The 144,179-nt window shown below is 35.9% G+C and overlaps 4 protein-coding genes and 2 long non-coding RNA genes across 15 annotated transcripts in view; 5 read left to right on the top strand and 1 right to left on the bottom strand.

The window, feature by feature from the left end:
- LOC148780437 (uncharacterized) overlaps nucleotides 1-5,218 on the top strand; it is a 6,873-nt gene extending 1,655 nt beyond the window's left edge. Inside the window, exon 2 of the long non-coding RNA XR_016040730.1 lies at nucleotides 4,974-5,218. This is a non-coding gene — a long non-coding RNA (uncharacterized LOC148780437). The remainder of the gene's footprint in view (nucleotides 1-4,973) is intronic.
- Nucleotides 5,219-24,112: 18,894 nt separating this feature from the next.
- On the top strand, nucleotides 24,113-73,303 carry LOC18436362 (NAC domain-containing protein 45). Of its 4 annotated transcripts, none has more exons than XM_011625893.3 (7): nucleotides 24,113-24,241; nucleotides 24,505-24,626; nucleotides 25,448-25,731; nucleotides 26,761-27,069; nucleotides 28,067-28,510; nucleotides 29,648-29,708; nucleotides 30,067-30,752. In XM_011625893.3, the coding sequence occupies exons 2-7, from the start codon at nucleotides 24,596-24,598 to the stop codon at nucleotides 30,507-30,509; spliced, it is 1,572 nt and encodes a 523-aa protein (XP_011624195.1). In that variant the 5' UTR covers nucleotides 24,113-24,241; nucleotides 24,505-24,595; the 3' UTR covers nucleotides 30,510-30,752. The 4 variants fall into 4 exon arrangements, 3 of the variants coding, with proteins under 3 accessions (XP_011624195.1, XP_011624193.1, XP_088702843.1); XM_011625891.3 differs by having other exon boundaries at nucleotides 24,463-24,626; XR_016040729.1 differs by lacking the exon at nucleotides 24,113-24,241 and having other exon boundaries at nucleotides 24,328-24,626; nucleotides 28,067-29,170; nucleotides 29,274-29,708.
- Nucleotides 51,307-58,770, top strand: LOC18436358 (protein NTM1-like 9). Of its 4 annotated transcripts, XM_088846713.1 has the most exons (7): nucleotides 51,307-51,479; nucleotides 53,074-53,366; nucleotides 54,745-55,056; nucleotides 56,054-56,500; nucleotides 57,135-57,179; nucleotides 57,747-57,807; nucleotides 58,164-58,770. In XM_088846713.1, exons 1-7 carry the CDS (start codon nucleotides 51,317-51,319, stop codon nucleotides 58,691-58,693), a joined length of 1,851 nt encoding a protein of 616 aa, XP_088702839.1. In that variant the 5' UTR covers nucleotides 51,307-51,316; the 3' UTR covers nucleotides 58,694-58,770. The 4 variants fall into 4 exon arrangements, with proteins under 4 accessions (XP_088702839.1, XP_088702840.1, XP_011624192.2 ...); XM_088846714.1 differs by lacking the exon at nucleotides 53,074-53,366; XM_011625890.3 differs by lacking the exon at nucleotides 57,135-57,179.
- On the top strand, nucleotides 64,136-84,444 carry ILL3 (IAA-leucine-resistant (ILR1)-like 3). Of its 3 annotated transcripts, XM_088846719.1 has the most exons (7): nucleotides 64,136-64,562; nucleotides 65,471-65,596; nucleotides 66,974-67,120; nucleotides 67,218-67,301; nucleotides 80,486-80,800; nucleotides 83,249-83,377; nucleotides 83,733-84,444. In XM_088846719.1, the coding sequence occupies exons 5-7, from the start codon at nucleotides 80,543-80,545 to the stop codon at nucleotides 84,105-84,107; spliced, it is 762 nt and encodes a 253-aa protein (XP_088702845.1). In that variant the 5' UTR covers nucleotides 64,136-64,562; nucleotides 65,471-65,596; nucleotides 66,974-67,120; nucleotides 67,218-67,301; nucleotides 80,486-80,542; the 3' UTR covers nucleotides 84,108-84,444. The 3 variants fall into 3 exon arrangements, with proteins under 3 accessions (XP_088702845.1, XP_006846441.1, XP_088702844.1); XM_006846378.4 differs by lacking the exons at nucleotides 66,974-67,120; nucleotides 67,218-67,301; XM_088846718.1 differs by lacking the exons at nucleotides 66,974-67,120; nucleotides 67,218-67,301; nucleotides 80,486-80,800.
- Nucleotides 84,445-101,912: 17,468 nt separating this feature from the next.
- LOC148780436 (uncharacterized) lies at nucleotides 101,913-103,187 on the top strand. Its single transcript, XR_016040728.1, has 2 exons — nucleotides 101,913-102,042; nucleotides 102,937-103,187. It is a non-coding gene; the product is annotated as an uncharacterized LOC148780436 (long non-coding RNA).
- Nucleotides 103,188-109,940: 6,753 nt separating this feature from the next.
- LOC18436356 (Heavy metal transport/detoxification superfamily protein) lies at nucleotides 109,941-112,578 on the bottom strand. Of its 2 annotated transcripts, none has more exons than XM_011625889.3 (5): nucleotides 112,284-112,578; nucleotides 111,923-112,109; nucleotides 111,547-111,722; nucleotides 111,004-111,094; nucleotides 109,941-110,515 (listed from the first exon to the last, which is right to left on the bottom strand). In XM_011625889.3, exons 1-5 carry the CDS (start codon nucleotides 112,299-112,301, stop codon nucleotides 110,028-110,030), a joined length of 960 nt encoding a protein of 319 aa, XP_011624191.1. In that variant the 5' UTR covers nucleotides 112,302-112,578; the 3' UTR covers nucleotides 109,941-110,027. The 2 variants fall into 2 exon arrangements, with proteins under 2 accessions (XP_011624191.1, XP_088702838.1); XM_088846712.1 differs by having other exon boundaries at nucleotides 112,512-112,578.
- Nucleotides 112,579-144,179: the final 31,601 nt, after the last annotated feature.

Raw genomic sequence — 144,179 nt, 5'->3', positions numbered from 1 at the left:
AAACAACCTCTTCTAGTGAAAGTTTTGATGTAGGCTTGAATTTGATTGTTTAGAGCCTTGGCTCTATGTAAATTTTTCCCTTTTGAAATATCAAGTACTTCCACTATTTCTCAGGCTACAATGGATTTTGCTGGATTGGATAGCTAACAATGATCTCATGGGTATCATTCTCTTGGAGGGAGATTCACTTGGTCGAATCACTCTTCTCCATCCCCTTCCCTTTCCCAGATTAATCGTTTCCCATATAGTTTGGAGTGTGAGGCCTTCTTCCCAAGCACCTTCTCACGGGTTTTATCCAAAACTATCTCCGACCAAAAACCTCTCTCCTAGATTACCACCACTCACTTAGGGGGGCCCTAGACCTTTCCGCTTTGAAATGGTGTGGCTCGAGGAATCCTCCCTTGTTCCTTCCTGGTGGTCCGCTTTTTCCTCCTTAGTTCGAGGTTGGGCTGTTTTTGGATTCCAACAAAAACTCAATCTCCTCAAAAAGGCCCTCCCTCAAAACTAGGAGCAAGAAGAACTTACCTGGGAATTTTAGGGCTATGAAACTTACTTTCTCTACCCTCTGCAATTCATGACCTCGACACTCTTGGGGAGTCCCGTTCTCTTTCTTTGAATGAGCAGCTCCTGAGATCGCAATACAAAGCTGACTTTCAATGCACCATTTGGAAGGTGGAGATCTTTTGGGCTGTGCATTCCAGAGTCAGATTCAGGTGGCTCAAGAAAGGAGATCTCAACAATGGTTATTTTTATAAAAAGTGAAAATCTCATTACACAAATTCAGTCCCAGGGGTCATTATGGATGACCCTCCTAGAGTAGAAGAAACTTCAAGGATCTCTTTTCTGCCCTGCCCCCAGCCTAGGACCCAAATGGAGGAGCTTTATTTCCTCTCACTTTCACCTGCCCGAGCTCAAAGTCTTGAAGTGCTATTCCTAGAATTGGAAATAGTCTCAGCTAGTACAGACTAGGGCCTAGATAGAGCCCCCGGCCCAGATGGATTTCCAATAGCTATTTATAATCGCTTTTGGGAGCTTTTACTCCTGGACTTATTGGCTTTTTGTGACAAATTTTATGATAGGGGATTCATTAACAAGGTCATGTACACTACCTTTGTAGACGTTATCCCCAAAGTAGAGGGTGAGGTGGAGCTAAAAGATTTCAAACCCATTAGTTTGGTGAATAGTATCCTCTCTTCTAGAATTAAATTTGTCCTGGAGTCGGTCATCTCGCACAACTAAAGTGCGTTCATTAAAGACCAGCAAATTCTCGTTGGAGCTTTGGTTGGAGCATGAGTGCATACACTCCATGTTTACCTCCAAAACCTCGGGACTCATAAAGCTGGATTGGGAGATGGCTTATGGCCACGTGGACTAGGATTTCCTTGACAAGGCTAAAAGGAGAATGGGCTTTGGCCACAGGTGGAGGAAATGGACACGTGGTTGCGTTCGTAACCTCTTTTTTCTATCATTATCAATTGTACCCTGCAAGGCTTCTTCCCGTCCTCTAAGGGCTTCTTCTAAAGGGATCCCTTATTCCCTTTCTTGTTCGCCATAGCCGGCGAAATTTTCAATAGATCCATCTTCCACTTATACAACGTTGGGTTTGTGCAAGGCTTAGTTTCGGGCACCAAGAACTTGATGATACGTTGCTTTTTTGCAAGCCCTCTCTCAACCAAATAGACAACTTGTTTTTCTTTCTCAACTGTTTCCATTTAGCTACGTGAATTTCCTTACTTCCAATATGATAGGGGTTAGGGTGGACCAACAATTAATTCAATCTTTTGCCCTCAGATGGGGCTGTGGACTGGATTTTCTTCCAACCTCGTACCTCAGTCTTCCTCTTAGTCTCGGGAAACCTAGAAAAGCTCTTTGAGGCCCTATTTTTTTTAGTCTCCCTCTTAGTCTCGGGAAACCTAGAAAAGCTCTTTGGGGTCCTATTTTTGATAAGTTCGAGAAAAGGCTGGCTTTTTGGAAATATAGTTTCCTGTTTCCAATCCCTCCTCTGTAATTAAGGCCACCCTATCGAATGCAGGTGCTCAAAAATTTGGACTTGGACTCAAACCGAATGGTTTTCGAATCCAAAATTTGGACCTGGTCCCGATCCGCCAGGTTCTATTTTTTGGACCCATACTCGGACACAAGTCAGTTCTAGCCGTTGGATCCCGGGTCGGGTCTGGGTCCTTTGCCACCCTTGCATACTTTCCTATGCCCCCTACTTTTCCTTACATAATTACTGCAAAATCTGATAAATGTCCCGCTTGAGGTTGAACGAAGTCCCCTTCTCCGTGATGTCCACCTTTATCTTGATCAGAAAAACATCTGGTATAGTCTAGCAATGCAAGTAGAATTTTTAGGTTATGGAAGGCTAGGATTCCTATGGTTATTTAAATGACCTGGTTTACTGCAAAGCATGTACCTGTGCGTTTTTAGATTTTTACAATAATTTACCATTAAAGAACTTAAAGAACACATCTCTCTGTGTTTACGCCTATCAACCCGCTTTCTCTCTTGTCCTATACCTTTTGATCATTATCTCATCTGATATGAAATGGTCGATGATGCTCAATGCACTTGTGTCCAAGTTTGAATTCACTCTCTTTCTCTCTCCTCTTGAATGTGCCTTTGCTTATTTATCTTTTTGTTAGCGCCGAAAATTTACCTAATTTGAATTCGAAACTTGAATTTCGGATTTTATTTTGATTTGGGTTTGGATCTAAGATTTGAATATGAAATTCAGATTTGGATCGAAATTTTAGATATAGATATTAATTTAGTTCGGATCAGGGTACAAGTGGATCCAATCTGATTTTAAATTAATATATATATATATATATATATATATATATATATATATATATATATATATATATATATATATATAGGGGTAATTTAAAGTTCACAACTCTTCAAATTACATAGGTTTATGGCAGAATGAGTTGTGAATGGTAGATTTATTAATTTTACGGTTTATTTTTTTATCAATCATTAAGTAAAGATAATTTTGTCAATATCACTACAAGACAAAATGTATTTTTGTCATCTCCATAAGGGTAAAGTTGGATTTTTTACTAAAAGACAATGTCACTCTACAAATAAAGTTCGAGGACACTAACTTCCAAAATGACATTTTACTTTTATAAAAATTTTAAATTTGCTATTGCATAATAGTTAAGTTATCTATTAAATTAAAAAGAAATTATCGCTATTGTACCTTTATTTTAGTAAAATTGAAAAAAAAACCCTAACTTTTAAAAACCTCGCCTGCACCATTTCTCACAAATTTCGGCTTTTTTGGGCCAAAAACCTTCACAGTAGTCTTTTTACCGTAATACATTTTATGCTTTACGGTAATTAAAACACCGTAAAAAATTCAAAGGGTATTACGGTAATTTAAATACGATAATAGTTTGAATTATTATTACGGTAATTTAATTACAGTAATGTGTGGGGAATTCTTTATGGTATTCTTATTACCGTAATACTTTCCCGATCAATTCCAAACCCCTATTGGTTGAAAAGCTTCCAACTGAAGCTAATTTCAGGGCTACCTCTGTAATAATTCTAAAATTCCAAAAAAAAAAAAAAAAAAGGCAAACTTTTAATAAGTGATGATTCATATGAGCATAATGGTCTTTAGGGACCATCACTAGTTTTAAAAGCTTTTGGTTTGAATTTGTTTTGTTTGTTGCTGCCTTGCCACGTCCAGTGGATGTGGGCTTTAAGCGTACCAGAGGTAATATAATGGTTACACCTCGTGTATGAGGTGTAACTTAATAAAATATTATAATAAGGCGTCATAAGAGTTTAAATATGAGAGGCGAGGACTCCTACCCTAGAAAATTTTGAGATCTCTCTTTAGCCGAATTTTTATCGGAAGCTCCCTTTCAAATATTTTAGGTAAGTGACTTCATTATATTGAAAAATAATCCGTTCTTTTTAAAAAATGAAATGAAATAATTATTTCTGCTTATTATCATGAATTTTAGGTGCGATAAATTTTATGCGCAAGCTACCTCATTATTTTGAAAAATAATCTTTTTAATAAAATTGTGATATTTATCTATGTTAGAAATTCCAAAGGCTGTAAATTCTTAAAAATAAATTTATTTATTTTTCTTGTCTATTGTTAGAAAATTTTAGATACTGTTAAATTATTAGAAATAAATGGGATATTTCTGCTTTTAGTAAATTTGTGAGATTTCTTTCTAGTATTTTTGAATATTTAGACATTGTAAATTTCATGTGTAAATGACTGCCTTATTATCTGAAAACTGATATTCTTGTAATTGATTATAGCATTGTCTGTGAAATATTTATTTGTGAATTGACATCTCATAAATTGTGATAATTCCATATTCTTGAAATTCTATAAGAGTTTTTCTATACATATTAAATTGGCAATTATGCTCAAATGTTTTTACGAACTGCTACCTTTCTAAATTTGAGCCCAAGATATTTGATTGGTTAGTTTTTTAGAGTGACTGTTATTAATGGTTTCAGTGAAATTCATATTAATGATTTCAGTGATATGTTGAGTACATGATATTGCTGCTTTCGAATGTTTAAAGAGATTTAGAAATAATTTAAGTATGCAAGTGGACTCATCCGGTTCGCCGGTGAGGTATAAGTGGACCTATCCGGAACGCCGGTAGGGATTAAGTGGACTCATTCGATACGCCGGTGAGGTATAAGTGGACCTGCAGGGATTAAGTGGACCTATCTGGGATGCCAATAGGGATTAAGTGGACCCATCAGGACGCTGATGGGGTATATAAAAGTGACCTACTTGGGACGCCAGTAGGGTATTTTGTGAAATCCTTTGAATTATGCACTGTCGTTAAAATGTTATATGCATTTCAATTATTCGAATTATACTTAATTATGCATTTTTGAAAGTGAAACTGTTAATGCATTTATGTTAATAGATCTCCTTTTTGGAAATATTGATATCTTTCAACCATAATTATTTTTAGGATTATGATGATCACTTACTGAGTAGCCAAACTCATCAAACTATGGTAAATATTTTTCTGGATAACTGCGGTTTCAGTTTGAGTGCTCGTCAGGATCAACTTTGGAAGATATTGTAGTTGTGCTTAAGCTTTCTTTTGTTACTGTGTAAGAATTCGCCACTGTAAATTTGTCTTATCAAGAGATGTATATATGTTTTGACTGTCACTTCTCAGAAATAACAGTATTGTAAATTCTTGGGGTGTGACAACCCCTCTCCTCCCTTTGCAATAGTCTTCTTCGGAGCTCTATTTTTCAAAAAATCCATGTTCATATGGGAGCATGATGTGGATCTACTCCCTCGCTCAAGAACATCTTTTTAAGAATGCTTTTGTTTTAAAATTTTGATAACTATATAAAAATTACTAAATTATTTTTGAAAGAATTGAATTGTGAGTTCTGGGACACTTAAATCTAACTCTTTGATTTGGATAGTTTCTATTCGATATTGAAGTGTTAGGTTTTTCTAATATACAAAAGAATTTACTTGAAAAATTTCTTTTCCTGAACTTATTCTATAAGTAGTAGAGATTATATCCTAAAAATTTGAGATATGAAAAATACAGCTAGTATAGATTTTTACCGAGGGAGTAAATAGATAGTAGACTTCCAAGGGAGTAAAAAATCTTTTGTGCTGTTTTTAATGAGGTGTAGGCAATATTAGGGCAATTAAATTACACGTAATACTACTTTAAGGTATTACGGTATTTTAATTACTGTAATACTTCTTCAACTTTTTACGGTATTTAAATTACCGTAATGTTCTTTACGATAAAAAGATTATCATGAAAGTTATTTTGGTTCACAAGAAGCTGAAAATTGTGAAAAAGGCTGTCGGTAAGGTTTGAAAAATTGGGGCTTTTTTTCGATTATAATAAAATATAGGTATATTAACGATAATTTTCCTAAAATAAATTTTTGAATAAAAGTAAATGATCTTTTTGATAAATACACCCATCACAACCCCTTCTAAAAGTAACATTTGTATTTTGAGGGGTTCTTAATTCTAGACAAACCCATATATATATATATATATATATATATATATATATATATATATATATATATATATATATATATATATATATATATATATATATATATTGATGCAGTTTGTATAGAGCCGAGGCTCTAAACAATCAAATTAGAGCCTACCTTCAAATAGTGTCAAGAAATATAGTTTCAATACTGGAAAGTTTTATGATAGTCTTAAATTATATTTTCATCTTTAGTTATAAAATTTATTAAAAAATAAAGTAGGTTGAGCAGATCTATGGAAACTTTAAAATCTTGAAAATTGACAGTCCAAAAATACATTACAAGATGCACTATTTTCAAAACTTGAAATCCATTTTTTTCATATCCATGCTCTAATTTGATTGTTTAGAGCCTAGGCTCTATATCAACTTTCCCATATATATATATATATATATATATATATATATATGGTAGATACTACAAAATGCCTATAAGCGAAAATGAACAGTGATTTCGCATATCCTCATTACCATCCAAAGTTTATCACATGGTCAAAATTGTCAAGTAGTGTTTTATTTTTCATTTTTTTTCTACTAATCGGAATGACCTGAAATTTGGAGCGTGTGTTAATAAAACATAGGCGAATCTACTAAAAATATCTTTCGGGGGGTATTTTGATCAATTTAATTTTTGTGAATTATTTTTTTATTTTTTTATTAGATACACCTCACTAAAATGTACACACGTCCCAAATTTCAAGTCATTCCAATTTATAGAATAAAATGAAAAAATAAAATGCTACCGGACAATCGTGCACGTGCGATGAACTTTGGACGGTGATGAGGATAAGCAAAGTCACTGTTCATTTTCACCTATAGGTGTTGGGAAGACTTTTCCTATATATATATATATATATATATATATATATATATATATATATATATATATATATATATATATATATATATATATATATATATATATATATATATATATATATATATATATATATATATGGAAGACACTACAAAATGCCTAATGGCAAAAATGAACCGTGATTTCGCCTACCCTCGTCACTATCAAAATTCATCGCACGGTCACGATTGTCCGGTAGTCTTCAATTTTTTCAATTTTTTTTCTACATATCGGAACGGCCTGAAATTTGAAACAATTGTTTATAAAATAATAAATGAATCTATGAAAAGCATCAAAAAAATATTTTACATGAAAAAACTTGATCAAAATACCCCCGAAAAGTTTCAAGGATATTTTAATCAATTTTATTTTCTAGAATTTTTTTTTTTTTATTAGGTGCGCCTCATTAAGATGTAAACATGCTCCAAATTTCATATTATTTCGATTTGTATAAAAAAAAATGAAAAATGAAACACTACCGGACAATCGTGATCGTGCGATGAACTTTGAAGGTGATGAGAGTAGGCAAATCACTGTTCATTTTCGCCTATAAAATTCTTCCTAACGCCTATAGGCGAAAATGAACAGTGATTTGTCTACCCTCTTCACCATCCAAAGTTCTTCGCATGGTCACGATTTTCTAGTAGTGTCATATTTTTCATTTTTTTTATACAAACAGGAATGATCTGAAATTTAGAGTGTGTTTACATCTTAGTTAGGCGCACGTAATAAAAATATAAAAAAAGTAATTCGTAAAAATAAAATTGACCAAAATACCCCCAAAACTTTGTGGGGGTATTTTGGTCAAGTTTTTTCATGTAAAATATTGTTTTGATCTGTTTCATAGATTTTTCTATTTTTGATGAACACACGCTCGAAATTTCAGGTCACTTCGATTTGTAGAAAAAAAATTAAAAATAAGACACTACTAGACAATCGTGACTTTGCCATGAATTTTGAACGGTGATGACAGTAGGGGAAATCACTATTCATTTTCACGTATAGGTCTTTTGTAGTATCTTCCATATACGCCTATAAGTGAAAATGAACAGTGATTTTGCCTACCCTCATCACTGTCCAAAGTTCATCTCACGACCACAATCGTTTGGCAGTTTTTCATTTTATTTTTTTTCTGCAAATTGGAATAACCTGAAATTTGGAAATGTGTTCATAAAAAATAGGCGAATCTACAAAAAATATCAAAAAAATGTTTTACATGAAACAAATTGATCAAAATATCCCCGAAACGTTTCGGGGGAATTTTGATCAATTTATTTTTTACGAATTATTTTTTTTATATTTTTATTAGGTACGCCTCACTAGGATGTACACATACTCCAAGTTTCAAATCATTCCAATTTTTTTTTTCAAAAAACATGAAAAATGAAACACTATCGGACAATCGTGACCGTGCGATGAACTTTGGATGGTGATGAGAGTAGGCGAAATCATCGTTCATTTTTGCTTATAGGCATTGGGAATAATTTACCTATATATATATATATATATATAGGTAAATTATATATATATATATATATATATATATATATATATATATATATATATATATATATATATATATATATATATATATATATATATATATATAATGTGTAGCTTAAAAATAGTACAAATGTGTATACACACCTCATTTTAAAATTGACAAATTCCATGGTTTTCCTTAACCCATAGGACTACACTATTTTAGTAGACCCCTAAACAATAGACCACCACAATCCGTAGTCCCATTCTATGATCCACACCTAGCAAATCTTGTAGTTTTAGTAGTTATACATTCCATACCTAGCAAATCTCTAGCTTTTAGTAGTTTCCATTCCACACCTAGAAAATCCTCATGTTTTAGTAGTTATTTATTCTACCGTCCTATTAGGTCTCTGCAAAAAATAAAATTGACGTCCCTTTTTTGGGAAGGAGGTGGTACGTGGCAGACTAGGGGCACCTCTTAAAAAGGTGGGACGTATAAGTTAGAAAAAAGGAGCTGGGACGTAGGAGGCTAGAAGTTAAAGAGAGAGCCCAAAGAAAGAAAACCTAGACCTAAGAAACCCTATTCTAAGCTATCTTTAGATCAGAAAACCACTCAACCAGGCTAAAGCCTAGTCAACACTTGGAAAAAAAAAAACAAAGAGGACACCGGTTCTAATATAGGCGAGCCCTCGAAGGCTCGGGGGTCCTGGGCCATCTGGCCTGGTTTGGTCTTGTTTCTTACTCTTTTATTATTTCTTTTATGTTTTTATTATATTTTAATTAGAAATAATTAGTTTATTACTTTTTATTCATTGTTTCGTATTTCGGATCTATGGTGGCCCTAACACTGATCTGAGAGCAGATCTGCTCATTTTAAGTAGATCTGACCTCATATCAGAATTCGATTTTCCCCACATTCTCTATCACTTTGTGGCAGTGGTTTAAAAAACGAATCGGTGGCTCGGATCGGGCACTCCAAAAACCCATTCGGATCGGTGGATCAACGATCTGGATCGAGAATCGACCAAATCGGTCGGATTAAGCTTTAAAAACAATCTAAAATTTTTATTAAAATTCATTATAAATGTTGTTTTTTAGGAATCCAATAAGAAATTGGGGTACTACATCATTAATTTTCATTTTTTTCATCAGTATGTGAATATTGAGATATTTTTTCTCGTACATGGACTACAATAAAGAATGGTTTGTTGATAATAAACTTTTAATTTTTTTTGACAAAAACCTTTTATTTTTTTACAAGAAATGTTTGTCGTATTACATTTTTTTTTTGTTTTTAGCAAGAACATTTTTTTTGACAAAAAGTACTTGTTGTATTATTATTTTTTTATAAGAACTATTTTTTTGACAATAAATTTTTATTTTTTTGACAAAAACCTTTTATTTTTTTGACAAAAAAAAGAATTTTGACAAGAAAAATAATTGATAAGAACCTTTCATTTTTTTTTATAAGAAACTTTTTATTTTATTGATAACGAAAAAATTTGACAAAAAGCGAAATTGATAAAAAAACCTTTGATTTTTTTTATAAGAAAAAAATTTAACAAAAAGTGAAATTGATAAAAAAAACCATTCTTTTTTATAAGAAAAAATTTTGAAAAATAAAAATAAAAAACAATATTTCCACTCAAGAGGGGATTCGAACCAACATTCTCCATACACAAAAGGCATTTGATAACCAATATGAAACATACAACTTAATAATATTAAAAGTGCAAACAAAATATATAATATATTAATGTTTCAAATTAATTCCTTTTCACAGTATCCCGCATCGAAGAGGTAAAAAGAAATGTTAGTGAATAAATACCTCTTTGTACCCAACGAGAATAACGCGTGCGAATTAAAAAGAGCCACGTGGCGAGGTTGTGCGGACCTTAGGTTTCTATAATTTTTTAAAAAATGCCCATTGTTGAAGAATCGGGCGGGCCTATGACATCATAAATTATAAACAGTTTGGCGCCCTTCATGAGGCATTTCGAGCTAGATCTGTTCACGAAAAATAAAAATATAAAATAAACAAAAAAAAAGAACGAGAAAGAAAAAACTTTTTCCATAGGAAAATCTCGTTTTATTTCTTTCTCATAGCATTTTGTTTATTTTATTTTATTTTATTTTATATGCTTGTCAGGAAAATAAAATAAAATAAAATAAAAATTGTGGGATTTTTAAACGGCGTTTCTTTTCTGTTTTGGGAACGGGTTCATAGTATGCACCACTATCACCATTCCCACTTTCATTGAATCTCTTCTTTAGATTTATTTATTTGTTTATTTATTTATTTTATTTATTCGTGTGGATTTCCTTGTTGTGACATCCTCATCTTCCCTTTCTAAAAGAAATCCATGCTCTTTGTTGCTTATGATTTGGATGGATAAAGCCTGTGCATTTTTTTTACATATATTAGTTTTTGGTGCTTATGATATTGCTTGATTAGTTTTGTAGTTGCTTTCTGTTGCTTACAATTTGGTTAGATTAGCTTTATTCGCATTCAAGTTTCCTCTCTTGCTAAGAATTATTTGGTTAAAAACAGAAGGAAAAACCCTATTTTCATTCTTTGGAGTTAATTTTTTTAAATGGTTACCAATTTTAATCTTGTTTGATATTCACGAGATAATTTTTTTTATCCATAGTACGTGACTTCATATTAAGTAGGAGGAGGTGTGTGAGTTGTTAAGATAGCAACTAATCCCTTGAGAGGAAATTTATGGAAGATTTAGATAGAGATCGATAAAGAAGTGAGATTGAGAAAAAATAAGGAGAAAAAATAAGGAAAGAAGATTGAGAGAAAATAGGGAGAAAAAGATACTGGGAGGGAGATCCATAGAAAACAAGAAAAAAAAAAATAGTATAAGAAGATTAAGAGAAAACCTGGAGAAGAAATAGGGAAACAAAATTGAGAGAAAGTAAGGAAGAAAGATCTTTAGAAGGGAGATTGAGAGAAAATAACCAAAAAAAAAAAAATCGTGAGAGAGAAATTTTAAGGGCAAGGGAGAGAGAAAATTCTTTTTTTTTTTTTTTAAAGCAACTTGTTTTCAAAAAATAAAAATGAAAAAATTTAAGGCCTTTCTCATTTCTAAAAAAAAGAAAATTTGCTTTGTAAGAAAAACAAAAGCTTATTTGGTTAAAAAAAAAACAAATAAACACTCTTTTGCTAAAAATTACTTTTTTTTAAGCCACTTTCTTTTTCAAAAAAACAAAAAAATCTTTTAAAGGCATCTTGCTAAAAAAAAACCCTTTAAAGACCTTTCTCATTTTCAAAAAGGAAATTTTATTAAGAACAAACTTTTTTTTTGGAAGTCTCTTTGTTTCAAAAAAAGAATGGAAGGAAACCTCAAAAAAAAAAAAAAAAAGAACTTTCAAGGCTTTTCTTCTTAACAAACAAAAAAATTATTGCAAGAAAAATAAAGAAAAAAAAATTTTGAATGCCTATTTTGTTAAAAAAAATGAAGAAGTCAGTTTGGCTACTAAAGTTGTTTTTTTTTTTTAAAGCGACTTCAGTTTCTAAAAAAAAGAAAAATATTTACTTAAAAAACAAAAACAAATTTAGGCCTCTCCCTCTTTCCAAAAAAAAAATCTCTTGCATTTCTTTGCTTGCGATTCAACATTTGCCGCTTCTCTCTATTCATCAAAAAAAAATTTCCAGAGCCACCTGCACTCTCTCTCTAATTGTCCCCTGATTGAGTCACCCTCAATACGGGGCACACTCGACTAGGAACGGACTGTGTCTGGTTTCACTGTTTTGATTGAATACCTTCTTAGGGGTTGGTTACCCCCACATCTGAATTGAGCTTTTGGTCGGTCAAAAACCCAACCAGAAGCACACCTCACTTGGCACGATTTGTGCCAAGTGCTCACATTTTTCTTGCATTGTGTTTGCCTGTCTACTATTTTTTTTCTTTTCATTTGTGTGCTTCTTTACACACTCTTGTACACACCAGACCGGGAATGCTTGGTAAACCAATAAATATTTTCTAAAACCCCCAAAATCCATAATAACTATGTCAGGGGAACCTAGCATTGAGAGCCGAGGCGGTTGGGATTCACATAACTTTAACTGTGAGCGCCCCTCCGTAATCCTTTGCCTCAAAGCAACTCCACATATAGTAGGACCTGGTGGAAATGTTATAACTGGAAGCGAGGACCTACGTGGGGACCTACTCAGCCTAGCCGCATTTCAATAGTTAGGAACCCACTCAGACCGAGCCTACCCATAATTTAGGTCAAAATTTTTTGAGTGTTGTGTTTGCTTATTATGGTTGATTAATCTTAGGCCTCAGTCTTGATTCATTTCTAGTTCGAGCTGAACCCTCTTGGTGTAAGTCCAGGCTTATACCCAGCCTAGCCTAGATCCGAACAAGGTTCACATATTGGCCTGAACCTGGGCCCCCCCTTTTGGTCCGAGCTAGGGCTCGTGCCTAACTTAATCTTTGATCTAGTCTGAGTCCACACCTGGTTTGATTATCAAAACTCTCTGGGTTTAAGTCTAGGCTTGTACCCAGCCTAGCCTTGGTCCGAACCAGGTTCAAATCTTGGTCTGAACTTAGGCCCCCTTTTTGTCCGAGCTAGGGCTTGCGCCTAACTCAACCTTGATCCAGTTCGAGTCCACGCCCAGTCTGATATTCAAAACCCTCTTGGTCCAAGCCCAGGCTTGTACCTAGCTCAGTTCAGTTCCGAACCAGGCTCACACCCAGGTCCGAACCTAGACCCACTCTTCGTCCAAACCGAGACTCATACCCATCTAGTCTAAATCTTAGTCTAGGTCTTAGCATAGCTTAGAATTGCTTTTAGAGCTATACTACGCTTACCCTAGTTCAAGGTCCAAACAGAAACCCACCGAGTCTAGCAGATTTCATCCAGTCTAGGTTCTAGCCTAGGTCTTAGTTAAGGTTTTGTCCTTGGAGTCAGACTAGGTCTACCCTGAGGCGTTGAGTCTAGATCTCACCGAGTCTAGGAATCATGACCCAGGATCATAGCAGAACAAGGTCCAACCCCATGGCCCCAGCTTAGTCTAGATCTAGAGAACTTAGTCAATCCGAGAGACACTGTCACAGTGCTCCCTCACAAATCATCCATAGCACTCGTGTCGGTGAGCCAACTCTCGACCCACATGGAACCAAACCTAGCCGTCCAAACCGTCTTCAAGGCCACCATTTAGAAGTCATGAGCCAACATGTTGATAAGGTTCGTAACACGTTGAATAGTCAAGGGGTCAGACCGGGGGCAATCCTCCAAGACATAGGGGTTAACCTCAAATCCAGTTGGCACAACAAGAATAAAGCCCCAGCCCAAATCTATGAGTCAGCCGATCTCATCCATGTGAACCCCGATGGTCAAATAGTAGCCCAACATTTCAGTCTTGGTAATCAGCTAGTTATTGGGCGAGTGGGTTCACATACAACTAGAGAAAGTCTATCCAAGCAACCCATCACAAGTAAAGATTACGGTTTCGACCTAACTCGATATAAAGACAATCCTAAGGTGTATGCTTACTTTTATGGCCTGCTCAATAGAGGATACACCATCCATCGCACTCAATCCAAGAAAGTTAGATCAAAAGTTCAAGCCATAGATCAAGCTCAACATTTTGGCTCAAGCCACGATAATCGTAAGGCTGTTAGTCTGTCAATCCAACCCACTACGGGCCAGAGGTCTAATTCTAATGATCACCTGAGCCCAAGTCTACCTCGAGGGTAGACTCCATCTGACAGTAGCTATGACATTCCTTCACTCTTTCAGTGCAATGTCAAGGCAAGAGAATACCATAGCCCTAAGGATAGATCACCCAATCAAGGTCAGGGGCAGGTAGACCTAGCCACCCGAGGTCAGAGGTCTAGTCGTCATAGCAGCTTAAGTCATCCACCCTAGTTAAGTGGTGATCCTATCCTGCAGGCCTCCTTGCATGGCCTAGTTGTGCAAACTCCGAGTGATGGGTATTCTCTGACCCAATTCAGCGCGGGTGAGTCTACAAGCCGACAAGAGGCACATCAAGTTCAACACATTCCTCAGGCTCAATCCTTGGGGCAACCCTCTACATGAGCCCAACAGCCAGTTTATACGAGCCACATACAACAAAGTCAGGTTCAACATACCATACAACCGAGCCAACTCACAGCTACAACAATGACTCAATTCGCTCGTATAAAACGCCTTCAAGACTCTTTAGAGAAATGAGAATATGATATTTCTCAACTCCTAAAGCTTATGTACAAGAAATTCTAGGACATCTAGAAGATTTATCAGTGGGGTTTGTGATGCCGCAGTTCAGAAATAGATTTTCAGGAAAAGAGGATTCTGAAGCACACATCAATGCCTACTTATTGATGGTCCACACACTGCGAGACCAACCCATAGAGCTTAAGGTCATGTTCTCGCATAGCTTATCAAAAGAATCCTTGACGTGGCACTGGAGATTCATGAAGGATGACCCTCAAGCAACTCCTGACGAAATGTTCAGGCAATTTTCTCTTGCTATCGCGGAGGAAGGTCAAGACTCATTGCCCTTGGTGAGTTAATTCCACCAAACCGAAGTCGGGCGAGTCTTCTTCTAACTTTATAATCAGATTCAGAGAGGCCGCTATGTGGGTTATTGAAACTCCACTCCCTGAAGCCACGAAGGTAAGCATGGCATTAGAGTATATGACTTTAGAATATGTCATGTTTTTTAGTATGGGGGAAGTCCCTTACTCATTTGATGTTATGCTTGAAAGAGTATCATGAGCGAGCTAAGGGGGATAAGACCATAGTCTTTGTGTATGGACCACGATTTCCCGACCGCGGAAGCACATACTACGGCAGGAGTCTGATAGGATTGAAGCACGTGCGGCAAAAAAAGGGGGAAAGCCTACCGCCGCGTGTGTCAAGGGGGTAACACCGGCTGCAAGGAGAGAGAGAAGGGCAGCACCGGTTGCGAAGAGAAAGAGAAAGGCAGCGTTGGCGGTGAAGAGAGAGAGAAGGGTAGCGTCGATTGCGAAGAGAGAGGAGGGCAGCACCGACTGCGAAGATAGAGAAGGGCAACGTCGGCTGTGAAGAGAGAGAGAAAGGCAGCACCGACTGCAAAGAGAGAGAGAAGGGTAACGCCGGTGCACAGAGAGAGAAGGGCAATGCTGATGCGAAGAGAGAGAAGGGCAACGTCGTGGGTGTAACGCCACGTGTGAAGAGTAGCGTCGTGTATGAAGTTAAAGAGAGGCACGCCATTTGCAGAAGAGAGAAGAGTGGGGGGTGGGCAACACCGTTTGGAAGAGAAGAAAGAGCAACGCTGTGTGTGGCACTGTCATGCATGAAGTAAAACTGCCAGTTGCCCTCCACACACGTGCCACTTGTCCAGCTTTTGGTTGCCACTCAGCTAGCAGTACTTAAGCCTACCCCTCTCACACTCACGTCACTTCTTTTCTTCCTCATCTCTCTCTCTCTCTCTCTTTAAGACAAAACTTGGTGAAGTTCTCTACCTCACTGTTGGAGCAGCCATTGTTGAAGTTGAAGATGATTGTAAAAGAAGATTTGGAGGGCACCATTGCTGTTTGAGTAAGTGGATCCACCACCATTACACTACTGCCATGAGAATACATGAAATTGATTGTCTACAAGATGAGTAATAAAAAGTGAATGTATTGTAGTGATTCGTATGCCTTGTTTCACTGAAATTGGTGCCTTTGCTCTATGATGAATTTTGGTGTTGAAAAATGAATGTATGGCTTACAAATTCTATAGAAAATGTATGTTTATGTGTGTATATTGCGTAGGAATAGTTATTATGATGTTATTCACTAAGAATTGAAGGTTATGGAACATGTTCTTGAGGCATGTAAAGTGTTACTGTGAAATTCCAGGAACATGCATATTTTTATAAGAGGCTTTTGGATAGATAAATAATATCCAATTGACTTCAAATCATTGCCATTAGAAAGATATGTGAGTCTAGTAAAATGTTCATGTTTGCCCATTGCTGAAATTCCTTACAAAAGTGAAGTTATGTTCCAAAATATATAAGTATGCCACTGTTGCTTGTTCTCCCTGGATATTTGTACTGTCACTGCTGTTGCCACTGGTTTTGACTAACCAAACGAAGTCCATTTTCTTTCAAACCACCACCATTTGAAAGATCTACGAGTAGGCTTAAAGTTGCATGTTTTAAAAATATTTTTAAATTCTTTCTAGATTGAAAGCTATGCAATTATTTATAAAGGTATGTCACTATGGACAATTTTTAATAAAACTTGGAACCATCACTTTAGTGGGCACAGACCTTTGAATAAACAAATGGAGTCCAAATGCTTTTAAACTAACCTTGTTGGAAAGATACGTGTCTTGGCTTAAACTCTGGTTTTAAAATTATTTTAAAATACCTCACGGATTAAAATTTATAGTGGTATGAAATAGGATATATCGCTGCCTCACAAGCACAACAGGGTACAACTAGTGAACCTCTATTTTCTTGAACCTTTAAAGGGACAAACATGGTCCAATTGCCTTCAAACTACCCCCATTTGAAAGATAGATATGTCTAGTATAAAATTTGTTTTGGAACCGCCTCCAAATTCAAGACGGAATGAAAGTTACGACCCTAATTATGATCGAACATCACTGTCTAAAATTACAGGAAATGCGAGCTGCGAATATGACACTGTGATGCAGTGAATATGACACTATGATACTGTGAATATGATATTGCGATACTGATAAGCCAAACTGATACTGACTACTACGCAATGGGCCACCCATTGGTAGTGGATGTTGTTTTACTATGATCATGAAATTGACACTGACTCTAACCACTACGCAATAGGTCAGATATTATTTATACTGTGAGATATTGTGCCCTTGACCGCCACGCAATGGATCACCCATTGGTGGTTGAATACTGTTCTGTCGGCTACTAATTTGACTATCCTTGACCCTAATGATAGGAATGGGGTCGGGAAGTGAAATTAGATAATAGGGTGGGTTGCTCCCCCCCAATTGTTATGGGCACTACGCATTGGGACACCTAATGGTAGTGTAACGCTCTCTCACCAGAGGGCATAAGGAGATGGTTGTGTCTTGCAAGGCCACTGCCTATCGAATACCACAAAGCGTGTTGGGGACATGGGTGTGTGAGGGCATTACGAAGTGGGACACTCACTTGTCGTTGTCCTCCCTCTTGAACGAGGGTACAGGTTCCATGCTACAGGATTGATTTGACCTGATCATTGTAGCCTCTATTTCAAGAGTAGGCTTCTCTAGCTTTCACTGCATAAACTGTGAACTGTTAATCATACTGTCTGCTAAAAATGAAATGATTTTTTATTTATGCACTTTTGATATTTGAACTGTGTTTATCCTTTCATGGTGAATGTGTCAAAGGGCACAATAGAGGAAATTTTCTTGATACCTCTTTAAATTAGTGAGCACTGTTTATTGTTATTATTGTGTATAAAGATGGAATGCAATGGTGTAGATCTGCTTATTGGGTTGTTAGCTCATTCCATTTTACTGCCATGCTTGTAGAGTAAATAGTGTTAGTCATTGATCTGAAGGCAGGTAGTTGTTCTATGTTCGGGTGGTTGAAGCTTGAAGTTTTGTAAAGATGCCTTCAAAAGCTTTTCATAGTATGTATTTAGTGGTTATGCCACTGTGATGTTTATATTTAACCTTGTATTTTGGGCCATTAGTGCCTTGGAGAAATTGTAAGAAACTTCTGGATATTAGATGTTAATAAAATGGCTGTGCTTTTGGACTTTTATCTGTCTCAATGATTGGATTTTAGTTTTATTTCATGGTTTGCTATTGATTCCGTGTTTTTATGCGTTGAGCCACTCCCACTTGAGTAGTGTTCGCCACCTCATGTTGCGGTCCTGCACTCTATTAACCTCCGACATGTGCGGTATGGGGTCAGGGGGCAGGGTCGTGACACTTTGATAACTCGACTAGTGGAGAGTCCTCTCAAGAAGGAGAGGTGAACATGATTAAGAAGAGCAACCTTCTGCAAACCATTCACAAGAAAAAACTAAAATTTATGCTCTCACATGGAGATTGCAGACTTCCACACAAAGGGAATTCACAGCTATTGATATGCCTACGACCGATGTCATTAAGAAGTTGCTGAAGCAAGGCTCATAGAATTACCGACAGAAGCTAAGATTCCTCCTTTTCATGGAGGCGATACATCTTGAATGTGTGATTGGCATGAAAATTATGCCCATAACACTGAAGAATACCGAGCTGTCAGGCATATAATTCAGGACCTCATTAATAATGGCGCGATAAGTGTCAGAAAGAAAGAGGCTGATGACATAGAAAAACCAGAAACTCTAGATGCTTCGACAAACAATTTTGATGTCAACCTGGTTAACTCAAAAGGATTACAAACTGTGCCCGAACCTGAACAACATCCACAATGGCCTTGAAGCATAAGAAGAAATCAACTGGAAAGTCCAGTCGACGAAGAACAAAACGAGCATAAGCTCATCCAAGAGTTAACAACTAAAGACACACAAGATCAAAGCAATGAGGATAACCTTAGCTCCAAGCCTATAACCCAAGAAAGGGTCATCACATGCGAAATTCCACTACAAGAAACACTCCGAAAAGGGTCATCACATGCGAAATTCCACTATAAGATACACTCCGAAAAGTGACACAAGAAATCCCCATCATCAAGAGTCATACTAGGGCATATGAACCCTTCAACCCGTACCTCCAAGTTAACACAATAAATGGTTCATACGTGTATGACAACGAATCAAACTCGCAAGAGAAATATGAACTCGAGCATAAGCTAAACCAATGTTTTGAAGCTATGGACTCCCAAGCCCATGACGGCAAGAAAGACCACAATTCTGGGACAATAACTCGTGAGGGGGCAAATGAGCAAGTGCTAAATGGAAGCCCTTCACCTCAAAACCTTGACGAGCCAGCTAAGAGGGATCAATATGATGTGGACGACGTGTTAGAAATTGATGTAATTCAGATCAACGAGAAGGGAACATCTTCCAAACAAGGGATCAACACCCCAAAGTCTCCCACTACGGTTCCAAACAAGAGGCCAACGCCTCCAATATCAAAAGAAGTCGAACATTTGAAAATTCTAAGGGGCCCATCTGGGCCACCAACAACCCACTTATATGGGATGAGGAGCCAAGCTTAAAAGATTTAACTGAGTCACCTCTCAAGATGAACCCAGTTATAGATGATGGAGAAGCAAAGAGCCCAAATTTGATTATTCCCAAAGATTTGACATTTTCACTGAAGTTGATAGAGCTCGAACCTTTGAAAATTCTAAGGGGCCCACCTGGGCCACTTTAACAAGAGTTCTTGAATGGTCCACTAATCTGGGATCAAGAATTGGATATTGAAAATCCGACCATATTACCTCTTCAAGAGGTAAGCTCTTTAAAAGTCATTAACAACATGACTCCGATAATCGGAGCAACACCATATCAAGAGAATTCATCATGTGAATAACAAGTTCTCAACTGAACAGAAAGCCCTGTAGGGGTAACCCCATTAAAATATTCAATAGGGGCAAACTTCTCTCATGAAGAGGATATAATAGAGCCAACTAATGAGATTGAATCCTTATTTGTTGATTCTCAACATGTCATAAAGTCATTTAATACAACAGGGGAACTTTATGAGATTGAACCCTTCGTCGTTGACTCCCAACATGTCGTAAGGCCATCTAATACCAATTCAACCACTCCTCTTGTACGAGAGTCTCACCTAAGCCCGACTCGAGCACTGAGAAGGAGCCTACCACGGAGTTAACCTCTGAAAAAAAATTCAAAATTTGTAATGAAAAAGATTACCGAAAAGGAGTTGGGTGATCACTCGTCCTTTGCAAATAACCAAATGAGGCATTCATGCCTCACACTTCAAGTACTCCATTAACGGGAAAACCCTGATGAGCCTATCCATCCATACAAAAGACTGAGGGATTATGAAAGTGAGAGTGATTTTTAGTCCAAAAATCAAAGTTCAAGTGGAGCAGTTTAAAGGAAAAGTTCAACGGAGATTCAACAACCATTGTCAAAGAGATTTTAGATGCCAACCTAGGTCAAGGGAAATCAAAGGAAGACCGATATTAGACGAGGGAAAGATGATCGAATTTGTAAATGATCTTAAGGCGAATTGCTAAAAAAAAAAGGGCACCATTGACTCTTCTTCTTCCCCCTCATATTCCTTTGTCATTCTTATCTTCTTTTTCTTACAAAAAAAAAAAAATAAAACAAAAAAAAGGGAGAAGAAAATCTCATCTTCTGGGATAAAATATGAAAGGATTCCCAAGCGTTGGAAAAAATGTCACTGGGATGAAAATCCGAAAGGAACCCCGGGGCGATGAGAAAATAAATAGAAAATCTCATATGTTTTGGGCTAAAATCCAAAAGGATTCCCAAGCATTGGAAAAAATGTCACCGAGATGAAAATTCGAAAGGAATCCCGGGGTGATGAGATAAAAGAAAGAAGTTCTCTCGTTCCTTATATGTTCCCAAGTCCTTTCTCTCTAAACATCTTCTCTTCCTTCTTCTTGGGTCAAAATGGTATCAAGAGAAAAATCAATGAGCATTAGCCTGATAGAACATTGTTAAGGTCCTCGATCATCTGGAGCTTCGAAAGGTGAATGGTGGAGGAACGAAATCGAAAATCCAAAGAGATTCTAAACACACAGGGGCAGTATCCTATATTTTCAAAACTATGTTTTGCTCGAAAGCTCCAAAGAACACTCATTTGAATTGAAATACAAGAGTTGCGGTTCGATTATAAATAAATACTTTATGATTCCTCATCCTGAAAATTCAAGCAAGGAGCCGACACGCTCATATAGGGTCCACCAAAGGGGTCACAAGTGGTTAAACTGTAAGACCCACATTTAAAAAAAAAAAAATCTTACAAATTTGATTTCAAAAATTTTCTTAAAAAAAAAAAAAAAACAAAACAAAAAAAAACAACAATCCGTGGTTGTATGAGTATAACTTCCAACGACCCTGTCTATCGTTGCATGGCGTTAAACTGCTTAGAGGGCTCTATGGGTGCAAGAGCTAAAACTGCTAACTAAAATTTGTTTTTCGAAATATCTTTCTCATTTCAAAATTTTCATTATATGCCTTGTGTTTTCAAAAACTTTATTTTCTTTATTAAAATTGTGACCTGTCCAAGTTTTGGGTTCTATTTTAAAAAGACTTTTAAAAATAAAGGAGTTTGGACAACCGCATATGATGATTACCGCGTTGCCGCTTCATCTCTCTTCATAATTGACCAGGTAAACATTTTCTTAAAACAAGTAAAACCTATAGACGACATTAGGAAACCCTAAGGAAATCAAAGAAAATGTCATGTTTAAAAATTTGAAATTGTGAAAACGCCTGAAGTTAAGTGGCATGACAAGAAAATCCAACTCGAGTTTCAAGCTTGTGTAACTCACCGACATCTCACACCGAAAATCCTAAGATAAAAATGCCCTAGGTAGGTGAGCGAGGAGCGCAATGTCTTGGAGGGATAGTTGTTGTGCCTTTGACCACCAAATGTCAGAATGAAAGTTAAAATGTCTACATTATCTTTGCCGCTCACTTGCCCCTTGAAGGACAGGGAGTGCCAAAGAGTATCTAATTCTGTACTACTCACCTGTCCCTCGAAGGACATGGAGTGCCAAAGAGGAGGGGTAACTATAAACACCCCATTTTAAAATTGGCAAATTCCATGGTTTTTCTGAACCCATAGGACCACACTATTTCAGTAGACCCCTAACATAGACCACCACAATCCATGGTTCCCTCTTATGATCCACACCTAGCAAATCTTCTAGTTTTAGTAGTTATCTATTCCACACCTAGCAAATCCCCAGCTTTTAGTAGTTATCCAGTCTACACCTAGCAAATCCCCAACTTTAGTAGTTATCTAATCAACACCTAGAAAATCCATCTAGTTATCTATTCTACATCCCTATTAGGTCTCTAAGAAAAATAAAACTGACGTACCTTTTTTGGGAAGGAGGTGGGACGTGGGAGACTAGGGACACCTCTTAAAATGGTGGGACATGTAGGTTAAAAAAAAAGAGCTGGGACGTGGGAGGCTAGAAGTTAGAGAGAGAGCCCAGAGAAAGAAAATCCTAGACCTAAGAAACCCTAGTTCTAAGCTATCTTTAGATCAGAAAAACCACTCAGCCAGGCTAACGCCTGGTCAACACTTGGAGAAAGAGAGACAAAGAGGACAACGGTTCTGATACGGACAAGCCTTCGAAAGCTTAGGAGTCCCAGGCCATCTGGTCCGGTTTGGTATCGATTCTTACTCTTTTATTTATTTCTTTTATGTTTTTATTACATTTTAATTAGAAATAGTTAGTTATTGCTTTTTATTCAGTGTTTCATATTTCGGATCTATGCTGGCTTTACCACTGATATGATAGCAGATCGGCTCATTTCTGAGTAGATCTGGCTACATATCAGAATTCGATTTTGCCCACATTCTCTATCACTTTTTTAAAATCAGTTTGTGGTGTTCATATCCGAGGGATCTTCCTCTGAAGATCTATTTGATTTTGCATTATAAACAACAAGTGCTAAAAAATTAACTGTCTAGATCTGTTACAATGTACATTATTTTTAGGTCTTAAAATCATTACTTTTTTACTAGTCAAAGATGAACAATTTGATGGTTTTTTTTTATGAGTAATGATTCTATGAGACCCTCCGACACCCATATGTGTAGGATCCTAAAGGATCACCATTAAATTTAGCACAAATCTATAAAAAAGTTATCACATAAGTGTGAGACTTGACTTAGTTATCATATGCGTATGAGATTTGACTTTTCTAGAGATCTATGCTAAATTTAATAGTGATCCTATAAAGTCCTACACACATAGATGTGGGAAAGTCTCAAGATCATTACTCTTTTTTTATACTAAAACTCCAATTTTGATATGATTTGAGATGCGACTATTTTTTGTACATAAAACGTAGCCCTTGTTTTCACCTTTTTCAAGGAATTTACAAAGGAATCATCTCTTACTCAACTGCCAAGAAGGCCGTGGCCTCACCAAAAACCTAGTCACTTAATGGCTCGTGGCAAATCTTATAAGGAAAATGGTTGGATAGGACTGCAATCTTATCAAAATAAGTACGTCCTAACCTTATAATTCATTGAAAATTACAAATCAAGCAATAAAAAACCTCTACATTGATAATCATCTCGACTTGAACATCATAGTAGTAGAAAAAATTTAAGATTTTAAACTGTAAAAATAGCGTATATTGTAACAAACTATCTAAACAGTCTATTTTACCTTTAAAATAAGTATTTACATATCCACAAGATCTGATACTAGTTTTTGAATTTCAAATGTTATTGTTCATTGTGGAAATTGATTTTAGAACTCATAGATATTTCTGTCGCCGGAAGTATTTTCTGAATGAAGATTTGAGGTGATGATTCATTTTGTTTTCATAGGGCCTAGGTATCATGGGAAACCTCATCCCTCTTATAATAATCCTAAACTGTGCAGTACCACCCTTCATGTTCCATCCACTTTGACACGTTTATTTCGTCGTCGTCGTCAGCAGGCGAGTAGTTTTCAGGTAATTTCCATTAGAGGGGCACAATACGTAAATAAGGAAAAAAGGGATGGCATCTCGCATTCGTGGTAATTGCTTCCACGCGGTATGTACGGCCTCACACCCGCTTCACTGTTCCTCCGGTATTTAGCGAGAGAGACTTTCTCTCTCTATTTTCCACTGCGCTCTTTCTCTCTCTATTTTCCACTGCGCTCAATCATAAACTTTACCAAAGCCACCCACCTTTCTTCTCTCTGAAGGAACTGAAGGGACTGATACTGTGAAGGGCTGAAGGGGCTGATACTCAGGTGCTCATCTTCCACTGACGAATTCCTTGTGTAATTCTCTCTCAGTTTTTTACCAGCTTCCCTGAAACTTCTATTCCCTGGATTCGGCATCAAATAAAGTTTGAACTGTGACAAACCGATGCCTGGATTCTATTGAAGTATTACTTAGGAAAAATATGAGCTTTTTGGATTCCATTTAAGAAAATCCTTTAGGTTTTTTTTCTTTTTTTCTTCTATTAAAGGATGGCTGCAGTTTCTTTGGAGAGTTTACCCCCTGGCTTCAGGTTTCGACCCAGTGATGAAGAACTCGTTTCGTACTACCTTATAAGGAAGATTAATGGAGGAGGGGGTGTGGATGTTATACCAGAGATTGACATGTGCAAGTGTGAGCCATGGGATTTACCTGGTAATTTCATATATCTGTTTTTGTGGTGATCTTTATGCTGAGAGTTGCAGATAGATTGTAGTTTTTGGTCCTAACTTTGTTTAGATATTGTGAGCAGATAGATTGTAAGTTTTGGTCCTAACTTTGTTTAGATATCATGAAACACTGAAACTTAAATTATTTTAGATTGAACTGAATTTGGGGTTTTGGGATTCATCTATCACGAAATTTGTTTATTATCTTGCTTCAATTATCTGAGCTGGGGAGTTTGGGTTTTGTTTATGAATACTGGGATAGATTTCATTATTTTTAGTCGGTAAATTTATCAAAATGCACATAAAATTTGAACTACGTAAAATTTTGCCCCAGGTGTAATTTGATAAATCTCAAAACCCACTTTGATGTGTCATTTATGTGCTGTTTGAAATTACCCACTTTAGTGTAATTTGATAAATTTTCCTTTTTAGTTTTGTTCTGATATGTAGCTGAATTCTGGATATCTTAGGCACCAACATGTTGTTCTATTTCTTATATTTTTTGTAAAGATCTTTGTGCCAAAACGGTACACACACAAAAAAAAAACGAAAATTTCCCTTTAGGTTTGGAAGGGAGGGGAAGGGGGACATCTGTCGCATGATGAATGAGAATTTATCCTTTGTCCTGGATTTTTACATGGTTCTTCGATTGCTTCCCAGTTTTGGATGGCTGACACTGGAAATATGTGCCATTTTACCAATTCATATATTTTTATTTGTGATTTTTGATGTTCTGAGTATGTGCCATAGGCTTCTTGCATTTTTTTATTCTACCCAATGTTGATACACTTATGTTTCTCCCTCTAGGCAAGTCCATAATTAAAACTGAAGATCCAGAGTGGTTCTTCTTCTGCCCCCGTGATAGGAAGTACCCAAATGGGCGGCGATCTAATAGAGCTACTGAAGCTGGTTACTGGAAAGCAACAGGAAAGGACCGAACAATCAAATCAAAGTCTCGTAGGTCTTTGATTGGTACGAAGAAAACACTGGTTTTCTATGAGGGACGAGCTCCCCATGGAAAAAGAACTCATTGGATAATGCATGAGTACCGTGCTAATGGAAATGCTCTTCAGGATTTGAATGGCTCTCAGGTGAAAGCTTCTCTATTTTTGCCTTATAGTTTCTTCTCCCTGCGCTGTGCCAAAAAAAAAAAAAAATTGTTTCAGATTGGTTTTTTTTCTTTCTTTTCAACCACCTACTTTTCAATATATAGCTACATTTTTTATGTTATTTTATGGTTCAAAAGCTTGCTTCACTTATTCGTGCTGCTCTTCCTAACTGTTGAAATTGGAGTTGTTAATTTTGGCAACCTTCTAGATGAAATTAGCCATCATGCTAGTAGATAATAAGACTGGAAAATAAATTTGTTTCTAGGGACTACAGTTTTTTGTGTTCTACAAGTAGTTATGCACATCTATGATTTTTTTTGCATACTGGATTCCAAATCCTTTCACAATTATTATCTGGATACATGTTAAGTTTGAAAATGTGGAAAAAGGAAAACCTTGGCTGTAATTTCCAGTCATTCCTAAAGAACCAGGCAAATTCCTGCGAACCAATCGTTTTAGTTTTTCTTAGCTTATATCAAAGAGACTGAAGACTTCTGCTTTGTAACCACCCTGATCTTCAAAACTCAACCCCCCCCCAACACCCACACCACCACACCCCCCCCCCTCCCTGGTTCTCTCTCCAAACAAAGAAAATAATTCCTTTCTTCCTCCAACCCTAAAGTATAGTGAAGTTTCTTCCAACTGAGACTGATTCGACCAAAAATCCATGTTACATGAAATGTTGTGAATTTTACTTTTAGTACCTGAAGGCTTTCTCCAACAGCATTTCTCTTCCCGTGCCAAAATGGAGAGATCACTAGAGCGAATTAGACTACTCTTAAGGTTGATAAAATTGGGTAATTGGGTATTGTTGTTATGCATTTTTGGTATGTTGTCTTTGGGGTGATTATTATAATGACTATACCCCAGTTGGGGATCGTCTGAAATGTATAACAGCTCTCTTCTCCTTCTTTTTTACCCTATTGAGTTTACAAGTATGGCTACAACAAGCATATTACCGTTCATATGCCATGTTTTTCGCCAATGTGCTGAGGTGTTCTTGGTTTGCAGGATGCCTATGTCCTCTGCCGCCTATTCAAGAAGGATGGTTTGAATGAGAAGGGCAATGATCCAAGCTATGATGTGGTGGAGCGGAGTGACTTATCGCCTGACCCTAGCAAGTCTTCTCCTGGTGGGGCGGTGATCAATGGAGACCATGGAGAGCAATTAGATCAGACCTCAAAGTTGAAAGTTGAGACAAATGTGCAAGACACTTCATCACCTGAAATGACAGATTCAGATTATTTAAATAATCTTTTGGAGGAGTTTTTGGCTGCTGATGATTCTCTCCAACCAATTGAGAGCGAGCAGCACTATAAGGTTCGTGATTGTCTCTTCTTGTAATGTACTTTCAGAAGGCAAGTCCATTTGTTTGAGAATGTGGAGATATAATTGTGGTAGTGAATGGAAGGAAGTGTAGTCCATTGGACAATGGAAAGTATATACTAAATCCATTGGGTTTCCAATGGTCCACACCCTGTCACTGGCTATTTAAATGGTTATTGGTGATGGAGAGAATTTGGAAAGCACCATTAGGATCATGGTATACTCTCTCTTCATCACCACCCATTTTGCCACTGTTTTCCATGTTCCGTAGTACACTTACCCACTGAAAAGATGAGAATCCTTTTATTTTGTTATTATTTTGTTTTTCAAGAAAAGATTCGTGGTTGATAAGGATGTTTCGATCATTCAAATGGCCCTGTTTGGTTCCAAATTTCCAATGGATAATGGCCTATCTTTTATTTTTGAAAAGTCATAAATGTACTTGGCACTCTTATCTTGTAATGAGGATTTGAGGAGGAGAAAATTGAGCCATGTTGACTACTAGTTCCATGAAAATGTCGAAGAAAATGAGAAAAACCACTATCCTGGGTAAATGCTTAATTTTTTAATGGAATGTAATGGCTGTCTCAACCTCTGTATCTATACTTAATAAAGGACAGGTATTCTTCACCTATATGAGTTCTCTAATTGTGATTTCTGTATGAAATGCTTCTCCTATCTCGCAGTTTTCCTATTCCAAATGACTTGGCATTTTAGTTATCCCTATATTCTATGATAGTCATGCAGTTAGTTCAGGATAGAGTTCTTTCTTCAAAGTACAGTATATGAGGTAGTTTCTTGATATTTATTTTAACTTTTCTTTCTTGGATCAGTTCCTGTTTTCAATTTTTATTCTTAATGTGGTTGGACTAGTTTCATATATAGGAATCTCTTCATTTATCTTGTCACCAAATCCTCTTTACTGCTTTCTGAACTAAATTGACATGATACAGTTCTACTGGTAATAGAAAAACTTGTTCTCTTTCTCCAGGGTGATGAAGCGCAGGAAGCCTCAGATTTGTTTCGCGTGCTCGACTACGAGCCACTTGCTCTCGAAAAAGCAATTCACATGCCTCCGTCATCAAGCTTTTGTAGTAACCCTGGCACATTTGATGGTGAGGGTTTCGAAGCGAGCACAGGGGACTTGGATGGGTTAGGTGTTGTTAACCTGCATAACCCCTCTTCTGTCCCAAGTACTGAATTTTTTGATGATCTTTTTAATTTTGATGAAGAAGGTCATGTGCGAGAATGGGATGGTGGTCATAATCCTTCATTAAAAATAGGTCATTCTCAGTCTGGAATTGTGAGAAGGGAGCGTCAACCTGGTCCTAGGTACAACCCACCCGTTTTGCCATTCCAGGGCACCGCATCGAGGAGGATTTGCCTACAAATGCAAAGTATTGGAGGAGCGCTCCACGAGGCAGAAGAAGAGGAGGTGAAGAACCTTTACAAACTTTTCAATTGAAATTTGTCTTTTCTCTGGGAAAGTATACTATGATCGTGGACTCTGTTATTGTCCATTATGTACTATGTCTAGTGAAATGATGGATGGCGATGGACGGTGAATAGACCCTACCTGAACAGGAAACAATCCCAGAGGTGGATCCACCTCTCTTTTCATAACTCGCCGCATCATTTCATTGGATGATAGTGCAAGGAACTATCGCCAAGGTTATTTGTAGTCCATTGGATCATAGTATACTCTCTCATCCGCAGATCACTAGAACTGCACCAAGGTGGATTGGCCCGCAAACAGTGGGCATTTAGGGGAAAGCCTTTGAAACACGAGAGGAGATCAGGGGCTTCAGTTGGAAAATCCAATGGACAATGATGTGGTTGTCACTGTCCAGTGAAATGGGCAGTGATGGAGAGAGTGTGTAGCACACCTAACAGGAAGTGGCCCTGAGGTGGGTCCTGCTCTTTCTTCATCACCGTCCATCATTTCATGAGACATTGATGATAAAGAACTATGGCTATCATCTTCCATAATCCATTGGATTATATTTCGTTTTCCATGCATAAAATCATTGGAGCCGCCCTGGGAGGGTTTGCAAACACATGTATACAAGGGGGAGTTCTAAAGACGACAGAGAAGGTGAAGGGTCTGTACATGCCTAAGTTCAACTTGGTGTCTGTTTCTTGGTGAATGTATTCTTTAATCCAAGTATTTATTGAACTATTATATACTCAATGGACAGTTGGGTCATCACCAACCAATGAAATAATGTGGGGTGATGAACGTTAAAAGTTCCAATAAAGAAATAATGTGGGGATGATGGAGCGAGAAAGGGGCACAACCAATCAGGATTTTGGCTTCCCCCAATGCTGGATCCTACTCGCTGTCCATTTCATTGGACGATTGTGATGAGCTATGGCTGCAGATTTCCACTGTCCAATGCATCCTACTTACCCTATGATGAAATCAACGAATTAGAAAGGATCTGAAGATCCCCGCTGTACTTCAATTGAAACTGTTTCTATCTTTTCAGGATGGTTATTCACTGGAAATGATTTTAGGGTTAAGATTCATATCCTTATGTTGCTTAATTTTGTGTTCTAATTCACTGTGCAGGAGAGAGAGAAGGATAGAGGCACGGTGAGAGCTGTGCTCCAGGGCTTGGAGTATAAGACTGGTACTCTCCAAATCAGAACATTCATTTTAACAAAGGAGGGACTAATGCCATGTCTAGTTTGTTGTATTTTTATTGTTAAACCCTAGTTTTTATGCACACTTCAAAGAGATTGTGCATATATAGGTGCCACAAATTGTAAACTAAACAAATCTTGTTTAACCTGAGATGAATCCTTGATCCAGAATGGTGTTTCTTATGTTAGCCTTTTCAATTTCCCCAAATGAGTTCCCTGAGATAAAGTTTTGCTTGACAGAGTAGTTGGCTATTTTGGTAAATCAAAAGACGTGACTCTTCTTTTTAGCATTGTCAGCTTTTCCTGGTAGAGTAGTGTCTAACTGGGCCGTTACTTGAAATGCAGAGATAGATACTCCTCCAGTTATACAGTTTCAAGGTGCAGAAGTTGAGGAAGGTCTGCAACATGAAAGCTACCCACGTGTTGCCCAACTGGCGCGTCGTCGGCCCAAGAAGAAAGTTCTTCGTAGAAGCCCAACGAGGGCCATGGGTTCTGGTCCTTCGGAGGAGGGAAAAGTTCGTGAGACATACATGCGGCCCATGTCTAGAATGATACATGAACCTCATTCTGACGCAGAAAGCAGCAACAAGAGAGGCATGGTGGAGCAAAGACTAGGCGCCCTGAATGTCAATGTAGAAGAAATCGACACTAACTCAAGTAGAGGCGTCACTAAACCCAATCGATTGCGAATACCAAAATCCTTGAAGATTGGTCGTGCTGTGGCTCTATCTGTCTTTGCAATACTGCTCGTCACGGTTCTCATCTTTGTCAAGGTTTTCTTCGCCTAATCAAATTCATTGACCTCTGTTGTTTTATGACATGATAACCATAATGCTTCACTGTGCTGTGCATTGTGCAGTGAACAACCTTAAAGATTACATTTTAGATTCTGTAAATTTTTCTGTTCCTTACATGGTTTAGTCGGGAGTCGGGAGTCGGGAGTTCTTCGAGCCTTGGATGCGTGCCCTCCAAGAAGCCGAACCCATGTACAGTTTTGTTTACATAATGCTTGTAGTGGAATGCTTTTTCAACGAGCTTGTGGCCAATATTATGTATTTAATGGCGATTAATTGTCATGTATTACTGTGTTGTTTGGAGGTCGTGTGCTTAGATTAGAATAAAACCTACTTTGTTTAGACAATAAATGAAACCAAATTTGGGACTTCCAAACACTTGCATGGTAACCTAAGATTCCCATACTTCCAACTTCCAAACACTTGCATGGTGACCTAAGATCCCCATGGAAGCTATTCTCTCATTGAAATTTAACAAATGGCTACACTTCTTACTCCTATTTCTGATGATGAGGATGTTTTATCCGATCTTTAATGAGCCTTTTCTTGAGCCTTATCTATTGGGTGCGGTTTGTATAGAGCCAAAGGTTCTAAACATTCAAATTGGGGCCCACCTGTGTTGAGAAATATAGTTTTAATATCGGAAAGTGTTGTGGTTGCTTTAAATTATATTTTTATTTTTAGTTATAAAATTTAAAGCTCAAAAAAGAATATAGATCGAGCGGATTTATGAAAACTTGAAAATTTTGAAAATTAACGATCGAAAATGTGTTATAAATGTACTATTTCTTAAATTAGAAATCTATTTTTTTCTCATGTCAATGCATCTTGACGTCAAGATGATCAATTTGATGATATCTGGGTATCAAAACAACCTCTTCTGGTGAAAGTTTTGAGATTGGTTTTAATTTGATTGTTTAGAGCCTAGGCTCTATATAAACTTTTCCCTTATCTATTTTCACCTTTTCTTGAGTTATATCTATTAGTCGAACCGGAACGGTTAATCGGACACGGTTCAATTGGTTCAACCGTTTTAATAAGGCAAGTCTCGGGTAGTAAAAGAAGTGCTAAAAAAAATAAAAAAAATACAAAAAATCTAATAAACTATAAAAAGTATATTTAAAGAATGATTAAACAAAATACATCCAAATGAAATTGAAAATTAATGAAAAAAATGAATTTTAAATAATCGACTTGCACCCCGAGGTATTTTTGAAATTATTTTCCAAAAGAGATGGGAAAACGTAATTTTCCAAAGAGATGGGAAAATATAAAAAATTCATATTAATGGTCAAAACAATTTCCAATTTTTTGATGAAAAAAATTAAAAACTACATTACAAATAAAATCTCTTATTTTTTTAGATTTTATATATTTTTTTATCAAAAATGCTTGGCCGGTCATCAAAACCAGCTAAAAAATGGCCGGTTCCGATCCAATCAGGCGATTACCTGTTAGAACAGCCGATTTTTCCAACTTGCTCTCTCCCTGAAGGTCAAGCGACTTGGGTCTTCTACTATTGTCCTTTCCCAATGACCGGAAGCGACATGGCTAGCCACTGGTATGTCAGTGCAAGCCTTCTGGTACTGCTTGGACAAAACCTACGAGTGATATTCCTATGTGGATTTGAGTAATTTTGCTTCACTCAGTAGGGTTGGCAATGTGCCCGGACTGGGCCGAGCTGCCCCTAGCCCCAGTCTGGCCCTATCAGGGCAGGGCTGGGTTTGGACAAAATAAAAAAAAAAATAAAGAAAAAGAGGGTCGGGTCTAGGCCGAGGGGTGCCAAATAAGATTGGCTTTGGCCCAGCCCTCAGACCGTGGTTGCCGGGCCGTGGGCCACATTTTATGGCTCAGGCGTTAGTGTTTTATGGTTGGGTTGGCTAGGCCAGCCGGGCCACCCGACCCATTGTTACTCGAGGGATGAAGGAAGAATTAAGAGTACCTTACAAATGGGTTGGCTTCCATGAGCCTCAACAGTCCAGGGGGGTAAAATTGATGAGGGATAAAATCTGCTGGTCTTCTTCTCTTATGGGGTGTTTCTCAAGGAAAAGAAATGAGTCTTTTGGGACCCCTGAGCTCTGACAATGATATATTTTTCTGGCTCTTTTGGAGACTTCAGGTAAAATGTATTTGATAAGGTACAGGAGGAAGAAGATGTGCCGTACCCTCTTCTATTTTGTCCCTTGACTTCAGTTATCTTGTGGGCTTTGTCTGCAAACTTTGGCACAATCAGATCATTAGGTCAATGGTTAGAAGCTGAGGTCGAAGAGTTTTCAAGCTGGGTCAAAGTGGATGTGATTGCATGGTTACAGTATGGGGAGTCTTCTTTACAATGTAGATTTAATAGGATGACAAAAAGCTATGAAGTAAGAAACTAATATTGCATATGTACCACCATTGGTCTTGGACCCAACTCCCATCCTGCTAGCATTATACATATGGGGTATAAAGTGTACAATTTTTGAAATTTTATAACTAGAGGTGAAAAAAGACACAATATTATGCATGTTCAATATTTTGAGCTATATTATATTGAGATAATTTTTTTTTTTAATTTTTTTTAACTCCCATGTTCAAAATTCTGACTTTCAAACCACAAAAAACACTAAAAAATGATGCACTTGGATCATTCGAAAGACCAATTTTGATCCAGCTCAACACTTACTTATTTTTTCTTGCTTTTTTTGTTTTTTGTTTTTTTTTTTTTTGTGTTTTAGGTGTGCTCAAATATATCAATCTTTCTATATTTTGGTTGTTCAAAAGTTCGACTTGTAAAATAAAAAATAAAAAAAAAGGAACTAAAAGCTTATATAACCTAAAATATGAATGATACAGTAATAATGCATCTTTTTTCAAGTCCCTATGTAACGTTTCTTACTTTTTAAAGTTTCACAACGTAAATATAACTAGAAAATCAAGAAAAATAAATAAACTAATTTAGAGATAACATACGATAGGGCACCTAGAGAGTTAATTGGAGGATGTTGAAAAAGAAAGGAATATCTAGAGGATGTATTGGCCTGGTGAGACGTATATGAAGGAGCGCTAACTAGTGCGAGGATGACTAATGGGGTGGTAAGTAAATTATAGTGACCCAGTAGGCCCACATCAGGGGTCAGTGTTGAGCCTATATCTCTTTGTTTTGGTTGGACGAGTTAATTATGCATCTATAGGAAGAAGTATGGTGTTTGTGAATGACATAATTTTGATTGATTGGATTAGTGATGGCATTAACACAAAGTTACGACTTTAGAGGGATGCTCCAGTATCAAAAGGTTTTAAGATTAGCAGGATTAAGATAAAATATTTGGATGGCAAGTGTAGTAACAATATGAGTAAAAATGAGCAACTATTTTAGATTGATAACCAATAAGTAACTAAAAGGGAGTATTTTCGATATCTTGCATCGATAATCCATGAAAATGAAGAGACTGATGAAGATGTCGCGCCATGTTTTATGTGATGGAATGTTGATGGTCAAGAAGCAACATATTTCATAAAATGAGCATAGCTGAGATGATGAAGTTCATAATGAGTACATCCGAGAGAACTTAAGGGTGGCTCCAATAGGTGATAAGATGGGAGAAAATAGAATTAGATGGTCTAGCCATGTGAAACATCGATATAGAACAACATTAGTTAGAAGAGGTGATTTGATTTAAGTGGAAAGCTCTAAAAGGGCAACGTGAAGCCGTAAAAAGATAGGGATGTAACTAATAAGAAGAGATATAGTGACCTATAGTCTTACCGAGGACATGGCTTTTGATAAAAATGGAATGGTGGAATAAGATTCAAGTAGTCAACTCAAAATAGTTAGAATAAGACTTGGTTTATGATAATGATTTAAATCATCATCATCATCTAACATTGAATTATGATTTCATTATATGATGGACGTGGTTAATATGAGACTGCAACCTTAAACAATTCAAATAAGTTGCATCTCCAAATTTATCATAAGATATAATTTTGGTGTAAAATATTCTTAAGATAGCCTTATAATCCATTTTTATCTCTAATTATAAAATTGTAAACTTCAAAATTGTTCAAATCAAGTAGATCTATACACACATGAAAATCTTAAAAATAGACGGTCTAGTAATACGTTGCAAGATGCACTATTTTTGCGACTCGAAATCTTTATCTTTTGACACTTGATGTCTAGATGACCATAGTTAGAGGGCTTTCCAACATAAAAAGAACATTTATGATGATTTGAGTTGCACTTTGATTAGACATTTTAAAGTTGCGACCATATATAAAGTTTTCCTTATATAATTCATTAATGAAAGGATTAGGGGCACGTTGGAAGTACCACAATTTTACTTTGAGCATATCATGTTCGTCACAACTGACGTACTCGTATTGGGCCACTCTTTATTAAAACGTTTGAGAAATTGACCTTTCATGATGCATGTAATCCTCACCAGTAGACAATTATCATCCAAAACTTTAATTTAACTAGGATTAGATTTTAAAGACTTTAACTAAATAAATGAAAAAGTTTATATAGAGCCGAGGCTCTAAACAGTCAAATTAAAGCCTACCTAAAAAATTTCACTAAAAAAAGTTGTTTTGATGCTCAAATATCTTCAAATTGATCATCTAGACGTTAAGATGCATGGACATGAGAAAAAAATGGATTTCAAGTATTAGAAATAGTGCATCTTGTAACGTATTTTTGGACCGTCAATTTTTAAGATTTTCAATTTTTCATAAATCTACTCGATCTATACTATTTTTTAAGCTTTAGATTTTATAATTAAAGATGAGAATATATTTTAAGGCTATCACAAAGATTTCTAGAATTGAAACCACATTTCTCATCACCTTTTGAAGGTAGGCTCTAATTTGATTGTTTTGAGCCTCGGCTCTATACAAACCGCACCCCTAAATAAAATACTCTAATAAGAAAGGGAAAGTATAGAATGAGACCATTTACTTCCTGTACAAGGTGATTACATTAATCTTGACCATTGGATGGGTGGTTGCATTTATTCTATTGACCAACTTAAACTTCAAAATAAATTTTTTCGAACTTTGTGACACATCCAAGCTATCAAATTTCATATCGAATGATTGTAAGTAATTACGACCACCTTGTGTAAAAAGTAAGGACCGGTTTCTATGCGGCCAAGCCCGCATAAGTAGAAATGCTGGCCTATTAATAAATCCATTTTTGAGATGGATTTTAGGACTTAATTTTAAGGACATGTGATCTTTAACATGAAGATCATGAATATAAAAAAATAAGTAATTTTTACAAACTAGAAATGATAGTTGTAGTAAAAAAACATATGGACCGTTAGTTCCCATTGTTTTTAGATGGAGCAACTAAAGATGGATGCTTTACACTTTTTGGACAGCATATGTAGTCATGCGGTCCGGCTTGCATGAAGCAATTTTCCAAAAGGAAAATATTTTCATATCCCTTATTCTTAAGTTTTATTTCTCAATACACCCAAGATTTGAAAATATATCTTGAGGCATAAATATCTCAGGTATTGTATCTTCCAACCCCTGAACTAATTTTATCTATTTTTTTAGACCAAACAAATTTTAGAATGACATACCCTTTCTAAACCCACACTCCCTCTGCACATGCCCCACACTTCTCTCTCCCCCCATGATTCTTTCTCAATCCCCCAACTCTCTCTCTCGCCCTGTTTCCATTACCCACTCTCTCCCCCGTGCTTTTCTCAAACTTCTCTTTCTCTCGCTCCCCAAATTCCCCAACTCTCTCTCTCTCTTCCTGTTTCCCTGTACCCACTCTCGCTCCTCATATTTTTCCAAACTAAAGAAGACGTATTTCTCTCTCTACAACCCAGTCATCACAGTAATTCAAATAAAAAACACTACCCTCTTTCTGATCTTCAATAGTTTCGCTTCCGCATTGCAGGAAACCAAAAGTCTTTGTGTTCTTTAGTAGCGTCCCCATTGCAGGAAATTAAAAGTCTGAGTTTTCAGTATTGCAGAAAACCAAAAGTCTATCTTTCTCAGCAACCCTCATTGCTGCAAACCAAAAGTTACTTGATCCCAGCTCTTAATCACTGCAAACCAAAAGTTACTTAATCCCAGCTCTTAATCACTGCAAACCAAAAAATCATCTTCTTTCTTTCTCAAGAACTGACCTGTAGCAATGGCTTCCAATGGTGGAGATGTGGCTTCAACCAGTCAACACCAAAGCCTCCTCTTTCATCTCCTCTATGCAGTTCTAGATTTAGTCAGCGTGAATTTTAGTGACGGGTGGAACTGGGATCATTGGCTCCCACTTAGACAAAGGCTCGTCGTTCCAAAAAAGTAACACCCACCCATTTTTGCATATGCATCATTGGGGATCTTTTATGGGCATCATAAGACATTGTAAGGGGAATTTTCATTCAAGTTGGTTTTTTATTAGAGTCTTGATTAATAAATGGCAAAAGTTAGAATCTGGTTTGAAGAAAAAAAAGAAAAGAAAAGAGATACATAGGTTTAAGGCTGATGATATCAAATTCTCTGGTGTTTTTAGCGCCTGTGCGACTATAGATGCCCTTTCTCAGGGTTCATAGATCCATACTCTCTCTAAAAACCAGTTATGGATCTTATATATGCGTTTCCAATGGACATGTACGCAAAATGCAATAGTTTAGAAGAGGCCTGCAAGGTCTTTGGCGAAATGGTTTACATGGAATCTATCTCATCAAATGCTATAATTACAACTTACAAACAGAATGGTGATGATATGGAGACACTCTCATATCATTACCCGATGCTTTCTTATGCAATGAAGCCCTTCTTAAGGCCTGCTCTGGGCTTCACAGCGAGAGAGGGGGAGGTTTGGGGAACCACGAGCGGGGGGGGGGGGAGGGGGGGGGGGGGAACAGAGAGAGTTGGGAAAAATATGAAGAGAGAGAGAGAGAGGGTTTTGGGGAGAATCATGGGGGAGAAAGAAAAAGAGAGAAAAAGAAGTGCGGAGAATATCACAGTTAAGAGAGAGAAGGGATATATGTTTTTCTAATATTTGTTTATGTTAAAATAATAGGATAAAAGTATGTAAAGTTGGTGTAGGGGGTTAGAAGATATAAAACTTGAAATGTCTATGATTTAAGATATGTTTTGAAGTCATGGGTTTATTGAGAAATGAAACTTAAAAATAAGGGATGTGGAGATATTTTTCCTTTTTCAAAAGGTAAATGGTCTCATCATAAACAATCCCAATAAGAAACTTATATTTATTGTATAATAAATAATATAAAATAACTTTTATAAACTAAGTTTTTAATAAAGTAACGATAAATACCAGACTAAAAAGGTCAAACAATAATATCCCAATAATATTCAATGACAATAATGTCATGTTATTTTTCAAGAAGCTCCAAATCAATCCCATTGATGGTCGCCTTTCTCCAAGCTGGGAAAGTCATATTTGGTGCCTCTATCCTTATATTAATTAAAATTTTGGATTTTATAAAGCGTAGGTTTATAAAAACAAAGTAAAGCCTCATCACAAATTCTCATCTAGTAAGTACTTTGTGTATCATCCATGATTATTTTAAAATTAATGTCCAACACCGACAATGATATTTGAAGCTCAAAAAGTTGTATAGATCTTGTGGATTTAAGAACACTTATTTTTAGGGAAAAAAATGATTTCAAAATTATATTATAATGTATATTATTTTTAGGGCTCGAAATCCTTTTTTTTTTCATAACCATAATGATCAAGGTGACTTGGAGGTTTCTTGAACTACAACTTTGGGTGAATTTTAAGGTGAAACTTTATTTATTTCGATAGGATTGGAGCCTACTTTACTTATTTTGATAGGACTACAACCATATTAATTAGGAAAATGGTTGGATTGGGTTGCAGCCCTATCAAAGTAAATAAAACCTCACCTCGTAACTTATCCAAAATTACACTTCAAGCATTGGAAAACTTTACATCGATCATCTCCACTTGAACATTATGGCTATGAAAAAAGTTAGAATTTCAACCTCTAAAATTCGTGTACATTATGATCAATTATCTAGATTGTCCATTTTGCCTAACAATAAGTGTTCACATCTCCACAAAATTTGTACCATTTTTTTAGTTTCAAAATTTATTGTCGGTATTGGAAATTGATGGTAGAGCCATTATGGAGATTTTCTTTGCAAAAGTGCTTCCCCAAAGAGAATTTGAGGTGAGGCTTTATTTTGTTTGCATAAAGCTTTGGCCTTATAAAAACCTCATCCTAATTAATTATGCGTTACACATACATGCCACGTGTTCCAAAGTAAAAAATGTCTTGGGAAGCTTTTTCGTCAAAAAAAAAAAAACAGGAGGAAACCACTCGTGAATCTTCATGCTGACTGGACCGCATTTTTACAATATACAGTCCAGAGGTATAAAACATCCATCTTAAAGATGGATGCAAATAGGTTTCCCATCTAAATACAATTGTAACCAACTGTCCAAATATTTTCTTAATATAATTATTTTTCTAGTTTTTCAATTATTATTATTTTTTCATATTCACGATCTCCATGTTAAAAATTATATATTAGCTATAAATTAAGATCAAATTATATTTAAAAAATCAGAACATGATGGTATGTCCCACTAGCCTACAGCTACATATGAGCCCAAAGGTCGAGATTCAATTTGGGCCGATCCAATGATCACGATTGCATTTCGTATTTGAATTTTAATATTTTTTTATAAATTCAAATCATTTGAAATTTTCGACGTGTGTTCTATAAAAATATGAGAATCCAATAAAAATATCAAAAAATTTTTTTATAAAAAATAAATTAACCAAAATATCTCCAAAATATTTTAGGAGTATTTTGGTCAATTTATATTGTGTGAATTAATTTTTTTTATATTTTTATTAGGTGCGTCTTAATGATAAAAATAGACCCCTAAAATTTTATGTGATTTGAATTTATAAAAAAAAACATTAAAATTCAAATACAAATGATGTCATATCTATGGCTAGTTTTTTTCTAAAAAAATATATTTATTTTCAAACCCCCAAACCGCATCCTCTTCTTTTTCCTATTGTAAGTTGTATGTCCTATATGACCTGTCCCTTTGAGCATCAAATCTATCCATGGGTTGATATTGAACTGAGAGTTCCGCTACCTGGACCTGGGGAGTTTCGTGCTCTCGGCAAAATTTCCTGCAAACTGTCTTTCATTTCCACTTATTTGATGGGGTTTCCTGCTACAAAATCATCATCGCTCGCCATTTTTGCTCTTCTTCTCTTGCCCTCTCTCTGTCTTGGTGAGGATGATGAGCACCGCTATGATGTCATCGTTGAGGCGGCGAAGACAGAGAAAGAGTGGTTTGTGGGTGTGAGTAGAGAGATTCATGAGCTGCGAGCTGAGCTTTGAGGAGCACAACACCAGTGCTCGAGTAAGAAGGAAGCTCCATGGGATTGGGGTCTCTTAAACCGCCCCTTATGCCAAAACATGGGTCGTCACCACTATCGCGTCGGGGTTGCGCCTTGTGATGGCACTTCGGGCCGACATGGTTGCTCTTCCCTTGCAAGTACTCCCTCTCTCTCTCTAGAATCTCATACTCTCTCTCTCAACAAAAATGAAATCCCGGCTTGTTGCACGCCACTTTGAATTGTCTCCTATCCAAGCTTGGCACAATTTTGTTTTTCAAGCATGCTTGCTTACCGGAGTGAGAATGAGAAAAGTGTTTGAGAAGAAAGATTAGTGGTTGATTAATTGATTGAGTAATTATTGGGTGAGTGTTGCCATTAAAGTGCTTGTATAATGAAATGATATAGAAGAACATGAACTCAATAGGAGTGTGGTTCCTCGTGGACCATACTAAGCAAGATGTTTGTTGATACCAGACTGAGCCTGATGAGGTCCAAGTATACCCGGATGAGTGAGCTGATACCAGACTAAGCCTCATCAAGGGATGACCTATTAAAACTCTTATAGCTTTTTATGTGTTAGTTCAAGCGTTGACTTGAAGAGAAAGCTTTGAAGTGTTTTGGAAAGATTTTGCCTTGAGGAAGATTTGAGAGGATTTTTAAAAAGCATCGAAAGGCTTGTGCATGACTTTGGTAAGCAGTATATTATGAATGGAATTATTTATTTAATGGAATTATTTATTTAATTTCTTTTGATGGGAAAATGGTTTAGGAATGGGGGATAAAGGTTTTATTACCTTCATAATGTTGATAGCCCATCTATGGAATGGATGACTCAAATCTTTCAACCCACAAGTCACTCAAGATCAATAGTTCATATTTAATCTCACATGAAGAGACAAGCCAAAGAAAACCCTAAGAAACCCTAATCTTGTTTAAAGCCTATAAAAAATGATTGTCTCTACACCTTATCTCTTACACCTAATTCCCATCTCTCTATCATATCCCACAAAGGGGGCATGCCCCACTTAAATTTTTTTTCTCTCTCTTAAGAAAGTTTCTCTCTCTCTCAAGAGATCCAAAGGGGTACGCCCCACTCTCTCATCTTTGATATCTCTCTCATGGTGGTTCTCTCAATTCTCTCATGATCGCTCATCTCTCATTAGGGTTTTAGACTATAGAGTCGTGGTAAAAAAAAAAAGTATTTCTCTCAAACTAGGATGCTAAGGGGATTCATCTATGGGTTTAAGATTTGTGATAAATGAGTTCATAGTTCCATTAGAGGGCTTGACTTAAACTTGCTTTTTCAGTTGAGATTGAAGATTGATCTTTGATCCTGCAGCATCGAATGGTGGTGATTTGGTGTGAGGTGCAATAAGCCCGATTGAAGTAATCTCGGGCACTCTCTTTTGTTTCTTGTCATATTTAATTATATTGTTTTTATATTCTAAAGAATAAGAATTGTGGATATTTTTTTTGTTCAAAAAAAAATAGTTTAATAGCCTCAAGGTTTTTAAGATATTGGATTTGTTAGTTTTATTTTCTTTGAAGCAAGAGTTATTGTAATAAGACTACTTGTAAGTGATTTTTGTCAAAAAAAAAAAGGGAAATGAAAAGAAAAGAGTGAAAAGAAGAACAATAAAAAAAAAATATCCTTCGACAATATCGCATTAGTCTTTCTTTTACATATATGATTTCTAAAACTTATAATAAGATGGATTATAAAATCCTATTTTCCTCTGAAAATTTAGGTTATGTTTGAGGAAATTGAGTGGAATTGTGTGGGAAAGATGGGTGTGGAGTATAATAATTTGATTATTAGGCTATTAACTACTGAGCCAAGAGCATAAAATCATCTCATATCTTTTCTCTAAACCCTGAAGATCCTCTTTGAGTTCCTAAATTTTTTTATTGGAGTCACCAATGCATGGTCTGGAATTCTCATTCTGATCCTTTCCCATTGGGAAAAGAATTTTTATTTGAAACCCAACATAATTCACAAAAGAATGCTAGAATTTGGTTCAAATAAAATTGTGCTTGAAAATTGCGTGAAGCACTGTTCCGTGATTCCTTGAGTTGGACGAGGCCGAGTAGCCTTGAGGTGTATGTCGAACTTAAGGTACATATAAAAAAAAAATTCAAGATCTAAAGAAAAGTTGTATTATATATGGGAGTTGTTTATAAATTTTTTTATATGATTTGGATGTTTTTTTAAAATGATTGATGAGTGATTTTTTGCCATAATCTCTATATTTATATATTTTTTTTATTTTCTTATTTTGAATTTCGTAAAATTTGTCTTAGTTATGGACGACTTAACTAGGCACTTACAAGATGAGGTACTGTGGTGCATGTTGTTTGCAGATGACATAGTTTTGATCGATGAGACTCGAAACGCGTCAACACAAAGTAAGTACTTTGGAGGGATGCTTTATAATTTGAAGGTTTTAAAATTAGTCAGACTAAGATAGAGTATATGGAATGCAAGTTTAATAATAGCAGGAGTAGAGACAAGTAGTTAAGCTGATAGCCATGATGTACAAAAAATACTGCACCTTCAATAAAATGGAGAGATCGAAGATGATGTCGTACACAGAATTAGAGTTGAATGGGCGAAGTGGAGATGTGTAATTGGAATTTTAAGTGATAGCCGCATACCAATGAAGTTGAATGATAAATTCTATAGGACAGTTGTAAGACCAGTTTTGCTATATGGGGCGAAATATTGGGTGGGCAAAAAACAGTATACTAATAGAATGAGTGTAGCGGAGATGATGATGTTGAGATGGATGAGTGACAAGATAAGAAGGAATAAAATTCAAAATGAATTCATTAAGGATAATTAGGTGTAGCACTATAGGCGATAAGATAAGAGAGAGGAGACTTAGGAGGGTTGACCATATGTGGCACTGACCAAGTACAACAACTTTAGAAAGTATGAGTTAGTTCAAGTGGAAGGATTGATAAAGCCAAGGGATAGGTCCAAAAGGACGTAGTTGGAAGTAATCAGAAAAGATATGGGACTTATAGCCTCACTGAGGATGCGGCCTTTAGAAGAGCAGAATGATTGATCAGGATTCATGTAGCCGATCCCAATTAATTGGGAAACGGCTATGATGATGATGATGATTTGTAAAATCTCCTCATCTATGAATCATATTCTTTTAGATCCATTTTTTCTATACTTTTTTAATCTAATTTGGACTTTTTAATGTTGCTTTTTTTTTTTTTTACTTGTCCTACCTGCATTTTATTTTTTCATTTTTTTTACTTTTTTATTTTTTTTTAGGACTTTTTTTCCCTGTACAAGGACTTGGGCAAGTGCAAGTTATTCGGCTCAACAAAAGGCTGAGTACTTTGGTCGAGTCAAGTTCCATAGTGCTAGCCTGAAGAGTATTGTCCAAATGCAATTAAATTAGGCATGTTAATAGTTATAGAATTTCATATGCATATATTTGAAGCTCAAGATGGATTTTCTAGCCCTCATTTGGGGTACTTGAAGCATATATGTCCTACTGGCATTAAACTTCATCCAATGTTCTTCAAAATATAATAATTTTGTAGATGCCTCATTTTGAAATTGGTTATTTTTTTTCTTTTTAAAAATTTTTCTATTTTTTTCTAATATTTAAATCCCTACAAATTCTTAGAAATGTCTAGTAGACCCTCAGGGACCATCCTATCTAAATACACTATAGTCTACCTTTTATATGGCACCACCAACTTTGGGCGTCCCGAGCCAACCGGGGCGGGCAAGTAAACTTTTATTTCCTTCTATTCTTTAATTTTTGTTATTTTGATTATTTTAGGTAGATTTAATGTTGCAGTAGATTTCCTTTATTTTGACGAAAAGATCATGCTGGCATGGCTAACGATTTAAAGGGAAGTTAACCTTTCAAGGTTAATTAGTTTTAAATCCTAATTTGATTGTTCCCACACATCTCTATCAAAAATTTAATTATCTAGTTTTATAGTGATAGATCAGGAGATTTCAAATTTGATATCTTCTAGATTTCGTATTGTAAACAACCTTGCTTAAAATTTTTAATGGAAATATTGGAAACATTTTGATGCCTTGTCTTTTCTTAACCTACATATTCTTGAGGCCTTGTGATTTAAAAAATGGTCATGTTAGGGTGCTCACACTATAGTCCCTTAAATTATGGTCTCAACCTTCTGGAATATCCTAGAGAATCTCCAAGACGATCCTAAAACCCTAGGAAACCATCTTAAAATCTAGAGAGTTGTCCTAAACACTAGAAAATATGAAAACCGATTGAAATGGAAGCTCTCGAGACAAATATGATAAAAAAAAACACGTAATTTGAATCAAAATTAAGAAGATCAGTTAAATCCCAAAAAATTAGGCACCATGTTTTAGACACCCCACTTTGTGGCATTTTCACCAAAAATAAGAAAAGGTCACAGTTTGTGGCGTCTAGACCTCTTGACCCAATAAACTTAATATTTCCTTAGAAATCCATTAAGAATCATTTCCAAATTTAAAATTGACTTTTGAAGTCTCTATAAGGGTTCTAATTCGGGTCATTGGGGAAACCAACACATAACCTTAGATCTAGAGACCTAATTCCTAGAGAAAACCTAGAATTAGGAAGCCTAACTCTCGAGATACCAAAACCTAAACCAAATTCTAGAAAGTAAAGACTTAGCCTACATCCTCTTAACCTTAATCTAGAGCTTTAGCTTGAAAAGCCTAAATCCTAGAAGCCATGACCTTAGATCTAAACTAGAAAACCCTAGATTTAATTTTAACCTCTTTCAACCATTCATAGCCAATATTTCCAGCAAAATATCAAAGTGGAAAGTCAATCAATTTCAAAGAATAAAAGTGAAGGTAAAGAGGTGTAAATAACCCGCGTTGGCACCACCAACTTTGGGCGTCCCGAGCCAACCGGGGCGGGCAAGTAAACTTTTATTTCCTTCTATTCTTTAATTTTTGTTATTTTGATTATTTTAGGTAGATTTAATGTTGCAGTAGATTTCCTTTATTTTGACGAAAAGATCATGCTGGCATGGCTAACGATTTAAAGGGAAGTTAACCTTTCAAGGTTAATTAGTTTTAAATCCTAATTTGATTGTTCCCACACATCTCTATCAAAAATTTAATTATCTAGTTTTATAGTGATAGATCAGGAGATTTCAAATTTGATATCTTCTAGATTTCGTATTGTAAACAACCTTGCTTAAAATTTTTAATGGAAATATTGGAAACATTTTGATGCCTTGTCTTTTCTTAACCTACATATTCTTGAGGCCTTGTGATTTAAAAAATGGTCATGTTAGGGTGCTCACACTATAGAGTAATTTATCATTGTACTTGACAAAATTTAGACACTTATATACCTTATTTTGCACATGAAACTTTTTTTAGTAAATGTGCTTTTGGTCATTAGGAGGGTGTGATATCACCCACATGGAACACACTAGTAGTATTTAATGCTCCATGTAGATGATGTTACATCCCATGTAGATGATGTCACACATCTCATTATGACAAAAATTACCTTTATTAAAAAAAAGCTCTACGTACAAAACAAGAGTATATAAATGTCCAAAATTTATTGAGTACAATGATAAATTTTACTCTACAATGTGAACACCCTAATATAACCCTTAAAAAAACATGACTATCTCATAAACTTTTATTAGGTTTTGTTGGATGAAAAGATGATGAGCATTTGTTTGTATGAAAGAATATTGAGTACTTTTGTCGATTTCCTTGGTCTTAGTTGCTTTCTTTCCTTCACCCTCCAGTTTAGCCATTTTCTTTCTAACTTTTCCTTCCTTTTCTATTTTGTCTCGTGTTGTTTTGTTCTAGGAACTAGTGGAATGGAAACACAAGAGCTAACTGGATGGAAAAATATATGCGTGGGGCCATGATGCTTACACAACAATGCTTCTTGGTGCTGCTATATTGCTTCATCAACGGAGAGACGAGCTCAAGGTTGGTTTGATTTTTAGATGGGAAACTGTTTTGAAAGATGAATCGAATTCAAATTGTTTATTGATGCTTGGTGCCAACAAGAAAAGCTTTAGAAGTAATCTAGCCTACAGGCTGTGGGATGTACAGGTACAGTTGTATAGGTACTACCAAATACATTATATATTGTTTTTTAGACCTCTTATTTTAAATTAGCACAAACTATTTTTCAAAAAATAACAATTTGTCATGCAAAAAAGGGTGCACTATTCCTTGTTATTACTGGAAAAAATAACTTTTCCCCTCGAACCCTCCCCTTCCACTCCTCCTCATGGTCTTGGAAGGCTCTGGTTCCCCTGCCTTCTTCCCCCCCTTTATTGGGCTTGAGCTTTGTCTCGTCCATGGACCGCACTTAGGGAGATGTGAGCAAGGTGCTTCGAGTTGTCAATAGACTGTGTGGAAATGCTGACCAAATATGCCGGGTCGTGGGTTTCAAGTTCGATGGATCACAGGAAGATGCGGAGGCTTTCTTTTACTCCAACGCCCATACACGTTTCAAAGCAAGTCTGAAGCGATCTAGAGAAGTTTCCAATCTCTTCTTTGATGTCAATTTCGATAGAGGCTCTTCTACTGCTCCCCCCTCTTCGCTGGGGGTTTAAGCCACTCCCAGATGCTCAGCTCAGCGCTCTCTTTTCCTGTCCAGATAATGAGGATTTTAGTTTGGATTATCCATGGCCTTGGCTCTAGCCAAAAGGCATCCTTTGTTCTTTCGTACTGCTCTCAGTATCACCCCTCTGCTTTAGCTCTAGTAGAGGCCAAGCTCCTGGCATCATCTCTCCACCAAATCCGTCAAGTTTGGGGTCGTAGGTCATGTCAATGAATTGTCTTCAAAGCTCAAGGCACCTCTGAAGGTATTTGGGTTGTCTGGGACAGTCCTCCCATTCCCTCTCCTCTTCTGTGGTGGCCTCCTTTTCGGTCACAGTGTCCCTCTCTCGTTTGTCGGACGAACTTCCATGGATGTTTATGGACCAAATTCGCAGGCTCTGAGACCCCTCTTTTGGGAAGAATTGAACCTTGTTGCAGTCCCCCCGCTGCTTGGTGCCTGGGGGGTGACTTCAACGTCTCTATATGGCCTCTTGAAAGATCAAATTCTTCCACTATTTCTCTGGCTATTATAGATTTTGCAGACTGGATAGCTAACAATGATCTCATGGACATCCCTCTCCTTGGAGAGAGATTCACTTGGTCAAATCACTCTTCTCCAACCCCCTCCCTTTCCAAGATCATTCGCTTCCTCTGCACTTTGGATTGGGAGGCCTCCTTCCCAGCCTCCTCACGAGTTTTACCCAAAACTATCTCCGACCATAAACCTCTTCTCTTAGATACCTCCCGTCACTTAGGGGGCCCTAGACCTTTCCATTTTGAAATGGCCTGGCTCGAAGAATTCTCCCTTCTCTTCGTTGTTCCTTCTTGGTGGTCCTCTTTTTCCCCCTTAGTTTGAGGTTGGGCTGGTTTTAGATTCCAATAAAAACTCAAGCTTCTCAAAGAGGCTCTCAAAACTTAGAGCAAGAACTTACCTGGGAATTTCCAGGCTATGAAAATTTCTCTACTCTCTGCAATACATGACCTCGACACTCTTGGGGAGTCCCGTTCTCTTTCTTCCAATTAATAGCTTTTGAGATCTCAATACAAAAGCTGACTTTCAATGCACCATTTGGAAGGAGGAGATCTTTTGGGCACAGTGTTCTAGAGTCAAGTGTCTCAAGAAAAAAGATCTCAACAGTGGTTACTTTCAAAAGAATAGAGAATCTCATCACACAAATTCAGTTTCAGGGGTCATTATGGATGACCCTTCTAGAGTAGAAGAAACCATTATTCAGTACAACCTAGGGCCCAAATGGAGGAGCTTTCTTTCCTCTAACTTTTACCTGCCGAGGCTCAAAGTCTAAGTACCATTCCTAGAATCAGAAATAATCTTAGCCAGTAGAGACTTGGGCCAGGATGGAGCCCTCGGCCTAAACAAATTTCCAATAGCCATTTATAATCGCTTTTGGGAGCTCTTACGCCTAGACTTGCTTTCTTTGTCAAATTTTATGATAGGGGAAACATTAACACGGCTATGAAACACTACCTTTGTAGCCCTTATCCCCAAAGTAGAGGGTGAATTGGAGCTAAAAGATTTCAGAATTAGTTTGGTGAATAGCTCCTATAAGATTTTAGCCAAGGTCGTCTCTTCTAAACTTAAAACTTGTCCTGGGGTCAGTCATCTCGCACAACCAAAGTGTCTTCATTAAAGACTGGCAAATTCTCAATGGAGCCTTGGTGGTGCATGAGTGCATTCACTCCATGTCTACCTCCAAAACCTCGAAACTCATCATTAAGCTGGATTGGGATAATGCTTATGATCACGTGGAGTGGGATCTCCTTGACAAAGCCAAAAGGAAAATGGGCTTTGGCCACAAGTGGAGGAAATGGATATGTGGTTGCATTTGTAACCTCTTATTTTCTATCATTATCAACGGCACGCTGCAAGGCTTCTTGCCATCCTCTACGGGGCTTCCGCCAAGGAGATCCCCTATCCCCTTTCCTATTTGCCATAACCGGTGAAATTTTCAATAGATTCATCTAACGCTTATACAACTTTGGGTTTGTGCAAGGCTTCAGTTTCGGGCTCCAAGGACCCACTATCTCTCATCTACAATATGTGGACGACACGTTGTTTTTTTGCAAGCCCTCTCAAACTGACAACTTGCTTTTCTTTTTCAACTGTCTTCATTTAGCCATTGGCTTTAAAGTGAATCTCCTTAAATCCAAGATGATAGGGGTTAGAGTGGACCTGCTATTAATTCAATCTTTTGCCTTCATATGAGGTTGTAGAGTGGATTTTCTTCCAACCTCGTACCTAGGTCTCCCTCTCTGTCTCAAGAAACCTAGAAAAGCTCTTTGGAGCCCTATTTTGGACAAGTTCGAGAGAAGGCTGGCCTTTTGGAAAGGCTGCTTTGGTCGCTCCACCCTAATTAAGGCCACCTTATCCAATGCAAGCGTTCAAAACTTTGGAACCGGAACCAAACCCGAATAGTTTTCGTGTCCAAGATTTAGACCTGGACCCAACCTGTCAGGTCCAATTTTTGAACCTATACCCATACACGGTTCGGGTCTAACCGTTGGATCCTGGGTAAGGTCTGAGTCCGTTGCCACCGCTGCATACTTTCTCATGCCCCCTGCTTTTCCTTACATAATTACTGCAAAACCTGATAAATGGCCTGCTTGGGGTTGAACGAATTCCCCATCTCCGTGGTATCCACCATTATCTTGACCAGAACATATGGTATAGTATAGCAATGCACGTATAATTTTGTTGTTAAATAAGGCTAGGATTTCTATGGTTATCTAATTGACTTGATTTACTGCAAAGCATGTACCTATGCTTTTTGAGATTTTTACAAGAATTTTCCATTAAAGAACTTCAAGAACATAATATCTTTGTGTGTGTGTGCCTATCAAGAATCTCTCTCTCTTGTCCCATCCCTTTTTTATCATTATCTCATCGGATGTGAAATGGCGATGAAACTCAATACCCATGCGTCCAAGTTTGAATGCCCTCTCTTTCTCTCTCCTTCGTTTATTTATCCCTTTTGTTAAGGCTGAGAATTTACCCAGTTTAAATCCGAAATGATCTTATTTGGACTCGGGTATGGATTTAAGATTTGGATTCGAAATTAAGATCCGTATCCAAAATTTAGATAAAAAAGTTAACTTCGATCAAATCCAGGTACACGTGGATCTGATCCAAATCTGACCTGATTTTTAAAATAATATATATTGCAAGTGCTAAAAAAAGTAACAATCTAGATAATGTGTTATACTGCACATTATTTTTAGGGCTTGGAATCCTTTTTTTTTTTTACTAGTCAAAGATGGGACGATCAATTTGATGGTTTTTTGATACTATAAGTGCAATTTTGATAAGATTTGAGATGTAATTTTATTTTTTTTACATAAAATCTAGGCCTGCTTTTAACTGTTTTTGAGAAATTTACGAAGGAATCATCTCCGACTCAACTGGCAACAATTTCTTAAGGCTGCGGCTTCACCAAAACCCCTTCGTTATTTAAGATGCTTAATGGCTCTAGGCAATCTTATAGGGATGGTTGGGTAGTGCTGCAATCCCATCAAAATAAGCAGGTCCTCATCTCATAATTTATTGATAATTGCAATTCAACCCTTGGAAAACTTTTACATCAATCATCTCGATTTAAACATTATAGTTGTTGAAAACTTTTAGGATTTCAAGCTTTAAAAATAGTGTATATTGTAACAAATTATCTAAAAGGTGTGGTTTCCATAAGATTACAACCTTAAATAATCCATTAAGGCGCACCTTCAAATTTTATTATGACATATAATTTTGATGTAAAATATTCTTATAATTATCTCAAAATCGATTTTCAAATCTAATTATAAAATTTTAAGCTCTAAAAATGATTAAAATCAAGTAGATCTATAAACATATAAAACTCTTGAAAAAGGACGATCTAGATAATGTGTTGTAAGATGCATCATTTCTTGGACTCAAAGTCTTTTTTTTTTATATGGTCCTACATCTCGATGTCGAGATGATCAATTAGAGGGTTTTCAACATTAAAACATTTTTTACTGATGGATTTTTTAGGTGCATCAATGGTTCTACGTTTTAAGGTTACAACTTTAAATAGATTTTTCTCTTATGTAAATAGTTTATTTTATCTTTAAAATAAGTGGTCCCACATACGCAAGATATTTAAGGAATTGATTTGAGAGCCATCATTGATTTTTGTATTGCCGAATATATTTTCCGATGGGGTATCGAGGGGACGATTTATTTTGTAATGATAGAGCCTAGGCCCTATGGAAACCTCATTCTTATAATAATCCTAAACTATGCAGGGCCACGCTTTGATTCCAGACACGTGTATTTGGTCGTCGTCAACAAACGAGTAGTTTTCAGGTAATTTCCGTTAGAGGGGCACAATCCGTAAATAAGGGATAATAGGGGTGGCATTTGGCATTGGTGGGAATTGCTTCGACGCGGTTTGTAGGCCCCCCGCGCACATCACTGTTTCTACGTATGTATACATCGAGAGAGAAAAATAGAGGGACACTTTTTTTTTCTCTTCACAAACTTTACTGAATCCATCGTTCTATCCACAATTCTTCTCTCTCAAGGTGACTGATACCAAGGACTGATCTTCCACGAATTACACTGTGAAAGACTGATCTTCGACTGACGAATTCCTTGTGTTACTCTCTCTACTCTTTCTAAGTTTCTCACTTTCTTACGAGCTTTCCTGAAACTTTTATTCCCTGGATTCGGCATCAAATAAAGTTTGAACTGTGACAGACTGATTCATGGATTCCATTGAAGTATCACTTGTAAAAATGCTGGATTCCATTGAAGTATTTTATTACTTGTAAAAATCTGAGCTTTTTGGATTCCAGAAGTTCCCCTTGGATAAAATTGAAGGATGGCTGTGATGTCTTTGGAGAGTTTACCCCCTGGCTTCAGGTTTGGACCCACTGATGAAGAGCTCGTTTCATACTACCTCAGAAGGAAGATTAATGGAGGACGGGGTGTGCAGGTTATACCAGAAGTTGACATGTGCAAGTGCGAGCCATGGGATTTGCCAGGTAATTTCGTTCATCCATTAACAATTTTATGGGCTTTAAATTTTTTTGGCCTTTTGTTGTATAGTTTGAGTTATTGGGGTTTGAAATTTCTCTTTTTCTATTAAGTATCTGTTTTTGGTGACCTTTATGCTGAGAGTTGCTAGTTTGTAGTTTTTGGTCCTAATTTTGTTTACATATAATTATCGTGAGAGTTGCAGATACTTTGTAGTTTTTGGTTCTAATTTTGTTTAGATATCATGAAACATTGAAAGTTCAACTTTTTATAAATTGAACTGAATTTACTATCTTGCTTCAATTATCTGAGCTGGGGAGTTTGGGTTTTGTTTATGAACACTGGGATAGATTTCATTATTTTTAGTTGGGAAATTTATCAAAATTCACATAAAATTTGAACTACGTAAAATTTTTTCCCAGGTGTAATTTGATAAATTTCGAAACCCATTTTGATTTGTCATTTGATGGGCTGTTTGAAATTTTATCAAAAGAATGATGGAAAATTTTTTCCCAGTTGTAATTTGATAAATGTCGAAAGCCATTTTGATTTGTCATTGATGGGCTGTTTGAAATTTTATCAAAAGAATGATGGGAGATTTCAAAATAGATCAGGTTGACGTTTAAGTAGGTCAAATCTTAGGTGTAATTTGATAAATTGTCCTTTTCAGTTTTGTTCTGATATGCTGTTCTGATATGTAACGGAATTCTGGATATCTTAAGCAGCAACATGTTTTATTTTATTTTTTTTGGTAAGTTTTTAAAAGTGGTAAAAGTCAGTGGGGATTTGAGCCCCTACCCTGCATCGAGTCTGAGACCGCACCATGAGGCTCGGCAATACTACTGCGAAGGCCCTGGGCCATTTTCTAATTCTTACTTTTTTGTTGAGATCTTTGTTCCAAAACGGAAAAAAAAAAAAAAAAAAACAGCCTATCCTGGATATCTATTCCTTCTCAGTTTTAGATACAGGAAATATGTGCCATCTTAAGCAGCAATATGTTGTTCTAATACTTTTTTTTTTTTTTTTAAAGTTTTAGATGCTGATACAGGAAATATGTGCCATCTTAAGCAGCAACATGTTGTTCTAATTTTTACTTTTTTTTTTTGTGGTAAGTTTTGAAAAGTGGTAAAAGTCAGTTGGGATTTGAGCACCTACTTTTTTTGGTGAGCATGGAGTCCGAGGCCTCACTATGGGGCTTGGCAATACTACCGTCAAGGCCCTGGGCCATTCTCTAATTCTTACTTTTTTGTTGAGATCTTTGTTCCAAAATGAAAAAAAAAAAAAACACAGCAAATGTTTGCCTCTAGGTGTGGAAGGAGTGGAAGGAGGGGAAGGGGAAATAGCGAATGTTTGCCTTTAGGTGTGAGAGGAGGGGAAGGGGACATTTGTTCTCTGATGAATAAGAATTTATCCTGTGTCCTGGATTTTTACATGCTTCATCTATTCCTTCTCAGTTTTAGTTGGTTGATACAGGAAATATGTGCCATTTTAACAATTCATATATTTTTATGTGTAATTTTTTATGTTCTGAGTATGTGCCGTAGGCGTCTTGCATTTTTTTTATTCTACGCAATGTTGATACACTTATGTTTGTCCCTCTAGGCAAGTCCATAATTAAAAATCAAGATCCAGAGTGGTTCTTCTTCTGCCCCCGTGATAGGAAGTACCCAAATGGGCGGCGATCTAATAGAGCCACTAAAGCTGGTTACTGGAAAGCAACAGGAAACGACCGACCAATCAAATCAAAGTCTCATGGGTCGAGGTCAGATCTGATTGGTACAAAGAAAACGCTGGTTTTCCATGAGGGACGTGCTCCCCATGGAAAAAAAACTCATTGGATAGTGCATGAGTACCGTGCTAATGGAAATGCTTTTCAGGATTTGAATGGCTCTCAGGTGGAAACTTCTCTACTTTTCCCTTGCAGTTTCTTTTCCCCACCCGGCGGCAAAAAAAAAAAATTTGTTTCATATAGGTGCAACCACCTACTTTTTAATATGTAGTTACATGATTTATGTTATTTGATAGTTCAAAAACTTGCTTCACTTATCCGTGCAGTTCTTCCTCACTGTTGAAGTTGGAGTTGTTAATTTTGGCATGCTTCCAGTTGAAATTGGCAATCATGCTAGTAGATAATAAAACTGGAGAATAAATTTATTTTTAAGGACTATAGTTATTTGTGTTCTACAAGTAGTTATGCACATCTATAGTTTTTTTGCATACTGGAATGTCAAATCCTTTCACAATTATTATCTGGGTAGATGTTAAGTTTGAAGGTGTGGATAAAGGAAAACCTTGGCTGTAATTTCTAATCAATCTGAAAGTACCAGGCGAATTCCTGTAGACCAGTCGTTTTAATTTTCCTTTGCCTATATCAAAGAGGTTGAAGACTTTCACTTTGAAGCCACCCCTATCTTCCAACCTCAACCCTCCCCCTTCTCTCTCCAAACAACAAAACCCAAAAAAAACAAAATCTTTTCCCCCTCCAACCCCAAAGTGTAGTGAAGTTGCTTGCAACTGAGTCTGATTCGACCAAAAACCCATGTTATATAAAATATTTTGAATATTACTTTTAGGGTGCGGTTTGTACAGAGCCGAGGCTCTAAACAATCAAAGTATAGCGCACCTTCAAATAGTATTGAAAAATATGGTTTCAATACTGAAAATCTTTGTGATAGCCTTAAAATATATTTTAATCTCTAATTATAAAATTTAAAACTTAAAAAATAGTATACATCGAGTAGATCTATGAAAACTTAAAAATCTTGAAAATTGACGGTCAAAAGAATGTATTGCAAGCTGCATTATTTCTAAAACTTGAAATCCATTTTTTTCTCATGTCCATTCATCGATGTCGAGATGATCAATTTGAGGATATTTGGATATCAAAATAACCTCTTGTACCGAAATTTTTGGGGTACGTTCTAATTTGATTGTTTAGAGCCTCAGCTCTATATAAACGTTTTCCTTACTTTTAATACCTGAAGGCTTTCCCCAACAGAACTTCTCTTCCCGTGCCAAAACAAAGAGATCTCTAAAGATAATTTGACTACTCTAAGGTTGATATAATTGAGCATTGACTCTATGCATTTTTGGTAAATTGTCTTTGAGGTGATTATTACAATGACTATACCCCAGTTGGGGATCGTCTGAAATGTATAGCAGCTCTCTTCTCCTTCCTTTGGCCCATTGAATTACAAGTATGTCTACAAGAAGCATATTAGCATTCATATGCCATGTTTTTCGCCAATGTGCTGAGGTGTTCTTGGTTTGCAGGATGCCTATGTCTTATGGCGCCTTTTCAAGAAGGATGGTTTAAATGAGAAGAGGGATGATCCAAGCTATGATGGGGTGGAGCTGAGTGACTTATCGCCTGACCCTAGCAAGTCTTCTACTGGTGGGGTGGTGATAGATGGAGAACATGGAGACCAATTAGACCAGACCTCAAAGTTGGAAGTTAAGGAGACAAATGTGCAAGAAACCTCATCACCTAAAATGAGGGATTCAGACTATGTAAATAAAGTTTTGGAAGATATGCTGGCTACTGATGATTCTCTCCAACCAATTGAGAGCCAGCAGCACTATAAGGTTTGTGATTCTCTCTTCATGTAACGTAGTTTCATAAGGTTAAGTCCAGTTGTTTTGAGAATGTGGAGATATAATTGTGGTAGTGAATGGAAGGAAATGTAGTCCATTGGATTATGGAAAGTATATACTACAATCCATTGGGTTTTTAAATGGTCCATGGTGATGGAGAGAATTTGGAAAGCACCATTAGGATCATGCTATGTTTCTACTCTCTCTTCATCACCGCACATTTTGCCATTGTTTTTCATGGTCCATAGTATACTTACCCACTGAAAAGATGAGAATCCTTTTATTTTGAGATTATTTTGTTTTTCAAGAAAATATTCCTGGTTGATAAGGATGTTTCGATGATTCAATTGGCCCTGTTTGGTTTCAATGGATAAGGGCCTATTTTTTATTTTTGAAAAGTTATAAATGTACTTGGCAGTCTTATCTTGTAATGAGGATTTTAGGAGGAGAAAATTGAGCTATGTTGACTACTAGTTCAGCGAAAATGTTGGAGAAAATGAGAAAACTCACTATCCTGGGTAAATGCTTAATTTTTTAAATGGAAAGTAATGGCTGTCTCAACCTCCGTATCTATACTCGATAGAAGACAGGTATTCTTCACCTATATGAGTTCTCTAATTGTGATTTCTGGAGGAAATGCTTCTCCTATCTTGCAGTTTTCCTATTCCGAATGACTTGGCATCTTAGTCATCTATATATTCAGTTAGTTCAGGATAGAGTTCTACTTGTTAAATTGACTCATGATCTTTCTTCAAAGTACAGTATATGAGGTAGTTTATTTATATTTTTTTTAACATTTCATTCTTGGATCAGTTCCTATCTTCAATTTTTTATTGTTAATGTGGTTGGACTAGTTTCATATATAGGAATCACTTCATTTATCTTGTCACCAAATCCTCTTTACTGCTTTCTGAACCTGACTCTTGCTGAAATAAATTGACATGGTCCAGTTTTACTGGTAACAGAAAAACTTGTTCTCTTTCTCCAGGGTGATGAAGAGCAGGAAGCCTCAGAATTATTTCACGTTCCTAACAATGAGCCACTTGTTCTTGAAAATCATGTGCCTCCCTCATCTAGCTTTTGTAGTAATCTTGGCACATTTGATGATGGGGGTTTGGAAGTGAGCACAGCGAACTGGGATGGGTTAGGTCTTGTTAATTCGCACGGACTCTCTTCTGTCCCAAGTGCTGAATCTTTTGATGAATTTGATTATCTTATAGATTTTGATGAAGATCATCTGGGAGAAAGGGATGGTGGTCATAATCCTTCAATTAACACTATAGGTCATGGTCAGTCTGGAATTGTGATAAGAGAGCGTCAACCTGGTCCTAGGTACAACCCACCAGTTTTTCCATTCCAGGGCACTGCATTGAGGAGGATTTGCCTACAAAAGCTAAGTAATGGACGAGCGTTCTATGAGGCAGAAAAAGAGAAGGTAAAGAGCCTTTACAAACTCTTCAATTGAAATTTGTCTTTTCTCTGGGAAAGTATACTATGATCATGGATTCTGTTATATATCATTTTGGACTATGTCTAGTGAAATGATGGATGGCGATGGAGAGTGAATAGATCCTACCTGAACAGGAAACAACCCCAGAGATGGATCCACCTCTCTCTTCATAACTCGCGGCATCATTTCATTGGACGATAATGCAAGGAGCTATCACCAAGGTTATTTGTAGTCCATTGGATCATAGTATACTCTCTCATCCGCAGATCACAGGAACTGCACTAAGGTGCATTAGCCAACAAACAGTGGGCATTTAGGGGAAAGCCTTTGAAACACGAGAGGAGATCAGGAGCTTCAGCAGGAAAATCCAATGGACTATGATATGCCATAGTCCATTGGGTTTGTTACTGTCCCATGAAATGGGCAGTGATGGAGAGAGTATGTAGCACACCTAACAGGAAGTGGCCCTTAGGTGGGTCTTGCTCTTTCATCATCATCGTCCATCATTTCATGAGACATTGATAACAAAGAACTATGGCTATCATCCTCGATAATCCATTGGATTATGTTTCGTTTTCCATGCATAAAATCATTGGAACTGCCTGGGGAGCGTTTGCAGCCACATGGCCGTATACAAGGGGGAGTTCTAAAGACGACAGAGAAGGTGAAGGATCTGTACACGCCCTAAGTTCAACTTGGTGTCTGTTTCTTGGTGAATGTATTCTTTAATCCAAGTATCTATTGAACGTATTATATACTTAATGGACAGTTGGGTCATCACCAACCTATGAAATAATGTGGGGTGATGAACTGTAACAGTTAAAAAAAAAAGAAATAATGTGGTGTGATGGAGAGAGAATGGGGCACAACCAATCAGGATATGGCTTCCCCCAATGCTGGGTCCTACTTGCTATCCATTTCATTGGACGATTGTGATGAGCTATGGCTGCAGATTTCCCTGTGATGAAATCAACGAATTAGAATGGAGCTGAAGATACTGTACTTCAATTGAACTGTTTTTAATCAACGAATTAGAGAGGAGCTGAAGATCCCCGCTGTACTTCAATTGAACTGTTTTAAATCAACGAATTAGAAAGGAGCTGAAGATCCCCACTGTTCTTCAATTGAACTGTTTTTATCTTTTCAGGATGGTTATTCACTGGAAATGATTTATAGGGTTAAGGTTCATATCCTTATGTTACTTCATTTTGTGTTCTAATTCACTGTGCAGGAGAGAGAGAAGGACAGAGGCACGTTGGCTGCTGTGCTCTTGGGCTTGGAGGATAAGACTGGTAATCTCCAAATGACAACATTCATTTTAACATAGGAAAGACTAATGCCATGTTTAGTTTGTTTTATTTTCGTTGTTAACCCTTAGTTTTTATGCACATTTCAATGAGATTGTGCGTATATAGGTGCCAAAAATTGTAAAGTAAACATCTTGTTTGATCTGAGATGAATCCTTCATCCAGAATGTTTTTTCTTATGTTGGCCTTTACGATTTCCCCAAATGAGTTCCATGAGATAAATTTTTGCTTGACAGAGTAGTTGGCTATTTTGGTTAATTTAAAGAAATGATTCGTCTTTTTGCCATTGTCACCTTTTCCTGGTAGATTAGTGTCTAACTGGTCCGGTACTTGAAATGCAGAGATGTCAGTTCAAGTGAAAGATGCTCCTCCGGTTATACAGTTGCAAGCCGCAGAAGTTCAGGAAGGTCTGCAACATGAGAGCTACCCATGTGTTGCCCAAATCAAATTAATTCAACCTGTGCGTCGTCGAGCCAAGAAAGTTCTTCGTAGAAGCCCAACGAGGGCCATGGGTGCTGATCCTTTGGAGGAGAGAAAAGTGGGCGCTGATCCTTTGGAGGAGAGAAAAGTAGTTGAGAGATATATGCCGCCCACGTGTAGAATAATACTTTTACCTGATTCTGACTTAGAAAGCAGCAACAAGAAAGGCATGGTGGAGATGGTACCAGTCGCCCTGAATGTCAATGTAGAAGAAATCGACACCAACTCAAGTAGAGGCATCACTGAACCCAATCCATTGCGAATACCAAAATCCTTGAAGATAGTTTGTGCTTCGGCTCTTGCTATCTTTGCAATACTGCTTGTTACGGTTCTTAGCTTTGTCAAGGTTTTCTTCACCTATTCAAAATCATCGATCTCTGTTGTTTTATGACATGATAGCTATATGCTTCACTGTGTTGGGCATTGTGCAGTTAACAAACTTAAAAATATCATTTTAGATTTTGTAAATTTTTCTGTACCTTGCCTAGTTTAGTTAGGAGTCCTTCAAGCCTTGAATGCATGCCCTCCAAGAAGCCGAACCCATGTGCAGTTTTGTTTACATGATGTTTGTAGCGCAATGCTTTTTCAACCATGTTGTGGCCAATGTTATGTAATTAGTGGCGATTAATTGTCATGCATTACTCTGTTGTTTGGAGGTCATGTGTGCTTCGAGTGGAATGAAACCTACTTTTTTTAGACAATAAATGAAACAAAATTTGGGACTTCCAAACACTTGCTTGGTGACCTAAGATCCTCATGGAAGCCACTCTTTCCTCATTGCAATTTACCGAATGGCTGCACCTCTTACTCCCATTTCTGACGATGAGGAGGTTTTATTCGATCTTTTATTGCCCTTTTCTTGTGCTTATCTATTTTCATTGCTCTCTCCCCCTAAGGTTGAAGCGACTTGGTTGTCAAATATTGTCCTTTCCCAATGACCGGAAGCGACATGGCTATCTGCAGGTACGTAGTGCAAGGCCCTTCTCGAGCAATGAGGATCCGATACTGCTTCGACAAAACCTATGAGTTATCTTCTTATGTTGGATTTGAGTTATTTTGCGTCACTCATCAGGGCTGGCAATGTGCCCGGCTTGGGTCGTGCCAGCCCTAACCCTACCCCTACCCCTACCCCTACCCCTAGCCCGGCCCTTGTCCCTACGATTGGTCCACTAGTCTGGCTGTGTCTTCAAGCTCAGACAATGATATCTTCTCCTGACTCTTTTGGAGACTTCAAGTAAATTTTATTTGATTAGGTATAAGAGGAATAAGATATGCCCTCTTATATTCTTGGAAAGTCTGTTATGTGGCCCACAGCTTGTGACCTCTTATATTCTTGGAAAGTCTGTTATGTGGCCCACAGCTTGTGGGCTTCGTGAGCAAACTTTGCCATAGCCAGATAATTAGGTCAATGGTTAGATGCTGGGGTCGAAGAGTTTTAGCTGAGTTGATGAGGATGGGATTGCATGGTTACAGTTTGGAGAGTTTCTTTACAATGTAGAACTAATAGAATGATACAAAGCTATGAAGTAAGAAACTGATATCGCATGTGTACCACCATTGGTCTTAGGACGCAAGCCCTCCCGCTCGCATTAGACCCTTGTGGTATATAATGTGAATTTTTGGAAATTTTATGTGCAGACATGAAAAAAGACGTAATATTATGCATGATCAATATTTTGGACTATATTACATTGATGTAATATTTTTTTAGTTGTTTTATTCCCATTGTACCTTGTGTTCAAAATTCTAACTTTTGAAGCACAAAAAACACAATGATGCACTTGGGTTGTTCGAAAGACCAATTCCGAAAAACGCAACGCTTGTTTCTTTTTCCTTGTTTTATTGTTTTTTCATATGTGCTTTAAGTGTACCCAAATATATCAATCGTTCTATATTTTTGGTAGTCAAAAGTTTGACTTGGAAAATAGAAAAAAGGAAAAGAAAAAAAGAGAACCTAAAGAGGATATAGTGTAAAATATGAATGATACAATAATAATGCATCTGTTTCAAGTCCCTATGTAATGTTTCTTACTTTTTAAGTTTCACAACATAAATATAACTCGAAAATCAAGAAAAATAAATAGGAAAAATATCTCCATATCCCTATTTTTAAGTTTCATTTTTTGATCAACCCAAAGTTTCAATAGATATCTTCTAACCTCTTACCACTTTAAAACTATTTTTTAACTTAAACAAATGTTAGAAAGACATGTTCTTTTTAAACCCAATCATTTTTCGCTTTTCACTTATATATTCCAAACTTCCCTCTTTCTCTCTCTTCCCACATCTCTAACTCTCTCTCTTTCCACGTCTTTGACTCTCTCTCCTCCCGTGTTTCTCTAAATACCTCTCTCTCTTTCTCTCTCCTTCCAGTAACCTCTCACCTCCATGAAGCCCTTCTCTCTCTCTCTATAAGTTTGGAATGATGACTTTTAAAAAAGCATGTTTTTTTATATTTGTTTGGCCTAAAAAAGTAGGTTTAATGCTCAATGGGTTGGAAGAAATAAAATCTACAATTTTATGGCCCAAGATATCTTAAAAACTTTGGTTCTATTGTGAAATGAAACTTAAAAATAAGGGGTATGGAGATATTTTCCCAAATAAATATACTAATTTAGAGAAAACATACAATAGGACACCTAGAGAGTTAATTGGAGGGTGCTGAAAACAAAAAAAAATTCTAGAAGATGTATTGACATGGTGCGACGTACACGAGGACGTGCTAACTAGTGTGAGGATGACTAGTGGAGTAGAACGTAAATATATAGTTACACAATAGGCCTACATCAGGGTCAACATTGAGTCTACATCTCTTTGTTTTGTTTATGAACGAGTTAAGGCATCTACATGATAAGGTACTGCAATGTATGGTGTTTGCGAATGATATAATTTTGATTGAAGGGACTAGTGATGATGTTAATATGAAGTTACAAGTTTAGACGGATGCTTCGACATCAAAAGGTTTTAGGATTAGCAGGTTTAAGAAAGAATATTTAAATTACAAGTTTAGTAATAATATGAGTGAAAACAAGGAATTAGTTAAGATTGATGACCATTAAGTAATTAAAAGAGAGTATTTTAGATGTCTTGGATCGATAATCTATAAAAATAGAGAGATTGATGAAGATGATATGTTATGCTTTACAGGAACAACATGTTCATAAAAATGATGATGTTAAGATAGTTGTAGCAAGCCAAAAAAAGGGTAAAATTTAAAACGAGTGCATCCCAAGGAAGTTAAGGTGGCTTTAGTAAGTGATAAGATGAGATAAAATAGAATTAAGTGGTTTAACTATCTGCAACTTCGATGTAGAGCAACACTAGTTAGGAGATGTGATTTGGTTTAAGTGGAAGTACTAAAAGGGCAAGGTGACTGTAGTCTTATTGATGCGCTAAAACGATATGGATGTAACCAGTAAGAAGAGATATGGTGACCCGTAGTCTTATTGAGGGCATCGCCCCTGATAAATATGAAATGGTGGAATACCCGAGTCAAAATAATTGAGATAAGGCTCGGATCATCATCACCATCTAAAATAAATTGAATAAGGATTCATTATATAATGGAAATAGTTTATATAAGGTTGCAACCTTCAAATGTAGAATTATAGATGCACTTCAAAAATCCATTGGAAAAGATTATTTTAATGTTGAAAAACCCTCTAATTGATCATCTTGATATCGAAATATATGAATTTGAAAAAAAAAAGATTTTACGTCTCAGAAATAGTACATCTTGCAACACATTATCTAGACCGTCAATTTTAAGATTTTCATATGTTTATAGATCTACTTGATTTTAACAATTTTTGGATTTTTAAATTATATAATAAGATATGAAAATAGATTTTGAGATAATCTTAATAATTTTGTACACCAAAATTACATGTTATGATAAAATTTGGAAGTGCGCCGTAATTGAATTGTTTAACGTTGCAACCTTATAACAACCACTACCTTATATGATTCATTAATAAGAAATATTAGGGGAACATTGGAAGTACCCGAGTTTTACTTGTAGCCTATCATGGTTTTCACACCTGTACTCGTACTAGGCCACTCTTTATTAACACATTTGAGAAATTGACCTTTCATGATGCATGTGATCCTCACCTGCAGACAACTATCATCAATAACTTTAATTTATCTTTTATTTTCTCATGAGTTAATAAAGGGCAAGTAAAGTCTTGAATATTATCATGTTAACACGGGCCTCCCCAACATTATCTTAGATGAGAATAATGTACAGCATTCCGAAGACTAAATTTTGAGAGAGAGACTCAAATAAAAGATCTCTTTGTAATCGTAAACATACTTACCTAACAAACAGTAAAGTTCTATTATTTTATTATTTAGATGCTGAATTTTAAATAAAAAACCTTAAATAGAACTCAGAATTTCAAATTTAGAAAAATCAACCATCATTGCCTGAAGAAGTATCTTGAAAATTTACCATATAAATTTTAATTTTTAAAAGGTTTAAAATTTCAAATTTTTATATATCTAACTACGAAAGGAATTTAAAGACTTTGACTAAATAAAATACTCTAATAAGAAACTTAACCCCTGATGGTCGCCTTTCTCCAAACCAAAAAAAAGTCAAATTTGGTATCTCGAACTATAGCTTTTGGTGAATTTTGAGGGAAGCTTTATTTATTTTGATAGGATCGAAGCCTACTTTTTGTTTATTTTTATAGGACTGCAACCATTGTAGGGTTTTCGGGAACTCCTAGCTTATAGAATTGGGAATCTCAAATATCGAGATCCCAAGCAATATCGTGTATAAGATTGGCTAAATGCAGAGTAGATGAATACAACTATAAATCAAGTGCAAGAAATAAAACAAACATAAAAAGACACACTACCACCACAATACATGATTTATACGATTCAGTTTTAGTTACAAGAGAAAATACCTATATCTAAATATCGGTAAAAGACCATCACCGATCTTTCCTTCTAAACCAGCTTTTCCGACCAAACAAGACCGTCGATCTCTATGTTCTTTCCACCGTAATATTGCTACCGGAAAGATAATCTCGAGAGTAACCAAAAGTTTTTATCTCTTTAGAAGTAAAAACCTTACTAACCAAAAATTTATGAGAATACCGCGTCTCTCTCGGAAGCCATATCTCTCTTTCTTGGAGATCAATTGGAGATCTATTCCCATAACCCCCAAAAAGGTGACCCTTAAAAGGATAAGATATTGTGTATTCATTGAATCTCTTATACAAATATCACTTTCTTGCTTTTTAAAAAAATCTATTTTTATTTGACCATAAAATCCTTAATCTTTAGAAGAAAATATGGGTATGGTGATTTGACTATCACCAAACCCAACCCATATTAATTAGGAAAACGGTAGGTTTGCAGCCCTATCAAAGCAAGTAACACCTCATAACTCATCCAAAATTATAATTCAAACATTTGGAAACTTTACATCGATCAACTTGAACATTGTTTGTGAAAAAAATTAAAATTGCAAGCCTTAAAAACAATGTATATTGTAACAAATTATCTAGACCATTTATTTCATCTTAAAAATAAATATTCATATGTCAACGAGATCTATACCATTCTCTTAGTTTGAAATTTTATTATTTTTTTGCAAACAAGAATTTGAGTCGAGGCTTTATTTTGTTTGCATGTGGCCTACGCCGTATAAAAACTTCATTCTATTAATTATACATGATGCGTACATTCCACGTGTTCCAAGGTAAAAAATGTTTCGCGAAGCTTTTTCGTGAAAAATTACTTGGAAACCACCCGTGAATCTTCTTTCTCCTCTTGTATCTGTGTCCTATCTTAATTGGCACTTTCCAGCCTAGAAACTATCCATGGTTTTGATATCGAAGAAAGAGTGACGCTGCCTGTTTACTTAAACCTGCGGAGTTTCGTGCCTGCAAATTCTGCAGTTCACTTCCCCATATTTGATGGGGTGTCCTGGTATTGCCATTTTTGCTCTCCTTCTCTTGCCCTCTCTTTCTCTTGGTGAGGATGATGAGTACCACTATGATGCCATCCTTGAGGCGGCAAAGAGAGAGAAAGAGTGGTTGGTGAGTGTGAGGAGAGAGATTCATGAGCAGCCTGAGCTGAGCTTTGAGGAGCACAACACCAGTGCTCTTGTAAGAAGGGAGCTCCATGGGATTGGGGTCTCTTACTCTTTCCCCTTTGCTAAAACAGGGGTGGTCGCCACTATCGGTTCGGGGTCTGGCCCTGTTGTGGCGCTTCGGGCGGACATGGATGCTCTTCCCTTGCAAGTACTCTCTCTCTAGAATCTCATACTCTCTCTCTATGTACACTGCACTCTAACGAAACAAAATTTCTGTGCAAGGGATACATAGTCACTGGTCAATATTTGATTTGGATTGTCCTTCTGCAAGTGCCTTCTCTCTCTCTCTCTCTGTAAAAATGAAATCCCGGCCTGTAGCACGCAACTTTCAATTGTCTCCTATCCCTAGCTTGGCACAGTTTTGTTTTTCAAGCATGCTTGCTTGCCACCATGAGAAAGAGAAAAGTGTTTGAGAAGAAAGAATTAGTGGTAGATTAATTGATTGAGCAGATATGATTTCTAAAGCTTACAATAACATGGATTATAAAATTCCTATTTTCCTCTGAAAATTTAGGTTATCCTCATATGTTTTGAGGATATTGAGTGAAATTTGTGTGGGAAAGATGGGTGTGGAGGATAGTAATTTGATGCTTATGCTCTTAACCACTGAGCCAAGAGTCTAAAATCATATCTTACCTTTTCTCTAAACCCGGAAAATGCTTTTTGAGTTCCCAAAAATCTTGTTGTTCTTTTGATTTCTCAGATGGTGATTGGAGTCACCTATGCATGGTCTGGAATTCTCATTGTGATCCTTTCCAATTGGGAAAAGAATTTTGTTTGAAACCCAACAAAATTCACAAAAGAATGCTAGAATTTGGTTCAAATAAAAGTCTGCTTGCAAATTGGTTCCATGACTCGGCTGAGTCCACTTGGACTCGCCCTTTGAGCGAGGCCGAGTAGGGCCAAGTTGTATGTATAACTCAGGGTACATAAATTTAATTCCTTTCTCAAAGTCTTTTTAATGGCAATATTGGAAAGATGTTTACTTTTTTCCTTTCTAACTTTGCCTTCCTTTTCTATTTTGTCTTGTGTTGTTCTGTTGTTGTTTTGTTCTAGGAACTAGTGGAATGGAAGCACAAGAGCAAAGTGGATGGAAAGATGCATGCGTGCGGCCATGATGCTCACACAACAATGCTTCTTGGTGCTGCTAAATTGCTTCACCAACGGAGAGACAAGCTCAAGGTTGGTTTTATTTTTAGATGGGAAACCCTTTTGAAAGATGAACTGAATTCAAATTGTTTGTTGATACTTGGTGCCACCAAGAAAAGCTTTAGAACTGAACTAGCCCACAGGCTGTGAGATGCACAGGTACAGTTGCATAGGTACTACCAAATAAATTATGTATTATTTTTGAGACCTCTTATTTTAAAATGGCACAAATTATTTTTTCAAAAAATAACATAGACAAAAATGCAATGTTAAGGCCTGGTCTCTATGATTGGGTGTTGACAGCTGCTGCATAACGTCCCAGGGAAAATGGCACCACTGAGCTACAGAAAATGAAAGTAAAATAGGAGGGTTATGGATGTTGTTCTTCTAGAATGGTTATGGTTGTTTTTACCATAGTTGTCGGGATTGGGACCGGGACCGGGAATGCTACCGGGGCCTGAATTGAGAGCGTGGGATTGTGGAATTCTGGAAGATCCCTATAGTTGGAAACGTTGTCCGTACAATGCATACGTTAGGGATCGAGATCCCGAAATGTTAGGGATCGAATTCCAACCTTTTGGGGATCTTGATCTTGACCTTTTGGGATTTTGATCCCAACTTTTTGGGGATCTTACTGTCCAACATTAGAAGTACATGATAATATAGGATTATGTACATTCTTTAAAGTAGGGATCTCATTATTTATAGCAAGCAAACAATGCAGCTATATTAAAAGTATGGTTGTGTTATTAGTTGGATGTAAACAAAGCAAATCATTAGTTTGATTGTTGCCTTGGTTTTTAAGGTTGGGATTGAGATCCCTAATAACAGGAATCGAGATCCCTAACAGTGGGGATCGAGATCCCAAAATTTAAAAAGTACGATTCCTGAGAGTTCCGTTTTGGGAGCGGCAGAATCAAGATTCTAGAAGGGATCACCTACCAAAGTAGGAGATCCTGGTAACTATGGTTTTTACCATTGGGTTATACTTTGTCCATGGCATAAATTTGAGCAATGACAAGTGTGATTTTGTTCTTTTAAAAATGACTTAAACATAATCATTTACATAAATCTAAAAAAGAAAAAAGAATGCTCCTCCTCTTGGAAACCTCAATGGATAAAGAATGAAAATAATTTTAAACAATAGTATTTAGTGTTATCCACACTTTCTTAATACGCATTTTAACACTCACCATAAACTTGATCATCAGCAGATGAGGGATATTCTCTCTGCTTTTTATGTCCGTCTTCCATGAAGCCTTGGTAGTCAGAAATTTGTTATTTAGTAGAGATGTGGGGAATACTAATGATCGGATGTAGTAATAACTCATATAATGTGAGATTCTATGTCTTATCATGCAATGCATAAGTAGAAGCTACTTGTATGATGCTATCTTTCTATCCGTGAAGGTGTGCATGAGTTGAGACCTGATCATTGGAAGAGGAATGGGATTGTTGGGTGGAATAGCAGATATGGAATCGCTTTGGGAAGAAAAATAGGGTATATTCTTAAAAAAGGTAATATCCTTTGAGACATATTTCCTGACGGTAACACTTGTATCCTTTCTGAGAGTTTGAGTATCTTAGGAGCACACATTTCGTAGATTGAGGTCCTTGTTTATTCCTATCTAGCCCTTGACTACGCACATAACAGACTTTGCTAAGGCTTTTGGTGGAATAGAATAGAGAGGAAGTGCATGGTGGAGAAGTTTGAAAGGATAAGCACCATCAAGAAGAGGTGTAAGCATTTGTTGATCATACAAGTAGCAGTAAGAATTGCTTTATCCTAATATGTTGTAGGAACCTTCATTCCTATTAAGATGCCTCTCACCACTTCTAACAAGTGTCTATTTTGCATTCTGCCACACCATATGTTGTGGTGTTTAGAAATATGATGTTTGAGTTTCTTTACCATGTTCAAGAAAATAATTTTTTAATCCATTGTATAGATACTCTTGTGCATTATCAGAATGGAAAGTTTTTATTTGGGTGTCAAATTGGGTTCGCACCATTTGAAATATTTTAACTACTGAATGTACTTCATCTCTACTTTTCAAAAGATAGATCAAAGTATAACGAGAGTAGTCATCGATGAATAAGATAAGATACTGATGTTCAAATATAAAAGTTATTAGAGCAGACACCCAAACATCAGAATGAACTAGATAAAATGGCTTAGGACTTTTATTTATTTTTATTTTTTTGATAAACGTTAACTTTTGTATTGCTATAAAGAGATAAAGTGCAATTTTGGGTTAATCCGAGAGTACCCTCTAGATGGGACTCTCAGTAAATAACAGGTCAACAGACCCTGTACAAAAAATGGGCTTATAAGGTTGCCCCCTTACAATGGGTTTACAATGAGTTTACAAAAAAGGGCTTATATGGTTGCTTGTATACAGTAAGATATTCTTCTAAGTGTATCCTCTGCGGTCCAGAGCAAAAAAAGAGATGGACCGGATTTGATCTTCTTCGTGGGCCCTAGTCCCGTCCTTCGCCAGGAGATCGGCGAATTCGTTTGACTTCCTAGAGGTATACATCCAAAAGACGACCATATTCCTGTATGTGTATGCAATCTCATAAAAAATCGAAGCAAGATACCATGGAGGTGTAGATCTCCCGATTGCCCATGTTATGATGTTAAGCGCATCACCCTCCACTATTAGGTTTTGCCCCCAAGATTGATCGAAACTTTTTAGGCCCTTGAGAAGGGCCATTGATTCGGCATACTGGGAATCTTGGAAGCCAAGATATTCAGAGTAGGTGAAAGGGATATTGCGTTGGTGATCTCTAAAGACACCATCAGCTCCTGCATGGCTGGGCTTCCCCAAAGAACACCCATCGAAGTTAAGTTTAATGGCTCTGTTTGGGGGTGGCTTCCGGATGCTTGATCTTTCCGCTTTCCTGGGTTGGTGGAATAGAATATTATCCCATTGACTTACGAAGGAATTTGCAGAGATACCCTTGAAGAGTTGTTGGTTAGAAGCCTAGAAGGTTACTACGGATGTAACCTTATGAAAGAGTGTTGGGACTTGGCTGACCTGTCCTTGGAAAATTCTTGCATTTCTCTCTGTCCAGATCACCCAAATGGTTGCTGCCACTGCAGCCTTCCATAGGGTTATTCCAGCCTTCGGCCATTGAAATACATAATCTGAAGCTATTAGGTCCTTGACCGTCATTGGTGTTACCCAGTGGACACCGAACAATTGTAGCAATAGACTCCAAAGGTCGTTGGCAAGATTACAATGGATGAATAGGTGGGGATTGGATTCCTCTTCACACAAACACATGATGCATCTGCTGGGGATGGGAATCCCTTTCTTTTGGAGGTGATCGACAGTAAGTGCCTTTTGAGAACCCGTTGTCCAGTTGAAGGTCTGCACCTTAGGGGGTGCTATAGTATGCCAAACCTTAGAAACAGCCGAAGGAGGGTTTAGGGGGAAAGTGGGAGGTTGGATGAGTTTTTTGTAAAAGGAGGCCACTGAGAAGACCCCTGTAGGGGCAAGAGACCATACCAGTCGGTCCCTCCCTTGTGTAGGGATGAAAGAAAGGTGCAAGGTTGCCGACAAGGAGAGAAAGTGTTTAGTTTCCTCCTTGGAGAAGTTTCTTCTGAATGAGGGGTTCCACACTCTTCGACTTCCCTCTGACACCATTTCCTCCTCTATAGTAGAATCTCTGTTTGCCACGATGGCATAAAGGGATGGAACGAGGTCCCTTAATGGCGCGTGTCCAAGCTAGAGATCTGACTAAAAACGCACTCTTGTTCCTTCTCTTGGATGGAGCCTGATGAATTTTTTGAAAAATGCGAGGGAGGAGGTGAACGACTTCCATGCTCTTGATGCATTGCTCCAAGGTCTCCTCTCTGGCACCCAAGTGCGTTCAGGAATCTTGTATTTACTCCGTAGTACCTAAGCCCATAGGGAATCCGTCTTAGTGGCCACCACCATTTCCCTAAAAGGGCCAAGTTGTGTTTTCTTAGGAGCCTGATCCCCAACCCCCCCTGATGTTTGGGTAAGCAGACCTTATCCCAAGAAACTAAATGATATTTGTTTTCTCTGCCTATCCTGACTAGAGAAAATTCCTCATAAGTTGGTCAAGCCGATTTGCCACTGAAGTTGGCATTTGGAAAAGAGACATAAGGTACACAGGGGCATTGGCCAAGGTTGCTTTGATTGGAGTGATTCTACCCACTTGAGAAAGGTATCTCCCTTTTCACCCAGCCAAGTGCCTATCAACCTTGTCAATCACGTGAGACCAATGTCTCTTTTTGGGTATTCCCAACCCCAGAGGTAGACCCAGATAGGTTGTGGGGAGATCCTCGACTTTGCAATCCCAATTTGGAATAAGCTTTCTGATTTGGGCATTGCCGACAGCTACACCCATCATTTTTGATTTTTCCATATTGACCTTGAAGCCTGTGGCCACTTGGAAACATTTCAGATAGAGCCCCAAGTTATCAACTTCTTGAGGAGATGCATCAAGGAATACCAAAGTGTCGTCTGCATATTGCAGGTGCGACACTATAGGCCCACAGTGACACGGTAAGAAGTTTTAAAACCTGTGAGGAGACCTGCCAGGTATACTCGAGACAAGGAACGGCTAAAGACTTCTTTTGGGGTAATCCCCTCGAGGAAGGGAAGAATCCTTTTGGGGTTCCATTGTTGAGTATCAAGATATGCGGATGAGAGTAACAACCTCTCATCCAATTTCTCCAGCGATCACGGAATCCCATTCTTGCCATTGTCTTATCCAGTATGGACCAATCAACGTGGTCATACGCTTTCTCCCAGTCGATCTTAAAGATGAGACCAGGCTTTTAGCCAAATGCCTTGAGTGGAGATACTCATGGGCAACTAGAGCACCGTCCAGGATTTGCCTATCCTTAATGAAGGTCAACTGTGAAGACGAGATAATAGAGGGAAGGACTTGTTGTAATCTTGAGGCCAGCACCTTAGCCAAGATTTTATAAGAAGAGTTGAGCAAATTGATAGGGCGAAAGTCCTTTAGTTCCTCAGCCCCTTCTACCTTGGGGACCAAGGCAATAAAAGTGGCGTTAATGGCTTTATGGCGTATTCCCTGGTGGAAAAATTCCGTGAAGAAACTCATGAAGTCTGGGCGAAAGGTTTCCCAAATGATTTTGAAGGGGGCAATAGGGAACCCATATGGGCCAGGAGCTTTATCTTTGGCTAGGTCATCTAAGGTTTTCAGGATTTCTTCTTCAAGGAAAGGACGCTCCAGCCGTAGAGCCTATTCTTCCGACAAGGTATGAAAGTCAAGGTCAGCCATTATAGGTCTAGGACCCCACAAAGCAGCATAAAGGTATGGAAAAAAGCTAAAATTGCCGACTCAATTTCTCCAGACTGTACTAGATAGCTATTATTCGACTTGATAGTCGAAATTGTATTCTCTCCTACGACAATTTGCTATCCGGTGGAAGAAACGAGTGTTATGGTCCCCTGCTTTGAGCCAATTGACTCTAGATCTCTGGAACCAGTAAAGCTCTTCTTTTTTGAGGGTAGAGAAATATTCAAGTTTGGTTTGGGTTCTTAGGTCTGCTTCAGTGACTGTCAATATTCTGGACTCCTCAAGACGGTCTAGGTCTTGGATGGAATTTAGAAGAAAGGACTTAACTTGTGAGTAATTCCCAGGGATGGTCTGACTCCATGTTTTTAGGGATACTTTGAGAAGTTGAATCTTAGTTTGGAGTTTAAAGCCTACTCTTCCCGAAACCTGGCTAGAGAAAGAGTTCCATCAGATGGGAATCAAGTTAGGTAAGGATTTTTCTTCAAGCCAAGCTAGTTTGAATCTGAAAGGTTTCAGACGTCTACTAATAGAATGGGGCAGTGGTCAGAAGTGGGTTTAGGCAGGGTCATGGCATGGGACCTCGGAAAGCATTCCTCCCAATTCAGGGTTAGGAAAAACCTATCGAGTTTTGAGAGAGAAGGTTGGGAGGAGTGATTGGACCAGGTAAAGCGGTTTCCTTGTAGTGGGATGTCTAGGAGATCATTCCTAAAAATGAAATTCGAGAAATTTGTCATACCATGAGAGATGTTAGAGCTGGAGTTTCTCTCATGAGACCAACGAGAAATATTGAAATCTCCACCCAAGCACCAGACTGGGTGGGGTAGGGAAGCCACGAAGTCCAGTTCTGTTCAGAGAGGAGAATGCAGGGACGTAGAGCAGGGGCCATAGATGTTCGAGAATTTCCACTGCAAGCCATCTAAGATGCGAGACAGGAGGACAGTAACAGAAAATTCCCCTAGATGGGAGGATAGGAGGAGGTGGTCTGTGGGGTCCCAGATCACCCATATACCACCTGAAGCCCCGTTTGCAGGTAGGACAACCCACTGGCATGGCCTCCTACCCCAGACCTGGCGGATGGGGTGGAGGGAGGGCTCGGGTAGCTTAGTTTCAGTGAGGGCAAGAATAGTGGGTTGGAGTTTCAAGGCCAAGTCCTTGATGGTCTCCCTTTTGGGGGAGCCTCCCAAGCCTTTAATGTTCCAAGTGAGAAGCTTCGTGGTGATGAAGAAGGAGTTGAGATTGAGGCTAATCTAGCAGACCGCCTCAGAGGGGGGGAGGAGATAGTGGTAGGGAGACCTTCAAAAGAGGAGCCATCACATGAGATTTGTGGAAAAGAGGTCAAGAAGCTCCTTTTGTCCTTTAAAACTCACCTTCAGTAGACTCTGAGCATCTGCGAGGAAGAACCAGTGGGTAGGTCCTTCAGGGCCTTCATGCTGAAAGCCCATAATCTGATATAATTCCTTCATTCTTTCCAAGTCTCGATCGTTCCCATCCCCGTCGACCCCCTCGTCGTTGTCCCTCGCCGAGGGGGGAGAGATGGGCGTGCCAAGCTCCTTGGGCGAACCGGAGGCCTGCTCCGGAGGAAAAAGAGGTGGAGAAAAGGAAGGGTAGAGGTCATGAGGTAGGGTTGGAAAAGGTTCTGAGGAAGATGAAGGGTGGGGGGAGAGGGATCCTCAAAGTAGGGGGGAACAAGGGGAGGATCAGACCGCCTTAGAGGTGGAGAGGGGAGGGGTGAGGGGGTAGAGGGCGCGGTAGGTGAGGGGAAGCCGGGCGAGGCAAGAATGAGTGGCTCGACGGAGGAGAGGGAAGGCGAGATAGGCAAGCGCTGGTCTCAAGAGGGACGAAGAGGGGGACGAGAGATGGTCTAGAAAGGCATGGTATAGGAGGGGAGAGGGGTTAAAAGGGTAGAGAGAAGCATGGTAGGTGAAAAAGTGGGAGAAAGTAAAAGAGTGGTGGGACAAGTAGTGGGAGGCGTAGTTGAAGTGGAAGGATAGCATCTTGCAAATGCGGATCAGATGGAGAGGAGACGAAGAGTGCAGGGCAAGAAGCGAGGGGATGAAGTCATGATTAGGGGGGGAAAGTTCGAGGAATGTGTGGCCACGAAGCCGTAAGGAGAGGAGGACGGTCCATCGTAGGTGTAAGAGGGGAAGACAGGGCAGAATCAAAGAGGAAGCTCTAAAGGGAAAGAGGAAGGAGTTGACGGGGCCAACAGAGAGGGGTGCTTAGAGGGTAGGTGGCGGGAAAACGAAAGCAGAGGACGTGCCGTAAGAGGGGGAAAGAAAGGGGGTTCCACCGAAGGCGAAGGGGCCATATAAGGAGGAGGGGGAGAGAGAGATAGGTCAGGATCTCGAGGTCGGGAAGTAGGTGAAGTGGCATCAGCATGGGGAGGAGAGAGAGAAGGAGGTTGTATCGAGGGGTGGTTGAGAGGTGGTAGGTGGGGATGGCGACAAAAGAGAGATCAAAGGAGGTGAAGGGTTAACACCTAAGGAGTGGCTAGACGGTGGAGGCAATAAATGCGAAGAGGACAGGGGAGGACCGCGCATCAGTGGACGTGGCACTCGAAGAAAAGAGGGGGTCAGAAGGAGTTAATGAGAGGCCAGGAGTGTGCTGCGCACCGGGGGACGTGGCTGTCGAAGTGGAGAAAGGGTCAGAGAAAGAAGTGCCGACTTCGGTCCTAGCGCTCGTCAGGATTTCAGCCCTTGCAAGTGCCGACTTTGGTCTTAGCGAAGGGACACTTGTATCCTGCTGGGCCGGTTTGGTGAGTTCAATACCGGTGGCGCCCACGTGGTGCGGCTCCAGGGAGGCAAAGCTCCCGACCACGAAAGAGAAACCTGACAGAAGAAATTGTCAATTTCAAGCCAGAGGTTTGAGGGGATTAAACTGGTCTCCAGCACCTTCAGAAGCAGGCGAATGGAGCCACGAGGGAGACTCTCAAGCGATTTCCAGTGGATAGAAATCAGGTCGTTGCAAACTTCCAACAATTTCTTGAAAGTCGAGGGGGACCACGCATGGAGAGGGACGTGGTCTAGGGTAAGCCAAACTTGCTGTTTTCTGAAGGACCCTTGAGAGGGGGACCACGCCCGAAGCTGGCAGGAAGCTCCATTGAAGGTGACTAAAGAAGGTTCGTGAATGGCACACAAGGCATACTCAGGGGATGGGAAGAAGAAGAGGAAATCTCCACTTGAGATGCGTCTGCAAGTGAGAGAAGGTTCCCCCCAAATGCGTTTTGCCCATTGTTCAATACCTCTTACTTCCTCGCGTCTGGGTTGGAAACTGGCCACCAAGCAGGAGGCGAGTTTTTGCTTGAGTTGGATAGCTGCGTCTGGGGGGGGGGGGATGAAATACTGCAAGGAAGGAGGGGGAGGGAGAAAAAGAAATGGAACTCCTCTCGGGCAGATCAGGAGGGGCAAGGGGAGCAGTGGTAGAAATTGCAGAGGTCATCACCTGGGAGAAGGTTGCCTTGGGAGGTCGCTTAGTCGCTTCACCTGGCTGCTTAGGACCCCCAGGAGGAGAACAGGGGCTGTCGGGAGAAGAGGGCTGGAATCTAGGAAGCGGGGGGAAGGTTTTGAGCTAGATAGTGTAGATCTGGTCCCAACTGAGAGGAGGAGGGGAAGGAGGATGACGACGGCTCATATTAAAAGGCATAGATTCATAAAAATATTTGCTTCTGCAAATTTTTTCTCTCTTTTTTTATTTTTTTCGATAGCTCAGTGGGGAAATATACCTTACCCTAGAGTTGGTAGGACTCGAGCTTGGGATCCAGGCACCGCGAATTTTATTGCTCGATGTGCCAGCTAGTTTATACTCAGGCTTCTTGCTTAGCTTAGGACTTTTATTTTCACTAGAAGAAAAAGAGGTTCTACAATATTTAGACAATTGAAAGGTCTCACATTGTAACTAAGGAGCATTAAGAGAAACAATAATTTTAAAGATTTCAAAGACATGTGGCCTAAGTGGATGTGCAACAAGAGGAATTGCTCATGACTTCTAGACTTTGAGCTGAGAGTAGTAGAAGTACATCTAGTGTCGAACAAGTACAACCCATTGTCTTCACGACCACCAGTCATAATATTCCTCATTTTCAAGCCATGGAAAGCACAATGTTAGGGACAGAATATGACATTGCAGTTTAGTTGTTTTGACAGGTTGCTAACGAAAAGTAGTTTGGAAGGAAAAGAAGGCACATGTATTATGGAGGGTAAGGACACTGATGATGAAAGTTTATATGTTCAACTCTCAGAGGTGTTGGTCATGGATCCATCGACAAGTTTAACTTTACTAGAAGCAGGAGAAAAGACAAGAAACTAGCTTTCTTACTAGGCATATGATCAGTCACCCCTGAATCAATGATCTGGGATGCAGAAGAGGTGGAGTTGGAGGCATGATTGACAGTTACATATGTAACTGGCTGCTTTATTGGTGTCTTTGAGTTGAATGCAGCCTTGAGAGTAATCAATTGGTGATGTAAATCTTTGATGGTCTGATCTCTTGGATCATATACATTGGGTTGTGTGGCTGAGGTTTCCTTCCCCCTCATTTGATACAGTATGGGCACTTGTATTCCTTGATTTGATCTCAAGTGTGCATGCAAGTCCCAACAGTGCTTACAGGTGGATATGTTTGCTTGTCCCACAATGGGAGCATTTGAGCTTCCCCTTTAAAACGAGAGAAAGTGGGGCATGATTTGGTCCTTTTGTACACACTTTCCCTTGCTTGAAGCTTGTTGTAAAGGCTAATCATTCAAAATGGATGTTTGAGTTTTGTCCTTCTGTAATTGCCTTTTTAGTGGTCTCCCCACTTACATAATTATAGACCGATTCAAGAGAGGCCAATTTCTTCTTTCTTAGAACTTGGTACTCTCTAAAGTTCAAAATCAAGATGTAGGCCTGCTAAGAAATCAAATATCCTTCTTTGCTCGGCCTCTTTTTTAATGTAATCAATATTGGGATTAATAGGCTGATAGGGGTCTAGTTCTTTCGACTTATGCCTTTGAATCCCAAAGTACTCTTCCACTATCATTTCCCCATGCTACAAATTTGGTATTATGTGACGCAATTGGTAAATCCTACCCATATCATCTCATTGCAAGTAATGTCTCAGCTATTGCATCACATATAACTTTTGTGGTGAAGGAGCTATGCCATTATTGTCAAGTTCTCACTTTCCCATTCATCATGGGATAAATCATTTGTGAGGGGGCTTTTTCACTTTTCTTGTGATATAACCTAATTTTTTCTGTATTCTTATAAACATGTCAACGGATTGGGACTATTCTAAGTAGCTCGTCGTATCTAACTTAACTGTAGTGATCATCAATCCTGGGTGGTCAGATTGACTGCTTCTCAAGGAATTGTGCTTGATTTTTGACATTTTCCTTCTCTCTCAAACTCAGGGCCTAAGTTTCTTTGATTTTGTCAAGATACTAATTCCTTGGTTTCAAAGTTTGTAGAGTTCCCCTTCTTCTGGTTTCTTTGGGCAATAAAGGTATGGAATATATTTGTATGGGGTGAAAAAAAAGAAAAAATATAAGGTTTTTGCTGCAAATAGAAAGAATTTAGGGCAAAACTTGCTTATTAGTAAAAGAAAAGTGAGATGATCTTGCTGGAAATGTGAGGCTGCTGAAAATGAAAGGAGTTTGGGATAAAAACTTAGTGGTAAAGGAAAGCGAGATGATCTTGTTGGAAATACGTGGTTGCAAACACACCACAGCTTCAAGCCCAAGAAAGAATAAAAATCTTGATTCTAGGTTCGTTGGAAGTAATGGATATCTTAGGGTTTTAAGCTCTGCTTTGATATCACGTTAATATTGAGAGAGAAGAGAGAAATTAATATTACAACAGAAAGGGTAAAAAGATGTCTTTTTCAATCTATACAAATCACGAGACAATATTCTCTATATATACATAGATCCCTATGGAAATTACAATATATATAGGTCACTAGGTGTACGAGTTACAACCATTCTGCATGACTGTTACAGCAAGAAAGTCACCCAAATATGATAATTTTTAGTAAAAGAAACGATATGTGATGAATATTACAGCAGGTATATCACCCAAATATAGTAGGACATTATACACAGTATCACTACATGCAGGTTTTCATAATGGGCATGAGACCCATAATAATTATTGCAGGTTTCTTTAATTCGTTTGGGGGCCCATAATAGTCACTATACTCATGAATCTTTTGGATTGGTGAGGAGCCCTTTACTTGGACAGGTCCAAGCTAGTGTTACATGAAAACAGGACAGGTTTCGGTGTCTACTACATGTCTTAGATGTCTAGTATGCCGGCCACAAAATCTGTACGGTCCGAGACATTTGTACTAAGTAATTTATAAAAATTTCCAAAGATAATAGGAAAGTTATGAACAATCTGAATAATAGCACATAAATATAAATATTTGCATGGAGAAGATATAAAAATCTTTTTTGTATTCATTAATTTTAGAAGATTTTTTTGAACCTATTAATAATGAAATTTTCCTTACTTTTTTGGTCACAGACGTACTTGGACTTCTGGTGTTAGAGCACTTGCCACGAAGTTGGATGTTCAAGTCCCATGAGGGACAAAAGCTTTTTTGACCTATCCACACGTCATTCCACACAAACTTACAAACCAAATGTGCCTCACACTTACCTACAACCTAAACTTGCTCCATAGTTAACCACCATATGTGACTCCACTGACTCCACACTCGAGCACTACATGATCCACACTCGGCAAACATGACCACACATGACTTATCCACATGACACGTAAAGTCAACACTATTGACATGAAGTAGCGACACACCTAATGATAATGCCACATGGCACATGCATATGGATGATGTGAATGCCCTCGCGTCAGGATGTGTCAACATGTGTTTTTCTTTTGAGAAAGTTAACTTTCTATTGAAGGAAGGAGAGTACAAAATTGCAGTCGAAAATTTTGGGTGCTGCAATAGGGTTCCCTGAAGGGGGTTCTGTATACAAACTTATAATGTCGTAAAAAGGAAAACAAGGTTAGGTAATTCTGTCGTATCAGATAGGGCCTGAGGCTGCAAAAAATACTGTCCCGTAAGCTTGAAGTTCCTCCTTTGGCAAGGGTTCTGCGTGAGAGTTGCATTTGCACCACACATGTCGCCATGACACTGTTATTCGTGAACATAAATGAGAGATTTATTCGAAAATATGCTTGTGGAAAGAGGAAGGGCAGGGGATCACGTGAGAGAGAGAAGGGAGGGAGGGGAAGGTGGTGAGCCTGACGGGATGCCAGCTGGGTTTTAGAGTTTGGGCGGCGAATGTCAGGGAGTAGTTGGGTGAGGTGGGAGGTAATGGGACACATGGTCAATATCTGTTAGGGATAAGGGGTGATGGCTTGCGAGGCGAGAAGGGGATGGGAGGGAGGACAAGGGATTGCTGTGCTGGGGATTTGTGGCTCATTTTGGGCCAGTAGATAGGCATTCCGACGGTTGCGATGAGTAGGGTTCTTTCAACGACGAGTAACCGTAGTCCACTCGTTGTGAACCACAGGGGGCCTGATATCGTGCTCTGCAGTATGGACATGCTGGGGCGAGGGAGGGGAAGCAGCTTGCCAAGCACAGAGCACCTTGTAGAAATGGCCTTCGACTTCCAGCCACATGAAGGACGGGAGGGAAAACGGATCCAGGACCTTGATTAGCATCTGGATGGAGCCCATTGGGTGGAGCTTAATGGATCTAGTCCAGTGGATTGAGATGAAGGATCCGCAGGGGCTTGCTAACTGTCTGAAAGTGTCTGCCGTCCAAGCATGAAGGGGAATTTCGAAGAATCTCAGCTAAATCTTCTGCGGTTTGAAGGCACGGAGACAAAGGGGTCCAGGGAGTAAGGGAGGGATGCTCCCTTAAACTTGCCAAGAGAGGACTTGGACACCTCAGAGAGGTTTGAAGGGCAAAGGGAAGAGGAAGAGAATTTTGCCGGAGTAGAGCTTCCTCCAGAAATGTTCAGGGGCTCCCCACAGCCTTTATTCCTATTTCTCTATACCATTGACATCGTCTTGGTGGGGAGTGAAGGAACCTACTAGTGTAGCAGAGATCTTGGAGAAAAAAGTAGGGTCCTGGTGACCAGCAAGGGTAAAGAGGGGAGGGAGAGAGGGGGGGAAGGGGGAGACGCAGTGGGTGTGGAGATGGTGGGGGGGGGGGGCGAGGGAGAGCGAAGGAGTAGACCTGTGAGGTCGAATAAGATGGGCATAGGTGGAGTAAATGGGAGGGAGATGGACTTCAGTTTGCATACCAGGAGGATGGACTTCAGCCATAATACAACGCCAGCCGAAAAAGGGAATGTCGGGGTAACACTAGTCAAACCACGTTTCTGTTTTAACATGAAAACTTTTATCGATATACGTAATTTGTTAAAAAATTCTTTCTAAACATTTAATGATACAAACCAATAATTTTTATTTCCAATCCACGTAAATATATTTTATAGTTTATTAGATATTGTTTTCATTTTTCATAGTTGTCCTAATATTATCGTTTTGAAATTTTTCTATGATTTACATATGCATAACATTAGAACTTGTTTGGTTGTACTGGATTTTTGTACCAAATGAATTAAGACACCTGAGATATGCATAATTTAGGACTTGTTTGGTTGTACTGGATTTTTTGTATCAATGAATTAAGACACCTGAGACATGTACTAGAGATCGTCACCCATACCAGTGTCCACATAACATTGAGAATGGCGAGGCTCTCCCATTCTGACCCGAATTCTGCTAGGCATTCTCTCATTTGATTATTTTTGGTGCTAATTTTCGAGCAGCATTGGACATATGTTGCAATAAATTGAGGCAGATCTGTGTTTTTGCAAATAAAAGGCTTTTCCATTGCAGGAATGCTTTGTGAATGAAAAGCATTACATGCAATTGGAAAATTTGATTTCTGAATTAGAAAAGTCTTGCAAAACTAAGCACCCTTCTAAGGTCGGGATTCAAGATATGATATTTCACAAGACGACTTAGTGACGTACCAGTATGCAGCAACTGAAAATACCAATATGTAGCATGGTAATTTACTTGGTAAGATGTCATTGTTCGAAATTTCCATGTCATTTGGGTGTTTAGAGTGAGAAAGTATTAAAAAATACTGATGTCTCACATTGATGGCGTTCCTAAAAGCTGCTTTTGTTTTGGTGGCGGGACAAATTTGGAAACTGCCCCTCCAGAAATTTCCAACCCATTGTTGGCCCATTATGACATTGTTCTTTGTGGCTTTTTGAAATTAAGATACTAAAAATGGGTGAAATGTTTGATGGTGCATCTCGACAGTGGTTTGATAAAATCGAATCAGGATCAACTATGGCAGAAATAAGGCATTGAATCGAACTCTTAGTTTTCCTTGATGATTCTTATATGCTAATTATTTTGTTATTGTCTATGAATGCGAAATTCAATTGTCATGTAAGTCGTCAACCATTCAGATCACTTCATCTATAAATTAAAACTTCTCTATGAATATTTTTTTTTCTTATATTTTTAGAAAGATTATGAAGTTCAGATTTGTTAATCGACTAGCTATCTATTTTACTCAGTGTTTCACTGGTTAGCTTTGGTGTTCTAACACTGGCTTGGATTACTTTGATTTTTAACTTTGAAGGGAACTGTGAGACTACTTTTTCAACCTGCAGAAGAGGGGGGCGCAGGGGCATCTCACATGATAAAAGAAGGTGCTCTTGGTAACGCAGAAGCAATTTTTGCGATGCATATTTCGAATCAGTTGTCAACAGGGAAAATAGCAACAAGGCCTGGACCTGTAATGGCTGCTGTATGTTTCTTTGAAGCCAAGATTGAAGGGAAAGGTTCACATGCTGCATTTCCCCATTTGGCTGTGGACCCCATTGTTGTTGCATCACTTACGATTCTAGCATTGCAACAGCTTGTTTCTCGAGAAACTGATCCTCTTCATAGCCAAGTATGTGGCTTCTAATATTGAATGAGAAATTGGTATTGTTTGAGAAAGCTGATTGTTAACATAGCTGTTTCATTGTTACATTAAACTAGCACTATCAACCTCTTCTTTTCTTTGGAATGGATGGTGAAAGGAGATCAAAATGGAGAATGATCAAATTGTCGTCAAACACCAACTTCAAAGAAACCTCTTGGCACAGACCTAGTGGCTTGGAGCTAGGGTTTGGCAAAGAAGAAGATAGGGAAGATCCAAAATTAGAGAATGATGTGAAAGCTAGAGACAAAAGAATGAGCACAGGCTGCTATAGGGTTTTGAATAAAGTCCATAACAAGATACTTCATTATGCTTGAGGACATCCCATATATAAGAAACTTTAAATAAGATTTAATCCTGGACATCCATCTAATCTAATCACAACCATTCATTATAAACGACTTTAAGTGAATAAAAAAACATAAAGGACTTTAAAAACTACTACTTATGCTATTAAGTGAATAAAACGACTCAAAAAATAAATAAAAGACATAAGGACACAAATTCAATGACTATTTTTCCCTTATGTGGTTCCTCTTGTAAACTTTATGCTTGTTTTTCTTATCTAGATACTCGAGACCAGTATTCTAGGCTGCATCAGCTCTCCTCAAGTTTAAATTCTTCTCAAATCTCCCATCAATTGATAGATATTATTTGAATAGGGATCCGTTTTATGAACATTTCAATAAATATGGAAGAGATTCTTGGTGAAACGTAATACAAGTCTTTCTACTGATGATTTTTATGTAGGTGCAAAATGGAACTCAACTGCAATAAACTGTCTCCAATAATGCATAAAGAAAACTCAGGTGTAGAGCTCAAATATGTTCTTTCTTGATAACCCTACAAATGCAATGAAATTTGTTTGAATTAGGCTTTGAGGGTCAGGTTTTCAATCTCCCTAACTTGGATGTCACAAAATTTTAGCCCTAGGAGAAATTTGAATTAGTGAATCTTATTAACTTAACTGCGTTCCAAAACGTCTTCAACTCAAAAGATGTGAATACCACACATGGATATGTACTAGTATCCGTCAGTGCATGTACATATACATATCTTGTGATATATAGAATCGTCTCTTGTGTAGGCTTGTCCTGTACTTGTCAAACTTTACTCCTGAGCAGTTGAGTCAAAACATCTGTTGATCCCTTTCTCAGCCTCATTTGCAGCTCCAAATTTGCACCTCTGAAGGCATTTTGAACTTTATAGCAATTCCATAGTGCATAAAAGGATGGCATGATGTCTTCTATTCTTAATCCTTCACACAATATTCTTTAGGAATTGAAAACCTTCTAGAAAGCTGATTACCGCATGGGCTCATTTTTTTGCTACAGCTGAAAAAACACTTTTAACACCTCGGCGGCCACTAGAATTTGATAGGCAGAAGTCGCTAATAGCATACCTTTTTAGCTGGAAAGGAGACTGCCTCTACCTATGACAATGCCCTATATCATGCATTGGAAGGATCTCAATTGATAGTTCACTTCATCGGCTGTTTACATCTTTAGTGGTACGGTAACCTTCCTAAACCATGAGAAACTTCATCTGCAAATTCTGCAGATTTATTCATTGAAAAATGCTTTTCCTTAGTTCCCTCTTTGAGCTGTTGCCCTTTACCCATTTTATCCCATAGCACTTTTATCTTAAGGTCCCATCCAAAGTGAATATCTTTCTGCACTTCTGCCTAAAATGTGCTAATAAATTCTCCAACATTTGTCTGCCAAAATATTTGTCTGCCAAAATACTTATGCGGATAGAGTAACTATAAAGTTATTGAGATGAAAAACTAATTATAAAAGCTACATCATATCCATCAAATGTCTAAAAAGAGCCTAAACAGGGAAAATATAAAGTATAAATATAAAAATTAACGAGGAGTATGTTTTTCCTTGTAAGATTTCAGAACTTCGAACTTGGGTTGTGTTCACTGTTTTATAATGGAAATTGTCCCCCAATTTCCACAGTTTGTGGTGGCATGGAAAATGTAAGGAACAGTTATGGAGAATCAACAATTATGAGATATGTATCAATATATCACTCTTGTCAAAACAGAAGCGAATCCTTCTGTGAAATTATGGCTGTTTTGATACCAAGGTTGCTGAAAGCTGTATATTGTTTACTATCAAGCATGAATGAATGACTCTAGTTTGTCCTCTTTGGGAACTCGCATGAATATATCTCTGTATCTCATAGCCTTTTTCAGATCCCATAACAAATATCTTCTCCTTTACAGAAAGAAGGAAAAATGATTGAGAATAGTCCTACTTGCCTATTGGTGTATTAAAAGATAACAAACAAAATGAACTATCAGCTGCCTGTTCACCCAGTATGCAAAGTATAAGCATTTCTTTCTTATTGTCCCCAAAATATTGTCGTATGCTAGTTTCACTAACATTTTTTGTTTCTTTGATAAGGAAGGTGGTCTCAGTTACTTATATTAAAGGAGGTGGAGCCTTAAATGTTATCCCGCCTTCTGTGGAAATTGGGGGAACCCTTCGAAGCCTGACAACAGATGGGTTACATGAGCTTCAGAGAAGGGTCAGAGAGGTATGCAATCTTAACCTCCTTACATCTTCTAAAGGTTTTTCTGTTACAATAGTGATCGTTTGGGGAAGTTCATTACCGTACTCTTAACAGTTTTTGGCAATCAATATTTTTACTCGTTTGTGCAAAATATTTTGGTGAAGGGCATTACCATCTCATTTGTCAAGGGTAGTATGAAAAATATTAGTGAAGGGGAAGGACATTGATTAACTATTGCTAGGAATGATGTCACCCCTCATCGCTCAAAATTCCCTGTATCTTGTTTGAGCTATATCTAGGACTGAAAAGGTAGAATACAAAATGCTGTATTATTAAATCATTTAGCTGAAAATCTTGACAATGGATAGAGTAATTGCAGGTGATTGAAAGTCAAGCTGCGGCACTTAGATGCAATGCATTGCTTAACATAAAAGATGATACACACCCACCTTATCCAGCTGCTTTTAACGATGAGCGCTTGCACCATCACGTGAAAAGAGTGGGAGGTCTCTTGCTTGGGACCGAGAATGTGGAAGTTCAAGAAAAGGTGATGGCTGGTGAGGATTTCGCTTTCTATCAACAACTAATTCCAGGTGTGATGTTGAGCATTGGGATCAGAAATGCGGAGGTTGGTTCCATTCATTTTCCTCACTCTCCTCACTTCTTTCTCGATGAGGATGCACTTCCTATTGGGGCGGCTGTACATGTTGCATTAGCGGAGTCATACATGAATATGGATCAAGCAGATGTGTAGATGATGGACCAAGTTGGGGTTGGCTCATTCTGGTGTATGTGAAAAGGTTATAGTTGCATGTAGGTAATAATCCCATTGACCATGGGAAATTGTTCAAAAGCATTCGATGAAGTGATGGATGATGGTGGAAAGAATGGGGCCAACATTGGGGTTGTCTTGCTCGGTTCGGTCCCACTCTTTTCATCACCATTTCTGTTTGTCAATGGTCAGTGATTACACAAAGAACTGTCTTTTTTCATAGTCCATTGGATTATAGGATTTACTTCCCCTTAAATGCGATGGGTGTATGCATGCTTATATATCATCAGGTTTATATCTCTGAATTATAGATTAAAAATTTGTGCTGAGCTGTTATGATCACGTTGTCTTTTTGATATGTTTATTGAATTGCATGATGTGGTTCTTGAAACCCATACCTAGTTACCACATCGTGGTATCCATTCCTACTGCTGACACCCCCAATTAACACCTTCAAAATGTTAAAAAAAAAACGGGTAGGGGCTTTGTCTTTCCCATTGAATTACCCAAACGGGTAGGCGCACATGTTCTTCTCTTAAATTGTGTCACCAAAATGTAACTAATGTGCATGCCTCTCCATAAAGAGGCAAACACATGCACATGTATACACATGAAAACACATATTTTGGCGACCGTGATGAGAATAACTTCCTCACTAATTTCCTTTTCTCAGTTCAAAGTTGGGACGAAGGTGTAAAATCAGCCACCAAAATGGCCAACGGTTAAAATTTAGTCCACATAATTTACCAGACAATTCTTATGGGGGATTGTTCAAGTCATTGGTGACATTGGCGAGCATGGGAGGGGCACTAATGGATTCTTTTTGTGAATATATTTTGGGATTGTATACTATGATACCATTTAGCTTTTTTTACAATGAGGTCACAATTATTTTTAGCCATTAGATATCAAATTGGATGGTTTGGGATGTCAAAGTTTGAAAATAGTTTTTTGAATTATGAGTATAATCAATGACATTTTTACAACCACCTGATTTGAAATCTAAAAGATAAGAGTGATTGTGACATTTTTGTGTTAAAAGTATTTGGTCTTTTTCTTATATTTTTTCATATATTTTTCTTAAGAAAAAATTTATAATCTTAAAATACAGAACTACGGATGCACTTCAAAAATACATCGGAACATGTTATTTTAGTATTGAAAAACCCTCTAATTGAGCATCTCGACATTGAGATGTATGATTATGAAAGAAACAAGGATTTTGAGTTTAAAAAAATAATGCATTTAACAACACATTATCTAGACTATCTATTTTTAAAATTTTTATATGTTTATAGATCTACTTGATTTTAACCATTTTTGGAGTTTAAAAATTTATAATTAGATATGAAAATAAATTTTGAGATAATCTTAAAAATATTTTACATCAAAATTATATGTTATGATCAAATTTGAAGGTACGTCTTAATTGAATTGTTTAAAGTTACAACTTTATAGAAATCACACCCTTTTTCTTATGGGTGATCTTTTCTGGTACACGGAGTTATAAGAATTTTATAAGAATTTTAATTTTTATCCGTGACTTAGGGGGTGCAAGTAAAGGAGTTTTTGGAAACTTCTCCAATTTCTTGGAGGATTATTGAAACTGAAATTTTGGGTGATATGAGTTGCTTGAGAATCCATAACAACAATTTGTTCATGACCGTTGGATTTTTACCTAAATAAATCAATGTTGCATATTCACTTTGGGAGTCTTCTGTGGTTTGGTAAGCAAAATGAAGCAATTTGGTGCTTGGCCGATTCGATAGATGATTCGGATTTTTTTAAGATTTAATAATAATAAATTAGATATTTATATATAATATATTAAATAATGGAAAAAAATAAAAAAATTTAAAATTTTTTTTAAAAAAAGTTAAAATATACTTTTATATAGGTATCCCCTTTTTTGATCGAAGCAATCCCAAGCTTCGACTGAAGCAGACCTGAAGCAAGCCGAAGCGGCAACACCACGTTTGTCTTCGCTGCGGTGTATGCTTAAAATCCAAAGGTTTGAAGATATATCGGCTATATTTACACTAACAAAAGTGGGGTTCCAAAGAGAAATTAGGCAACTGGTCCCATATGGAATAAGGAATCGAATCACATGAGAAGAGTTTGTTTTGGTCATAAAGCTTGCGAGCTAGTTACTGGTATGCTCAGATTCGAACCCCAAATCTAGCTAAGGACTGGCAAATTAGGCAACTGGTCCCATATTCCAAGAAAAGGACTGGCACCAACAACAGCTCCGATTTGGAGCTCATTTATCCATCAAAATCAACAGGTCGGGGCCTCCATTTGGTGACTGACTTCTACATGATTTCAACACCAATTTGATGCCTAGTTTGTAACCAAGATGAGCAGTTCGATGCATTTGTTGGTAACTGAGTTCATGCTGATTTGAGCTTTGATTTGATGCTTCTCACTCCACCAAAATCGAGAAGCCTGGGCCACTTGCTTAGTGACTGATTTTTACATAAATTGAGCTCAAAGTCAGTGTCTGTCGACGGGAAATTGAATTGTTTCGGGGTTTGATTCAGTTATTGATTTGTTCAAAATTCACTCCAGTTTTGGAAGTTAACTAGTTCAAGCAATAACATTGCACCAACCATTCGATAGAAGGTCTACATCAACAATTATAGCCAATAAGAGTCGGTAAACTATTGGTTCAATTAAAGCAGACAGTCCTTTCCAAGCTCAAATCTGGTTAAAAATTTTGATCTACTTTGCTTGCTTTATTTTGTCAACTGGTATATTTGATGTACCACCTTAACCTCCTTAACTAAACAAAGTGGTATCTAGGCTGGTGATGACGAACTATCAAAACTAGAAAAACTGTATGGAGCTAATTTCTCGATGTAGAAGAGAAAAATAGGTTACATCCTCTTCTAAGATGGGTAAATTTATATTCTAGAGTCAGTCCCACCAGTTTTAGAGCCTAATGCCGTGGCCAAGCTAGAAAATGACTAGAAAAATGGTTAAAACATGATGAAATAGCTAACATCACAATATTAGGTTTCCATAGAAGATGACTTGATTAGTGAATTTGAGGATTGTTTGGTGTGCTATCCAAGAAGTATGAGACTATTTCTAAGACTCATGTTGAACTCATGCTACAAAGGTATAACTTTTATAGGATGAAGGTAAAAAACTCATCAATTGAGCATGTTTACAAAATGACAGTGCTCGTAAAAAACCTTGCTTTAGTTGGGTATGTAGTAGTTAACCATATGTAAGTTTCATTATTTTTAACCGTCACCCTCCATCTTGGGAGTCTTTTGTGATTTCTTTGAACCACTCTATGTAAGGGATCGCTGTGTTAAATCTTCACATGACTTCAGCATTGAAGTTCAATGAATAATGAGAAAAAAGTCAAATAAGCTTCATTTGCTCAAAGTTCATCTTTCCAAAATCCTAAGAAACCTTACAATAATAGGAATAATAATAATAAGAGGTATAAAGTAAAGGGAATAAATTTTAAAATTAAAAAAAGTAGGCTGGGTAGATCAAGAGTAATTCTTTTAAGCTAAAAAATAAAATTACGGACAAGAATAACAACAATACTCAGTATAGTAATAATTAGAATAAGAAAAATAACTTGATTTGTATACTCTCATAATAGTTGGTTTTTGATTATGATATGAAAAATTGGTGGGTTGACTTAGCTTCCAATCGACATCTTTCAAGTACTAATGATAGATTCATAGAGTTGAAAGATATCACAACCAATAACCAGTTGCTTTACATGGGGATTGACGCCTATTTTAATGTACTTGATGTAGTACTTAGAAGCTATGTCCACTTAGAGGAATGATTCTCCCGATGCTTTTTATATACCTAATATAAGGCACAATTTAATTTGCATTATAGGGTTAGACAACGAGGGATATGAAATAAAGTTCAGATCAAGTCACGGTGCAATCGATAGACATTATCGAGCTTTGGAGTATGGTAAAGTCGACAATTTGTAGGATTGTATATTAATGAAAATTCTTCTCATTTTGGTTACATAGATATTTCCTTGAATACATATGCTTGTGTGAATGATTTATATTCTTGGCATTTAAAACTAGGATAAGTAAATAAAGATAAAATGAACAAACTAGTTAAAAGAGGTTTATTCCTTAACTTGGGAGGAATTGTTTTCAAAAACATGAGAGCCATGTAGTTTTGGTAAAATAACTAAGAAGCCTTTTTGTAAAAGGAAAAATGTCTAATGAACTTCTTAATAATACACATTCGGATATGTTGCCTATTAAATGTAGAAGCACATGGAGGTAAATAATATTTCATAGTATTTATAGATGATTGTTATCGTTATAGATATGTGTACTTAGTAGAAAATTAGATACATTAGAAACATTTAAAAAACTATAAAACTGAGATAGCAAACTAGCCAGGTAGAAACATTAAATTTAATAAAACATATAGGGGTGGTGCATATTGCTTCGACTTTTTTGCTTAGTTTTTTACGGAGAATGGCAATTACCAAACCACCATGTCATATCCACAATAATAAAATCGTGTACTTGAAAGAAGAAATGAGACTCTAGTGGACATAGTTAGGTCTGTGATGAGCTATTCAGATTTATTCCCTAATTTTTGGAGTGAGGCTCTTACAGGTATGGTGTTCTTGGGTACATTTGCTTATACTATCATAAAGTAGAGATGAACTACAAAATAAAAATATTAAATGCTCTTTTATAGGTTATTTAGAAAAGTCCAAGGGCTACAGATTTTATAACCATGGTACTATATTCTTAGTATAAAACTGTGATACGTATTGAATAAAAAATATATATGATGAGCGTACTTTAAATAAGCATATTGACTTAAACGAAATTGATAATGATAAGGTTCTTAAAGACCTTATTACTCAATTTCTCTATGCAACTGGTGAGCATGCTCTTATGAGCCTAATGTACTAGATAGACCGAAAAGAATTAGACACCTCAAATGAATTTTATGTGCTTATGAATGAAGATAATTATTTCTCATTTAGTGAGGATATAATATATGAACCTTGAAGTGACAATGAAGCTACTAGCTTACATGATTCCAACTGAATGGATTCAAGCCTTGGATTAGACATTTGATTCCATTAAAAGGAATTAAGTTTGAATTGGTTGATCTCCCTAAGGATATAAAAGCAATTGGTTGTAAATGGATCGTAAAGAAAAATCTTAATACAAATGTATCCATATAAAAATATAAAGCTAGATTGATAGCTAAAACGTTTACCAAAAGAAGGGTATAGATTATGTAAAGACCTGTTCTCCAGTGGCCAAATTTACATCTATTAGTATCATCCTAGTATTAGTAATATCTTATAATTTAGAATTATTTCAAATGAATGTTAAAACAACTTTCTTGAGTGCATAATTAAAAGAAGATATTTATATAAAGAACCAGAAGGATATGTACACAAACTTAAAAAATCTCTATATAATCTAACAATCTTCAATGCAATGATATTTGTTAAAAAGAATGAAATAACTGGTTATATAGCCTTAGCTGGTATGATTATAGACCATTTGACAAATGGATTAAGTGTTGAAACATTTTTTAAGCATATAAATTTGATGGGACTTAGAAATTTTAAGTTAGAAATTTCACTTAAATTAATATTAAAAATTTCGATCATGAGAGTAATAACATCGATAGTGTGAAAAACCCCATCACATCTGATTATTTGTGAATTTTTCCTTTTTATCATGAGAAGGATAACCACAATAGGGTGAAAAGCCTCATGATGACAATATGCACATAAAGGTAAATCTACTAACTGAAAATAGATCTTATAACATATTTAGCCTTCATGGTCAAATGGGAGATGTTGGTATTTGTGTGGCAATGATACCTAACATGTGTTGGTATGAAACTTTTTGATTGGTTAAAACCTTTTTTTGTTAAAACTAATTGATATTAATTAATGATTTAAAAAAGAGGTATTTTTATTTTAGAGACAAAAAATCCTTTTTTTTTTTTTTTTTTAACTAGTGGTCTATGCACATACTCCTTGCTTCCACATTTTGAGGGCCACTTTTGAAGGATTTTAGGATGGAAGTCGAATGTTGAAAAACGGCCTCCCACTCTCTATAAAATCATTTTCATGGCCATGAGAGAACCAACTAAGAAACCCATTCTGGAGACAGAGGTAGAAGTTTCATTGGTATATAATTGAGTCATGGTCTCATGGAAGATCTAGATTCAATCCTTCAAAATGGAAAGAATTAACTCCTGAAAAATTAGAAACCCTAATGTGAGTGACAAGAGCCATTGACAACCGAAGATCCACGGACATCAAAACTAAATCAATATTAATGTTTGACATTTACGTCGACAAAATCAACTTGAAGATCCACAGACATCAAAACTAAATCAATATTAATGTTTGACATTTACGTTGACAAAATCAACTTGAATGTTAGAGGCATATCAACCATTCGCAAGTCCTCGAGTCCATTTCGAAGTACAGGACTTGGTTGACCGGCTACAGTGTTTGTGAAAGGAAAATATATATTGTCTATCAGGTTAATATGGAAGGTGTATATTATAATGGGAATAATAGATACAATATCTTGTATTTATGGTAAGTCTGAGTATAGTATAAAATTTATTTTTATTATTATCATCTATAATTTGTCAATAAAAGACTATATTCATATGTTTAAAGGACACAGGGAGTCTCTTTAGAGAAATCTGAGACTCTTCACATGGTATCAGAACAAGGTTCAATTCGCTATGTCTATTCCTCGTCTTTGAAGCGTCATTGCCAATTCTCAAGACGAGTTTGTTGCTCACCCAGTCGGTGCCCTTATGTCGAGTTGTGTTTCGACTCTCTGCAAATTCTTTCTGCTTTTTCTACAATCTCTTCTATTAGATCTAAAAGACATTGTTCTCACCTTTTAGATCTCGTTCTCCTCTCTCGATTAACAGTAATTTTTCCTTTCTTTGTTGGTTTTTGGATTTCTAGGGTGACGGTTTCGAGTTTCTATGGATTTCGTCTTGATCATTAGTTCTATGCGTGATTCATGTTTGTTATGCAAATACTGATCATACCCCCCTGTTAATTGATCTTAATATATCTTATTTTTCCTTTATTTTGGAGTTTAGATCTATTTGTGTTAAGCTGTCTTGTTTTGACCAGAAGTTGGTATTTGGGGTTAGGGCTTCTGAAATGTTTTTGGGGATTCTTAACCGATCTATGGTATCATTATGAAGATTTATCCCTTTGGTGCTTCCAACGAATAACCTTCACTATATTGTTGTTAAATTGTCCTTTTGACTAGAATTTTGATCTAGGGCTTCGGTCTCTAGAAAATCACAGGGTCTCTTAGGTTTTCTTCGTGAAAAAAAAAAAAAAAAAAAAATTCCCAAATTTGAAGTCAACGATCATATGAAAACAACCATTTGAAAATGGCATCTGAAAAATTACAATATCTGACATCACTGTCTTCCCTTTGAAATCAAACGACCTTTGAGTAACAGCCTCTGAAAACTCTTTCTAAAATCTGATCTAGAACCTGCCTCTGAATCCACCTCTGAAAAATGGCCTCTGAAAATGGCCAATCTGCTCCATCTGAAAAATCGCCCTTCTGTCTGTTTATGCCTCTGGATCTTGATATCAAGGTCTAGATCTGTCTAAAATCTCACCCCGCCAACTCTGATCCAATATTATCATTTACCCTCTGAAACTCTTATGAAAAACCACCCCCCACCCCCCCTCTGAAATAAAAATAAAAATAAAAATAAAAATGCATTATTATGATTTAACCTTTGCTCAGTCTCTTATTGTTTGTAAGATCGAGTCTATTACTCTATTACTCGATCATGTTCTTTGACCATTTGCAACCCGACCTCAAGAAGAAAAATGCTCTGAAATATTTTTGTATGATCAAGTTTGCTTTTTTGTTACTCGATCATGTCTGTTCTGGTCGGCGAGCTGCTGAATTTATTGGCTCTTCCAACTATCATTTTGTTTTTCTCGGCTGTCTTGACTGTTTTTCTGTCTTCAGTAAAGATCTAAAATTTATATGTTCCTAAGGCTTGTTGATCCGCCGCTACTTTTTGTGCTTGTTGATCAAGCAATATGAGCACGACAATTACTGCTTCTACTGGTGACGCTATGCACCTGAAGATCAAATTGCTCGTTTCTGTAATTAATGTTCAAACTCCAGCTGCACTCTCTCATAGCATCTTGAGTTTGAGGGGGAGTGTGAAAAGAAAATATATATTGTGTATCAGCTTAATATAGAAGGTATATATTATAATATGTATATTTGAGAAGGGTAAATACAATATCTTGTATTTATGATAAGCCTGGGTATAGTATATGATTTATTTTTATTATTATCATTGATAATTTATCTATAAAAAACCAATCTGTATATTCATATGTTTAATGGACACAAGGAGTCTCTTCAGAGAAACTTGAGACCCTTCACATTGTTCAGGATTGCAATGCTATCACAGTAATGAATCTCTCTATGACAAGCTCCCAAGAAGAAAGATATGTCATTAAGTCAATGGAAACTCGAATAAGTTGCATTTCACCTAGAGAGAAAAATGAGTTATGTTCAACTGAGCAGTTGGGCCACAACTATATCAAGAAGCAGAGTGTCTATGGGTACCCTGTGACTGTATTACCCCCCTATCATCATCATCGTCATCATCTGAGTCTTCCCCCGTCCCCCCTGCCCCACCCTCCACACACACATATATATTGGGAAAAGTTTATATAAGGTTGTAACCTTAAAATGTAGAGTCACACATACACCTCAAAAATCTATCGGAAATGTTGTTTTAGTATTGAAAGATTCTCTAATTGATCATCTCGACATCGAGATGTATGAGTATGAAAAAAAAAGTTTTCGAGTGCAAGAAATAGTGCATATTGCAACACATTATCTAGACTGTCCATTTTCAAGATTTTCATATATTTATAGATCTACTTGATTTTAACCATTTTTGGAATTTAAAATTTCTAATTAGATATGAAAATAGATTTTAAGATAATCCTAAGAATGTTTTACACCAAAATTACATGTTATGATAAAGTTAGAGGTGCACCTTTAATTGGATTGTTTAAAGGTTGCATCCGTATAAAAACCATATATATATATATATATATATATATATATATATATATATATATATATATATATGAAGATACTACAAAACGCCTATAGGCGAAAATGAAAAGTGATTTCACCTACTCTCATCATCGTCCAAAGTTTATCGTACGGTCACGATTGTTCGGTAGTATTTCATTTTTCATTTTTTTTTCTACAAATAAGAATGATCTGAAATTTGGAGCACGTGATCACAAAAAATAGGGGAATCTACAAAAAATATAAAAAATATATTTTACATAAAAAAATTTACCAAATTAACCCAAAAACGTTTTCACGGTATTTTGATCAATTTATTTTTGGTGAATTATTTGTTTTATATTTTTATTAGGTGCGCATCACTAAGATGTACACACGTTCCGAATTTCAAGTCATTCTACAAATCTAAATCACTTAAAATTTTAGGTGTGTATTTATAAAAAATCGGTGAATCTTCGAAAAAAAAAAAAAAAATCTTGTACATGAAACAAATTGATCAACATACCCCAAAACGTTTTGGGGGTATTTTGATCATTCTTTCTTTTGTAAATAATGTTTTTTATATTTTTATTAGGTGCACCTTGATGAGAAGAACACACACCTAAAATTTTAAGTGATTTGGGTTTGTAGAAAAAAAAATAAAATTCAAGAACTACCGGACATTCGTGATCGTCAGATCGGCTCAGATTCAATTTGGGCCGTTGGGCTCATATGTTTATGAGTTAGTGGGCTAATCCCAGCTTATATATATATATATATATATATATATATATATATATATATATATATATATATATATGGGAAAATATATTGTCAGCCCAATGGCGTATTGCTACAGTAAACACCAACGACCCATATTCAATCTGGGCCGATCTGGCGATCTTAGTGTTTGAATTTTAATTATTTTTCTACAAATCAGAATGATATGAATTTAGAGCGTGTGTATATAAAAAAATAGGTGAATCTTTGAAAAATATAAAAAACATATTTTACATGAAACAAATTTGACCAAAATACCCCTGTAAAGTTTCGGGGGTATTTTGGTCAATTTTGTTTTTTTGTGTATTATCTTTTTTTATATTTTTCTTAGGTATGAATTTATGAGAAGAATATATACCTAAAATTTCAAATGATTTGAATTTATAGAAAAAAAATTAAAATTCAAACACAAAAAGAGATCGTGACCATTAGATCGGCTCATAATCAATCTGGGCCATTGGTGTTTACTGTAGCGGTCAGCTAGTGGGCATACTGAATCCACTCCCTATATATATATATATATATATATATATGTGTGTGTGTGTGTGTGTGTGTGTGTGTGTGTGTGTGTGTGTGTGTGTGTGTGTGTGTGTGTGTGTGTGTGCTGTAGGCCCACTAGCTCACAGCTACATCTGAGCCCAAGAGCCCAGATTCAATTTGGGCCGATTTGACGATGACGACCTCATTTTATATTGTAATCCAATTCACATGAAATTTTAGGATTCTATTCTTCTATTCAAGGCGCACTAAATAAAAATATTAAAAAACTAATTCACAAAATATAAATTAAACAAAATACCCTTGAAAAGTTTCGGGGGTATTTTGATAAATTTATTTTTTACAAATTATTATTTTTGATATTTTTATTGGATTTTTCTATCTTTAAATAACACACATCCAAAATTTTAAGTGATTTGGATTTATAAAAAAATTAAAATTAAAATACGAAATGAGGTTGTGATCATTAGATTAGTTCAAATTTAGAGCTCATATGTAGCTGTGAGCTAATGGGCCTTGGATTAGTTCAAATTTAGGGCTCATATGTAGCTGTGAGCTAATGGGCCTAGGCCAACATTTTCCGTATATATATATATATATATATATATATATATATATATATATATATATATATATATATATATATATATATATATATATATATATATATATATATATATATATAAGGGCTCATATGTAGCTGTGAGCTAAGGGGCCTATGCCAACATTTTCCATTTATACTCTGAGGAGCAAGGATGTCCGATAGTACTTGAATTTTATTTTATTTTCTACAGATCCAAATCACTTAATATTTTAGGTGTGTGTTCTCCTCATCAAGCCACACCTAATAAAAATATAAAAAAAATATTCGTAAAAATAAAATGACCAAACTACCTCTCAAAGCGTTTTGGGGGTATTTTGGTCAATTTATTTCATGTAAAATATTTTTTGATATTTTTTCGAATATTTATCTATTTTTTATGAACACATGCTTAAAATTTCAAGTGATTTAGATTTGTTAAAAAACAACTAAAATTCAAACGCTACCAGACATCCATGATCGTCAGATCGGCCTAGAATCAATCTGGGACGTTGGTCTCATATGTTCATATGAGCTAGTGGGTTAATCTCATCTTTCACTAGATCATCTCATCTTTCTCATCTTTCCCATATATATATATATATATATATATATAGACCTCATAGCTTCATATCTATTCACCTACCAGGTTCTATCTCTCCTCTTTTCTTTTATATCAGCATGTGTGATTGCAATATAAATTCTCTGCCTTCCTCTTGCCCTCAACACTGGAAACTCTTTTCCAGTTATTGCATATGTAAACAGTAAGTGTGTTGTTTTAGTTTCATATTTTTAATTTAGTTTCTCTACCCTGTAATCTTTCAGATATAGTCCGTAATCCCTTAACCTGTTTGTAATAATGTGGTTTGTCTGTAAGATTATACTTTGTCTAATACAATTTGTCTCAGTTTGAATGAATGATTGTTATGAACAAATATTATGCAATTTAAAATATTATTTAGTTTAAAAATAGGAGATTTCAACCACACACAGTGGTTAGTCATTGATATATCAGTAATACTTTTTATTTGCATAATTCTATTCTGTCTCAATTTTTACAGAATTTTACAAGAAATAGTCAAATATAATAGCATGATATTCACATACTTACTCTAAGCAATACCATAAGATTTTACTGTAGATCTTGGCACGTGTTGGTATCAGAGCCAAACAGTAAAATAGTAAAACTGTTAGAGTTAAACGTTACAAGATTACTGTAGAAACCTACTTAAATTTGCATCTAAGAAAGTTGGTCCGAGAGTTAAGACAAGAGACGAAAGGACAAGTCTAGGCAAAGTACCCGCCAAGGCCAGGAAGAGCCGCTTAGGGGAACACGCTGGACCCTTGATCGTCCAGATTGTCATTATCCGCAACCTACAGATGGCAAATTTAATTAGGAATCTTAAAGGTAATCTTGCAACTTCATCACAAACATTAAGAGTTAAAAATAAGGAACATATTATTATAAATGATATTGAAGATCATATTCAAAATTGGAATATACCCAAAGTACCAATAACAGATATTTATCATAAAGGATCATTTAAATTCGAACTAGGTTATGCTATAAAGACAGTAGAAGAAAGTTTGTCTGTAACTCAGAATCAAGAAGACTTTCAACTACTATCAAGAAAAATTATTGAAACACATAAGGAAAATAGTTATACATATTTACATATTGGGCTTATTCAAATAGCCATTAAACCTTTAACCCGACTAGGGTTAAACACTTCTGTGCTTGTATACCTAAGAGATACAAGACACAATAATTTCACAGATTCACTCCTAGGCATGGTTGAATCCAGCCTATGCAGTGGACCCATATATTTTAACTGTTTTCCAAATTTTTCGGTTTCTTTAACAGATCCAAATATCTTTAGATATACTATCAATAAATCTGAAAACTCATGGATTTAATATGACTAATGGTTCTCAAAATCTAGCAATAGTATACAGAATATATTATAAAGTAATGAATACTTTATGTCCTAATATTATGCGAATGGATAAGAAAGACCAGACTATATTATTTCAAACAAATATGCAAAAATCAAATACAATTATACCTAAAACAATTAATTGGTCAGATATTATGCTACCTCAGTCTTGGGCACTACAAAATGCAAACCAACCCCAAGAAGTACCGAGAAATAATATTCCAAACCAAATAATTGAACATCCAGATGGAAATATTGAAATAAAATTTCAATAATCCAGAATCAAAGATGACATAGACATTAATAGGAAAAGAAATAAAAAACCTTTAACACCTGCTAGAAAATCCTGTCATACTCCTGATGTCATCATACTTCCTCCTCCTCCTTCTTCCCAACCAACACCATCTTCTGACTTCCACTTACAAGGAGTAAGAAGAACAGCCGATCATGTAATTCTTCTTACATACACTTCTGAACCAAGTATAGAAGAATTTCAAATACTTACATTACAAATAGAAGATGATATAGAAGAAGAAATAACTTTTCATACATATACGGATCAATATATAGCAGCCTATTTAGCCGCTAAATTAGAAAGAAAAAGAAAGAAAATTAATATTAACTATATTAAACAAGACTATCTTTTTGAAGAAAATAAAAATATTAGAAATTGGTATCTTAAAATATTTCAGCCAAGATTAATAGAATTAATGCATAAAAAATATAACAAATATCTCAAAAAAGAAAGAGAAACAAAAAGATTTGTTATCTGGTTAAAAGAAATATGTATTCAATATAATATTAATATTCCCTCATTCGATACTATCCAAACTTTAGAAGAAAAAACATATATCAGTACTGATGGTACAACCACTGCTAGTACACACCCTCCTGAAAAAAGTATAATACTCAAAGGAGTAACTCCATCAACTAAAGGAGAACCACCTCAATCATTATATGATATAATTGCAACACCATATAAAGTTCTACCCAAGGAGTTAGGGAAAAGACAAGAATTAATTCCCCATATTGTAGAACAAAATAATTATACAAACTTATATATGCAGTCTTTAGGAAAACAAGCAGAAAGAATAGAAATACTAGTTTCAAAGGAAGTAACACCTTCCCTTTCTAAAGCAGTTTTGTTTAAACCACCTCCAGAACTGAATAAAAATAAATTTCATATTGGAGAAAATAATAAAACCCTAATGGACCAGTTAATAGCTAAATTATCCCAATTAGACATAAAAGGAATTTTTTCATGGAATTATAGTATACTCAGCTTATACACTAGGAGAACTCTCAGCAGAAATATGTGCTGAAGGCCTCGCTTTATGTACAGATATGAAACTCAAAAGACAATTGGATAAACAACAAATTACCAAGAGGAAAGAACTTTGTGACTTTTGTGAACATGGATATTATCTTGATAAGAAAAATATGCCTGAAAAATTATATAAGAAAAATAAAAAATATAAGAAAGACAAGTATAAATCCAAAGCCAATAAAGTACATAAACAATACAAAAAATCTAAAAGATAATTTATAAATAAATTCTCTCCAAATACAAAGAATAAAAAGAAGCTTCCAGTATGTTATAAATGTGGAAAGGTTGGTCATTATAAACACCAATGTAAATTAAAAAAGAAAATAGAATCATTACATTTAGATGACACAATTAAATCAAAATTATATCATATAATCAATTATGATTCTACATCTTCCAATTCCACTGAATCACATATAGAAAATATTCAGGATGATGACCTTTTATGGACTGAATCATCTGATTCTTCCAATTCTTCATCAGATAATCTATAGATCAACATAAATTAATAATGTTAAAGATCAGTTACAGAATAAAGAAAAATTTCTCTGTACTTTAAAACAAGACCTTAAATATAAGCATATAGAAGAACAAGTACAAAATCCTTTGATCCAACAAAAGATTCAATCAATACAACAACAAATAGAAACTTCTATATGCAGTGAGCATCCCTATGCTTTTTGGGAAAGGAAAAAGCATAGTATTTCTTTACCATATGAACAAGGATTTGATGAAAAATAAATACCTACAAAAGCTAGACCAATACAAATGAATACTACTTTACTAGAAATGTGTCGTAAAGAAATCAGTGATCTCCAATTAAAGAAATTAATAAGACCAAGCTCCTCACCTTGGAGCTGTGCAGCTTTTTATAAAAATGCTGAAAAAGAAAGAGGGGTTCCCAGATTAGTTATAAATTATAAACCTCTTAATAAAGTCTTAAGATGGATTCGCTATCCTATCCCAAATAAAAAAGATTTATTAGATAGAGTAGCCAATGCTTGTATCTGTTCTAAATTTGATATGAAGTCTGGATATTGACAGATACAAATCCAAGAACAAGATAAATACAAAACAACATTTAATGTACCATTTGGCCAGTATGAATGGAATGTAAGATAATAGTTGTAGTTGTCCTATACCTACACATAATCTTCATACACTTACTCAAGAAGATAATTTAATATTAGATATTATTGAAAAAATTACAGATCCAGAGGAAAAAAGATCTGTAATCATAAAATTTATCACATTAACAAAAACAAAAGCAAAAACACCTCCAAAAAGTAAATCACCTGATGAATACAATTTTGCTTCAATTATGAAACAACATACTTCTCAACAAAAAGAACCTTCGATTTCAGACTTAAAGCAGGAAATCAAATAAATAAAAAAAAAAGTATATCAATTAAAAAATAGGATTAAAACTTTAGAATTATAACAATTATCTCAACCAGAAACTGATACAGATGAAATAGAATTTGATCAACTCATGACTTATGAGCCAGATCCATCAGAAGATATACCAGAAACTTTAGAAGCCAAACCTCATTTGATAACCATTCCCTCTGTTAATGTAATAGATAAAATCATGATTCAAAAATGGTTCATTCAAGTCAAAATCATAATTGCAAAAGATTATAGTTTCGAAACTTCAGCCTTAATAGATTCAGGGGCTGCTCTCAATTTATCAATGAAGCTTTAGTACCTTCAAAATATTTTGATAAGACAACTCAAATATTAAATACAGCAGATGGAAGTAGATTATTTATCAATTATAAATTATCTAATGCTTCTGTTTGTAATAATCGTCAATGTATTAATACACCATTTATTATGGTCAAAGGGTTAAGCCAAGCAGTTATACTTGGAGTCCCATTCCTTACTCTTTTATATCCATTGTCAATAAATCAAACAGGAATATCTTCGAAGTATCAAAATGTACCAATACATTTTGCTTATGTTTCTTTCTTAGTCTATCTTTGACTTTTTCGGTAAATAAATATGGTAGTCCGGCTATGAATTTTTCTTTCTAGTGGTCTAACTGACAGTCTTCTCGTATTAATAATCGTGAGAAAAATACATCTTTATACCATTTATAATGAGATAATGTAGGACAACGAAGATTGGAGAGCAGATCTTCTGATCTGGCTGCTAATAATGCTGTGCTTCCTACGAAATGAAGTGTAATGGTATATATTAAGGTGTTGACGGCATCACTTTCAGTATAAATTATTTCTTGATTTTGTTCATTCCTGGCGGTCCATTGTCTTGTATTGGTAAAGATTCTATTCTTAGTTTCATCATCTACATAGAAATCCCACCATCCCCTTAACCAGCCAGTGAACCCAGTTACTATTGCTTTAGCAACTTCTTGACCCGGGTTGCCTGCCATTTTGTTTGCAGAAGCAAACATTGTCATGTGCCTCATGACATCTAATATTTTTAATTCTGATAAACCATCTATTGTCTAATTGACTATTGATCTCCCTGAATATGGCACAACTTGTTGTATAGTGTCTTCTTCAAGTTGAACGTCAATAGGTGTGGGTCTTTTATGATATGGTAAGGCTGTAATAGGTTTCCAATTTTTACCATAAGCTATTCTATTCAGATCAATCGGTGTAGTATCCATGAAAGCGGTTTTGTAAAGTATCTTCTATGATTGGTTCTTCTTGGAGCATCATTGTTTCATACTCTGGTATTTTGGCTTTTCCTTTATCTGAAGATTCAGGTATTGGACTAGGTATAGTTGGTGTAGGAATACTGATTTTGGGCGAAGAAATTCCTTTTATGTCTAATTGGGATAATTTAGCTATTAACTGGTCCATTAGGGTTTTATTATTTTCTCCAATATGAAATTTATTTTTATTCAGTTCTAGAGGTGGTTTAAACAAAACTGCTTTAGGAAGGGAAGGTGTTACTTCCTTTGAAACTAGTCTTTCTATTCTTTCTGCTTGTTTTCCTAAAGACTGCATATATAAGTTTGTATAATTATTTTGTTCTACAATATGGGGAATTAATTCTTGTCTTTTCCCTAACTCCTTGGGTAGAACTTTATATGGTGTTGCAATTATATCATATAATGATTGAGGTGGTTCTCCTTTAGTTGATGGAGTTACTCCTTTGAGTATTATACTTTTTTCAGGAGGGTGTGTAGTAGCAGTGGTTGTACCATCAGTACTGATATATGTTTTTTCTTCTAAAGTTTGGATAGTATCGAATGAGGGAATATTAATATTATATTGAATACATATTTCTTTTAACCAGATAACAAATCCTTTTGTTTCTCTTTCTTTTTTGAGATATTTGTTATATTTTTTATGCATTAATTCTATTAATCTGGGCTGAAATGTTTTAAGATACCAATTTCTAATATTTTTATTTTCTTCAGAAAGATAGTCTTGTTTAATATAGTTAATATTAATTTTCTTTCTTTTTCTTTCTAATTTAGCGGCTAAATAGGCTGCTATATATTCATCCGTATATGTATGAAAAGTTATTTCTTCTTCTATATCATCTTCTATTTGTAATGTAAGTATTTGAAATTCTTCTATACTTGGTTCAGGAGTGTATGTAGGAAGAATTACATGATCGGCTGTTCTTCTTACTCCTTGTAAGTGGAAGTCAGAAGATGGTGTTGGTTGGGAAGGAGGAGGAGGAAGTATGATGACATTAGGAGTATGACAGGATTTTCTAGCAGGTGTTAAAGGTTTTTTATTTCATTTCCTATTAATGTCTATGTCATCTTTGATTCTGGATTGTTGAAATTTTATTTCAATATTTCCATCTGGATGTTCAATTATTTGGTTTGGAATATTATTTCTCGGTACTTCTTGGGGTTGGTTTACATTTTGTAGTGCCCAAGACTGAGGTAGCATAATATCTGACCAATTAATTGTTTTAGGTATAATTGTATTTGATTTTTGCATATTTGTTTGAAATAATATGGTCTGGTCTTTCTTATCCATTCGCATAATATTAGGACATAAAGTATCATTACTTTATAATATATTCTGTATACTATTGCTAGATTTTGAGAACCATGAGTCATATTAAATCCATGAGTTTTCAGATTTATTGATAGTATATCTAAAGATATTTGGATCTGTTAAAGAAACCGAAAAATTTGGAAAACAGTTAAAATATATGGGTCCACTGCATAGGCTGGATTCAACCATGCCTAGGAGTGAATCTGTGAAATTATTGTGTCTTGTATCTCTTAGGTATACAAGCACAGAAGTGTTTAACCCTAGTCGGGTTAAAGGTTTAATGGCTATTTGAATAAGCCCAATATGTAAATATTTATAACTATTTTCTTTATGTGTTTCAATAATTTTTCTTGATAGTAGTTGAAAGTCTTCTTGATTCTGAGTTACAGACAACTTTCTTCTACTGTCTTTACAGCATAACCTCGTTTGAATTTAAATGATCCTTTATGATAAATATCTGTTATTGGTACTTTGGGTATATTCCAATTTTGAATATGATCTTCAATATCATTTATAATAATATGTTCCTTATTTTTAACTCTTAATGTTTGAGATGAAGTTGCATGATTACCTTTAAGATTCCTAATTAAATTTGCCATCTGTAGGTTGCGGATAATGACAATCTGGACGATCAAGGGTCCAGCGTGTTCCCCTAAGCGGCTCTTCCTGGCCTTGGCGGGTACTTTGCCTAGACTTGTCCTTTCGTCTCTTGCCTTAACTCTCGGACCAACTTTCTTAGATGTAAATTTAAGTAGGTTTCTACAGTAATCTTGTAACGTTTAACTCTAACAGTTTTACTGTTTGGCTCTGATACCAACACGTGCCAAGATCTACAATAAAATCTTATGGTATTGTTTAGAGTAAGTATGTGAATATCATGCTATTATATTTGACTATTTCTTGTAAAATTCTGTAAAAATTGAGACAGAATAGAATTATACAAATAAAAGGTATTACTGATATATCAATGACTAACCACTGTGTGTGGTTGAAATCTCCTATTTTTAAACTAAATAATATTTTAAATTGCATAATATTTGTTCATAACAATCATTCATTCAAACTGAGACAAATTGTATTAGACAAAGTATAATCTTACAGACAAACCACATTATTACAAACAGGTTAAGGGATTACGGACTATATCTGAAAGATTACAGGGTAGAGAAACTAAACTGAAAATATGAAACTAAAACAACACACTTACTGTTTACATATGCAATAACTGGAAAAGAGTTTCCAGTGTTGAGGGCAAGAGGAAGGCAGAGAATTTATATTGCAATCACACATGCTGATATAAAAGAAAAGAGGAGAGATAGAACCTGGTAGGTGAATAGATATGAAGCTATGAGGTCAAGATAGCTTGATGATGAGGATGATGCAGTATCTCCAAAGAGAGAGAAAAGTAGTAGAGGAAGAGAAGAGATGAGAAGTGGAGGCGGAGCAGAGGAAGTGGAGCTTAGAGGAGAAGCTCAGAACCCAGAGAGGGTTGAGATCTCTGAAGGGGGTTAAGCAAGGGAATAAGGCTTTGGACTGAGGAGTGATCGACCTGAGGATTAAAGAAGAGAGAACCTCCTTATATAGGCGAGGTTACTTCGAGGCGAAGCAAAGGAGATAAGACCAAAAGGGAGAGAAGACAGCGGAGGAATCAAACAAAAAAGAAGAAGACAAAAAATAAAAGAAAAGGATGCTTTGAAAAGCATCTTTGTACAGTAACTCTTTTTGTTTCTTATGACGTGGCTACAGTAGTAGCATCTTGCACAGTGATATTTGTCGGGGAAGTGGGCACAGTGAACTACTTTATGTACAGTGCCTTTGTTGTCGTTTATAAAAGTGGGCACAATGAACGACATCTTTGAATAGTCTTTTTTGTCTTTTCTGTCGGTGGAGCTTTGTCTTTTACGGAGCTTTGTCAGTGGAACTTTGTCGTGAAGCTTATGGTCTTTGACTACATTCATCTGGATCTTCTTCTTCCGGATCTGTTTCCTCTTCTGGATCTGCTTCACTGAGTTGTAAGTATCTATTGGTGTGTAGTGGGGAGGACTAGACAGTTTCTTTTGAGGACACCGGTTTTCGTCCTGCCTCAGTAAATATTTCTTTCATTTGTTGCTCTAACATTTCTTTTGAGGCATTGGGATTGGATTGGAGCATGTTTCTCAAATATGTAGGGAAATCAAAAGAGGTATTGGCTGTATTTGGGCTTGGTTGATATATAGGTGTTTTCTGGGGTATTTTTTTAGGAGTGTCGGTTGTGGGATCCATGTTAAATATGTCTCACCATTTGACTGAGATGGTTTTGCCCAGTCTAGGAATATAAGTATGGTCAGCCGTATTATTGACAGAGATAATATATTCCCATTTCATGATCTATGGGATTTGGTATAATGCCATGAAGTAAAGGTGAGTGTCAATAGTATTATCAATATTGTTGTATTGCACAAATTGTTCCTGCACTGTTTTGAAAGCAGGAGGTAAAATTGAAGTTGTTGATCCCCATACTAAAAACCAGTTTTTAAACCATGTGGGGAATCTTTCAAAAACAGGTAACCGGAACTGGATGTACCAGCTGTGAGTATTGTTTGGATTTTGGTAGTAAAAGAATTTATGCCAGGCTTCAATATATTCGGCATATTTGTAATATTTGTATGAGAAATCTGGGTTGTGTAATTTCTTGCCTTGAGCGGGATTGTTACCCCACCCATCATAAGAAAGCAGTTTCTTTATTTGGATTTTTGAGTAAGCAATTACTCGAGTGTTCTGCTGGTAATAATATGGACAACAGAGATGGACCCTGTTTCCATAAGAATAGCCTTATAATATTCTCGGTTTTTAACCCCATTGGTCGGGTTTAGATGGTTGATCAAATATAAAGGAGCAAGTTTAATAGGGTCTGTATTGATATGATGTTCATCAATAGTGATGTCTATCAAATAGGCTCGTTCAATATATGAGGACTTAGGCATAGTAGGTCTTGAAGTGGATTTTGATTGGGCTGGAGTATATATAGGATTTGAGGTATTATCCTCAGGGTAGGTTATCTGATGTATAGGAGATATTTGAAGGTGAAAGGGTTGCCAAAGGCGGAAAGTCACCTTCGAATGGTATTATATTCATTGGGCGTTTATCGTTGCGAGAATTGCCACGAGAACCCATGGAATGAGGTGAAGGTGAAAGTGTAATATTATTATTTCTATTAGCTTCGAAAAGCTGTAGTGCCAAGGACAGTGGTGATTCTTCGTCGTTGGCGTCAGTGTTGCCCCCCCTTCAATTTGAAAATCGAAGGCGGACAGGATAGCCTGCCAGCGAGCAAATATTTGTTTGGAAACAAAATTTTGAACATCTTTTTGCAGAATGTCCTTGGCTGCTTTGCAGTCAGTTCGTATAAGAAATTGCTGATTGAGAATATCACTTTGGAATTTGGTAACACAATGAACAATGGCTAATAATTCTTTTTTAACCATGGAATAGTTTTTCTGGGTTGGATTCCAGGCCTTAGAAGTATACCTGAGTAGTTGTTCTTGGGTATCAATACGTTGCTTGAGAAAATGCTGGGTTAGTAGTGTCTGCTAAAAAGATCACCTTATTTAAAACCAATATTAGGTTTTTAGGACACATGATAAATCATGGCACTATTATTCCGATAGACAGATCTATACAATTTGCTGATAAATTCCCTGATCAAATACTTGACAAAAAAGAACTTCAAAGATTCTTAGGATGTTTAAATTATGTTAGTGATTTTTTATCCTAATTTGGCTATCGATGCTAAACCTTTACATGATAGACTCAAAAATAATCCTCCACCATGAACAACGGTTGTATCATAGTATAATGCAACAATCTTCAAAAACTATGTTAAGACCATTTGTTTGATCCAAATTTTAAAATATGCACTCTTTTCATTCGAATGAACAATTAAAAAAAAGAAAAATTTGAAAACGCAACCTCGAAAGTATTTTTTTAGCCCAATTAACATAGGCCGTCCATTTTGATAAGATGCTTAGATGTAGGCCTTAATAAGGATTTAGTCTTTTCCTAATTTTTTAGATGGCTTTATTATCATTAGATGAACAATGTTAAAGAAGAAAAAAATGATTTTGAGTTTGTAAAGACTAAGATCTTGAAATTCACCAAATGAATGGTCGATATCATTGTTGGAAGGAGACTCATTTTTACCATATCTAGGGTTCAAATCAAACTTTTTCTTTTTTGATATTGATTATTGAGACGAAGAGAGTGTATGTTCAAAATTTTGGGTCATACAAATACCACAAACATGGTTTTCTAGAAGTGTGATTGCATTATACTATGATACAACCGTTGCATTAGATCATTGCCCATATATATATATATATATATATATATATATATATATATATATATATATATATAATGTTGAGATTAGCCCACTAGCTCATATTTTAATTTTAATTTTTTTTTTTACCAATCCAAATAATTTGAAAGCTTAAACGTGTATTCGTCTCATCAAGACGCACCTAATAAAAATATTTTAAGGGGTATTTTGGTCAATTTATTTCTTACAAATTATTATTTTTTGATATTTTTATTAGATTCTTCTATTTTTTAAGAATATACGCCTAAAATTTCAAATTATTTAGATTCATAAAAAAACAATTAAAATTCAAATACAAAATGATATCGTGATCGTCAAATCGTCCCATATTATTGGACTTATATAAACATATGAATCTGGGCCGTTAGGCTCATCTAAATACATATGTTCATATGAGTTAATGGACTAATCTCGAACCTTTTTCTGCATGAGCGATGATAAGCTGCAACAATCCAAAAGAAGTTGGCTTATGCCTAATTTCTTGATAGCCGTTAATGGACATATGTTGAGGGTCTCTATATTATTTTTCATGACTTGCTGAATCTCAAAGCTAGTCACGAAGACAGTAATATGCAAGGGTTAAGTACCCTGGTAGAACATCATCCTCGAATTATGAATGCAAGTGCCGTTAACTTGCTAATCATGCCATTCACCTATTTTACGCTTTTTCGTAGGGACGTGTGCCCTACCGAGTTTTCTTTGGAAGCTTAAAAGCTTAAGTCTAAAAGCCCAAATGTAAATTTCTTTAGGCAAGCAACAAGGAGACTGCCTCAAAAAAAAAAAATACAAAAGAAAAAGTCATTAGAATTGTTTTTCTCATCAGCTGAAGTCAAACTCAGAAAGCCTATATATTCTCTCCAAGTTTATAATGACTTTTAACCTTTTTCGTATTTTTTTTTAATAATCCAAATGGCAATATTTATCCCATTTTTTACTTAATGACCTTTGTCATCCCAACCTTATAAAAGCTTCCACATATCTCTCTTCATCACCCTTGAATCCCTTCTTCCTTCCCTCCCTCCCTCTCTCAACCTCTCTTCAATGTTCGTCCCTCTCTCATCTTGTCAACATCGCAAGTAAGTTAAAAATAACATTTTAAATTTTATTTGGATGATGCAGTCATTAGAAAAAATGATAAATATTGTAATTTGAAAAATGAAAAAGATGAGGGTGTTGAACATTTTTTCTCTTAATTTGGAGGGGTTTTATTATATAGAGATATTTGCTCCATCCCCCTCATTATTTTAAACATAAATATAAAGAAAAAAATTAAAATTATAAAAATAATGTCTCTATTTTTTAGATTTTCAAGTGTTTATAGATTTGCTTGATTTATATTTTTTTAAAATTTAAAATTTTATAATTAAAATTAAATATAAATTTTTAAGAGATTATTGAAATCAGAAGTATACCTTTGACGAAATGTATATGTGCACTTTACTTCTATAGTACAAGGTGGGCCTCACCCTTGAGATCATAAGCAGATTGCGGTGAAATATGTAGTTTTAGCCCTAGGGGGCGGCTGCCTGTCACTTGGAGAAAATGCATTTTTAGACCGAGAACGGCCCATCACCCCACCCCACGCCACGCCATGGAATCTCTGACGAAGACACGTGTAGAATTAATTGGTGAACGCCACGTCGGCGCCAGCAGTGAAGGAGAATCGGACGGTCTGGGTGGGGCGGTGTGACGGATAGTGCGACAAAAGGCGGACGGCAGATAGGCTGCCACACCATCCACTTTTTATGTCTGGTAAAGCCACGCTTTTTCCTAGTCAGGCGCAGGTCCACCACGTGAAGGCCACGCCATCCAAAGTGTGGATGTGGAGATGCCCTGCATCCACTCAGGGCCCCATCTTACGTCCTCACTCCGCAATTCTTAATCTCATTCAAACCCTAATGAGACCTCCAATATGTGAAACCGAATCACAAATGGAGGAATGACACCTGGTTTTAAAAGTGATAAAGTTTTTGGCATAAAAAAATATCTAAGTATTTAGTATTTGATAAGCACGACAGCTTATCTTGTTTAGGGTGTGGTTTATATAACAAGGCAATCTTAAACAAAGGTGCACCTCCAAATTTTGTTTTAAAATGTAATTTTGGTGTCAAAATTTTATTGAATAATCTAAAAATTTATTTTGATTTCTATTTATAAAATTCTAACTTTAAACATGGTCGAAATCAAGTAGATCTATAAATATATAAAAATCTTGAAAATAAAGGGTCTAGATAATGTATTGCTTGCGATATACTATATTTTTGAGACTCAACATTTTTTATAAATTTATTTCTATACATCTTCATGTCCAAAAAATTAATTAAAGGATTTTCTAGCATCAAAACGGCCATTTCTCATGAATTTTTTTTGTGCATCTTAATTTTACAGTTTACTATTGCAACCTTATGTAAACCTTTTTCTTCTCTAAACTACTCTCTCCCAAGATTCGAGGGACAAACTGCGTACTCTCATTTAAGGAAGGTTCGTTTATTGTTGGAAAGTAAGGGTTTTAGAAAATAAATTAATTTGGGTGAGGTTTGTATAAAGCATCAACCTTAAATAATTAAAGTAAGGTGTACCTCGAAATTATGAAACTGTAAGCCCTGCAATTGTATGGAAATCTAAAGCTCTAAATTGGTACAATAGAATTAATTTATAAATAATTAAAATTTTAAAAAATGAATGATATAGTGCATTCCAAGATGCATTATTATTAGAACCCAGTTTCTATGCGGTCAAGCCCGCATAAATAGAAATGCGGGCTTATTAATAAATCTAGTTTTGAGATTGATTTTTGGACTTAATTTTCAAAGACACGTAATCTCTAACATGGAGATCATGAATATGAAAAAATAAGTAAATTTAAAAAATTAGAAATAATAATTATAGTAAAAAAACATTTGGATGACTAGTTTCTATTGTTTTTAGATGGAACACCTACTTGCAATCATCTTTAAGATAGATGCTTTACTCTTTTTGGACCGCGTATACTGTTATGTGGTCCAGCCGGCATAAAACAATTTTCTTTATTATTATAACTTCAAATCTCTTTTTCTTTGTATCTGAAGGTCGCGATGATCAATATGAGGCTTTTATCTTTAATATTGAAACAACCTCTTTTTTTTGTTTATGGATTTTAAAGGTATGTCTTACTTCAATAGCACGAGGCTGACACATTATATAAACTTTTTTTATTTGATTTACCGCGGTAACTTACATAAACAAATAAATCAACATCACGATCCGAGGCAAACATTTTAAACTATTATCATCGTATTAATATGGCACTACAACTTGCATGGTACAGGCATCCATGATACTTAACTTTATTATATAATGGGTTTACGTAATACAACAAGCATTAGGGTTTTCGTCACTGAAAATCTGTGGGGCTGGCACGTGCTCCATAACGTAAAGTGGGGGCCACACCACCATCTTCTTAGCCCCATCTTCATTATTATTATTATTATTATTATTTCCCTCTGCTTCGTTCTTTTCCCCTTCTTCGGCCTTCTTTTCATCGCCATTTTTCTCATTACTATTCTCATTTTTATCGCTCTCTTTTTCTTTATTATCACCATTTTCTGGTTTTCCAACCTCCTTTTTTTCCCCATTTTCTTCCTTTTTCTCTTCTTGGTCTGATGGCTGTGGCGGTGGTGGTGGTGCTGCCGGTGTTTCTTCTTTCTTTTCTTCTTCTTTTGGGGGTTGAGGGACAATGCTTGCTAGTTTTTTCGTGCGTCTATAAACGTACTCCACGAGCCTTTCGGCGTTCATGGTGCCGATCACTGTCACTTTACCACTCTCTAGGTCGGTCTCAACTGTCTGTACCCCTGCACAGAGAAGACCTAAGTTTTAGCACAACGCTAAACACACTCTCTCTTTGATTCTAATCTGGCCTTTTTGGGAAAAGCAGGGCCTGTTAGAGAAGTTTGGCCAATTTCATGGGGTTGTAGACTTGTAGTGGCAAAGCACCTTTTTTTTGCTTTTTTGGATAATGAAGTGGAGAAGACGAGCTCTACCCGTTTTTCAAATAGATTAGGAGTTAGCTTTTTGAAGATATTAGTGTAGCGATGGGAATGGAAACCACAACGTAATGACGTTGTGACTAGAGGGTCAGGGGATACCACTACGACCCTAACCCCTTCCCAAGCTATGCTTCTTTTGTAAAAAACAAAGAATAAGTTAGTCATTTACGCAAAAATATCATGGAATTCCAATTAAATAGCATTGAATTTCAATTAAGTATGGAATAAAAAAAGTAAGGAAAATAAGTTAGCTGAAATACCTATATCTATGTTTTCATTAAATTATGAATTACCTCTCATCTTGAGTATCTTCTTCTTCAGTTGCTGAGAGCATGCTTCGCAGTGCATGTTCACATTTAACTCCACAGTCGTCATCCTACTCACCTGTATTATATCCAAAACAGTAAAATATATATTAGTGACGGATAACGATTATATTAAGCAAAAAGATTTCATAGTCCTGTGGGAGTAAACTTTCCATTTACTCCCTCGGATAGAATCCATTGTAGGAGTAATTTTAGTAACTCTGGTTTTGGGAATGTAACCTGTTCAATCTAGAGACTAAGTTCAGTTAACATAATCTTCAAAATTGCACGGCTGAGATAGGGCTAGAAAACACAGAATTCAAATTTTTTTTTTTTAAAATAATCATCTAGTAACTATTTGGTGATGTGCAAAGCTTCAAATACATAAGAAAAAAGTCCCGAGCAGGTTTTCTAACCATGGGAGTACATGTCTAGCATGCTTCTGTAGGAACATAGTATAATTCTCATGAATTGCTTACTACTAACAAAAGAAAGTACACATTTCTCTTTCTGCTATTATGGAAAGCAAACCTTTGAGGTGATGACTTCAGGTGCTGAGTTATTTTCCTCAGGTTTGGGGAGTGGAGACAAAAGTCTCACTCTTCTCTTTGTCTTCCTCTGAATTCTCAAACAAAGTGCCTGAGGGTCCACTATACCCTTCACTCTCACTTGATTCTCATTCATGTCTAGCTCCACCTCTTCTACCCCTGCTCACACCAACTTAGACTTCAATACAGAGAGAGAGAGAGAGAGAGAGAGAGAGAGAGAGAGAGAGAGAGAGAGAGAGAGAGAGAGAGAGAGAGAGAGAGAGAGAGAGAGAGAGAGAGAGAGAGAGAGAGAGAGAGAGAGAGAGAGAGAGAGAGAGAGAGAGAGAGAGAGAGAGAGAGAGAGAGAGAGAGAGAGAGACCTCTGAAGTTCCTAATGGATCTCTCTACTTTCTTGGCACAGCCAACGCAATGCAAATCTACCCACAAGATGGTAGGAACTTGTACATTGATCTCCTCTTTCTTCTCTTCTTTCTTCTCCTCTGTCTTCTCTTCTTTCTTCTCCTCTACTGGTTTAGCCTCTGGCTGAGCCTCGACCTTAGCCTCTTCCTGCAAACAAAAGCAGCTTAGAAACATAACATTCAAAGAAAAAACTAAAATAAAATAGCCTATAAATTTCTTAAACCAAGTGATCTACCTCTAAGAAAAACAAAATCATCTCACAAGAATTAAAGATCAATAGAAAGACTCAATAACAAAGCCCAAAAAAAATAAAACTGTAACCTGTTTGGACTCCCCCATGTCTAACAAATGGGCAAAGAGATAATAGAACAGGGAAAGGGAGACCACAGAGGACTCTTGAAGGGAAGAAGAGAGAGCAAAATGAAGAGGGAAGGAGTATATGAAGAAGTTGTGTGAGTTATATAGGCAAATCTAAGGAATATGAGGTTAGAGCTCTAATCAGTTTAGGCACATGCACCACCACTAGCTCTATGAGAACCTTCTTCTTACTTAATTCACACTTTGTATCTTTCTTTCTTGTGCTTTTCCTTTCCTTCATAGGAGAGGAAGCGGGGAGAATTGTTGCGGGGGACATGGGCATATTTATAGGGCAAAAAATGAAGGTTGTAGACTTCTATTTTATTGTCACTAGCTCTGCTACTTTTGTTCGTAGGATTCGGTTTGTAAAAAGATAAGTTCTAGAGAGATAGAGAGGGAGGATGAGTGAGAGAGAGAGAGAGAGAGAGCGAGAGAGAGAGGAAGGATATGATGAATCAATGTTCGGTTAATCCTGCTTAACCGAGTAACTCGAGCCCGAGTATCTGAGTTCGGTTTGGAGGTCAACCTACCGGATCTTAATTTTTTTTTTCAAAAAACATATAGAAAATTCAAAATAATAAGAAATTTATTTGTAATATGTATTTTTATATTTTCTATCATTTTGGTGTAGATTCATGTATTTTGTACATGAATACTTATTTTTATAATTTGTTTTGAATCATTTCAAAAATACCCCGGTTAGAAGTTGATATTTTTTTACTTTTTTAGCCCTATATAGAATTTTTTTTTTAATTTTAGATTGATTTACGTACAGATCCTACTTTTTTTTTCTAAGCTATGAAATGCTAGTGGAAATTACAAAAAAGGTTGGTGAACCCCTTTTTTATTTTTTCAAAATTACCCTTATGTCCTTGGACTGAATTTTAATTATATTTTTTTGTAGTTTTTCATTAGTAGCGCATTAGCCTAAAGCTTGGAACACAACCCTACTAAAGAAAAAAGAAAAAAAATATTAAAATCCAGACCGAGGATTCCATCCCAAGATCGAAGGGAAATTTTGAAAAAAATAAAAAATAGATGGATCGACCTTCTTTGTAATTTCTACCTATAAAAAAAAATTGCGTATTTAAAGAAAAAATTTAAGGTCCGTATGTAAGTCATTCTTAGTTTTACCTTAAACAAATATTTATATATTTTTTGGAAATTTTAATTATTTTTATTTTTTAAACACTTTTTGTCCTGACCAAGACCTATCTAACTCAGGCCGAGTTATTATGCCCGGCCAGGGGCGTGTTCTCGGGGTGAGTCATGGCTTCTTACACTGGGACGAATTGTAAAGCGGAGAAAATGGATGAATTTTGGGCTAAGAGAGAGAGAGGGAGAGCAACCGGCGGGAAAGTGCATGTATTTTGGGGTTTGCAACAAAAAGGGACGGGATCACATGGTGCAAAAAAGAGGTGATGCTTTGTATAGGGGACATGAGGCCGCCTTTTGTCTTTCGTCCTTATCCAAAAGGCTTCATTTGGAGAGAGAATAAGCGTATGGGGAACCATTCGATTGGGACAGGTTGCTTTCGGCATCCAGTTTCAATGGTTTTGTACGGTTAAAGCCCGTTTTTAGGGTTTAAAGTCATGGGTTAATTAATATTACGAATTTTAAGCAATTGATAAAAGAAGATTAAGCACTTTAGCCTCAAGCCACCAACTCGGCTCCAATCTCAAGCCACTTTAATGTTGTTGTTGTTGTGGCACTAAGGGACACTAAGTCGGCGAAGTTGTCTTAAACAGTCTCTCATCTTGGTTTGTGCTGCTTAAAAAGTAAGTAAACTTTGTTAATTGTTAATAAGAAAAGCCTCACATGCACCATTGGAATATAGTGCATGATTTGGGGCACCTATCTCCATATCTGGATGAATGACATCATCATCATTGTTCAAGTTTTTTTTTAATTTATTTAAGGTCGGCTATATAAATCTTGATCTATCATTTGCATGATAGATGATAGGGATTATTTGTTAGTAATACCACCTGAATTAAAGGCGTTTCATGCTATTATCAATATTTAAAACTTCTCTGATCTCAAAGTTTTAGATATAAGTAACTCTCCTAATAAGCTTGTTTTGCCCAAGGGAACAAGTATATAGCTATGTCGAGGTGAGTTATTCGGCTGAGACCTGTAAACTCTGCTAAGCCCAACACATGGCCAAAAGGCTCAAAAAAACTTTTAAAAAAATTAAGAAAAAATTGAAAAAAGCATATATTAGAAGGAAATCAAACCTAAAACACCTTTAAAAAGATAAAATAAAGTTAAAAAAAGTAGAAAAACATGGATTTAAAAAAAAAGGTAATTTATAATTTGAGATATTTTAAAAAATAAAAAAATGGATGTAACAAAAAATACTCACCAATCTTGGCCAAATATATCTAATTCATGTATGAAAAATTACTATAGCATATCAAAACTTTTATAATTTTTTTTTCTTTTGAATTTTATAAATGCCCTGAACTGTACACACAACTCGGTGTACTCAGCCTCGCCACTCGGCCAAGTCAGGTACACAACCATGTAGCATGCATTCATGCAATATGCTCTCCTAACATTCTCTCTCGTTTCCCCAGTCTCCAATATATTGGCTGGGGTGGCAAATATATCTAGTAAAATGGTACATGCTTTATAAACCATGTGTATGTTAGGCTTTCTCTTCTTTTCTCTTCCCTATACTACTCTTCCCTATACTAAATGATGGAAAAGAAATTGCCAACAAAGAAAAGACGATGAGAAGAGATTTAAAATATTTCAAATAAAAGAAATAGTGTTGATGATAACAGTAGTAGTGTTGTGTGGGGGAAAGTGCTGTCCCTCATCCAAGGGACATCCAATGCATTTTGATGTATTTGGTGAGGAGATGGCTTCATGCTTGTTTAGTTATGAAAGTGCTTCTTATGCGATGAAAAGCCCTCTCCAGAAATATACGATATAGAGAATCTCAGTCTTCTATGGAAAGGAGTAATAAATTATTAGGGATTGTACATAGTAATATTTCACAAGTGAATTGGAATGTTCACGAGGGATTGTACATAGTAATAAATTATTGGTAATGGCTGGCAGGCCCTATTTTGACATCATAAGTGGATTGGAATGTTCACTCTTAAAATTGCTTTCCCTAACCTTTTCCATGTGGTTGCTGAACCAGATTTGTTTGTTGGAGATGTAGTAGAAAGAAGAGGGGATAGGTTGTTTTGGAATATCAATCTCAGATACAGGAGGCTGAGTAATGTTATTTTCTCCCAATAGTGTGCCTTGATGGAATTGTTGAAAAAAGTTTATATCTCACATGATTTTGTAGACGAGATGGTATGAGAGATTGAGAGTGATGCTATTTTCTCAGTAAAATCCAGTTACAATTTGTTGTTCCATGATCGCTATAGGTGGTCCTTTCCTGAGATTGTCCATATTTGGAAATGATCTATTCCCCATAAAGTTCAGCTTTTTATCTTGCTTGCAGCACAACACAAAAATTTGACTATTGATAACCTTATGAAGCGAGGTAAGATTTTGACTAATGTCTATTTACTTTGCAAATAAGATGGGGAATCTGTTACACACGTGTTGACGCATTGCCCTTTCTCCTCCTAAATCTGGCCCTGGTTGTTTAATTTGGTTGGGGTTTCTATGGTTATGCCGTAAAATGTATCTGAAATGCTCACACAATTCTCAATGCCCTTTCTTCTTAAGACAGGGAGAATTGTCTGGAAGATTGCAGTAAGTATGATGTTGTGGGAAATTTGGAAAGAAAGGAATAGAAGGACTTTTAAAGGTGTAGTCTTACCCTTCCAAAAGGTCATTCTATTAATTCAGCAGACTATTTGGTATTCTCTTTCTATGACCAAGAAGGAATGGGGAATTACTAAACTGGATGTCATGTCCAACCTCTCCAATCTTTTTACACTTGGAGTGAGAAAAGCTAGATCTAAAACTTTATGGTGTGCTCCTCCCTTTGGATACCTTAAGATTAATTTTGATGGTAGCCCAATGGGTAATCCAGGTCCGGCATGTATTGGGGGAATTATTAGAGATTGTTTTGGGAACAATATTCTTTCCTATACAGGACCTATTGGTGTGTCAACTTAGAATCTTGCAGAGATGAGCGATTTACTCAGGGGATTGCTTATTTTTTAACACCGCAACTTGGGGAACATTTGTATTGTTGAAGGGAATTATTTGAACTTCATAAATGGTGTAGGAAAGAGCAATCTGTTCCCTGGGAACTTCGGTCTCTGTGGCTATGAATTTTGGATGTCTCGACTTCCGTATCTATTTCTTTCTCCCATGTATTTCGAGAGGCTAATGAGGTTGCTGATTCTTTGGCTACAGGGGGCGTTGGTCTTGATTCTATTATTGTTTCTTCTGATGTAATTTCTTTTTAGCATTTCAATAAAGTCTTGAACATTGGTAAAAAAAAAAAAAAAAGTTATTTACTACATTTATATCGATAAGAGGTGATTTTTCAGGTCGAGGGAGAGAACCATCCTTGAAATCCAATTTATTTTTGGCATTCAAAACCATATACATAGCACACGACCAGTTGTAATAGTGGTCGCCAGTAAGAACTTTGGAGACAAGAGTAGTCCCAAGACTATTCGAATGGTGAATGTAATATGGGGAAAATGAATAAGCATCCGCAGAGATTCCAGAAAGAATATTGGAAAACCTTGTTTCAGAAGATGGGGGTAGTGGGGATTCATCATGGCAGTTGAAGAGGAAGGAGAGCAAAGAAAGAACGTGAAGAAGAGGTGCTCGAAACTTGATCTCGGTGGGTGGGGTATGAGTGGAGGTGGGGTCCAGTTGGGAGAGAAGATTGTGGTGGCAGGTGCAGGGAATGTTTTGAGAAGGAAAAGATTGTTGTGGGTCCGAAATGGGTGATGGTGGGCAATGGTCGGGGACAAGTAAAGGTAAGACACGGTTGGGGTTTGTAGCATGGTATTAGATGTTGGCATATGGGAAAATATACTCATGAAAAATGATATCGTTACTGGTGTATGTTTGACGGGTGACAATAGAAAAAATTTGATGGCCCTTTTGAGCAAAGGGATAACCGATAAAAATACCTGGTTTCACATGATAATCAAATTTTGTCTCGGTGATGAATATTATATGCAAAACACAAGCAACAGAAAATACGAAGATCGTTATAGTTGGGTTTGGTATGGAATAAAATTTCATAAGGGGACCGATTATGCAACAGAGGGGAAGGAATGCGATTGATGAGGACATATTCTCCTCAAAATTCAAGGGTAAGATTTGCCTGAAGCCGTAAAGATCGTGCAACTTTAAGTAAGTCATAGTGTTTACGTTCCACTACACCATTTTGTTGTGGTGTAGCAACACAACTGTGTTGGTGTATAATTTATTGATTTTGGATAAATGATTGCATATCTTTGGAGAAAAATTCACTCGCATTATTAGAACAAGCAATTTGAACTTAGGAGTGGAAATGGTTTTTAACGAGAGCAATAAACATTTTCAAATAAAAATTTACTTGAGATTTGTGTTGCATGAGATATGTCCAAGTAGCGTGTGAATAATCATCGACTATAGTAAGAAAAAATTTAGCCTCACAAAGAGAAGGAGCATAATATCCTTCCCAAATGTCTACACGAATCAAACAGAATGGAGCACTAGAAGTAATGCTACTTTAAATAAAATATAATCTAGTTTGTTTTGCTAGGGGACATACATTACACAATTTATTATTAGAAACTGAAATATAAGGAAAGCTAGAAGTAAGATGATGAAGGTGAGAAGAGGAACTATGCCCTAAATGCCAATGCTGTAAATCGATGGTTGGGGAAGTAGTGGTGTAGGCCACAGGCATGAGTGGTCATTGGAGGAGGTATAATCCACCTTGTTCTTTACCCAATTCAATCGTCGTCTTCAAGGACAAGTCCTGCAAGATACATGAGTCAGGGAAAAAAGTTATGGAACAATCGAGATTATTTGTGAGTTGACTCACAGATAAAAGATTTTGCTTAAATGAAGGAATACAAAGAGCATCATATAAGGCCAAAGAAGGGGACATATGTAATGAGCCAACATGAGAAATGTTGGTGTGCTGTCCATTCAGCAAAATATCAGCTTTAGATGAAGCAAGAGGGGTAGACTGTGATAGTAATAAAGGATAATCAATCATGTGGTCAGTAGCACCACTATCGATAATCCAATCAAGAGAAGAGACATTAAAGGAATAATGGTGCTTACCAGAAAGATTGGTTGCAGAATTGGAGCTACATGTGGTAATAAGGGAGAGAAGTCTATGGAATTATTTAGGCGTGAAAGGAATGGACTGAGTGGAGGAGGCATCATGGTCAAAAATGGGTGTGTTGGCTAGTAGGCCCGCATTGGAAGGTGCTTGAGCAGTTGCAGCTAGCGAGAAAGTCTGACGTTGTGGCTGAAAAGGAGGACGTTGCTGTTGCTGTTGACATCCACCGCATTGATGCTGCCTGTTGTTACCTTTACATTTTGGAAAACCGTGGAGTAACCAGTAGTTTTGGACAAGGTGATTATCGCACCCATAGTAAGTGCAACCTCCTCCTTGTTGTTGCTGTTGTGTTGAAGAAGGTTGAAGGGCAGGACTGCTCTTGCGAGTAGCAGTCATGGCAAAGCTCTCAACCAATGTTTTTGGATGAACATGCAGATTTTGCTACCTTTCCTCCTGCAACAGTAGATTATAAGCTTTGTTTACTGGCGGCAAAGGATCCATGAGAAGGATTTGTCTACGAACTGAGTTGTATGAGTCGTTGAGACCCATGAGAAATTTCATCAACCGCTGTTGGTGCTCAAAAGAAGTCGTAGATTTGGAGGCACCACAGGAACATGTGGAATAACAGAGATAGAAGAAAGCTCATCCCAGTAGGATTTGAGCTTACTAAAGTATGTGAGAATTGAAGAATTGTCTTGCTGCAGAGTGGCAATGCAGAGAGTCAATTAAAAAATTCTCGTTACTTGGCTTTGAGAGAATCGTTCTCACAGTTCAACCCAAACATCATGTGTTGAAACACCATTGTTGATACTATAAAAAATGTCTCCAGAGACAACATTAAGTAACCAATACGTGACCATATCATTGGCCTTATCCCATTGGTTGAACATAGAATAATCCGTAGCAGGTCGAGGGAGAGAACTATTTATGAAACCCAATTTGTTTTTGGCATTCAAAGCCATATGCATAGCACGCAACTAGTTGTAATAATTATCGCCAGTAAGAACTTTGGAGACAATAAGAGTTCTAGAACTATCCGAATGGTAAATGTAATATAGGGAAGATGAATAAGAATCTGTAGATATTCCAGAAAGAACATTAGAATGCCTTGCCTCAGAAAATGGGGGTGGTGGGGATTCATGAGAAAAACCCAATGGGAGAGTGGGTTCTGTCATAGCCGTTGAAGAGAAAGAAGAACAGAGAAAGAACATGAAGAAGAGGTGCTCTAAACCCGATCTCGTGTTACCATGATAAGAGGCGATTTTCGAATGTGTTTATTGCATATATCAATAAAAGGAAAAATACAAAAATATATACAGAGAAGTTACACGATTTTCTCCATAAATTTGAGAGGTAAATCTGGAGAGATAAAATTCCTAGCAATAGACCGGACTGGACTTTTGAATAAGTCTAATATATATATTTGTGATTTAATTAGTATACTCACGAGGAAGAAAAAATTATTCACTAAATTTATAGATATTTTCTCTTGTGGCACTTACATATATTTACTAAGATAAAAAGATGAATATTTAAACAAAATCAAGGTTATTAAAGCCAAAGCTGAAAATCAACTAAGAAGAAGATTAAAATCCTAAGAAGTTATAAGGGTGGAAAATATTTATTAAATGAATTGACTTAATTTTTGTGAAAAATAAAATAATACACCAAGTGACTACTCCTTATACCTCTTAACAAAATAGCTTAGCCGAGAGAAAGAAATAAAAATCAATAGAAATGGTTAATGAAATCTAATTTACCTTCAAATATATAAAGTGATTGATGCAGATCAAAATCTGGTAGCTACAAAATTTTAATTTTATTTTTATTAATTTCATTTTTAGAGATTGGGTAGAATTTTTTATTTTTATTTATTAGGTTAATTATTAAAAAATGGATTTTTAGGTTTAGTTTTATAAGTTTAATTTTTTTCTATGAGTCTGTTTTTTTGTTGAATGATTTTTTAGTAAGTATTAGCTAGTCCGTCCTTTTACTAAGCAAAAGATAGAGTTGAGGTTCACGCGAGTATTTGATAGGTTTGCATATGATATGATCTTCTATTAATAAGTACAAGATAGAGTTGTAGTTATAGAATATTTAGATAGAGTTGGAGATTATTAAGAGGCGTTGGTTTTATAAGGTTTGCATCCTAACTAATGGCATATCTTTTAAGATCAACATGAACAGAAGTTTGGATTTTTTTTTAGGAATTAGAAGGCAATAAAAGGCATACATCCCATGGTAATTATGGAGATTTCAATTTTGATTAATAAAGAAAGTGTTTTTTTAGAAAAAGAGTGGCCCTTTGTGGGTGTGTTTTTTTTCTCTTGTGATTATGGGCCTGTTGTGGAATACTCGTATCCGCGTGTTTTGTTATTTCTTCTAGTGATTTCTTATACAATTTTTATTTCTTCTCTTAAACGTAATTATTTCTGTTGGGTGTTGTCTACCAGTAATTTTATACTGCTTCAGGTGGTATCAGAGCATCGTCCATTCTTGTGGATAGTAGTGTTTATCGATAGGCATCATGGCTTGTGGACAAGGTCTATGACCGGGTATCGAGACTCAACCCATCTGACGAAACCTCTGAGCTCTCTGAGTGATAGAGAGCAAAAGTTTGACAGGACAAGTAGAGGAGCTGACCCTGCGCTTGGCGCAAAAACTAGCCTTGACACATTATGTTGACGGTAGTGAGTCGAAAGCTATTTTCGAGAACCCGTTCCATGCCAATGCTCGGTATCGAGAGCCTCATGGTCGGAAGAGTGATCTATTTCCTTATGGTTGGGAGATTGATCTACCTAAGTTTGATGGAGAACCAGTTGAAGATGAAGAACAAGTAGGTTCAGATCTTCAATCGGAATCAACACTGTTTGATGTCACAGGAAGGTCCTGTTTTTTATGAAGAACAAGATGAAATGAAAGAAGCTGGCGTTGAGGCAACAAATATATCCAATTTTCTCATTAATGGAAAGATGGAGAATATGGATGTTAACTTGATCACAGACGAGATCGAGCCTTTGGACATGCATGACAAAGAAATAGAAGCATACGTGATGTACCCTAAGGTCCAGTTTGAGCAATTTCATCAAGATTATGTGGTTGAAAAATCGATATACAACCCATTCCTCAAGGGTTTAACAATTTTACTGCACCATCATTATATCTTGCATAATGTAGTAACACACAGGTCACATGATCGGTTTTTTGATATTCATATTGAAGAAAGCCGCAGAGCTACTACAAATTTGATCTTAGAACATTTTCAAACTCGAGGTCGAGTTTTTACCAACCAGGAGAGAATGTTGCAGATCAAAATCTGGTGGCTACAAAATTTTAATTTTATTTTTCAAGAACGGGTAGACTTTTTATTTTTATTTATTAGGGTTAATTATTAAAAAATAATTTTAGGTTTAGTTTGATAAGTCTAATTTTTTCTTTGAGTCTGTTTTTTTGTTGAATGGTTTTTAAGTAAGTATTTGTGAATCCTTCCTTTTATTAAGCATAAGATAGACTTGAGGTTCACGTTAGTATTAGATAGGTTTGTATGTGATACAAACTTTTATAAGTAAGTATAAGATAGAGTTGTAGTTGTAGAATAGGGCAAGCTTTCTATGCTTCCCCTATAGTATAGAAGTTCTATCCTTATCCAATCCTTCATTTTGAATGAAGGGCTAAGATTGCCCCAATCACAATGTCATATATCTACACTATTTTATTTTTAATTTTTTTCTATAAAATATTTTGACACCAAATTTTGGACGTCTATTCCTCTATTAAACTCGCACTAGCAAAAAATAAAAAAAATATATTTTCAATGAAATAAATGACCAAAATACCCCTGAAAGATTCAAGGGGTATTTTGGCCATTATTTTTTATCAAAAAAGTATTGTAAATATTTTTTATAGGTGCGCCCCAATGAGAAGATGGCATGTACTAAATTTCATATTCAGAAAAATGACATTAAAAAACTAAAAATAAAATACTTCAAGATGTCGGATCTAAGATCAAACGGTAAGTGGCTATCTTGATCAAAATTGGACCGCTGGATGTTAGAAGGAGGATAGAACTTCTATGCTGTAAGAAAAATATAGAAACCTTTCCCTATAGAATAATAGATAGAGTTGGAAATTATTTGGAGGCGTTGGTTTTATAAGGTTTGCATCCTAAATAAGGGCATATCTTTTAAGATCAATGGGAATAGAAGTTTGGATTTTATTTAGGAATTAGAAGACATTAAAAGGGATATGTCTCATTGTAATTGAGGAGATTTGATTTTTGATTAATAAAAAAAAAATTTCTTGGAGAGAGAGACACCCTTTGTGGGTGTGTTATTCTTTACTTGTACTTATAGGCCCATTGTGGAATACTCGTATCCGCGTGTTTTGTTCTTTATTCTAGTGATTTTCTTCATAATTTTTGTCTCTTTTGAAAACGGTTATTTTTGCTGGGTGTTGTTCGCCGATAATTTTATACTGCATCAGTGATACTTTATTTTCAGCATGTTTTTATAATTAGAAGAGTTTCATATAGGAAAACAAAAAACCTCCATATGGATTGTGATTTAATAAGAAACCATCTTTTAATTTTCTCAAAGTGTACGGATGCCTAGCCTATATAAGATTTCGTGATTAAAAAAGAAACAAGCTAGTACTCAAACCTGTAGATCTGTATTTGTGGGCTATGTGCAAAATAGTAAGTATACAAACTCCTAGAACGAAGTTCAAACACTTAATTGAATCTAGCTGATACTAAGTTTTTTGAGAACTTAACCCATAAAGGCGAATGTGAAAGAAAATTATTCTACCAATGGATGATGAATAAGACAAAGAACATAATATTTAAATGAACCTCTAGAGACGATAAATACGAGGTTGTAAAACCAAGATGCAAAAGGGCAAGAAAAGAGCCCATGAATAGTTTTGGCCCTGATTTTTACGTTCATCTAATAGAAGCTAACAAAGAAATGGCATTAGATGTAATACCTATATCCTTAAATATTGATGAAGACAGTTTCTCACCAGTATTTTGGAGAGAAGATATCAATAGTGAGATGAAGTCCATTTATTGCTAACAAAACCCAGAAATTGGTGGATCTACCACCTGATTCTAAACTATAGGTTGTATATAGATATTTAAAAGCAAACGTATTGTTGATGGATCCATTATAAGGATAAGTCTAGATTAGTAGCTACATGATTTAGACAAAAGTAACACATATATTAGTTTGATTCATATTCTGTAATTACGAGAATATCAACTATATGATATCTAATAGTGATATCATTGATTAACCATCTAGTTATACATAAATGGATATAAAAACTGTATTCCTAAATAGTGGATTTGAAAAAATATATATAGAATAACTTGAAGGTTTTGTGATTTAAGGACAAGAAAAGATACTTTGTAAATTAGTTAAATCTCCCTTTGAACTTAACATGCTCCTAAACAATGACATATGAAATTCGAGTGTGTTGATTTCAAAAGGTTTTAAGAGAAATGAGCAAATAAATGTGTTCATTATATATGAATTAATTCTATGTTTGTCATCATATATTTGTCTATCGATGATATGTTAGTGTTTTACTCTAACATCAAAACAGTGGAGGAAGCAAAGGCTTTCCATGCATCTAACTTTGATCGGAATGAACGACTTCAGTGAGTGCAGACAAAACCCTTAGCCTTTTAGGATCCATCTATCCCATTTGAGAAACTCTAAATTCGGTCTTCAACCTTTTAGGTTAGAAACCCATAACCCTATTTTAACCAAAGCCAAGGTTTGGTCAGTTCTGAAGAGGAAAAGGAGGATGCAGGACGTAAACTCAGCTGCGGTCCTATTACGGGCGAAGCTCTAAAGCCTCGGGTGTCCTGGGCAAACTGGCCCAATCAGGTAAGTCTCATTCTTTGCATTTTCAGTTATTTTAGTTCTTAGTTAAATCAGTTTAATAGAATTTCTTTAAGTATTTTGTGCAAAGATCAATTGTCAGCTCTGCCAATAATATAAAGGAAGATCTATTCACATTTGAATAGATCAGTCCCTAGATCAGAATTCGATTGATCCTACTTCTCTATCATTTATAAATAACAAGTTTGTAGTATAAGATCCTGGAGATCTTCACTTGAAGATCGGTTTGATTTTGCACTGTAAATACTCACTATATTGAAAAGATGCAATAGTGACTTTCAATCAGCCTCTCCATCAATAAAGATCATACAAAATTGAAGAAAAATGAAGGGGTATGTATCCCTCAAATAGAATATGCTATTGGTAACTTGATGCATGCAATGAGCAAAAAAAAGCTTGACATTTTATATGAAGCAGGGAAACTTAGTAGATATACAAGTTGCCCTAGTAGAGAGTATTATGGAGTAATCTCCTCAGTACTCTGTTATGCGTGGAAGCTTTAAACCCGATGGGTTGATTTTTGGCAAATAAAGTCCGAGAAAAAAAATCATGAAACACATACCACAAGAATACAAAGATTTACGTAGTTTACCTCAAGAGGGCTACATTTACGGGTATGGCAAACTGAAATCCACTATACCAATTAAAGTTACATCAAAGATTTTGGAATATATAGTTACCTCTCTAAACCTCGACAAAACCCAGACGAGCAAACTTTTTTACACCTGCTCTCTCAAATGGCACCACTGCCGACCTCTTATCTCTATTCTATAACTAGACTACTGTTTAGGAAGAGACCATAACTAAACCACTATCTAGGAAGAGAACTTTGACAGAAAATGAGACTTTATCTCACTAAAAAAGAGAACCACCCAAAATCTTCATGGGAACCACTTCTCCACAAGAAACCAACATCTCACGCTGCATGAGTTTTCATGAGGAATTTCACTCTGCACGAGTCATCAGAGTCAACAAGAGGCATCATCGTAAAGTTTCTCTATATAGGAAGCTATCTTCTCTCTAAGATGATACCTTGCATCTCATGCACAGGAGGTCGTGTCCCCTCTCTCTTTAGAGGAGCCACTATTCCTATATGGTGATCCAAATAGGGCACACAAATTCTCTGCACTTTCATCCCATATATATAAGATTTAGAGTCCACTTTAAATAGGAAACTTCCTACATATCTTACATCTATCTCAAAACCAAAAGATATATCCAAGAGTCCTAATCTTTTTGGATTTCTATTTCTTTTAGGAAACTTATCAATATCAATATTAATCAATTCCACATAATATGAGATTTTCTTATGTGGGTCATTTTGGATAGCACCAAACCCATCATACTCTCTAGACAATTTAGATATTTAAAAGGAACTATCGAATTTGACATGTATTATGTCGGTTATCACTGGGTGTTGTAGTTATATAGCGATGCGAATTGGAATACAATAATCCAATATTCGCTATTAACATTTAGATGGATATTCACATCGGCTAGTGGAGCAGTATCATAGGTCAACGAAATGAACATGTTATTTGCACTCAATAATAAAGTCAACATTTATAGCTTTAGATTGTGAAGAACCAAAAGTGACTAACGGGTTTATTATAATTGTACGTTATTTACCCGAGTCCAATCAAACTCGGCCCAGTTACTTTGATCGGGCCAGGGTCGAGTTTAAAAACATTGATATATTTGTAGTTTATAATTGTGCTTTGCCATTAACCATCTTTTCAAAGAAAATAGTGTGCATATAAAGAAAATGGCTTCGGTTTTGTTGTTTGGAAAAATCCACAAAATGACTTCATATAAAGATTAAAAGAGATGGCTTAGACAGATAAAAGAAGTAGAAGAAAAAGAAATGGCTTGGAAATTGGGCTCGGCTCGATTGGATGCTAAAGCTGGTTGGTGAGTAGTAGTTGAATTCCATGTAAGTGGGTATTTTCTTAGATAGGGAAATGAATAAAAGTTGGAAGAAAGGGACAAGTATCATTCCTCCAAAAGAAGTCCGGATTCAGTCGGTGAGCACTACGTGTCACTTACTCAATCCCAATGCAACAACAAGAAAAGCCAAGAAAGGTCAAAAAACAAATGTATATTGAAAGGGAAATGAGTCATTTTTCTTGCACCTTTTTCATTTTAGATTTTGAAAGAGGTTCACCAAACCCAAAGTGAGGCAAAAAGTAAAGTAGTAGTAGTCCTTCAAATACCGATCTTGTTCATGTCTCCAATGTCTCAAAGTTTCATCTCTCTCTCTCTCTCATTTATAAGAATAACATTTGAAGAACTCAAAACTTAGAATATGTTATTAAGATATCGAAATCATTAGGTAGAGCGAGTTGTTACCTAAGATTCTCTTGTCTTGGCAAGTTATTATGGGAAGGGCGGTTAGGAGTTGGAGACTTCCCAATACGTAAAAAACCCTGTTTTTAAACATATTTTTTCTCGCTACGAACCCGCATTATTAAGGGAAGGGCGATAACTTTTTAATATTCTTTACGATTGTTGATTCGGACTGATCTAGACCGATGAGTAATCTGTGGGTAGAGGATCCACCCCACCTATCTAGGTTTTGAAACACTTGAGACATATATTTCATTCTTCTTTGTATTTTTGTGTTTGTTTTGATCTAAGGAAATGCGCCATCACTGTAGCACAAAAGCGTACTGTGGAAATAAAGAGCTTTTATAACAAGGTGCTAATGTTTACTCAAAAACAGAAGAGAAGGTTACGTAGAACTTTTGTTTTATTTTTTGAAATTTAAAAATAATGTTTCATTTTATATTCAAGGCCTACATTTTGAGAGGATTTGATGTATGTTAGCTTTTTCTTTTCTTTTCTATGCATTGGATTAGGTTCAAAATTCCGGGAGCATATTTCTCACCACCATACACATATGGAGCAAGACAAAAAATAAATATGTTATCAAAATATGAATATTGTAAAGGGTATTTTAGTTACTTTGTGATTGAATTATTTTTTCATATTTTTACTGGTACATGAAGTATGAGGCCCTCAAATTTAAAAAACCGTATTCTATCGGAACTAGTTCCTGCCACAATCCGATTCATAGAAAATATAATAATAAAAAAAAAAGTACCGTGATATTTAGGTTTTTAAGCACAATCCGATTCATAGAAAAGAGACCGTGTGTCAGTCACTTTTTAAAAAATGAGGAAAAGCTGAAAAAAGAAGGTTCAAATTGTGTTCATTTAAGTCGATTTAAGACAAGTTGTTGGCATTGATAAGGAGCTTTTTTATACTTTCCTTTTATCTTTGGATTGGGTCAGTTTCTTTTGGGAAATTTGAATAAAGACTTTAAAGGGACTTCCTAACCTTATATAATGTCACCCCAATTCAAAAAGTGTGGAAAAATACAAACTGAAACCTAATTTATGTAGTAAGGGGGAATAGTTGGAAGTTTCAAGAACTAAAATTTATTTAAAGGGAACTTAACACCATAATTTGCAAGACCATATGAAATATTTTTAATATTTCATGTAATAATGCCTCCTTGAATGAAAAGAGAGCTCATTCTCGAAGGTTTATGAGCTCTTCTTTGAAGGGAATAATATAGAAAATCTATTATTACACCATGCCCATCTAATTTGAAAAGTGTGAACATGTTTAGGTCGTGCATGTATGTTTAGACTCCTTATGGTTTCTTTTGTGCTTCTATTTCCTATCAAAAATATGTTTAGTTTATTGTATACAATGTTAGGTGGTAAAAGAAACGATTTGCATGAACAAGGTCATGTGCTCGACCCCTGAAGCTTGTTCCCCAAAGCAAAACCCAGCTGACCTACCTCATTCTTTTCTTTTTATTTTTTGATTTTTTTTATGAATTTCTCATTCTTTTTCCTTTTTATTATATTGGGGTTCATTCTTTTCATATTTTATGGTTAAAGGAATCTCGCAAGGTTCACAATCTCCATAATGATGCAAAGAACCCAGGGCTGGCAACTGGATGGCCCTACGCTGGGCTAGTCCAGGTTCAAGCTGGGCCTACCAAAGAGTCCCTGACTGGGCTGGGCCTAGTAGACAAAAGGAAAAATAAATAAATGGTCCAGGCCTGACCAGCCACTTGGGCCACATTTTGTGGCCAAGGCCCAAGTTTTTCAGGACTCTGCTGACCAAGCATTGTGAGCCTTAAAAGAAACCTACGTTCAAGTGCATTTAGTATTAATTATTCGTTAGTTTATAAATTTCTTTTAACCAAGGGAGAAGGAACTTGTATTCTAGAGACTGTGTACTGTTATCGTGCAGGAACCGAACAATGTGTTGTATGTCTAATATCCACTGTCAATGCTGGACAGTTGAGCGGAACCATCTCTTCGAAAAGCAGATATCAGTCGACATCTCATCCATCGCTAGTTGGCAATGTATGGTTGAGATGGAGACCACACGCCATCAGGTGAGGGAGGTTTAAGTGAAGTGAAAGAGACATAAGGAGATGGAGACCATGCCATGCCCCATCAGGTGGAGAAGAGAGAGTAAAACATTATAAATGAGCTGAGAAATGGGCCTCACCAAGAAAGGGAGCTGCATTTTTCTCATCTTTTTGTGGTGGATGCATGAAACATATCTTTTGATTTTCTTTCAATTTTTCCGAGGGATATGGGAGTGAGTTGTCTTGCCAGACTAAAGCTCAGCCACTGCATGTGGGTTGTACTTAGTCCAAGTGAGGGGTATTGGTACAATGAATTAACCAAAATGAAAAATGTTTTCATCGAAATATAAAGATACTACCTCTTCTCTATAACTATCTGACGTTGCAAATTCCAACCGTTTGAAATCTTAAAGAGTGATTTACATATGGGCCCTAAATTTTTTCCTAAAATACAAAATTCTTCGTTTATAAGGTGGAAATTACAAAGGTGGTCGGTCAACTCATGTTTTTTTATTTTTTCCAAAATTGCTTATTGGTCCAAGGATCCTTGGACCGAATTTTTCCTTTTTCTTTTGTTTGTTATTAGTTTCAATTTTAGTTTTAGTTTTCTACTAATAAAAAAGACTAAAAAAAATAAAAATAAATAAAATTCGGTCTAAGGGCAATTTTGAAAAAAAAATACGATTAACTGACCTTCTTTGTAATTTTTACCTATAAACATAACATTTCATATTTTAGAAAAAAATTTTATGGTCCGTACATAAATCATATTTTTAGAAAGAAATTTAAATAAACAACATGATTTTTTTACCCTTAGGGCTTGTTTGGGCACATGGATCTTGGGGCATTGATTTTTAGTAACTTGGATATTAGTTTGGTTTGCTCAATAGCAAGGATACTAAAATTCCATGGAAACTAAATATTAGAAAATCCCCTAACTTTTCTACGATTTCATTTTCATACCAAAACATGTTTTTTTTTAATTTCCAGGGCCCATGCATTCCACTTATTGGCCCCCTCGACCCGAAACATAAGGCACATTTGGTAAGTATCAAAATTTTAGAGAGAAAAAGTACCTAAAATTTTTTAAAGGGCGAAACTATTTCAAAAAAACTTAGAGAAAGAAACTCTCAAATTTTAACTTTTAAGGAGAGAAAGTATATTGAAATTTTAGAGAGGGAAACTATATGAAATTTTAGAGAGAGAGAGAGTACATGAAATTTTTTAGACAGAAACTATCTCAAATATTTAGAGAGAGACCATCTCAAATCTAAAGTTAAAAAAAAAACATCTTAAAATTTTAGAGAGATAAATTATACCAAATTTTAGAGAGTACATAAAAGTTTCTAGAAATATAAACTATCTTCAATTTTTTAGAGAGAAAAACTCTATCAAATCTTAAGTTTTAGAGAGAGAAAGTAAATATAGAAACTATTTCAAATTTTAGATAAAAAAACTACTTAAATTTTTTTAGAGAGAAACATCTCAAAGTTTTCGGTGAGAGAAATTATATCAAATTTTAAGTTTTAGAGAGAGAAAATATATTAAAATTTAGAGACAGAAACTATTCAAGTTTTAGAGATAGAAAGTACTTGAAAAATTTATCAAGAGACAAACTATCTCAAAATTTTTATAGAGAAATTATTTCAAATTTCAAGTTTTAGAGAGAGAGTATCTTAAAATTTTAGAGAGAGAAACTATATCAAATTTTAGAGATAGAAAGCACCTAAAATTTAAGGAAAAAGTTTATAGAAGGTTGCAACCTTAAAATATAGAATTACAGATGCACTTAAAAAATCCATCGGAGAATGTTGTTTTATTGTTAAAAAACCCTCTAATTGATCATCTCAACATCGAGAAGTATGACTATAATAAAAAAAAAGAAAAAAAAAAAAGAAAGAAGATTTTGAGTCTCAGAAATAGTGCATCTTAGAACACATTATCTAGTCCATTTTTAAGATTTTCATATATTTATAGATCTACTTGATTTTTACTATTTTTGGAGTTTAAAGTTTTATAATTAGATATGAAAATAGATTTTGAGATAATCCTAAGAATTTTTTCCACCAAAATTACATGTTATAATAAAATTTGGAGGGGTGCCTTAATTGAATTGTTTAAGGTTGTAACCTTATAAAAACCACACCCATTTTTAAATAAAGAAACTACCAAAATTTAGAGAAAGTACCCAAAACTTTTAGAGATAGAAACTATCTCAAAATTTTTAAAGAGAGAAACTATAAGAAATTTTAAACTTTAGAGAGAGAAAATATTCTTAAAATTTTAAAGAAAGAAACTATGTAAAATTTTTTAGATAAACTATTGTAAATTTTATTCTTTACAGAAAGAAAGTATATTAAAATTTCAGAAAGAAATTATATCAAAGTTTAGATGGAGAAAGTAGCTGAAATGTTTGGAGAGAAACTATCTCAAAATTTTAAATGCGAGGAACTATCTCAAATATTAAGTTTTAGAGAGAGAAATTTTATTAAAATTTTAGAGAGAGAAACAATGTCAAATTTTAAAGAGAGAAACTACTTTAATTTTAGAGAGAGAAACTATTTCAAATTTTATATTTAGATAGAGAAAGCGTATTAAATTTTAAGAAAGAGTAACTATATCAAATTTTAGAGAGAGAAAGTACCTAAAATATTTTAGAGAGAAAAACTATCTTTGTTGAGAGAAATTATCTCAGTTTTTAGATAGAGATAGAAAGTATTTTAAAATTTTAGAGAAGAAACAATATTAAATTTTAGAAGGAGAAAATATCTAAATTTTTTTTAGAGAGAAGCTATTTCAAAGTTTTTAGAGAAATAAACTATCTCAACTTTTAAGTTTTATAGAGAGAGCATCTTAAAATTTTAGGGAGAGAAATTATATTAAATTTTAGTGAGAGAAAGTACCTGAAAATTTTAGAGGGAGAAACTATGTCAATATTTAGAGAGAAACAATTTCAAATTTTAAGTTTTGGAGAGGATGTATATTAAAATTTTAGAGAGAAAAACCATAAAGAGAAACTATTTCAAAATTTTTAAAGAGAGGTACTACCCTTACATTTTCTCGATGCACTTACGAGTAGTTTTGAAATAAAGATAAATATTTTATTTACTTTTATTAATTACTAAAATACCCCATTTTTTTATTTGGCCCATATTTATTCCACGTTTCTATAGGCTCCTCCACTTTTTATACTTTTCTATCCGTTGAAGCAAGAGAACATATATTAAGGAAGGGTTTGGGGAAGGTGGTCTCATTCTCATTCTCTCTCAACATCCTTGTTCCCTATCTCTTTGACTAAGTATTTAGACGTAGCTTAAGCCCAATTGTGCATCCACACTCTTGCAAGGGACACGCTAATCATCTATTGTGAAGTCATTTTGTTCTTTCATTTTTTTATTGTTTTCTCTTTTTACAAAACTACTAATATCTTCTTGATCCAGATTTCCAGCAAGGTTGGGGTTGCTTGTGATGCTCTGAAATGTAAATACACTTGTTCTCTACAAGCCCTAACTTGAGCACTTTAGTAAGTTCATTCCATGTTTTATATTTGCTCATCTTGTTATGATCATTGACTAAAATAAAGTATGAAATAGATAATAATAGATTAAATATTCAACTTGATTATTTGTGCAACTCTTATTGGAAATACATGCATATGCTTATTTTGTGATTAAAGATATATGCATTTTAAATATTTGACTATATATTCAAGTGAGATTTAAAGTGTGATCTTGATCTAAATTTGATTGTATATTAATCCATATTAGTAGTATATTTTAATCGATCCTAACAATTGAGATCAGAGCTATGGTTGGATGGTACTACAAGAAGCATACTTTCGGAATTGGTAAAAATTGACAAGCTATCATGGCGGTAACATATATATTACATAGAGTACCTTCCAAATCAACTAACCCTTTAAACTATGGTTTAGTAGAAAACTCAACCTAGACCATATCAAAAGGTATGTGACTCTATAACACATGTTCATATCCCCCGTGAGTAGAGGGATAAACTAGGACCCAAAACTGTAAAGTGCATATTCGTGGGGTATTCAAGTGACACTATGGGTTATAGACTTTATAATGAAAAATCTAATGAAATTGTAGAGAGCGAGATGCTATAGATTTTATAATAAAGAATCTAAAGAAATTGTAGAGAGTAGAGATGCTTACTTCTTTGAAGATGTTGAAACATCAATGGTAAAAGAAGCTAGAATTTTAGAACAAAGTGAGGAAGAAAAAGAACCTCAAAATCCTAACATAATTGATGTATGAAGCTTATACTAAATTATTTGAGCTGAGAAGAAGTACTAGGGAGATTAAGAGACCTAGTTATTTAAATGATTATGTATATTATAATGAAGTTAGTGAAGCACCATTTAATTTTAAGGTTGCTATTAGTTCACCTGAAGCAATGAGTTGGATGGAATCTATGATGATTGAATATGAGTCTTTGATAGATAATAAAACATGAATATTAGCAAAGTTTACCCAAATAGAAAGGCAATTGGTTATAGATAGGTTTACTCAAATAAGCTTAATTATGATTGAAGCGTTAAGAGATATAAAGCAATATTGGTGGCTAAGGGATTTAGTAAAAATAAGGCATTGACTACAAAGAGACTTTTTCACTTGTAGCTAGGAAATCTTCTATTAGAATAATATTAACTATAGCTAATCATTATGATTTTGAGATTTACCAAATGGATGTTAAAATTGCCTTTCTAAATGCAGAATTAAAAGAAAAAATTTACATATCTCAGCCTGAAAGTATGAATGTGAAGGTCAATAAAATAAAGTACGCAAGTTAATTAAATCATTAAATGGTTTAAAACAATCCTTAAGACAATGGTATTTTATATTCTCATATACATTTAGAGAATATGGATTTAAGAATATCACAACAGATTATTGTGTATACACTAAGAACAGTGGGGGTATTCATTTAATTTTAGTCATGTATATAGATGATATAATCATAATAGGAAATGACGGAAAAGCCATTGAAGAACAAAACATGTGGTTGTCATCTAAATTTGAGATGAAAGATATGTGACAAGTTGACTAAATTCTAGGAAATAAAGTTTCGAGAAAGTACTAAAGAAATTTAGAATGGAGAATTCTAAATCCATGGCTACCCTAATTGATAAAAGTTGTAAATTAACAAAAGAAATATGTCATACGACTGATAAAGACAATGAAATCATGCAAGATTGTCCTTATGCACAGGTTGTAAGGTCACTTAATTATTTGATGAACTATATTAGATCTAATATGGCTTATACGATGGGGGTTGCGAGTAGATATATGATCAATCTTGGTATTGTGTATTGGAAACTAGTTAAGAGAATATTTAGATATATAAAAGGGATACATGATTATAGATTATGTTATGTTACTAAGGATCTGATCCTTATGGTATATAGCGATGCTAATCTAGGAGGTGATGTCGATGAATATAGATCAACATCTAGAAGCAAAAATACTCTACTATGGAAGTAGAGTATATTGCATTGTATCATGCTTCAAGAGAGGAAATATTCTTAAGGCAATTTCTTAGTGAAATGCCATTAGCCAAATATAGACATGAACCAACAATGACGTACGGTGGTAATCAAGCGGCAATATCCATCTCAAAATACCCAATGTATCATAGCAAATCAAAGCATATTAAGAAAAAATATCACTTTGTAAGAGAATTTGTGGAAAATAAGGAGGTAGAAGTAGCTATCTCCCTACACAGTTGATGGTTGCTGATCAATTAACAAAGAGTATTAACATTGATCCATTTGAAATGAGTGTGGCTGCAATGGGATTTAGATGAATTGATAAATCGTCACAATTGATACCTTTGTGGCATGTTAAAGCATTTGTAAGCCAGTTGATAAGTCTTTATGACTATGAGATTTATGAGTAGCCTATGTGGCACTGTAATGATTATGGCATTTGTGATATTACCTGCCTTTGTGGATGTTTGAGCCTTTGAGGATAGAAAGGTTAGGTCATTTGACCTTTAATAGTTCATTATGTGATGAAAATCCCTCGGAGGGATGTAACCACCAACCAACATCAGCTAGCATGCATTTGCACACATTTTGCCACTATACTTAGTTAGAGGGAAATGATGTGTTAGTGGTTATCCAGATAGTCGAGAAGTTGTGGGGATAAGTAGGCAAGAGTTCTTGTGCTATATTGGAGGAGCGCAAGTAAAGAAGTTAGTCTAAGAAAATATCACATGAAATATATGAACTCTAATAAGTCAGAGTATAGCGTTAGTAGATATAATAATATGAATGAAAGTTAACATAGCTTACCTACAGGAAACTAAGTGGAAAGTGGCAAAAGTTAATGAAATTGATGGACATAGACTTTGATATATATGAAAAAATAATAATAGAAATGACGTAGGCATAATAGTAGACAAAGATTAAAGGAAAACGTATCACATATTAAGAAAGTAGATGATACGCTCTTATTAGTTAAAGTTATGTTAAAGGATGAGATAGTTAATGTAATTAGTGCTTATGCACCACAAGTAGGACTGGAAGATAGAAATAAAAGACAATTATAGGAGGATATCAATGGGCTAGTCCAAGGAATACCATATAGAGAGAAAACATTTTTCAAGAGGAAACTTAAATGGTCGTGTAGCAAAAGATAGTAGGTGATATGAAATGGTGCATGGATGATATGGATTTGGGGAAAGAAATGAGAGGGATGATGTTATTCTTAACTTTACTATGACTTACGACCTAGCAAAAGCAAACACCTACTTTAAAATCGAGATGAATATTTAATAACTTATAAAATTTGATTATATAAAAGCTATATATACTTCTTTCTATTTAAGAAGGCAGATCGACATCATATAAAGACTGCAAAATTATCTCAAGAGAGAATTTGACTGCACAATATAAGCTCAGGGTTATGGATGTTCGCATAAAGAGATAGAAGAGAGGAGTAAAGTTAATAGATATCCAACAACTAGGTAGTGGAATTTAAAAAGGGAGAAAATAGAGTTATTCAACAATAAACTGCTAAAAGAAGAAAGATCAAAGTATGAGGACTTATATGATGGATGATCGTCTTACGAAAGTGACAAAAGAGGTTTTAGAAGAATATAGAGAGAAAAGACATTCAGTTAAGGAAACTTGGTTGTGGATTGATGATGTTTAAAAAGCTATTGGTGAAAAGTATGAAAAGTGGCTTTATAGGTGATAAGATAAGGGAAAGTAGACTTAGGTAGGCTGATCATGTGCAACATCAACTTGAAATAACGTCAATTTGAATGAGTGATTAGGTTCAAGTGGAAGGCTTGAAAAGGGCAAAGAAATAGCCCAAAAGGATATTGTTGAAATATAGACACCCTCCTCGAAATTCTGGTTAAAGGGATTTCTAAAACCTAGATTCTGAGTTCTAAGGACCATAGAAACCCTAGTAAGCCATAATCAACTTTGATCCAGTTTAACTGTCCCAAAACCATTCAAAGCCTATACAAAAATGTAGTAGATCTTGAGAGCATTTCAACGATTTAATAATTGCTTGAATCGGAACTACGCATGAAAAATTAGAAGCCCCAAAAATTTTAATGCATAAATAACCATAATATCCTTGGGCTCAGGCCGAGCCAGACTGTGCAACTTCCTACACTCATGGTGGCCATACATCACATAATCGCTGATGAAGAGCGTGCACAAATTCACTTTTAAGAGCTTGAGGCGCTTGATGAAAAACATATCTACATCCAGCAGAGTTGAAGGAATACCAAACTTGAATTAGATACACCTTCAACAAAAGGGTCAAACATCAGACAAGGTAACTTGGTCCTATGCAGTTATGTAACCAATCGAGTCCATGACTATTCAAAGGGGAAGTTTGAATCCAAATGGGAGGCCCTTTTGTGATCAAGAAAGCTTATTCTAATGGCACGTATCTTCTAGCCCATGCTGATGGTGAAATAGTAATACCTCAATCAATAAGCGGTACTTGAGTAAATATTATCCATAGCAATATGGTCCAAGCTATAAAATCCTAAACTGCATAGCATCATCACGTTCCCAAGTACAATGACCTTAAAGTACAACATATTATTGTCCTTGTCACATGATGATAAACTTGTGACAATCTCATACCCAATTGTCCCAAAGCTCATTTAAAGGTACGATACTCCCAGGGAGCCAATGTAGCCATAGCCCACATTCTCAAGTAGCCATAGCAAGAGCAGCATGGCATCACACACCCCCAGTGGACCATATCAGTGAGCAAAGCTTTGTATTAATCTCTTAGCTACTTGGTACCCCTATGGCCATGAATGCCCCCTCTTCTCAAATAATTAATATGTGAGAAATTGAAGGAAAGAAATAAATGAATTAGATAAAAAGAAAAAGCAAATGATGATTGAAAACTCAAAAATGTGCTATAAGCAAAAATGTCAAAAAGTATAAAGAAAAACCAACACACATATATATATTAATTACGGTCCCCCGTCTGATATAGATAAAGGCAGCTGGAGAGGGAACCATTCCTTCATGCGCAGTACCTGACTAACTTTTTTCCGCAAACCTTTTATATATATAGGAGTAGAAGGGATATATATATATATATATATATATATATATATATATATATATATATTTAGGGGTTTATAGTTGATGACTAATCGAGGAACTCCTCGTTCCTTTTCAGCATTTTTATAGACATAGAAAGCTGCGCAACTCCATAGTGATGAGCTTGGTCTTATTAACTTTTTTGTTTGGAGATCATCAATTTCTTTCCTACACATATCTAATAAAGTAATGTTCATTTGTATTGGTCTAGCTTTTGTAGGTGTTTGTTTTTCATCAAATCTTTGTTCATATGGTAAGCTAATACTATGCTTTTTTCTTTCCCAAAAAGCATTGGGATGCTCGCTACATATAGAAGTTTCTATTTGTTGTTGAATTAATTGAATTTTTTGTTGGATCAAAGGATCCTGTATTTGTTCTTCTATATATTTATATTTAATTTCTTGTTTTAAAGTACAAAGAAATTTTTCTTTATTATGTAACTGACTTTTGACATTATTGATTTCATTTAATTTTGGTTTATGAATAAAATCAAAGTGTATTGGTACATTTTGAAAATTTGAAGATATTCCTGTTTGATCGATTGATAAGGGGTATAGTAGTGTAAGAAATATGAAATCAGGAAATTGGCAAATACAAATTCAAGAACAAGATAAATATAAAACAACATTTAATGTACCTTTTGGACAATATGAATGGAATGGTAATAAATGCTCCATCAGAATTTCAGAAAATAATGAATGATGTCTTTAATGCTTATTATCAATTTATGATCGTCTATACCATGTATTTTATAACAGGTAAGCAAAGAGCATACTATTATATTTAATTAATTCTTGTAATATATGAATATAATGGAGGCAAAATAAGATTATTATGATAAAAGGAATAACAGAAATATCTATGACAAACCACGAAGTGTGTGTGTGATTACCAATTTTAATACTGAATACAAGTTTAAACTGCATTAGATTACATATCAGATGTATACAGAAGGTTTACAAACTATTTGTATAAAAACAAACTAATTGAAACAAATAAACAAACACTTACTGCTTACAGATACAATAACTGGAGAATAACTTTCAGTGGTGAGGACAGTATGATGGGAGTGTATGGAAGTTACAGTTACACATTTAAACAGAGAAATATAAGATAAGAGGTTAAGAGAGAACCTGGTTTGATGAATCAAAAGATAGGAAAAAACCTGGATAGCATGAGATAGGTTCAAACTGTGAGGTCAGGACAGTAGTTATAGAGCAATATGGTAGTCGTGATCTTGAGACCAAGAGAGCAGAGATGAAGAGAGTAGAGAGATGAAGAGAGCAGAGAGATGAAGATAGCAGAGAGAGAGAGCTGAGAAGGAAGAAAGCTCCGAGACCTGCTGAGAATGAGGAAGGGTGCTTCTTTTTATAAGCGAAGGTCGAGATAGCTTAGCGATGAAGGAAGGTGACTAGATTTGATCAAAAGAGGGAAGAAGGGACATAAAGCAAAAAGGAAATGACAAAAGAAAAAGAAAGATGCTTAAAGAGGCATCTTAAACAGTAATATTTTTGTCGTCTTATGTCGGCAGCACAGTGCCTGATTTGTCGTATGTGTCGGCAACTTTGTCGTATGTGTCGGCAGCTTTATAGTATGTGTCGGCAACTTTGTCGTATGTGTCGGCAGCTACAGTGAAGGGTATCTTGATATAGTGGCTTGAGGTGACATGTGGTACGGAAAGCATCCTGGTATAGTATATGAGGTGACATGATACTGTGTAGTATCTTTATGGTCTTTGGTTGAATTCATTGGGGTCTTCTTCTTCTGGGTCTGCGTCTTCCAGTGGAAAATATCTATTGTTGTGTGTTGGTTAAGATTGTACGGTCTCATCTGATGAGACTGGTTTTCTTCCTGCTTCTGTAAAGATTTCCTTCATTTGTTGTTCCAAGGTTTCTTTGGAAGCATTTGGGTTTGATTGGAGCATATTTCGTAAATATGTGGGGAAGTCAAATGAAGTATTGGTTGTATTATGTTCACTTGGACTTGGGTTATATATGGGTTTTTGTGGAGGTATTCTTTTGAGAACTATGGTTGTGGGATCCATATTAAAGATATCCCACTATTTAACTGAGATGGTTTTGCTCAGTCTTGGAATGTAGGTATGGTCGGCTGTATTATTGACAGAGATTGAGTATTCCCATTTCATAATCCATGGGAGCTGGTATAGTGCAACAAAGTATAAGTGATTGTCTGTATTATTATCACTATTATTGAATCTCACAAATTGTTCCTGCACTTTTTAGAAAGCAGGAGGTAAAATTGCAGTAGTTGATCCCCAAATTAAAAACCAATTTTTAAACCAGTTGGGGAATCTTTCGAAAATGGGTAAACGGAACTGAATATACCAACTATGAGTACTGTTTGGATTTTGATAATAAAACATTTTATTCCATGCTTCTATGTATTCGGCATACTTGTAGTATTTATATGAAAAATCAGGATTGTGTAGTTTTTTCTCTTGAGCAGGATTGCAACCCCACTCATCATAAGAAAGTAATTTTTTGATCTGGATTTTGGAATATGCAATTACTCTAGTATTTTGTTGATAATAATAGACAACAGAGATGGATCATGTTTCTATGAGAATTGCTTCATAGTATTCTCTGGTTTTGACTCCATTGGTTGGATTCAAATGATTTATCAGGTATTATGGAGCAAGTTTGATAAGGTCCATATTCATATGGTGATCATCAATGGTAATATCCATAAGATATGCTCTTTCAATGTATGCAGACCTATGACCATTAGGCCTCTGGTGTGGTTTTGATTGAGCTGGAGTATAGGCTGGAGTAGATGTATTATTCTCTGGGTAGGTGATTTGGTGAATAGGAGAAATGGAAAGTGAAAGGGTTGCCAAAGGCGGGAATTCACCTTCAAATGGTATTATAGTTAGAGGGCGTTTCTCATTGCGAGAGGAATTGCTACGAGAGCCCATGAGAGTAGGTGAATTGGATAGAGTAGTATTATTTTTATTGGCTACAAAGAGCTGTAGTACAAGTGATAGTGGTGAATCGTCGTTGGCGTCAGTGGTGCCCTCCCTGCAAAAATTCACGGGTGAGAAAATCAGGAAGAGAATTGGAAAACCCGAGAAGGTGTTCAATAGTAAAATCAAAAGCGGACAGGATAGCCTGCCAGTGAGCAAAGATTTGTTTGGAAACAAGATTTTGAACATCTTTTTGCAGAATATGTTTAACGGCTTTGCAATCAGTTCGATTAAGGAATTGTTGATTGAGAATATCACTTTGAAATTTCGTAACACAATGGACTATGGCAAGTAATTCTTTTTTGACCATAGAATAGTTTTGTTGGGTTGAATTCCAAGCTTTGGAAGTATACCTAAGTAGTTGTTCCTGACTATCAATGCGTTGCTTGAGAATACCTCCCAATCCCAATTCGGAGGCGTCACATTCAATTATTTTGAAAGCAGTTGGATGAGGAAGAAAAAGGCAAACTAGGGTTTTGACATTTTGTTTGATTAGTTGAACTGCTTTAGTATGACTATCCGTCCATGGTAAAGGATTCTTTTTTAATCTATTATGTAAAGGTTTAGCATCTATAGCAAGATTAGGATAAAAGTCACTAACATAATTTAAATATCCGAGGAACCGTTGAAGTTCTTTTTTATCTAGTATTTGATCAGGGAATTTATCAGCAAATTGTATAGAGCGATCTATAGGAATAATAGTGCCATGATGAATATTGTGTCCTAAAAACCTAATATTGGTTTTGAATAAAGTTATCTTTTTTGCCGATACAACTAATCTAGCATTCTAGACTGCATGAATAAAATTATTAATATGTTTAATATGTTCATCTATAGATTCATAAAAGATTAATACATCATCAATATAAACGATCATAAATTGATAATAAGCATTAAAGACATCATTCATTATTTTCGGAAATTCTGATGGAGCATTTTTTAAGCCAAATGGCATTACATTCCATTCATATTGTCCAAAAGGTACATGAAATACTGTTTTATATTTATCTTGTTCTTGAATTTGTATTTGCCAATATCCTGATTTCATATCAAATTTGAAAAAAATACAAGCATTGGCTAGTCTATTTAATATTACTGTAGAAACCTACTTAAATTTACATCTAAGAAAGTTGGTTCGAGAGTTAAGGCAAGAGACGAACGGACATGTCTAGGCAAAGTACTCGCCAAGGCCAGGAAGAGCCGCTTAGGGGAACACTCTAGACCCGTGATCGTCCAGATTGTCATTATCCGTAACCTACAGATGGCAAATTTAATTAGGAATCTTAAAGGTAATATTGCAACTCAATCTCAAACTTTAAGAGTTAAAAATAAAGAGGAGATTATTATAAATGATATTAAACATCATATCCAAAATTGGAATATTCTTAAGGTACCAATAAAAGATATTTATCAGAAAGGATCATTTAAATTCAAATTAGGTTATGCTATAAAAACAGTAGAAGAAAGTCTATCTGTAACTCAAAACCAAGAAGACTTTCAATTATTATCAAGAAAAATTATTGAAAAACATAAAGATAATAATTATAAATATTTGCACATTGGATTAATCCAAATAGCAATCAAACCTTTAACCCGTCTAGGGTTAAACACTTTAGCGCTTGTATTCCTAAGAGATACAAGACACAATAACTTCTCAGATTCACTCCTAGCCATGGTGGAATCCAGCCTATGTAGTGGACCCATATATTCTAATTGCTTTCCAAATTTTTCTGTTTCTTTAACAGACCCAAACATATTAGATATATTAACTATAAATTTGAAAACTCATGGATTTAATATGATACATGGTTCTCAGAATTTAGCAATAGTATACAGAATTTATTACAAGGTAATGAATACTCTCTGTCCTAATATTATGCAAGCTGATAAAAAGGATCAAACTATATTGTTTCAAACAAATATAGAAAAATCAAATACGATTATACCAAAAATAATTACTTGGTCCGATATTATTCTACCTCAATCATGGGCATTACATAATGCTCACCAGCCCAGAGAAGTACCTAGAAATAATATTCCAAACCAAATTATAGAACATCAGGATGGAAATATTGAAATAAAATTCAACAGCCTATCGTCCAGAACGATATAGATATTAATAGGAAAAGAAATAAAAAATCATTAATACCTGCCAGAAAATCTTGTCATACTACTCCCGATGTTATCATACTTCCTTCTTCTTCAACACCTACACCACCTACATATACATCTGAACCTGACATTGAGGAATTTCAAATACTTACCTTACAAATAGAAGATGATATGGAAGAAGAAATAAATACTGATAATGCATATAATACATATATAGCAACATTTTTAGCTGCTAAATTAGAACGAAAAAAGAGAAAAATCAATATTAATTATCTCAAAGAAGATTATCTTTCTCCAGAAAATCAAGGTATTAGGGAATGGTATCTTCAAACCTTCCAACCTAGGTTGAATAGAATTTCATCAAAAATATAATAAATTTTTGAAAAAAGAAAAAGAAATAAAAGGATTTTTTATATGGTTACAAGAAATATGTACTCAATATAAAATAAACATTCCTCCATTCAATACCCTTCAAACCATAGAAGAAAAAACATATATTAGTACGGATGGTACCACTATTGCTAGTACACACCCTCCTGAAAAAAGTATAATACTCAAAGGTGCCATAACCCCATTAAGCAAAGGCGAACTACCACAATCTCTATATGATATTATTGCAACACCATATAAAGTCCTACCTAAAGAAATAAGTAAAAAACAAGAACTAATAACTCATATTGTGGAACAAAACAATTATACTAATTTATACATGCAATCTTTAGGAAAACAAGCAGAACGTATAAAACGATTAGTTACTCCTCAAACTAAGGGAATAACTCCTAAAGCAGTTTTGTTTAAACCACCTCCAGAACTCAATAAAAATAAATTCCATATCGGCGAAAATAATAAAACCTTAATGGATCAGTTAATAGCTAAATTAGCCTAATTAGATATTAAAGAAATTCTCTCTCCCAAACTCAGTATTCCTATACCCAGTATACCTGTTCCTTTACCAAAATCTTCAGATAAGGGAAAATCAAAAATATCAGAGCATGAAACAATGATGCTCCAAGAAGTGGAACCAGTTATAGAAGATACCATACAAAACCAAGAATCTACTTTTATGGATACTACACCTATTGATATCAACAGAATCTACTATGGTAAAACATGGAAACCAATCACAACTTTGCCATATTATAAAAGACCTACATCTGTTGATGTACAGCTTGAAGAAGATGCCATACAACAGGCTGTTTCTTATTCAGGAAGATCAATAGTTAATTGGACAATAGATGGTTTATCTGAATTAAAAATATTAGATGTCATGAGACATATGACAATGTTTGCTTCAGCAAACAAAATGGCAGGCAATCCAGACCAAGAGGTTGCTAAAGCAATAGTAAATGGATTCACTGGCTGGCTAAGAGGATGGTGGGATTTCTACGTGGATGATGAAACCAAAAATAGAATCATTACCAATACAAGACAATGGACCGCCAGAAATGAACAAAATCAAGAAATAATTTATACTTAAAGTGATGCAGTAAACACCTTAATATATACCATTACACTACATTTTGTAGGAAGTACGGCCTTATTGGCAGCAAGATCGGAAGATCTACTATCTAATCTTCGTTGCCCTACATTATCCCATTATAAATGGTATAAGGATGTCTTTTTCTCAAGATTATTAAT

This window comes from Amborella trichopoda, chromosome 9 (assembly GCF_054954075.1).
Source record: "Amborella trichopoda isolate Santa Cruz 75 chromosome 9, AtrichopodaSantaCruz75HAP2 v2.0, whole genome shotgun sequence".
NCBI lineage: Eukaryota > Viridiplantae > Streptophyta > Magnoliopsida > Amborellales > Amborellaceae > Amborella > Amborella trichopoda.
Note: the sequence above shows the minus strand (reverse complement) of the source record. Positions and strands in the feature narration are given on the sequence as shown.

Coding starts and splice junctions, on each gene's coding strand:
- LOC18436362 (XM_011625891.3), top strand. CDS start 24,464: ATGGCTGCAGTTTCTTTGGAGAGTTTACCCCCTGGCTTCAGGTTTCGA. Junction 25,732..26,760: donor AGGATTTGAATGGCTCTCAG/GTGAAAGCTTCT, acceptor CTTGGTTTGCAG/GATGCCTATGTCCTCTGCCG. Junction 28,511..29,647: donor ACGAGGCAGAAGAAGAGGAG/GTGAAGAACCTT, acceptor TTCACTGTGCAG/GAGAGAGAGAAGGATAGAGG.
- LOC18436358 (XM_088846713.1), top strand. CDS start 51,317: ATGGCTGTGATGTCTTTGGAGAGTTTACCCCCTGGCTTCAGGTTTGGA. Junction 53,367..54,744: donor AGGATTTGAATGGCTCTCAG/GTGGAAACTTCT, acceptor CTTGGTTTGCAG/GATGCCTATGTCTTATGGCG. Junction 56,501..57,134: donor ATGAGGCAGAAAAAGAGAAG/GTAAAGAGCCTT, acceptor GAGCGTTTGCAG/CCACATGGCCGTATACAAGG.
- ILL3 (XM_006846378.4), top strand. CDS start 64,236: ATGGGGTGTCCTGGTATTGCCATTTTTGCTCTCCTTCTCTTGCCCTCT. Junction 64,563..65,470: donor TGGATGCTCTTCCCTTGCAA/GTACTCTCTCTC, acceptor GTTTTGTTCTAG/GAACTAGTGGAATGGAAGCA. Junction 65,597..80,485: donor AACGGAGAGACAAGCTCAAG/GTTGGTTTTATT, acceptor TTAACTTTGAAG/GGAACTGTGAGACTACTTTT.
- LOC18436356 (XM_011625889.3), bottom strand. Junction 111,723..111,922: donor ATCCATTAGGAACTTCAGAG/GTCTCTCTCTCT, acceptor TGGTGTGAGCAG/GGGTAGAAGAGGTGGAGCTA. Junction 110,516..111,003: donor GAAGATACTCAAGATGAGAG/GTAATTCATAAT, acceptor TTCTCTGTGCAG/GGGTACAGACAGTTGAGACC.